The 144179-nt window shown below is 37.6% G+C and overlaps 1 protein-coding gene and 1 long non-coding RNA gene across 2 annotated transcripts; both read left to right on the top strand.

Annotated features, from left to right (window-relative positions):
• Positions 1–62046: 62046 nt before the first annotated feature.
• TRPA1 (transient receptor potential cation channel subfamily A member 1) lies at positions 62047–101361 on the top strand (the record flags this gene model as incomplete). Its single annotated transcript, XM_084511042.1, has 27 exons — positions 62047–62166; positions 64852–65014; positions 66142–66317; positions 67756–67863; positions 68787–68895; positions 69255–69400; positions 71757–71893; positions 74444–74492; positions 78255–78354; positions 79444–79544; positions 80815–80984; positions 81072–81236; positions 82494–82608; positions 83364–83530; positions 84480–84573; positions 84926–84985; positions 86342–86440; positions 88350–88420; positions 88890–89037; positions 91660–91749; positions 91971–92140; positions 94235–94364; positions 94494–94676; positions 95691–95759; positions 97628–97738; positions 98272–98369; positions 100248–101361. 27 exons carry the CDS (start codon positions 62047–62049, stop codon positions 100477–100479), a joined length of 3381 nt encoding a protein of 1126 aa, XP_084367168.1. The 3' UTR covers positions 100480–101361.
• Positions 101362–111395: 10034 nt separating this feature from the next.
• On the top strand, positions 111396–113811 carry LOC311432899. Its single transcript, XR_014690408.1, has 3 exons — positions 111396–111637; positions 111724–111892; positions 112008–113811. It is a non-coding gene; the product is annotated as an uncharacterized lncRNA (long non-coding RNA).
• The last annotated feature ends 30368 nt before the right edge of the window (positions 113812–144179 follow it).

Genomic DNA, 144179 nt, shown 5'->3' with positions numbered 1-144179 from the left:
GTTTTTAAATATTTTTGTAGCCCTCAGTGGAATTCTCTATCACAAGGTAGCCCATAAACCCATGTAAAATCTAAAACTTTTCAGTTTCTGGGAACCAGAAGATCCACAACTTACCTGTGTTCCCTTGTGTAAAGACTGGTCTCCCTCTGTTTGCCAGGGACCTGTCTCCTCTTACTACCCCTTGAGGTCCACAGGCTCTTGTCCTCCAGCAGACAATGAAGAACAGATTCCTCTTCTTTTTGCTGCCATTTTACAGACCTCTGCCATATCCTCTTCGAAACCAAAGAGATTTTGTTTATTTAGTCATTCCTACATGGGAAATGTTCTTTCCCTGTGTCCATCCTTTCTGCTTTTCTTTATAATCTGCAGCTGCTGCTATTACACCTTTCTGGAGATGGGAGAATCAATCATTCTATGCATCAGACCTTATTGATATACAATGAGACACTGTAGAAAGCTCACTATGGGCTCCTATCAGTGCAGCCCCTTCTCCAGCATTGTCCAGCTTCTGTGGGTAGCCATCATGAGCAAATTTGGGCATGATGTATCACAGCTGTTTATCTGAAGGTGGCAAGCACATGGATTGTTATGATTAAGTCTTTATCTGGGCAAAAAGGATTAACTTTCCTAACAAATCTGAGATGGAGCAATGATTTTTTGCAGACTGATATGTAATTGAACAAAATAAAAGTGAAAGAACATTTCATGTAATCAAAACCAGGTGGTGGTGTTTCAATTCCAGTTTGCACAGATTTAGATCACTGTAGACAATGAGAAATCATTAGTATGATGCTCCTGCAATTCCAGAAGAGGAATCACAGACCACAGGTTTTGATTTGGACCCACTTCTGTATGAATGCACTAACAAGGTTGCTTTAGCTCTTAGGATGTCTTGACTAAAATTCTCTCTGGGATTTCTCCTCAGAGTTTGTGGAAGTAAGAAAAATATGCTGTGAGGAAGAAGAAAAGATTCAGACTGGTAAGATATATCATCTTGTGAATATGATGCTGTAAACGTGAGAGCTGTATGAAATTTCTAGTGCTAACAGTAAATAAGTGTGCACGACATTAAAGCTTCCTGGTCCAAAAGTCAATGGACTGTTTTCTAAATGAATCCCCAAGAAAACAGCCAGAGAAACACAGACAGCTACCTACCTGATTACCTTTACACATCAAAAATATTGCCTTTGCAAATAGTGAAACATACCACACTCATGAACAAGTTGCTAAAGTTGTTCATGTTGTAAGAAAGTCACTAATAAGACACTTAGAAGATCACAGCCATTCTACGATTTAATTTGTGGTAACTGAAGCTGAGAAAATAAATTTCAGTTGGCTGAAATTTGTAGAAAATAATATGCTTTCAATACATCATGTTGATTGAACAGAAGACTAAGTGTAATTGTTTGAATTATGCCAGAGGAAGTAAGTACAGATACAAAAGTGTTAGGCTACTTTCCCTGTCTTTACTAGAGGCACATCCTGAAAATGGATGTTATATCCAATGATGTTGTTCTGGAAGAAACAGATTTTATGTGTTTTTCTGTGTGTTGGGACATGAAATTTCTGTTTCCCCTTAGGATACAAGCATATGCAAAACATTTTGCCCTCTTCACACTTAGCACAGCAAACACATTAAGCATTTGTATTCTTTAAAGAGTTCTGCATAATTTTGTAGTTACAGCATAAAATACAACAACTCCTTGTTAGTCAGGCTGCAAGTCACATATTCAGGAAAAAAATGCATCAACCTTTCAGGATGAATTAATGCATCTAGTGTTAGGGTGCTAGAATTCTGGTCAGTATAAGAGGACTAAACAAGCCATACAGGTCCCAGATTTTTATGTATAATTCTTTACAGTATAATAGCCAAATTCTAAGACTGATAGCAATCTAATGGGGAAGAAGAGGTGCTTCACAATAATGCATACAACCCTACCCATTCTGCTGGAAGCACTGACCCAGTGCATAGTCCGTGATGAAGGTGTTAAAATAGGCTTCTGCCCAGGTGATGAAAATGTTGTACATTTGTTTACAAATAAAAGGGAAAAACAATTTTCAATGCCAATGTCCATAGTCTCCTCCCCTTTTACTTTAGAGGACTACTTCTACCATCCCAGAGCTTTCTCTGGGTGCTTCATCCTGTGAGCTTCTATGCCCCCTCTTCATCTATATCTGTATGTAAAAATAATTAATATAAAATTGTAGGAAAGAATTAAAGAATCATCTGGATGGAAAAGAAACAAAGTAAGAATGGCCTGAGTAGGTCTAACTTAAATGGCAACTATACTGAAACAAGGAAAGCTGCAGCTGTGACAGCACGAAGCAAACAAGAAGATAACCATTTAGAAGTAATCAATAACTATAAAGCAAGGAGCTGAAGAAGTCATGGAAAAAGAGAAGTATGAGGATGCTTCCTATCAGAAGCTATGGCTATAGGTACACTGGAGACAGCAACCATCCATCAACAACTTGCTAATAGGGAAGAGAAACATGATTTTTTATGTGCAACCTGTTCCAAACAAAAGGTACTTTGGGTTTCTCATTACAAACTGTGACTTAGGTGATAGTAGAAATAATTTGCACATGGTCGGGAAGTGTCTAAGAACTAAAACTCTCTCATTCTGAAAAAGGACTGGAATCTCTGTTAGGAGATGCATCTGAGGCACCAACAGTAACTGATCTGGGGTTGGAGTATGCCCCTAGGTATCGTTTCTACATTGGTTTTAAATAAACTCCCCAAATGCTGGGTAGTAAACTTCTCTCTCAGATGGTCGTCTCTTCAGTGTAGGAAAAAGTTCAGCTAAAACTGTCAAGTAAATCAAACCAAGTTTATTAGCCTGTAATGAATGGTCTACGTGAACAGAATCAGGCAGGAAGAAAAGAATTACCTGGAGCAAAATGGGCACCTGCTACTAGTGGGTACCAGTAGCAGTCATATAGCTAGGGAATTTATACAAATTACAACATATTGGATTTCAGACAAGGCCACTAGATCTACCCCACACAACACTGATGAATTTAGAAGGAAATGAGAAATACTACTGAAGTGCAAAAAACACTGCAATCCAACCTGTACGAAGCTTCTCCTTGCACGGAGCTGATTGTGTTCGTCTTTTACCTGGGGAATTTCAAAGCCAGGTGCCCCACTCCCACTGAAAGTAACTCCTTCATAGCCTTTTGACAATGCAAATCCTAAAAGTTAATGCAGCTTTATTCAACAAAACCCCTTTTATTTATTTATTTTTTTTTTCCTGCTGGGTTCTGGTTACACCGCCCTGGTCTAATAGTGTTACAGTACCTGCTTTCAAGCTTGTTTCCATAGCTGATGGAAGGAAAAGCACTAATATTGAAAAAATGGAAACTGCAGGTAGAGTTCCTCCATTGGCATTTTTTAATTGGTTTGTGTTTGGCCTGAAAGGGTGTAATAAATACCTTACAAGAAAGAATGTACTTAATTCACAAGGCTTGATTTGGAGTTAGGGGAGAATAGAGAAAGAGCTCTGGTCAATCATTTCTCTTGTTTGATATTAAAAATGAATGTACTATGTTCTCAGCCTGAAGAATTTAATAACTTAGATAAGGTCAATGATGTAACTAAAACTAAGAATAGCAAAAACTGCCCAAACCTGTAAAGGTGACAAGTAAACAATAGAGCAATGTTATATATCAATATGTTTCCATCTGTTTGACAGACAGTTCAGAACTCTGGCAAGCTCAATAGATGGAGTACGTTAAACAATGGAACAGCAGAGTTGAACTTGGTTAAACTAGTTCTTGTTGCTTTATAGATGATTACACCATCAGCATCCACACACAAAAGATGTGGACACATTCTTTTTTACATATCTGTCTGGAAACTGGGATTTTTAAAAACTTTTCTGTGAAATAGACATTGTTATGCAATATCTTAGCTTTATCTGAACCCTGGGTACCAAAAGAGAATTATTTAGATATCAGGAGTCTCCTGAAGGAGGGGGGAAGCTCAGTACATGCATGAAAAATTGACAGTGGGTCCCAAACGGGAGATGTGCATTCAAAAATCTCCTCTAAATACCAAAGGCAGCTTTCTCATTCAACTCACCCTATGAGACATCTTAGCTGGAGGGGTAGTTGAGCATGAAAACAAAGGTAAAAGTCATTATGGTCACTAGAAAGTGATGGAAAGTTGCAGAGCCTATCAACCTTCTTTTGTGAGCCAGCAAAAGCGGTTGATGCTCAACAGTCTTACTGCTTACTGTGTCAACTGTCTACTGTGGAATGTGAGCAAATGCCAAAGGAGGGCCTGCCCAGCTCTACTCTTGAATGACATGTCCTGTGACTCCAGTGGGCAATCAACCCTGATCTGCCCTCAGAAATGCCCTGCATCTTGCAAGGTCCTTCCCCCAGAAAGTAAGTCAATGATTTTCACATAAATAATATAGAGATCATGTTTCCAGAAGAAGTCTATTTTGATCAAAGTCTTTTTTTTTTTTTTTTTTTTTTTTTTTTTTTTTTGATTATTAATTCACAGAGGGATTAAATTTTTCTCAAAACTGTTACTCTTCATACTTCATGTTTGGCAAAGGTCACCTTACAGAAATATTTTGGTACTCAGTTAAAAAGCCACTTTTTTCAGGATAACCTTAATGAAGCTTAATGAGAATCTCTCTTCACCTATACCTGGCCACACAAAGATATTTGGATTTATAGTTCAACTTATTTTGCCTCACAGAACTTATGTAGGAAGAAGGAGGTTCTTGCATTTTTTATCATCTCTCCTTAATCACAAAACCACTAAAAAAAATTGCAAAAGGTTAATGAAGTCCATACTTGTCTGTCACATTCTAAAGTGGGAAAAATGTCAATTGCTGTTACTTTAAAATAAAATGTGATTCATACATCTGCTTAATTATCTACTTGGGATATGATTATCAGAGAGCCTCTTGGCTGCCATTAGTGAGTGAAGAAAAATTTTGAAGACCAAGGCCAGAAGTCTCTGGCTAAGCCCCTGCCTTCTCTTCTTGCTTCACTTCTGTGCATGCAGAAAAACACACATATATGCATTGTGATCTCTATCAATGAGAGGAATGAACCAAACGTTTTGAAGAAGAGAAAAAGGGGCAGGGATCTAAGGAGGTCTGATTCTAAAGAGAAAGTATAAGGAGTGGATTTTTTTTATTTTTGTCTGTAGCTCCTGAACTTCATCTGCCTAAAACTGGAACAGACACATGCCGGACCCTAACCCTGCACCTGATGAGCATGGATAACTTTCTGGCTTCCCTGAGAGCTGCCTGGGTCAGCTCTTTCCATTGCCAGCACTTGGGAGCCTAGTGCTGAGGAAGGACGCAAGATAATAATATGAAAATAACATTGGACAAAGCAAAGGTTTATAAACGTGTTATGGTTGGTCATTTTGATAAACATCAGGTATGTTTAGAAAAAGGCTGTTCAGAACTTGTGACTGGAAACTGCAGTTCCTCACAATTTTACATCTGCTCTCAGAACTGAATGACGGGCTGATGGATCGACTGGAACTGAAGCAGAAAAATATCTACCTGTTTGATCTTGCTAATATTCCTTCAGATTTATCCACCTCAATGCACATGGGCAGCCAGTACTGTCTCCATGCAAGACTGCTCAATGTGCACAGCAGCTTTAGGCTTGTAGTATTGATGGGTGTTTCTGTTGAGGCTTGAATGTCTTCTTACATTTGCCTAAAGCTTGAGGGCTACTGTTCTGAGTGATATGACATTTTGCTAGCAGACAAATTGTCAAATGCCAGATTTGAATCCTGACTCTGACTTCTGTGCTAGCCCCAGATGTTTCCTAGTATAAAAGTTTTCAGTTGTTTTATTGTTACCAAACTTGAAAGACACATGGTGAATAAAGCTAAAAATGTAAATCATTTAGCCCAGATGCTTCTAAACAAGATAATAACAATGGTCTAAGAGTGTTTTATGGGTTGCAAAATCCATCTAGAATCATGGCTACTACTTGGGGCTGCAGCTGCTGTCAGCTCTATGAGTCATGGAGACACTGCTGTTAGTACAGGGCAGCTCTCCCACCGCAGCCTTTTTTTGCACTATAGTTTACACACAATCCTCATGTATTTTCTGGAATGAGCACGAGGCACTAATCTGCTGTAAGGACAGTCAGTCTATAGCTCTTGGTAATCCCTCCTCCTCATCCATCATCAGGGCCTCCTCCAGCCCTGGGAAATTTCCAGTCCAGACATAGCATGCATTGGGGTACCACATGCCCTATCGGGTTGTGAAAGTTAGCTGCAGACCCTGGGTAGGGAGAATAATGCTCCTGGTGAGTTACAATTTTCACACAATTTTCACACAGTTTTACACTACTACAATCCAATCACCAACGTTTTTCTTTTTCTTTTTCTTTTTTTTCTTTTTCTTTTTCTTTTTCTTTTTCTTTTTCTTTTTCTTTTTCTTTTTCTTTTTCTTTTTCTTTTTCTTTTTCTTTTTCTTTTTCTTTTTCTTTTTCTTTTTCTTTTTCTTTTTCTTTTTCTTTTTCTTTTTCTTTTCCTTTTCCTTTTCCTTTTCCTTTTTCTTTTCCTTTTCCTTTTTCTTTTTCTTTTTCTTTTTCTTTTTCTTTTTCTTTTTCTTTTTTCTTTTTCTTTTTCTTTTTCTTTTTCTTTTTCTTTTTCTTTTTCTTTTTCTTTTTCTTTTTCTTTTTCTTTTTCTTTTCCTTTTCCTTTTCCTTTTCCTTTTCCTTTTCCTTTTCCTTTTCCTTCTTTTCCTTTTCCTTTTCCTTCTTTTCCTTTTCCTTTTTCATTTTCTTTTTCGCTTTCTTTTTCTTTTTCGCTTTCTTTTTCGCTTTCCTTTTTTTTTTTCCTTTTTTCCTTTAATTAATTAATTAATTAATTTATTTATTTATTTTCCCAGACAGTACTGAAACCACTCAAAATGTAGTCTCCTTTATGGAGAAGAAGAGCAGGGATTTGTCTGCCAAAGGTTGATATTTCTTTTTACCTCACTGACAGGCAATCACAGAAATCTACTATTTCTCTTTTAATCCTTCTGTTTTAGAAAACCTGTGTCACTGTAGGGTCAGACTATTCTCCAGTGACAGCTGGCTCACAGGATCACCATGTGATACTACCTGGCCTATTTTCTGTTAGTGATCAAAAACGCTGGACAGGGTAATAAGAGTTGGCCATTGGAACATTTTCACTGTAACTAAAGAGAGCTAGCACAGCTTTGTTATTAAATATACTCATCTCATTTTACTATGTATGCTGTGCTTTTGATTTTTTTTTTCGTTTTAATTTCTATTTTTATTTTTTTCTTCCCCTTCCGGGTTCTAATTTTTCCGCTTTTTTAATTATGTTTTGCAAAAGAGAAATTTTATGGTATAGGATAGCATGGTGTATTGTAGTATAACATAATTCTAAAGAACTCAATTTTCCAGCTGTTCCCACCCAAAATCTCTTAGCCTTTTAATGCAATTTTAATGGCAGAAAGTTTTGCACACATACAAAATCAGCACTTTGTCTCTTGAAGCATTCTTGCTGGAAAGAAGTACTCTCCTTGAGCAGAATGTTGGATCCCTTGAAGCCCTAGATTTCCATGAGGTTTATACTTGAATCTTTATTAAAATGACTTTGCAGACTGAGAGTTTGATACAGGGAACACATAAATGTCTTAGGCAAATGTGGAAAAAATAGCAGTTGCCTGAATACAAGATTTCAGCAAAGAGAATATGGCTAATAACTACCAGATTCTCATTCCTCCCTTTCTAATACAGTACTTTGTACTGCTCAATAGCAAATCTCACAAACTTACATAAGAAGCAGCAGAGCTCTTGAAGTAGTGACAATATTTAAAATGAATTATATTCCATTAGTTAAAAACACTCGCCCAGGCTTTCAGTGTTTCAAGGTTTTCTTTCTTATCTTCTCTAGAAAACTTCAATTGTTACTGTGATTGCACATTAAGGAGAGAAATTTCATCTTGTGTTACCCTCATCATTCTGTTTGTTCTCACCTCTAGTGTTTTCTGGGAAATCTACATCACATGATAATTGGAACAGTTTCTTTTCAATAAGAAGCAATCCTTTTGAGTATGCTGAGTTCTCTTTTTTTCCATCTTCAGTTGCTACGTTTGTCTTCTTATTTCCTTTAGTTGTGAACTTGGTAGAAGTAAAAATTTAAGATTGTAGAAACAGGCTTTTCACTTTATCAATTCAACTGGTGTGTGATAACATGCATAGGTTGGGTGTGAGTCCTTTTCTTTCTTTCAGTGCTCCTGTTTGGGGAAGAAAATGTTCCTGCTTTGGGTAATAACTATTTTGAGCTCTGGCACAGAACTCAGATTCTTAAGAGATCATTTATAGTACAAAGGCTCACTCTGTACTTCCTCACTGCTTGGAGGCACATTTCAGCTTCTAAACCATAAGCTTTTTATGGGTTTTGAAAACAAATTAGGGGTTTTACTTGGGCTTTTTTAAAAAAGAGAGAAAAAAATAAGAAAGCAAAAAGACAATTAATATTCTTTTCTATTTGAAACAAAAAGAAAGTTGGTCCATCCTTCTCTATATTTCAAACAGTTCTCTGAAATATATTTGACTCTCACACAGTGTCTGTGTAAAAGGGATTGTATTTCTTAAAGCTAAATGGGAAAATGATTCATAACATCCTATTCAAGATGACAACTGGGCTGATGGTTTAGCTAACTACATATCTATTTCCAAATGTACTAAATTTAAATTGATGTAATCATAGTATTTAGTACATACGTGATGTTGCATGATGGTTAGACAGTTTAGATGCATTCTTGCAATAGAAGTCTAGTACATGAGGGTGGGTTTACTCACACTGTTTATCACTATCACACTATCATTTAACCTGTCTCTATATATGCTCCACTTGTAGGCCAAGAACTGTTCTCAACAAAGCCGGTGAAAAGTTTCCTCAAAAATCCAGGGTAAAATACAGTATATGTCTCTTCATGCTGTGAAAGGGCTTTCTATTTTATTGCCTGAAAGCAGTATTTTGATATTCAATATTTATTCGGTAAATTTTCAAGTATTTTATTTGCCCTTCCATTAACAATGATGTATTGCTCTGCTTTAGTTGATATATTATCAAGGTAAACGTCTGTTTGTCCTTCTTAAATAACCAAAGGAAAGAATGAACCTCCTGTATTACTGATAAATATAGTTCAATGGGACAAAAATAGGATGAAGAAAATCAGTTTGGAAGCATTTTAAGACATCCTTTCTTTTCTGTTGTTAGTGTTTGATTCCCATTATTTTAATTGACTTAAATAATTGATGAGTATCCAGTTTGACACTTTAAATTATGTTTTTGAAGTTCTTTCTTCAAGCTCTTATATGCTTTCATTTTCTGAGAAAAGCATTTGTCTGTACCAGTGAGTACTCTGTTCCCAATGAACTATGAGAGCTTTGCTTCCCTTGGGAAACTGCCCCTCACCAAGCAGCAAGACCTGATGCTCTGCATGATGTGACTGAAGACATGAGAAAGGGAAGGACTTCTACAACGGCAACAGCAAGAGAAAGAAGAGGAAGATAACCACCTAGCAGTTAGTACTTGTTATCTTGAGGAAAGCTGCTTAAGGAGGAAGCTGAGACTCTACAGGAAGCCTTTCAGGAGAAGGAAATCAATGAGAGTGACGGACAGCTTTTCTCCAATCTATATTTAGGGAAAGTGAAAGTGTACAGATGAATGTAGCAAAATAAATAAATAAATAAAAATTTAGGAAAAACAAAACAAAACAAAACAAAACAAAAAAACAACACTAGGAGTAAATTTAGTACTTCTAATTAAATTGAATGATCACTTCATAGTCCTGATTTTGCTCCCCCCTATCTTGGGTCAGTAGTTCCTTATTCTGAGCATCCCATGAGGTTCAGTAGGAATTCTCTCAGTGTGACCGAAGGTCTTCTTTGTGAACCCGGGAGGTACAAGCAGCTTTATCTAGAAGGTGGCAAGTGAAAAGACACATGACATTTTGTATTTTTGCATGCAAATAATCAGAATCAATTTGCCAACCAGGAGATAGGTACTAACAGAAATGTTTAGATGTTATGTAACAAATTTAAAAACAGCACTAGCTTTTCTCTTTTTACATCTGCCATATACCTGTGGCCATTATTCAGAAGTGATTTAAATAATATGAAATCTCTGCACTCTTCTGGGGAAGCCTTTCCTACTGCTTTCATTTTCTGTACCTATTGTCTAAGTAGCTTCCTCCCACTGTTATATATCTGAAAGTCTGTGCTTCTGCAAGCCAGGTAACTGCTTTGACAACAAAGCATATTAGATGCCTGCAGATCCCACTAGAGCAGGCTCTGCACCTCCAACCATACCACACTTAAAGGGGTATGAATTATGTTTCTATTATTATCACCTTCTTGACTTCCACTTGGGAATCATCTGTCAGAGCAACACCACCCAAATGACAGTAGGGTCTCCATGATGCTGGCTGGTCTGAGCACATGTGTAAAGCTTCTGCCCAAACAGATGGGAAGAAGAAATGGTTCAAGTTAAATAATTTTACTGCTGGTATTCACAAGACATTGTAAAACATGTGCCTTAGAAATTAGTCAGTGATTCAGTGTCATGGCAGGAGGGACATGGCAGTAATTGTTCAGGCTTTAGCACTGAATTGTCATAAATTGGAGTAGTCTGGTTTTTGTCTCTATTTCTGTCTCAGGCATCTGTGTGGGATACTCTCCCACACAGTCCTGGCTGCTGGTAGTGGCTAGGTAGGAAATACAAGTGGAGACACCTTCATGTGAGAGATGGATGCAGCTGTAAATGTGCCACTGCTGAACCATCTGCACATGACTCATAACTGCTTAACTTGGGTGAAGTTTTGAAAGAAAACTCTTGGTACAATTAATAAATAAAAGTCTTTTCTTTATGTATTACTTCTCTTTCATTGCTTGGGTGCTTTCATTTCTGCTTATTCCACATTTCATGGACAAAACATATGCTAAGGGTTTTTTTTCCCTTCTGAAAACAATTTGTGTGTGTGTGTGTGTGTGTGTGTGTGTGTGTGTGTGTGTGAAAAAATCTGCATGAAAAAGCCCTGTTTTTGTTAGGATTTTGATATTCAGGGTTTTTGGCTTCCAGTGTTAACTTGCAGGTATCATAAATCGCTTCTATCTTGGTTTGGGGCCATTTTATGAAATAAAGTAAATGTGAAAGGTCACCTTGTTCATGAAGTTATCATCTAGCATTTCAGATGTGAAAATTCTAAAAATATTTGAGAAATATATTCAGTGGCTTAGGTTTATTACTATTATTATTATTTATTTTATTTTAAATTTAAGCACAGATGTACTCCAGCTAGCTGCTTTGCAAATGTCTCTGGGGTATTTGGGCAAGGTACTTAACCACATGGGTGCAAACCCATTTTTTAGAGCTCCGTTTTTTAAGGGACCTTCTTAGAGCACAGAATACTGTTTAGCTTAGTGTGTTGCTGTTAAATGTGGGCATATGCTTATGAGGAATTAGGAAAAGATTGGGAGGAGAGGAGAGAGAGATTTTCTTGTACAAGGTCTACTCCAAATTTGTGTGGTTGTGATTATAAAATAGCTGGATATCATCTGAGTCTTGGTGTCAGGCCAAGATGACTATATGGGACCATGACTTAAAGCAATATTATACTTCACACAACCCAGGTCTGAAAGACAGACTTGTGTTCACTTCCTTTTGTTAAGTCTCACTAATACCCACTTTGGCCAAAAGCTGTCCTCTGCTCTGAGGTTAGTCCATCTGTGATACTAGCTCATACACTGGTAACAGAGAAAATGTATCTGTACATCTGTGCATTAGGTGAACACTAACTCTTACGCATAACCTACACAAATAAAATGTGACACATCCTATCTCAAGTTAGATATGTCCTTGAAGCATTAAGGTCGGCAGCAATATAGCTTTGTGCTTCATGTATGGTCAGTGGAGAGGAACAGTCATCTCCAGGAGGCTGCTCTGGTCTTCATATCTGAATGCCCTGCAGAAAAACTTGTCTCTCTCCACTGCCAGCCTCTTCACTGCCAGTAATTTAGGTACCCCTAAGAAGTGTCTGATGTTAGCAGAATAAACCTGAGCCTGGGCTGTCACCTGTGTGGCTGCAATACACAATCTCTGTTGCTGTTGAGACACTTATGTGAATGACAGCGTAAGTATGTGAACCCTTCTTGCGATTCTGTCTCCCTCTTCCAGTGTAGACCTAGGGGATTTGGAGGTGTGGAAATATAGCAACAGAATGCAACACAGCAATATACACCAGGAAAGAAAACGGGCAAGGAGGCTTAATCTGGGTTAAATAGTGTCCCTTGTCATCCTCCAATATAAAAGGGTCTTTCAGGAGGTGTTACTTCAAGAATTTGGAGGCCAACCTGATCATAAAATCTGAGACACTGTTGTGAGTGGGAATGGTAGTGAAAGCATTCTGCTGGGCATTCTGAAATCTTTAGTATATTTTCAGTGGCTGACATCTGAGAATTGCAAGTGTTGATTTCTAGATGGCAGAAAAAGACTCAAATGTCTACTCCCGTATTTCAAATAGATTTCTCTTCCCTTAAAAAGTCCTTTCACACTGTTCTTTTTCTGACTTGACTGGTGTGGTTTAACCTGACAGGCAGCCTTAGCTGCACCACAGAGCTGTTGGCTCACTCCCCCCACCACTGGGATGGGAGAGAGAATCAAAAAAGTTAAAAATGTGAGAACTCATCGGTTGAGATAAGGACAGCTTAATAAAAAAAAAAAAAAAAAAAAGGAAAAACAAAGATAAAAAAAAAAAGTGACGCACAATTCTATTGCTCACCACCAGCTGACTGATACCAACTCCCCCCAGCATTATTGCTGAGCATGATGCCACATGGTATGGGACATCCTTTTGGTCATTGGGTCACCTGTCCTGGCTGTGTCCCCTTCAGCTCCTGGTGCACCCCCAGTGTCCTCGCTGGCAAGGTGGAGTGAGAAGAGTCCTTGGCTCTGTGTAAGCACTGCTCTGCAACAACTAAAACATCAATGTGTTATCAGCATTATTTTCCTCCTAAATCCAGATCATAACACCATACTAGCTACCAGGAAGAAGATTAACTCTATCCCAGCTGAAACCAGGACATCTGGAAATGATCATCTGAGGTACTTCAGCAGAGTAATTAGAAGAATGGGGTGCAAACTGTAACACATTTAAATGAAGTTATGCTAGATATCTCCTTTCCTCAGTGATTCTACTGCAGCTGTAAGACCAAAACTACATTAGTTTCTCTGTACGTTGCTTTTATACTTCAGTATGTTACTGCATATGATAAGTACTTTGCCTAAAGTTCTGTGTTTAATTGATTAATAGGAAGGTACTAATGGGGGTTTCTCTGGCACATGACACAGCTTGTGGTGTACTTTTCACATTGCACACATTAGGGAGTCACCGCATCCAGCAGCCTAGCAGACCCAAGACTGCTGCATCCCCACCCCCAGGTCCAACTGACAATGGGGCTGAGCACATATTCCTGGTAGGCACATGCACACAGAGTACACATAAACATTATGTATATAAATATATTCATGGCCAGACACATAGATCACAGACAAGTATTCTGAGCACTCACCCAAATCCAAACATCTCTAACAGTCTCATCTTGTTCTCCTCACAGGTTGTGCAGGACAGAGGCAGGCCCTTTAGTAGGAAACATGCATGCATGTGTAAAAGGTGGTTCCTCCAACAGATAGCTTGAACATTCAATGGATCCATCCAGTAAATGGCCTTAAACACAAAGCCCATCCACTAGTTGGTCCTGAGTCCCTGCAGCCTTCCTCTCCCATGTGGCCTCCTGCAGAAAGGCATGCACACAAGCAGCCCCATGGTCTTTCTAGATGTTGGCTTGGACCTCCTGGTCCCTCTTGTAGACAGCTCCTCCTGTTGTCTCACCCACAGAGGCACGCATGTGCCTGGCTCCTGGACCACTTTTCCTCCTTGCTAACTGGTCTGGTTGGCCAGATCTTCACCAATGATCACACACTGACTTGGGAACTCTCTGCTGCTCCAGCTGCTGGTACCCAGACCCATGGGTCCCCTGCCCCATGTTCTGACTCCTGTCGCTGGCCTTTGTACCCTCTACACACACATACACACAGAATGGGGGACACTAACGCAGGAAAACAGTTAGAAATGGATTTCAACAAGAAACCAGGGAAGACTGCAGATATGACAGATAGGGCACCAGCAGACCAGCAGCCTGTTTGCATGGAACTGGCCCCATTTATTCTTTTATGACTCTGTTTTCCTGCTTGTTGCCCCCTAAACCACATTCATCCTTCCCTTTCCCCACCTCTTGTTCCTCCCCTAACCATTCCATAATAAACCTCATACAATCCCAAAATGCTTTTACCAGCATCTCATAATGTGTCTCACAACTCCTAAGCATCTCACGGCCATAAGGTGCTCTGCAGAGCCTTCAGTTGACAGTTGGTGCTGGGTGTCCCCCCAGCCCATGGAGATGAGGCTCCCTGAGACAGACCTGATTGGGCAAGGCAGGGAAGCCTTTCCCTGCTGCATTTTTGGGGCTCTCTCACCTTCCATGGTGTTCCCAGGCTCCTCTATGTCTTTAAAGGAGGACCTTTAATCCCATAACCTAACGTTGTGATGGTAAGCATAAAGCACAAAGTGACAGCATTCTTGTGGAAGACATACAAGCCTTGGCATGAATTTGGGAAGTCAGATCTCACCTCTTCTGGGTACCCACATGTCCACAGGAGAACATGTGTCTGTATGAAGCAGCCACATGCAGGACAGGTGTCAGAAGCTGGGAAGGGCCATTGCAGTAGCCACGTCCACCAGCCATGGTGCAGCCCCTGCCTCCCACTCTGTGTCCCCACACACAGAGCTCTTTGCCATGTCCCTGTGCCCCCACAGTGAATGTAGGATGGGGGGTAGCAAGGCAGCATGTTTTGGGCTGGCACTCTTCAAAGGAGGCTGGAAAATGTGATTCAATAGTCAACATGTGAGATTTGGCAGGTCTTCAAGCCTGGTAGTGTTTCTTCACATGTTTTGACATCAGCTACTGACCTCCTTTTAGCTCTCATTTATTCAGTCATCACTCTGGCAGGGATTTCAATATACGAGGAGTCGCACAGACCATGCTAAGCAGAATGAATCAAATAATGAAAAAATAACTTTGGAGATTGTGACTGAAGAATCTGATTAGCCTGTATCTGCCCTCTTATTATTCATTGCTTATATATGCTCCAACAACTGAAAATGTGGTGCATATAAATATTTTAAGAAAGCAAATTTCAGGCTTTTATTCCTGACTACTAACATCAAGGAATTATTCTGTCATTCATCTTTTGTTGAAGCAGAAGTAAGCTGTTTTTTAACAACAGTTTTTTCTAGCAGTATCTACAGCTTCAGATGCTGAAGCACACTACCCATGTCAGAAATGTTATCTTTTCTTTCAGTTCTGATGCATGAGATGTGGTGAGAAGAGGGACGCAACTTCCGAGGATGAAATACTTTCAGTTGTACCTCCAATGATAATGTAACATCAAGTCACTTTTTCAATGACTAACCACAAAGCAGAAGAGCTTTGATTAAATTCAGCTTTGATTAGGTACTTGAATAGTCACTATGATCAATTTGTGAATAATCCAGGGATCAAAGAGAATCATGAATATAACTGGTTTTAGTAGTCTGTGTAATGAATATATTGGTATGAAGTAGAATCGGGGACAATTTGTGAACAGAGAAAAGTTTAAATCTCAATTAATTGGTCATATTGAGAAACGTGACCAGCTGTAGTAATGGATCAGGAGAGACAAAGTCTTTCAAACTAGAAAACTTCTCCTGTTCTACAAGATCTGAGAGACGTCTGAAAGAGCTATATTAAAACGTATTCTTGAAACAACCCCATGAAAAGTATACTAGCACTGCTAGTAGCACCAGTAGCTGATAAGGATTACTGAGAGAGCTCAGAAATGCATAGCTCTGCTCCAGCAAGAGCCTGTCAAGCCTTCCTGAACCTTCCCTTGGTGGCACTTGCAGGGCTTGGATCTGCCCCTGAGGCCAGGGAAGTGCAATGCAAGGCTTGTGAGTTTTGCTTGAGTTCACCTGGACTTTCTTCATTCTTACTCAGTGTGCTCCTCCCCACATTCTTTCTCCAGCCTCAGCTGGCTTTTAGGGGTAATGACTAGCAACAACATTTGTTAAGGACTGAATTTCCTTCTATTAACACCTCAGACATTTCCATAGCCATGTGATAGCACAGGACACCAAGTGCAGTAGGCATGTAAGAAAATGGTGGACATAGCAGTGTGTGTGGTCTAGATGCAGAGGTGTGCTACTTCTGCTGTTTTCTGAGTTGATTATTGAAGTGGGTCAGTGTATTTGGGCTGTCCACAAACAAAGCTGTTGACATTTGCTTTTTGCTTTTTTTTTTTTTTTTTTTTTTCCAGAAAAACTTCTCACTGTAAAAGGAAACATACAGCCAACAAAGGGATGAAAATGCAACACCTGTAGTGTGTTAACCAACTGATTAGGCTGATGAAGAAGCAAAAGTGCAAACTCAAAGCAAGCTTTACCCCAGAAAGGAAGGCAAGACAGAGACATGGGTAAGGCCATTAGGGAATAGTTTCTGGCATATGCAAGCATACAAATAGCAGCTCATGAGGTCTGAAATCACCAGCAGGTATCTCTGGATGATACTAGACACCACTGGAAGCATAATACTTCCGGATGAAAGCATATAACTGCAGAAGAAATATGTTCCGAGATAGATCCCTGGCAGGACTCTGAAATTACTTAGCACTGGAAACGCCGTAAGTATGTAGTCAGTGAAACAAAAGCCTGAGGTCAGATGTCTAAGATGCCTTTGGGAGGTGCAACAGCATGAGGTTAGGAAGCAAAAGTGAATCACTGGTCAGCAGACGTAAACAGATCACTTTGGACTAAGCCAGGACAGTTGTACTGCTCTGTTACAAACCTGGGACAAGCTCCTGTTTTTATTGCAGGTTTTGTATTCTCAAGTGATAGGTTCAATGTTTGCCATCTTAGTTTGGCCAGAACCAAAAAGCCTTCTGAAGAAAAATAGGCAATGTTCCTGTTTCCACAAGAGGTTGTGAGACTCTATTTTTATTTTATATTTGTAAAATCTTTTTTGAGTCTCTGAACAGCGAAGATCCCATTAAAATGAAAGCTACGTGGTTCCTTACCTCCTATTTCTCTCCACATATGCAGCCAACCTGCCCTTCAGTCAGCTCTGTAGAGTTATCCACTAGGTCTCTTGGATGCTATTGCATCTCTTCTCCTAATGAGCCCTGCCCTGTGCTCGGGCAATGTATTTACAAACCGTCTCATGTTGCTCCTCTCAATAAAAACACCTGAAACTGGTGAAAATGACTTATTGTTGAATCTTTACAAAATAAGAATGCACAAGTTAGGAGAACCAACATGTTCTTTCCTTCAAACCTCATAAAAATAAGGATTTCTTCAGCTTGTCAATAAGTTGAAAACTACGAGAAAAGGAGTGCAAGATAGTTTGGCTAAGGGCCTTTGTAGTGTCCAATATAAGTGCACAACCATGTCCCACAGGATGGAGGAGCACCATAGTGCTGGGAACCTGAGAACAGCTGCAACCTTCTATTCTTGTCAGAAAACTAGAATGTGAAAAGTCAACAGAGATGACCTCCCACAATAGTGGACACAACTATTTTTGAAGATATGCAGGTATGACTGGGTTTCATACACTGGGACCTCAGAAGTCCCTCAAAACAAATGCTGGTTCTTCATGTGAGGTTTCTTGCTTCTGCTACCTCTACGACTTTAAGTACCATCCAACACTGAAAAGGCGCCTCCTCTCTCTCTTCCTATGCCACAACAGAAACAGAGAGGAGCCTGAGGAACACAGAAACATGATTATTTTTGTGTTCATAAACACAGAAAGCCTCATTCCAGGTAAGTAAGGCAGAATTATAAATGTACTGATTTATACAAATCACAGCAACTGCCTTCTCTGTGTGACCCTGAAGTTTCTCTTAGCAATTTTTGACCTTCAGAGGTCTGGGTGCTTTTATCAGATTAAGAATTATCCCCACCCAATGAAGGATTTACACCAGGAAAGGTTTACTGGAATACAGACTTACTTTCTGTGAGTTTGCCATATGCCACTATACATGGCTTGCCCGGTGTGGCAGGCCACCTCTAACCAGTTAGCTGTGTTTTTACTGTTATGCTATATAGCTTTTCACCTTCTATCTCTGCTTAAAAACAGAGATATTGAAAATAATAGTTTTTTTGTTGTTGTTGTTTGTTTTTTTGTTTTGTTTGTTTGTTTGTTTTTAAACTAGGAAATAAATACGTGAATACGTGGCAAAATTTTAAAAACATCTTAAAAACGCACAGATATCCTAACTCTTAATGGTTCTCACAAAGACTTCCAGAGCTCTGAACAGGAAGTCTTAACACCAATTTCACCTTCTGTGGCAGTTGCTATTGCAGCTTTTTGGTGACTGTACCATCCTCAGTTTCCAATTCACTTTTAAAGATTATTTCTGTAGTTGCAAATCCATAGCAAACAACAAATTTAATTTGATTTCTTCAGGGCACCACTCCAACAACACTTGATTCAGTGTTAGGATTTCTTTCCCTTGAAAACTGGCAACAAATTCACTTTGTTTTTCCTTCTTTACCTCTGCTGCTAATGAGGATGACAACATGATTGCAGTTGTTTTTTTTATTTGTTTGTTTGTTTGTTTGTTTTTATCTGGTAATCAGACTTGACTTTGCCTCTCTGCCTCTGTTGAAGCATTTTGTTTGTGAAGCATTTTGTATTTTGTTGAAATATATTTTGGTTAATGTCACCAGCTGACTAAATTGTGAAAACGGAGTGAGGACTGTGCAAGAAAGCGCAGGACCATAGGAATTTCTGCCTAGCAGTATTCCTAGCAAGAGGTCTTACTATAAATATAAACAAGTGTCATGATAGTAAATTATGTTATCTTTTTGCTGATTTTTTTTTTTATGATATTTGTTTAGTGGTCGTATTCTACCTACAGTATGAAAATGTGGATAGCTGAAATTAGTTAAATATCCTATATGATGCACTTTTCTTTATAATTAATCTGTGTTAGCATTCTGAAACCAAAGCAGCCTCTACTTTCCTCTCACTGTACAACCCTGTTATACTTGTGTTAGCTTCAGTTCTAATACCTGCTGTTTTACAAGCATGTGAGAAGAATGAGATGAATTTCTGAGAGAGGGAGATTGGGAATTATGGGTTTAAAATTTTAATTTATCCAGTTCGAATATAGAGCAGAGCTTCAGAAAGAGTAAAACACATTCTTATTTCTGCAACACAGAAAAATGAGGAACAGAAGCATCGTTAATTTAGGTAGAGCATTACATTAGGAAGGAAAATGGAAATTATTGATCTGTTACTAATATTTTTACCTTAGGAATTCTTTGAGCATAGAGTGCAATTATATGCCTAGTATTTCATTTTGGTACCATCTTCCTCACTAGTATGCATACATCCAAATTAAATGGAGGAACAACAGCAAGGAATATAAGATTTGTTCACTGTGTCTGAGTGCTATATTTGACACCATCACAGCAACTCTGAGAAAGTCAAACTATGATTTAGTGGGTGGCATCTTAGTTAAAAGATAGTAACAGCCAAAATAAAGACATTCAAAACCTAGTGTGTAGTGCATACCCACAGCAGCATGACTACAATGGTATATACCTAGAATGTTACTTTACTGAAATGGGTTGAAGTGCCTTGTTAACTTGGGAACTAGAAACATGCAGAACTTTTTATTTATTTATTTATTATTATTATTTTTATTTTATTCTAGTGAAGAAATCTAAGGCAAATTATACAGGCTGATTTTGTAAATAACATAAAAAAGTCACTATAATACCTGACTGTTTAATAAATTTCTTGAAGCATGGGGAGACTTCTAAAGTGCAGGCTCTTCTGTGGTTAGAGAGGTTTGAAAATATGTGAGAATGAAATCAGAGAGAAGAAAAGCATAAATAGATTCAAGTATACCTAAATTGGCCTAATTAATTTAACAGAAATATTTTTCCTTCTTCATTACCTTGTTCATTTTCCTTATTTTTCTATCTACCTACTACACAGGCTAACTATTGAGAATCTCAATGCCTTCAGTCTACTGACATCTACTTGTCCTCACATCACCCAATGATAAACCTCATATCAGAGAAATAATATCTTTACATAGGACAATCCCTCAGGCTCAAACTCAACTTGATCAACTTAATTTAGTTTTGAGAACTACCATGTGTCAGTTTGACTCTTGTAACTAATTGCATCTAGGGCAGTAACTTCCAGTAAAGTCAAGGCAAGAAGTTCAGGCTTAAACATCAGTGGGAGACAGATACTCAGTGATGAATAGAGAAGTCATAGCATACACATTTAAAACACCATATATTTTAAATATTTTAAAATTTGTGTTCCCAAGAGCATTCCTGAAAATTCCTGCCAAACTCATTCAAGTCCCATAAATTTGCCACGTGCCAAAGCTCTGGGTAATGTAGGAATCAGGTATTCTGATGTTTGAAGCACATGTGGTAGGCTCTATCAGACATCAGTGGTGGCAGCCTCTTGCATGATGTCAGCCTTTTGGCTATTGGAGTACTCATCAGGGAGTTCATCACACCAGAAACTTCAGGTTTTAGCTCCAGTGTGGAGGCAAAAACAGTATGTTCATGAAATTGTTTCTAATCTTGCATCCAGAAATGGGAAATTCATGCAAGCAAGGTGAAAGGAAATTACTTTGCAGCTTAGAGAAGGAAGAATAATAAGGTTTAATTCCTCTTGCCTTAATTATTTCTACTCTCAATTTTTGGGGGAAAAAAAAAAATGTTGTTTGTGATAATAAACAAACTCATATTCTTTCTATTCTGTTCTGTTCTGTTCTGTTCTGTTCTGTTCTGTTCTACTCTACTCTACTCTACTCTACTCTACTCTACTCTACTCTACTCTACTCTACTCCTTTTGCTGCCCTCATCAGCACATTTGAGCAGCAGAAGTGCATCATTCAGTACAGCCACTGCCAGGCACACATGGTTCCTCTTTTCCCAGCTGCTCCCTGAGGAAGATCTGTTTGCTGTATCGTGTTTCATTCTACATTGTTTTTTCTTTTAATGTGCCCTTAACTAGGTTCATGGACCGGAGCCTTTGTAAATGCTCGTGTCCCTCTTAGACAGTTTGGTGTGTACCAAAGTCACAGGACAAGTATCAACTATAAAAGTCCTTTCACTCAAAATGTTAACATTCTCTGCCTATCGATATGCACAGATGCTTACCTGACAGGCTGGTACTACCAGATGCCACTCTCTAGAAACTGGCACATTGAACAACAAGGAGTTGAACCAGTCCCAGGTCCCAGTTGCCTCCAGGAACATCACATGCTGCCCATTAGCTTCACCAACGATGGCTCTCCACCTCTGCAGTCAGCTGATTCCAGGGATCCCCTTTAAAAGTAATGACAGGCTCAATGGCATAGTTATTGAAACAGATTATCTTTGCCTTATGTGCTTATACCTGAAAAGTTTACTTTTCTTGTATTTCCAGAACAATACAGTACTTAGAATAAGCATTTTTAATTCAGTGCCTATAACTTGTAGATATCTCATTACGTCTGCAATAACCACTGCTAAATCTCTATTATTTTTCCCCATTTTGGTTGGTGATGATCAGTGCCTTTAGATTATTTACTGTAATAGTAAAGCTAATTTAAAGGGTTAGCTAAAGAGGCTTTTATAGAAATATAAAAATTGAAAAGACTCTGTCTTCAAGGTTGATTTGCACAATGGGGAGAAAGTACAGTAGCCCAAATGAAAGAAGAACAGGGGGATACAGGCCTCCTGAATATTTTTAATATACACCTGATCAACCAAGCGAATGTTCTACCCCAGTAAGATTTCCAGCATATTAACCTTAGGATGTTCTTGAGTCCTTTTGTATCCCTGAAGCACAGTTTATAAAAACATATAGCAGAGTAAAAAATGGGCTAAAATATGCCATGTTGATTTTAAAAACATTTGAAATGTAGTGAGCACTGCTGCCCTATGGAGAAGATTGTTCAAGTACATCTCCATAGCAGGGGGTTAAATGAGTGTATAAAGCATGTAGTCCTGAAGAGTACCATAACAGAACAGCAGTTTAAAAGGAGACACACACATATATATATCTATAAATATTGGTGAGAAATAAACATATTTCAAATTCAGCTAGATATCTATCTTTCACTTGAGTCTTATTGTTTTAGCTGACCTTGGCTGTCATTAGTCACATAATAAATTAATCTATAAACATAGCTAAATCTCTATTTGTTATGGATTGTATCTATAAAAAGCTCAAGAAGAGATGCGTTTTCTTCCCTCATGATGTATGTGTCAGTTCACCAATTTGGAGATTGCTGTAATGCAGTTTGAGTATAGATTTGAAACAGGAGACAAGTGGAAGTTTTGTTTCAGGGAACACTGCACTTTTCTGTTCGGTTTCTCATGCCCAGAGAGGTCATAAATTAGATGAATGGACTCTCTCCTCTAGTTTCCTCTCCATTTCTCTATGCTAAATGCTACCATCAGACACCCGTGCCACAGCCTCTTCCCTTGACAGTCCTAGCTAATCCAGGAAACAGCAGATGATTTAGTATCCAGAGAGTTATGTGCAGAGTGGACCAAAGGTGGATGCATTCATCTGTAATTCTCCTTGTGGTGACCTGCTGGCTACTGAACCATTCCCATTTTCCTGCTGTCACAGCTGCCATCACTAGAAAATGGAGTGAATTCACCTTCTAGTGCACTTCTCCCATTCAGATGGAAACCCCACTACTCAGGAGGTGTATCACGGTGCATGTCTAGCTCAGAGCCTTGTAGTAAGTAGTTTTGAAGCAGCTTTTCTGATAATTATTCTTTTTTTTGCCAGTCTTTGTTTCCCAGTTGAAATAACAGTTTAAGTAGTTTAAAGACACAACTACAAGACAAAGCCTGTGATTCAGGCTTTTTAAATCACTTGCATGTTATCTCAGACTTTTTAAAATTGTTTGAACAGGTAGACCTTGACAAGCATAAAAGTATTCAAAACTCCTTTAGTATCTGAATTGCTTTGTTGCCATCAAGTGGTATAAAGAAGCATTTCACTGCATCACAGGTTGATAAACCAAAACAACTGAAGTTACTCTAACAACCAAAATTAAGAAAGGTGGATTTAAAATGGAAACAAAACTTGTGTGGTAGCTTTTGTTTGGAATTATACTGAATTGTTTTAATAAAGTGAAATTTCTGTACTCTAGCCACAGTAATTGAATATGAAATATTCAATGATGAAATATGAAACAGATGCTGTTGGAGAAAGTGCCATTTATTTATTCTAGCTTTCACTTTCTTGGCCAAGCACAATTTATTTGCAAGTGGATGTTACAGATAAATGTTGTTATCCAGCACTGTAACTAAGTGAACAATTTTTCTCAAATACCAGTGTTTTGTACAGCATCTGAATTATGTTAAGGCAATGCTGATGCCATTTTGTTTTTAAGGAGTATCTGCTTTTCTACTGATTCCTTAGAATTCCTTAAAATTAAAATTAAAATTAAATTCCTTAGAATTCATCTTACTCTTATTTCCAGCCTTCTGTCTTTCTCATTATGTCGACATGTCATGCTTCTCAAAGCACCATATCCTCATCATTTCTTTGTATTGCCTTACATAATTTTAAGTACAGAAGAGCTTTTTTCACTATGGAGGTGAAGAGATTCATACTTTCAGATATAAAGCCCCTTTGAAAAGCAACAGAAAGGACTGCCTACTAGTCAATTTTGTTGATTGTTTTCCATCTCATCAGTGAAATTTCTGCTGGAGTGCATTAACACTGTTCAGTGGTAAGGCATTTCTTTCATGATGTCTCCACATTTTGCCCAAATACAACACATGACGACTGCCAGGATTTGGCTACAGATGGAACTGGTAACAGTCAAAGTTACAAGAGATGAGACTTAAAGGGAAAAAAAAAATAAAGTTCTTAGTATAATCCAGCTTTAGACTTTACGTAAGTACTACACAGACCTAACTTAAAATTTCCTATTTATATGTAGCCTGACAGAGAATGACACAGAGAATGACACAAGAGTTAAATGATGTGCCTCTAGTTCTAATGGAATTATTTTTCTAGTGATATAATAAAAGAGCAGATGGTGATTTCAAGAAACTGAATGCTTTCATTGGCTGGAGGTTAGAGAACTAATTCATACAGTGATATTTTATTTAATACTTAGACATTTTTGAGTTCATAAATTTGGTACTAATAGATTCCATAGAAAAGTATAAATCTATAATTTGGTAATTAAATACATTGATCTATAGAGTGCTTGGAAATGTCTATTTGTGATTATTTGATACCTGAAGTGTATCTTTTAGTTTGAAAAAGTAACGCAAGTTTGTTTGTAGTTGTAGTTTCTGATATCTGGCATATCAAATAAGTTTCATTCCTAGAATCAGGTTTTCAGCATAAGCAAGCCAATTTACAAGGCTAATGACTTCCCAAGAATAGGTACTAATAACTGCCTAAAATGTTTTTTTTTTTTTAAATTAATTAATTAATTTATTTATTTTGTTTTATTTTCTCTGTAGATAGCTCCCAAAGTCATCCTGCTCTGTTTGCTGGCAAATTAAATGAAGTGGTCCAGACAGAGAGGAAGCTCATTTAGTTTTGTATCTAAGCAAATTTTAGGAAAAAATATCTTGCTTCTCTAAACTCAGGTTTACTCTGCCTGCTGTTAGCATGAGAATTACCTCTAGCAGTCCTGAGTGGACTTGGTGGACAAGATGGACTGTCATGTCCTAAGATTGTACAAATGTTGCCCTTTGAGTATTGATTCAAGAGAAACAGCAAAATGCACATGAATACTCTTTATTCTGATTCAGAAAAGCCCATTAATTTCTCAGCAGTGCATGAGGTGAAGTAAATAACAGAAGTGAAGTGTATGCTTAAAATTCCAAAGCTTGGAGAGGCAAACTCATTTTTTTTTTTTACAGAAATTTTATTCCTCCTAGTGAAGCATGTATATAACCTCTAATACCTAGAGCATGAAGATTGCCCCTCACTTCTTGAGGTTTATAACCATTTTGGACATTTTTATAGTATAGTTCAAATTCATCAGTACTGGTTACAGCTTTTAATGCATCCATTAGTCCATACATCTGTGTGAATATATATACATGTTATGCATAAAACTACATATGCTCTGGAGAAGAAACAAACCTAAATCTAAGCAATTTTGAGCTCTGTGGCCATTTCCATTCATGTCACCTTACCACAGAACTTATCTCATACCAGGGCTATGTCCATCTTTCAGATACAATAAAGTGTTAATGTGAAATACCTTCTGAATCTCTTGCATAGGTTGGCTATAGGCTTGAGCAAGCATTGTTACACCTGGGTTGGTAAGAGTCTTGCATTTGCACATGAAGAAATAGACATTTTGTCACATGACTTTAAAAGTGAGAAAGCTTTTTTTCTAGCCTAGTCCTCTATACATGTTCTGACTTTATATATAGCGTCTTACAAAGTTTCATTAATCTTTCCTTCCTGACTTGTATTATAAAATGTGACTTAAAACACAGAAGTTGTTCTTGGCACCTAATGAGTGTAATAGGAAACACAGATGTTAAATATACACTTAGAGGTTAGGCTTACACACAGGAAACAAGGGGATGATTTTTATATATTGAAAAGACACTTGAAAAGGCATCATAATGGTGAGGGCAGACCACCTACTTCTGATTAATCTGCTACTCTATAAAAATGGAGGGATTTTCCATGTCAAAAGATAGCATGTTTAAAATCAAAATAAGTGAACCATAATCTAGCCCAAATGATTCTTTACTAGAGAAAACAAAACTATAGAAAGTCGAAGACCTTAAAAGACCCTAAGTCCATTCCCAAAGAAGGAACAGCTTTCTGCAAGACAGAACTGAGGTAATGAATTTGGCTGAAAGAGACATTTATCTGGATTAAATATATATATATATTAAAATTCCATTTATATTGTATTTCAGAAGACCAATAGGCAGTCTTATGTTGAACCCTACATTAATAAATACCTATTTCCATTTATTTTTCATTTTAATTTCTAAAGCAATGAAACTGGCAAACAGAAGGGAGAAACTGAAAGGTGAGATTAATGAAAATGATAAATTATTTGGTTCATTTGATAAATAAGCAGACTATTTTAATAAGAAAATAGTAATCTGCAAAGACTAGCAAGAATTTTTCACTGTTAAAAATACCTACCACTTCAAAAGAACAGACTCATTCTTCCTGACATCAGGGAACATCAGCACACTTAATAAGACCTTCAATGAACGAGGTGTACTTTGTCACACTGCTAAGTGCAGACTCGTGAGGAATGTCATCACCTTCAGAAAGACCAGGCATATGTCTGTAAGAACATAGATTCTTACCTACACTGACAAACCCATGGCAGGTCTGTGGAGTAGTATGATCACATCTATGGTCCATGTAGCGCTTTGTGATTGACTATAGAGAAGCAGCATAGGTTCTCTGGAGGTCACAGCATGGGATGTTCAATAGAAGCTGAACAGGGTAAGTACACTAGGAACAGTGATAAACAGAAGTGCAGTTACTGCTTGGGAGGAAAAAAAAATGTTTTGGCTACAATCTAGTTACTAGACTGCAGTGGGGGACAAAAGGCTAAAACTGGAATGCATACTACTACTACTACTACTACTACAATTAAATAATCCCTTAAATTTTCGGATGTGATATGACTTTGCTTGTGTTTCCACGTGTAGTGGGTTTGCATGGCAAGGTTTTGGTAGCAGGGGAGTCATAGGGGTGGCTTCTGTGAGAAGAATCCAGAATCTGTCCTGTGTTAGATAAGGGCCACATTGCTGGCCAGAGCTGAGCCAATAAGCAATGTTGTTTGTGCCTCTGTGAAAGCATGTTTAAGACAGGGAAAAAAAATAATAATAATCACTGAACAGCAGTTGGGAGAGTGAGGAGTGAGAACCAGCCCTGCAGACCCCCAGGTCAGTGCAGCAGGAAGGCAGGAGGTGCTCCAGGCATGCGGCAGCAGTTCCCTTGTGGCCTGTGGAGAGGCCCCTGGTGGAGCAGGCTGTCCCCCTGCAGCCCATGGGTCCCACATGGAGCAGATATTTATGCTGCAGCCCCAGTGGAGCAGGTGGATGTGGCCTGGAGGAGGCTGCAGCCCATGGAGAGTCCCCATAGGAGCAGGCCCCGGGCCAGAGCTGCAGCCCATGCAGAGGAGCCCACGCAGGAGCAGGGGGGTGGGCACAGCTGCCGCCCACCCATTCTGGAGCAGTTTGCTCCTGGGGGATGGACCCCGTGGTACGGAGCCATGTGGGAGCAGTTCTTGAAGAGTTGCTGCCTGTAGGCAGCCCCCTCAGGCTCAGTTGGGGAAGGATGGCATCCCGTGGGAGGGACCCCGCATGGAGCAGGGGCAGAGAGTGACCATGAAGTAGTGGTGGAGATGAAGTGTCAGGGACTGAATGAAGCCCCCATTCTCCGTTCCCCTGTGCTGCTTGGGGAAAGGATGTGGAAGAGAGTGGATCAGGGGAAGGTGTTTTTGGTTTCTTTCCTTTGTTTCTCACTTCTGTAGTTTGTATTAGACAATAAATTTTGGTGCCTCCCTACTCTGAGTCTGTTTTGCCTGTCAGGATAATTGTTGGGCAATCTCCTCATCCTTATCTCAAACCCTTGAGCCCTTTGCATCGTATTTTCTCCTCCTTTTCCTTTGAAGAGGGGGAGTGAGAGAGTGGCTGTGGTGGAGCTCGGCTGCTCACCCGAATAAAACCACCACACCACGTACCCTCAGAAATTAAATGCATATGAGAAGGTCCAAATAACAGAGAATCTTCCATGCAAGGATCTCAGTGCAGTGCTTTATGAAGGATTATGCAAGACAGAATAGTTTTGTGAGGTCTGTAAATTACAGCTGGATACACTGAATCAACGTAGCATGGCTGGATCTGGTATAACAATCAGTCTGTATTGTTTGTTGTCCTCTGATGGTCAGATATGGTATACAGACTTTGCATATGTGTGAAACAGAATAAAAATTACACAAAAGAGCTTGATTTTATTTATGTAGATATTTAAACACTGGAACATTTTTACTACATATAATTAGAAATATACAATATACTGCTCTCTATGATGAGCACAACAAAAAAACTTTGATCCAAAAAGTAATAGAGGTAGAAAGATTAATGCAATATGGAACAACCTCTTTAGAGTTTTTAAAGTTTTTTTAATATAATTTTACGGCATCAGCATTTCTAATGTCTGTCTATGAAAGGCTCTGAAAAAATGAAGGGGGATTTGAATCACAGAACAACAGAAACGAAATCATAAAATTACAGAATCCTTGAGGTTAGAAGGGACTTCTGGAGGTCATCTGGTCCAATCCCCTTGCTCAAGCAGGGGCACACAGAGTCAGTTGCCCAGGAATGTTTCTAGGCAGCTTTTGAAGATCTGCAATGGGGAAGACTCCACAGACTCTCTGGACAACTTGTGCCAGTGCTCTGTCCCCCACACAGTGAAGAAGTGTCTCCTGGTGTTAATAGGCAACCTCTTGTGTTCTAGTTTGTTCCCATTGCCTCTTGTCTGGACCCTGGGCACCACTGGACAGAGCCTGGCTCCATCCTCTTTGCACCCTCTCTTCAGGTATCTATACACATTCATGAGACACCCCTGCTCCCACAAGAGTCTTCTCCAGGCTGAGCAGTCCCAGCTCTCTCAGCCTTTCCTCATAGGAGAGGTGCTCCAGTCCCTTCACTTTTTAGTGGCCCTTCACTGGACTCTCTCCACTATGTCCACTAGGTACCCCCTGTACTGGGGAGCCCAGACCTGGACACAGCACTGCAGGTGGCGCCTCACTAGTGATGAATAGAGGGCAAGGATCACCTTCCTTGGCCTGCTGGCAAAACTTTGCCTAACACAGCCTAGGATACCATTAGCTTTCATAGCAGCAAGGGCACTTTGCTGACTCATGTTCAACTCGGTGTCCACTGAGACTCCCAGGGCGTTTTATGCCAGGCTGCTTTTCAGCTGGGTGGCCCCCAGCCAGTCCTAGTGCCTGGGCTTCTTCCTCCCCAGCAGCAGGACTTTACCCTTTCCCTTCCTGAGCTTCACAAGGTTCCTGTCAGACCATTTCTCCAGCCCGTCCAGGTCCCTCTGGATGTCGCCACGACCCTCTGGCATGTCAGTCACTTCCCCCTGCTGTGTGTCACCTGCAGACTTGCTGATGGTGCCCTCTATGCCATTGTCCAGCTCACTAATGAAGATGTTACACAAGAATGGACCCGCTATTGATCCCTGGGCACTCCACTCATTACTGGCCTCCAACTAGACTTTACACCACTTATCCTTACCCTCTGGGCTCAGATGTTCAGCCAGGTTTTGATCCATCTGTCTGTCTACTCATCCAGCCCATCCTTCAGAAGCTTCTTTATAAGGATCTTATAGGACAATGTCAAAGGCCTTCTTGAAATCCAGGTAGACAATATCCACTGCTCTCCCCTTATCTAGCAGGCTTGTCATTTCATCAGAGAAGTTTGTCAATTTGGTCAAGCATGACTTCCAGCAAATTAGCCAAGCATAATTTTCTTTTTTTCATCAAAGAAGAAAATCTTACCTTGCAACCTCGTAGATCACTGGAGACTTGCCAGTGTGGGACTGTCATATAATATTTACAAAATATTCAAATGATAAAGAGATAATAGCATATTACCCAGACATAGGCTAATTTTTTATTCATCGGGAATGTTCATACTCATTCACAGGTGGTCAAAATAGCTACCTTATATCTTTCATGAAAGTAATGGCACTAGGACATGGAGGCCAATGAACAATTAAGCCTGGTGTTACAATCACTCAGTAGTACTTCTGCATTAATTCTCCTAACAGCTGGACTGTTGCATGGTTCTTCTTATTTCCATCTATATAGCCAAAATGTTAAATAATAATAATAATAATAATAATAATAATAATAGAACAACAGATAAAGAATTACTCAAAAGAGAATAGTTTCCATTAAAAAAAAAAAAAACACAAACACCATTAATGCTGAATAATTCAAAATGAGTGCACAAGACTAGTCAAGATTGCTTTATTGTAAATAAATATTTTAGATGTATTTTACAAGAAAATATGCCCTAGAAATGATTTATACCTACATAAAATTTTACTATTAAACGTAAATATACATAAATATAAATATTATTACCAAATGCAGTAACATTTGGCTCATCTTTGAAGTGCTGAGGATGGACAATCTCAGTGAAAGCAATGGGGCATTCTTGTCACTGAGCTCTTGAGAAAGGCAGTTTCTAAGGCCGTATCTCTTGAAGGTATGTTTATTTCACACATTTCTTAATGTTGGGAAATCTCTGTTTTGGAATTAAAGACCTAATACATAGAGTATATAGAATAAAATGTCAGATCGCAATGGATTTCCTCCATTTCCTCCAAGAAAACAAAAGTCTTCAAAGTTTTTTTTTTGTTTTGTTTTGTTTTTTATTATTATTATTATTATTATTGGAAAGCAGGCTTTATCATATTGCAAATATTCTTCCAGACAGATGCAGACTTTCTTGAGAGATAATCTGATGATCCCTGCTCTGGCTTTCCTCTTTTAAATACAGCTCAGCTGATGAGTCAGCTGTTCCACAGTCTCTTTCGCCATCTGTTTTGATTTAGAAATTAGTTTAAATTACAGATATGAATATGATCCATTCTTCCTTTTTTCCTGATGTTTTTAAAGGAATGAATTTCTATTAGGAAAGGAAGAAAGAGAGAGGACCATTCGGTTAGCAACTGTCAGTAAAAGATGTAATAATTTACAACTCTCAGAGCAACTTAATTTATCTTCCTCTATCTGGTTTAGAGGAGTATTTGACTACTTTTGATTTCATAGCAAGTAATTACTAGGGTTGTTTTGTTTGCTCAGCTGAACAATTGTATAATAAATGAGAGAATATTGAATGAATTCAGAACTGCTGAGAAGTCAGACATCCAGAGAAACCATCTGATGGGCATTTGTGTCGGTTTATCCTTGTAGTTGAAGAACATGTCTTTGTATCTAAGGAAAAGCAACTTTTCTCACAATACATAACAAAACCAGCATGATGAACTTCATGATAAGGGTTAGCTGTCTCTATGCAACTGATTGTAGGCAACCTATAACCACAAGAGATCCATGAGGACCTCATGAGCATGTTTCAGGCTCAATGCCTTCTGAAAGCAGCACTCAAAGACATGAAGCATTCGTGTTTGTACACCCTCATGTAGAAGCAGCAAACAGCATTCAGGAGTCCAACTATCAGTGTTGCTTGTTCTGTGAAGTTGTTGCAGATCCTGGGTTCAAATAGACTTTCATCATTTTTCCTTTGCTACATGAACCAGGAAACAAAATAAGACTAAGTCACATGCTCATGCTTACAATCTCACAATGTTTATTATATATTTGGTAAAAACTACAGACTCAGCATGGAGAAACTCCACACTCAGCAAGGAGTTAGTTCCTATTTCAATTGTGAAAAAGGGGCATACACAGCTGTGAAAACATGAAGCCAAGCAATGGAAAACATATTTGTTCAGATCTCAAAAGTATTATTTTCCCTTCTAAATAAAATACCCATCAAAGTCTCATTATGTATTTTTTGTATGCAAACTTATTTTTTTATCTGACATATTTATGGTAGGATATACTTTTAATTAAAGAATACAAGTAACTTGGGTAGGGATAAGTATCAGAAATAAAAAAAAAATGCACTTAATAAAAAAAATTGCACTTCTTCACAATACCCTCCAATAGATTTCAAAACTGGAAAGTACACTGTGTGTATTTCTGTTTCCATTCCCACTCATTTCTTCACTGATGATTTCTATTAAAGCTATTTGTAATAAGCACATCTGTTTTGGTGGATATTCATAAACTGGCAAATCTCAGAAGTTTCAATTCTTCTGGAAGAGTATATGACATTTTTATGATTTGAAATAACTTAGAACTGTGAATTCAGGAAAAAGACAAGAAGATGATGTTGCAACACTAATATTCATGTCCATATATCTTGTAGAAATACCATAAATTTATTTGTAGTGATTTTTTTTATTTTTTATTTTTATTTTTTTTGGAAAAAGATGAAAGAAGAAACAGAAGTATTAACTAAAGATCACCCAGGAGATAAAGAACATGCCCACCATGCATAAATTAGAAAAATACTGACTGATAGTTAACAAATTCTTATATACATCACATCATTATTTATGGATGATAAACTGTTCTATCAGTTGCTAAGCACTTAGTTGGCAGCAGATGACAAAGAAGTCTGCTGTTGATTCTGGCAAAGAAACCTAACGTTACTCAGCAACATAGTTATGAGCATTGTAAATACCACATATGGAAAAACCAACAAGCGGCTCTTTGGGTGTGCAAGTGATTAAAATTCCATGTACTTCATTGTGTAAGGTCGGCTGTAAACACTCATTAAAACTAATTCTAAGTCATATATCTCAGCTGCTTAGCCTGTTCTTCTTTCCTGGGAGTGTCTCTTCTTCTTTTTAACTAAAAAAAAACACAGTGTTTTTCCTGGATCTCTCCTGGTAGAGGTCAACTACGGATCCCCAAATCTTCATCTCCTGCTGGTTCACTGTTACCTTTGTTGATGGTGAGGTCCTGTCTAAACCTTGAAACAGAGTGATTCTTGCCAGCAGAGGCTGTACCTAGGTCACATAGATATCTGTGGATAGTATTTGTGCCTTCAAACATCTTTTTTAAAACAGAATATGCAATCTAATGAGGTGGGTGTGAATGTAGATGGGTTATCTTAAAGTTTTTATTTTCATTTGTTTTTATCCTTGAAAAGTGAAGAGAAAGAAGTGGATGCTGAAAAACAAGATGATTCCTTACTTTTTCAGTATCTACCTCATCAAAAGAAAAACTCCAGCCTGTTTTTTTCAGGCTTGGTATTTCTATCTTTCCACACACCCAGTTACAGATCCAGTTTGGAACAGCCTCAGAGCTCAGGGAGGAACGTGCCCAGCACTGGCCCAGTGGCACCTTCTAGGGCGATGTGTGCAACTAGACTATATCCCTCAACACCATCACCACCATCATCATCACTACCACCACCACACAATAGTGTTGCCCACTGGCCCTGCTGTGCTCCACCAGGGGGATGCTGCTGGAGGTGGAGACCTTGTAAGAAAGCAATGGGGAAGAGGAAGAGTTGGGCTGGAAAATGCCTGGGGCTAGGGCTTCTGTTCGCCTCTTCTTTTTCTCTTGTTTCCATCCCCTTCTCTACTTCTTTCTTCCTATTATTATTTTTTTCCTTTGAGAAATCTGCATTTCTCCAATCCTCTCATGGCATGGCTGGGATTCCTCCAAAAGTGCCCAAACAGTGATGCAGTGACCGGCTGTGTCATTAGATTGTAACACATCATTGCTTATGTGAAAAATTGGCTACAAATATTGTATCTTCACCTGAGAAATCATTTTATTTTGTATATTAATATCTAACTGGAGTGGTTTTATAGCTGAGCAAAGAGATATTTCTTTTTGATTGCAAGTTTGTGCTAAAAGAAAACAGCCTCAAATTCACTGAAGAGAAGAATGTTTAGGGCATCTGTAAAAGACTTTGCAGGCCCTGGCAGAGATCCTGTTCCACCTTGCATGACACTGCTTGCTGCTAACAATCCTCACCTCCACCACACTTGAAGGCAGCAGTACTTACTCTTCATATGGATAAATGCATAGGATAGTGCAAGATGCAACCACACCACAATAATGAGACACAATAATGAACAAAAGCAAGATACATCCTTCATGATCGCTTTTCACTGAATAAAAACAACACAACAACAAAAGCAAAAAGAAAACCCCCAAACCCAATCACCCACTCAGCAACAAATCAATTTAAAGAAGTTTTTTGTTTAATTAGAGTAAATAACATTTTTCCTTGTTTAAGTAGCAGTAGTTGTAACTTTGGTAATGTTCGTTGTAATTAAATGTTTAAAATTAATCTAAACTAGTCGTAACCCACTGTTCTTATTTGGGGAATGGGGGTGATACTAATGCAGAGTTTTTCTGCATGTATCCAGGACATATGGATGATGATTAGATTCAGAAACATGCATGAAAATTGTGGTCAAGTCAAAGACTAAGGGTACTGCACTAATTTCAAGCCTGCAGTCACAGTACTGGGACAAAGGCAGGTTTAGCCCTGATATACCGGTGCCAAATGAGACACTCCACATAGGAGTGGATCCATAAACTCATTAAACAAGGCAGAGATGTGCGTAACAATAACAGGTGGGTGGAAAAAATGACATGAGCTGCTTTAGCCCCTCGGAGGTCCTCAGCTCAGACATGAGAATAGGGGAAATGCCATGCCACTATTTATTAGTCATATATTCTGTCTGGCAACAGCTCATACTATTTGCTTCAGGGAAGAGAATCCTGTAACAGGTGATCACTACGCTGCAAAGAAAGCTGCTCTTCTTTAGTGAAGGATGAGTTGTCATCATGCAATAGTAATACTGTACTGTGCTAGTATTCATATTTATCTCATGATGCAGCACATTCAATTTTTTTGCTTTTCATGCTGCAGAGCAGGAAGCCCATGCCACAAATGTCCTCCATCCCTTGCAGTTGCTGAGCTTGTAAAGAGACAGGGTGCAGGCTGGAGGCTGGCAGGATGAGTCCCCAGTGACCTTCTGTTTTCCGTGCATCAGTGCCTGACCAGGCATTATTTGCTCTTAAATATTTGTTTTGCAAAGAGACATCAGCGACATGATACTAGCCACAAAACCCTGCAGTAAGCACTTCAGAATAACTTGGGGAATATTACTAGGAACTTAAATAAAGCTCTTTTTGTTAAGTAAAATAGTAAAGGAAAAAAAAAAAAAAAAAAAAGAAAAGAAAAAAAAGATAATATAAGAATAATTGAAGATTAGAGAAAAAGAAAGACAAAGCCCTTGAGTCTTTTATAATATGTAATTAAGTAGGAAGCACTTTTTTTTTTTTTTTTTTTTTTTTTTTAATATTCCCCCACACTGCACAACTAAACTGTGAAAATACTGCCATCATCTGGATGACTTAAAATATAATCTTGATTTTCATTCTATTTTTTGGCAAAAAATATTTGAGAAAGCAATAGAGCAAAATCCTGCTTAAGTTAAAATTGTGCCAAATCACAACAATGAATATTTCAGGAGTAGAAAAATGTAGTACTTGTGATAGCCAAAGGCTGCAATGTGGCCAGATTTATATACCAGTTGATATAGTTGGGGTGCGTGAGGGTGTGTGCATACATGTGTCTAGGGGGAGAGAAACTTCAAGGAACTGGAAAAGTGTTGTGTTTGTATGTCCTAATAGATATATATAATTAATATATTTTTATGGCATTCAACAGTTTGTTAAAAGTTACTTTCTTCCCCAACAGCACTTGTCTATTTTTGAGAGAAATTCATAATAAATACAATCAAGGCTCATAGTTTTCCTATAAATGCAAACATTCTTTGGAGTCATTTATGTTTTGCACTTATGATTAAACTTTTACATGCTATTTCTTTCACTCTCCCTTTCTTCCTCCATTTCTTACTTCCAATAATAGCCAGATTTGTAGGTATATATGCATTAAAAGTTACTAGTACTTAAATATTATCACAGACTCAGGTCGCATCTTTTTGGCAAAGATTTATAAAAAAATAGTTTTCCAAATATTTTTAAGTATTGTGTGGAACTTGGTTCTGTTTATTATTTCTGCATCCAGTAAGAAGCAGTGGCTTAATTTAGTTTTAAAATATGAATGATCCTTTCATGCATGCATGTATGAGCAAGTTTGTTAAATTAACTGAACCTTCATTGACTTTTTAAATTAACAAGGACATAAATGACTCAGAGACTGGAAATCTACTTTGTATTTTTGTCTATTAGAGGAAAGCACAACCTTACTGCATTAAAAAAAAAAAAAAAAAAAAAAAAACAGACTTATTAATTCCTTAAACTTTGAAGTCAATCAAAATAGCATACTGGAAAGATAGATTCAAACCGGAAGTCTATATTTTATATTCAGTCTTAATAATCAAGAAAATACATCAACAATACTTCAAAAAACAAACAAACAAACAAACAAACAAGCAAACAAGAAGGACTGTGAAAATGTCACAGGAATACTGAACAGACAAACTGCATAGTTTCATAGTGAAATACTTCCACAGTGACTAGATTACCATGGCACCTTGAGACTGTCAGCAATCTGCAAAAGACCAGCTTTCTGAGGCCTTTCTGAAACTCATGGCTATGAACTAAATTTCACCTCCTATACCTGTACTTGAGTGTACAGTGTGCTTCTTACATACTGTATACTACATAGAGAAACAGTACAGGAATAGAAGTGTGAGAGAGCAAGAAAAAGAAAGCAGAGTTTGGCTTCTTCAAGGGTCTGCCAGGTAGAGTTCAGTGAGATAAAAATCTGCACAGAAGAGGGGCCCAGAAAAGCTGGTTATTATTCAAGGATCACCTCCTCCAAGCTCAAGAGAGGTGCATCCCAGCAAAGAGGTAGTCAGATAAAAATGCCAGCAGGCCTGTGTGGATGAACAAGGAGCTACTGGCCAAACCAAAACACAAAGGGGACATGTACAGAGGAAGGATGGGTAACCTGGAAGAAATACAGAGATATTGTCTGAACATCTGGGGGTGAAGTTAGGAAAGCTAAAGCTCAAATGGAAATGAATCTGGCCAGGGATATCATGGACAACAAGAATGGCTTCTACAAGTACATCTTTAACTAGTGAAAATGCGGGCCCTCTGCTGAATGAAACAGGAGACATGGTTTCATAGGCCTGTGAAAAGGACAAGGCACTGAATACCTTCTTTGCCTCTGTATTTTCCAGCAAGAATGGCCTGCAGGAATCCCAGGTCCCAAAGACCATGGGCAAGGGAAATGTACCTCTAATAGAAAAGGATCAAGTCAGGGAATACTTAAGTACTTAAAGCCTGGAGCAAAGCAATTATCACCCTTATCTTCAAAAAGGGCAAGAAAGAAAAAGGGAACTATAGGCCAGTCAGCCTCACCTTGATCCCCAGGAAGGTGATGGAGCAGCTAATCCTGGAAACCATTTCCAGGCACATAAAGGACAAAAAGATCATCACTAGTTAAGGGGAAGTCATGCTTGACCAACCTGATTAGCTTCCACAATAGCCTGATGGATGAGGGCAAAACAATGGATGGCCTTCAGGAAGGCCATTGACAGTGTCCCCCAGATAGTGAGGTGGATCAAAACCTGGCTGAACATCTGAGCCCAGAGGGTAAGGATAAGTGGTGTAAAGTCTAGTTGGAGGCCAGTAATGAGTGGAGTGCCCAGGGATCAATAGCGGGTCCATTCTTGTGTAACATCTTCATTAGTGAGCTGGACAATGGCATAGAGGGCACCATCAGCAAGTCTGCAGGTGACACACAGCAGGGGGAAGTGACTGACATGCCAGAGGGTCGTGGCGACATCCAGAGGGACCTGGACGGGCTGGAGAAATGGTCTGACAGGAACCTTGTGAAGCTCAGGAAGGGAAAGGGTAAAGTCCTGCTGCTGGGGAGGAAGAAGCCCAGGCACTAGGACTGGCTGGGGGCCACCCAGCTGAAAAGCAGCCTGGCATAAAACGCCCTGGGAGTCTCAGTGGACACCGAGTTGAACATGAGTCAGCAAAGTGCCCTTGCTGCTATGAAAGCTAATGGTATCCTAGGCTGTGTTAGGCAAAGTTTTGCCAGCAGGCCAAGGAAGGTGATCCTTGCCCTCTATTCATCACTAGTGAGGCGCCACCTGCAGTGCTGTGTCCAGGTCTGGGCTCCCCAGTACAGGGGGTACCTAGTGGACATAGTGGAGAGAGTCCAGTGAAGGGCCACTAAAAAGTGAAGGGACTGGAGCACCTCTCCTATGAGGAAAGGCTGAGAGAGCTGGGACTGCTCAGCCTGGAGTAAAGAAGGCTCATGGGGTGTGGGGGTGTCTCATCAATATTTATAATATATAGAGCCAGGCTCTGTCCAGTGGTGCCCAGGGTCCAGATGAGAGGCACTGGGCACAAGAGGTTCTGTGTAAACACCAGGAAGCACTTTTTACTCTGTGGGTGACAGAGCACTGGCTGCCCAGAGAGGTTGAGTAGTCTCTCTTCTTGGACATCTTTGAAAGCTGTCTGGATGTGGCCCTGGGCAGCCTGCTCCAGATGTCCCTCTGCTTGAGAGGGAGAATTGGACCATATGACCTCCAGATGTCCCTGTCAACCTTAACTGTTCTGTGATACAGTGATTCTGAGAGCAGCTCAATTTTAAAGAGTGCATATTTTCTGCAGGATGAAACCTAAGAAAGAGATCAAAAACATGGATCTTTGTATGTAGGAGGAAAATCATTTGTTATTGCACACTATTTTGACAGAAATCTTACAAATGTATATAAATTAAGCAGTCTGAAATACCTAACTCTTCTGCATATTTAGATCAATAGTAAATAACAAGTAGCTAGAAGGTAGTAAATACAAATCAATATATTTTTTTTCCTGAAAAGGTGATGGTGCAATTGAGGTGGTAAACATGTCATATCATTTAGGACAAAGATGATACAGATAATGTCTATATAAACTTGTGTAAGCCCAGATAAGATAACCACTGTAAATGATATCAACTTTCTTGCCCCAGAGCCAGCTGATCAAACACCACCAAAGTTTGCAAAGCTCAGAAAGCAACTGTTGGAAACTGCACATAGTGGTTTTCATAGATATATTATTGACAGAAGTCAGAAGTAGGGGATAAAATTTGAAAGTGAATTTTAGAAAGCAGTGTGCAAAACATAGACTTGGCTTTGCAAAACAATTTGGAAATGATGAAGTCTTTCTCAAGAACAAGGCTATGTCAGGTCAAGTGAAACACTGTGCTAGGGATGTTGTAAAAAATGTGTGGGAGTAGCCACTACATGACATTGAAAGCAGTGAAGGCAAGGTCTGGTGGTGGTTTGAAACAGAACAAACAAAGCTTTTCTTCTTTTAAAAACTGTAAACAAAGGGTTTGTGCTCATATATCCATGGAGGATTGCTTTTTTGATAGATGTGATAAATATTTTCACTTTGAATGATAAATTGCTGTTTCATGCTTCAAGAACAGAATTTGTCATTGCTTGGGCATATTTTAAGGATCTTTACTGCCTCCACGTTTTTCCCTGCCTGTCTGTTGATGCCTGTTGCATTCAGGTACCCAGACTAGGAAGAAGAGGGAGAGGCCAGGCAGACCTGGCTTCTCTGCCAGGCACCCCAGCAAAACTGGCTGCCTTCATCTGCCTGCAAAAGCAAACTGCACCGTTGGCAGGGGAGTGCTACACCCTGGGCACTTCCAGTGCCTCCAGGTGGGAAGAGAGGGCACTGATGCCACATCCTTGCAGCAAGCTCAGAGCACAAAATGTTTCTGTACAGAGAAAGAAGTGGCCTTTAGGAAGAGGCCAGGCAACTAAATTGTCATGGAATCATAGAATATCTTGGGTGGGAGGGATCCACAAGGATCATTGACACTAAATCCATTGAATCAATGTTTTAATTAAAATGCACTTAAAAATAATAATAATTAAAAAAAAAATATATATATCACTGATACAAAACAGTAGTATCCTTTCCAATTCAAGGTGTCCATCATTTCAATTTATTAATTTTTCAGAATGAAGATGGCTATGTTATGATGGCACCAACATGTGAAAGAACTTCTTCACGGTGAGGGTGACAGAGCATGGGAACAGGCTGCCCAGGGAGATTGTGGAGTCTCCTTCTCTGGAGATATTCAAGGCCCATCTGGATGCCTACCTGGGCAGCCTGCTCTAAGGAACCTGCTTTGGCAGGGGGTTGGACCCGATGGTCTTTTGAGGTCCCTTCCAACCCCTTCAATTCTGTGATTCTGTGATGTTATCATGATATTCAACCTCAACTTCTTTATCATTCAAATCTGATATGGGCTGAATTTCACTTCTTCTTCCACTGGTGGTGCTTAGGATTGTTAAACTTCCCATAAATATATCTCAATTAAAAGCCTAAAGATTAATTGGATTACTTCAGGCTTCAACATCTTTTGACGTAGGTCATTCAGTAGTATGCAATCTCTATTGTACAAAATACTTTACACTAAAATAAAGTAACTAGGTTTTATTTCCAACATTTTATTTTCTATTAAAATTGAATCAGATATGGGGCAAATATGACTCTGTGTATAGGCAAACAATCCTTTACTTCTTCTACCGTTTGTTTTGTTGTTTTGTTTTGTTTTGTTTTGCTTGTCTTTAATGGCATTTCCATATTTGACAGACACCCACAATTTAGGAACGCATTTTAAGGGATCTAAGCAAAAATATTTAAGCTGTATCTATAGCTGACACTCAAAACTAAATGGAATCAAAGCTATGCTCCCACGTTTGTGATTTAAAGATAGGACTGTTTGTTGGATCAGATCCTGAATCTCTTGGTACCTTGTCAATGGAGCTCAATGCAGTACTACTAACCCTAGATGCTTTTGCATCTTAGGAAGATGAATGTGCCTCGAGGCACAGTGATGATAAAAACAAAGATTTTTCAGATGTGTAAGAGAAGATCTGCATAAAAAACAGAAGGTTTTATTTTCCCAGTAGCTCATTCATTTACCCATGATATGGTAGCTAAGAAGCTGAACATCGAAACCCCACAGATTTTCTTTAAGCAAATACAGTCAGTCTGGAAATAAAATTAGCTAAAAATTTCCACTGAAATGAGATTAGTCAGAAAATATCAACTGATTGACAGGGAAATGTTTCAAGAAAATATATTGCTTTGTGACAGCTTTCTAGGAAGCTGCTTAACTGCTGGCTCTGAGTAGCTTTGCTGTGACTACTGCACTGGCAGTGGGGACTCTGGAGCTTCCTCTTTCTCTTCCCTCAGTTGGATAGGAGGGCAGGAGATGCCCAGTACCAAACTATGTGGTCTTGTCAGTGAGTTTGCAAGGGGACAAAGATGGAACCATAGAACATCTTGAGTTGGAAGGGACCCACAAGGATCATCAAGTCCTACTGCTGGTTCAGCATGATACATTTCTTGGATACATCCAAAAAATTCCTGTTGCTTTGGTAGAAGGAAAGGTAACTGATAGTTCAAGTAAGACTACACTGCTAAGGAGAAGAAAGATACAAAAGTGTTGCTATATTAATACACAATTTACTTATGTATTTATTTATTTATTATGGTTAACTAGGGTTGGAGGAGAATAAATAACATATTATTACAAAAGCCACTACAGTAATGATACATCTCCAGTGATCTACCCAAGCTGTCAAACAATATTGTACTTCTTTCCGGTTCTTTTACCAGTTTTGCCTTTTATTTTCCGTCTTTTTTTTTTTTTTTTTTTTTTTTTTTTCTAAAGCCTGTGTGCCCCAAATTAAAGTTAGAGTGTTTTTGTTTAAAGGGAAGGACTGGTTTTGGTGATTATCTACTGCTTACTGAAACAGGATATTACATGGAAACTGTGGTTGGCAGTTTTGAGCAATTGGAAATTCCAGGAATTAAACTGTGATCACAGGGAAAACATTCAGAAAACATCTTTGAATTTCTTGTAATATTGTGCATTCACAAGGAAATTGTAAAACTGCTGTTCCTCAGACAGAAATAACATCACCCTGGGAGAAGTTTAATCTTAGCACAGTCTTAAGGAAGTGTGAGTTCTGCCAACATCCTGGGGTAAAATTGTTTATGTGCGAGGAATTTGCTTTTAGACAGTCTTTTCAAGGGTTTCACATTGACGCTGGCTTCCTCTCTGGAGCCTGCCAGCAGAGGTCCTGGTGTTATCAGGAGGGAAGAAGCAGAAGCAAACCACAGTAGTGGTTTTTAGTGATGCTCTGGCATCACTAAAAAAGTGTAGGTATGATTAGGTGTCCATGAGGAAGGGACATTCTTACATAGGCTCCCATTCAGTAAAGCATCCAGTTCTGTAATTTACATTACTCCAAGGAGGTACAGCAAAAGCAGCCCCTCTCTGACACCTTTCCTAAATATATTTTTGTCCATCTCGACCCATTTCTCCCGACTTTATGAAGGAAAAAGCTCAATGTATATTGCTATGTAATTAAAGTGTGCCTTTTATGCACAGGGGTAATTTGACTGTTCAGCTCACTGAGTTCCCAAATTCATTTGAATACAGTGAATAGATATTTCAGTTGACTTAATTAAAGGCTTTCTGTGAAGACACATAGTTTATATCCACCTTCTTCTCAGTTTACTTGGAAGAAATAAATAAATCTTATTTTATTTCACAGTTCTGTATGTTTTTGTCTGTTCTGTATTTTTTTGTCTTTGACCTGTTAGGCCCACACAGCATGCTTAAATCTAATTCTTTCATCTCACTGACAATGGTCCAAACTTAATTTGGAATTAAAAACACTGCTTTGAACACAAGGAGTTTTGAAAGGTATAGATTGGTACGTGGGAAGTCTAATCTATTTCTGATCTTATGTAGAGTGTGTGAGTGTATTGATGAGTTATGCTCATTTTAACAGCTAATCAAAGCCACTGCCATCAGTATATTTCCTATATCTTTATCAAAACATTATTGTTTCTTTTTCTCACCATTTTTTCAGAATAATGGAGAATGAGAGAAGGTAGAAATAATAGGAAAAGGCCATCAAACAGCTAAAGAAAATAAATATTTCCATTGAGTGTTTTCTCTCTGGCACGTGTCACATTTCTTAATGCAGTAATCTCACTGAGAAACAAATGAGTTTGATTTGGACATGACCATGACACAGGGACATGTAACGTTACTCAATATGATCATAATTTGTAGATTTGGATTGCATTACAGATGTAATAAAAAAAATTGCTAAACGACAACATTAAAAATATGGTGTGTTTTATATTTATAATGCTCTGAATTTACAGAACATCAGCAAAGTCAACTTAACCCTGAAAATATCATTCTTTGGTGTTTGGATTGAGAGGTAGAGGGCAAATGTTTTAAAAAGGTCACACACACACATCACTAGAACACTAGAAAATGTCAGTTCATTTTGCATAACATTTCTGATGCCAGAACTGAGCTATGTTTGAGCTGACTGCACTTTTGTGAACCAAAATGAAAACAGAATCTGACTTCAAACCTATTGTTGCATTGTTGCCCCTTGAATTGCACTTGCAGTTTTCTGCAGAAATAAGACTTACTAGTTAAGAATCTAGATATCTGTTCTGAGGACTAAGAATGAAACATAAAGATCCAAATTCACATATATAACATAATGTATTTCTATTTAAAGTAGAAGAGATGTCCTGTTTTGTGCAAGTGGTTAACTGGTCTATAGCTCAGATATAACTAACTGTTTAGATAACTTAGATATCTTTGAAAAAATAAGGTCATTCTTGTAACAGGAAAGTACACACCCTCATATAGGCAGTCTTTGAAATCCTTAAAGCTCGTCAGTGAAAAGACAGAATACTCTTTACTGCTTCAGAGAATTTCATCCAAGTCCAGGCTAGATAAATAGTGAATGTAAGCCACATTTTCCTGAACCTTTGTTTTCTTGGAAATATGTGAAAAGAACTCTGGTCATCTCCTCTTTCTGCTGGACAGATGTGTTTACAAACTACTCACAAAAGGAATTAGGTTGGCTGCATGTTTAAAAGGACGGCAAAACAGTGAATGCTTGTGGAAATATCTTAGAGTTATTCTGAAGCCAGTCTGGGAGCAAGTGGAGAAAGCTGCATTTCATAGGTTCTTTATCTTTTGACCAGCTGAATATTGAAACCGACTCTGAATTATTTGTGAATTTATTTTCTGTGTGTATTATCTAAGAATATTTTAACTGGTATTCTGTTACTATCTAGACAGTGCGTATGCAGACAAATCAAAGAGAAAGCTAGAAAAGGGAATTGAATAAAGGTCTTTTGAATTTGTTAATGCTCCTAAAGGTTTTGTTAGTATTTTATATTTTTTCTCATTGCAAATAATAAGGAAATTTACATTTGGAAAAGAAAAGGAAAAAAAAAAAAAAAAAAAGAAGAAGAAAAGAAAAGAAAAAAGAAGAAAAAAAAATGAAAAAAAAATGAAAAAAAGAAAAAGACTAAAAGAGAAAAAAAGGAAACAGAAGCAAATAGCATAAAAGTTCTTTCAGATAAATGAACAAGATAGAACTAGGTGCAGGATGTGATGCAAAAGAGACACCTACAAAATATGACATTGGTTCATGGACCAGACTGAGTATACTGGTAGGATAATTAAAGTTACAAAGCTAGTATGAATGAAAGAAGCAGTAGGCAGATATTTTGTCCAACATGCTCCAAACTAACACTGCTGAGTTTTTATGAGAACTGAGAGGAAATCAATCTCATAAAAATCCCAATACATTAAAAGACAAAGTCTCTTCAGGCTTCTACTGTATTAAAAACTTAATCTTCTATGTTATAATGGTCATTGTCATAAAATACTGTTCAGTAATGGACTGTAATAGAAAATTAAATACGGGATCTGCCTATCATATCCTTACTTACTTAAGAAACTTTCAAAGTCATAAGAGGGTTATTGCTGTCAACTTTCATTAAGGCAAGACAGAACATAAATACTTTATATTTGTGATGCTGAAAATCAGCCTTCACCATGATTCTAATCATTTGTAGAATAAGTACACTTTGCCACTTAGCAAAGCACAGATCATATCTACTAAGTTTATATTTTTTCTCTTCTGTATTCAGACATTCAAACACCACTTATGTCTTACATTTTAGAGAAAAAAAGCCCATTCAACTCATAATTGTCCCCTAAACTTGTATATCTCACCATAAGGATGTTGTTTGTGGTAAGAATTACATATCTAAATGGCCAGTAATGTTCCTTTTTGTTGAATAGCAGGCTAGACATTTTCAATATATTTCATTTTAAAATTGAAGAAAAGTTCTGTAGTACAGCAAGTATTCTTCTTTATAAGGAATTTACTGGCAATAAAAAATTTAAGAAGACATTTCAAACTTGCACACTAAAAGCAACCAATCCCAGCATTGCCTTAGAGAACTGAGGTTTTGTTTAATAGCATAGGTTGACAGTTTCAGCCACAATTAGAAGTGTCTTCCTGACTTTCATGACAATTGTAAACTACTTTAGGAAATTATTCCTTTTTGAGTGGGCAAGGAAAAGTATTTAGAATGAAACTTACTTCAGAATCCACAAAATATTGTCTGTTGGCAAAATAGGTCAATAAACCAAAGGGTCTAGGCACTTAAGTGCATCCCGTCCCCAAGAGAAAAGTCCTCAAAATGGCTGTGCCACAGGTAGATTGCCTGAAAGTCTGTAGGGACTGACAAAGTCCCTTTTATACTTCTGAAGACAGCTAGACGTCAGTTTATACACATGCCTGAAACAGCTCTTCTGTTGTCTTGCTTGGAGATGCTCAGCCTCGTGTCTCTCATGCAGTCTTCCTTAGAATGTGTGGCTTAACCATTTGTCTGCCTATCGGCTGTGGGTGACCCATTGCAGGAGGTGAGCTTGGGGCATTCTCAATGCTTGCTACCTTGGGTTTATTGCCAAATGCTGTTGTCAAATCCTATTTCATTTGAAGCAGTATACATGTACATGTGTCTCTATCTTGTACTGGATGTATTATACAGCTTCTTAAATAGTAACATTTTTATCTCACTAATCCGGGAAGAGAGAGACTTGCATTTAATTCTCTCATAGGCTCACCTTAAAAGATGTCCAAATCCGTATTTCACACTTACGTGTGTTAGAACTCTAAACAAGGAGACATTTAGGATGCAAGTATTCCCTAGGCTACTTATTGAAGACCTGCCAGATGAGAATGCATGTTCTGCCTAGACGGAGTGTCAATGTTAGCTTTAGCAAAGTCCTCCGGGCAAAAACTCTGATTCTTAACAGGGCTGTTTGTACATTTTACATTCAGAAACAGTCAGATAAAACAAGTGAAGAATACTTCTCTCTACTTCAGTTGCCCCCAAGCCTCAATTATTGTTACAAGGGAAGAGATCAGTAATTGTGACCATTACTTTGTAAAAAGAGTGAGCCTGGCCATATTTACAGACATGATTTATACGGTTGCAGCATCCAAAAAACATCTTTTCATTGTATTATTACCACTGCTAGTGTATTCTCTGCCTCAGTTCCACTGAAATGTGTATGAAACTGTTGGTGTGCTGCAAACAGAGTATGTCAAAACAACATGTAGTAAAAGGAGTACAGGAACATTTAGTGCATTTCTTATTCCACCATAACCAATTAGTGCATCACACCCTGAACTAACATAAATGTTATAGCCTTTCTGTAAAGTAAAGGGCCAACTGCTGTCCCTACTGCTTTTGCATTTCTCAGTTAATTTTTTCTCTGTGAATTTTGAATACATGAATTCTTATGACCACAGAACAAGCAGTTGGAGGATTTTTGGAGGATAGTTGTTGGGAAGCCAATGGGTATAAGTCATCTACAGGTTGCTAAAGTGCCTGTAACTCCAATAATGTAGCGTCTTTCCCACAGTGGAAGTGTAGGTCAGGGTATGATGGTTTAGTGCTCCTCATGTCTATGTGATTCACAACAAGTTTGGTGATCTGTATGATGGGTTTTTTGTGCTACTAACAGTATTGCAGAGAGAGCAAAACCTAGGGAACTATCTGGCCTGTGTTAGACACTGTAAGAGTATCAGAGACTGTTAGTTATTTACATTACACCTTGAAATGCAAGAGATGTCATGTCAGCATCTCTGGAGGTTCTAGCCAAAAAGAATGAACTATATGTGACCATAACAGAACCAACTGTCCAGGAAACCCTAACAGCACTGGAAAGAGTCTGTACTGGTGCAGACCATTTCGCTTTCACAATATTATAAATGTGTTTTTATATTGCTAGTACCATATGTTGATCACTTACATATTGATAGCCCAATATTTACATTAATTTAACTCTGGGCTTAGTTTTATACTTTCCTGAAGATGAGTTTTAATATATAATACCACAAGATTACTGGACAGATCTGCTACTTTTGTTTTGTTTTGTTTTGTTTTGTTTTGTTTTATGTTAGAAAAAAAAAACCAAAAAAACAAACAAACAAACAAAAAAAAACCAGCACATATAGAACCTATGTGATATTTCTCATATGACCTTGTGAGAAATGCATGTATTTTCTATGCAAGCAAATCATAAGAGACATGATAGTTGTATGACGGTGGGCAAATAGACAATGATCATGGGGAGTTCCATGATTTCAAAGTAATTCATGACCATTACCCAAACATGCCAGCAGCTTATACAAATACTTGTTTATCTTAGTTGCAGACGCTGTGGTATTATTCCATTCAAAATCTGCATGAGCTCTGTCTCAGTAATGCCAAGCTTAGCAGCCCTGGAACAGTACATTCTCTTCTAAATCACAGAACGTACACAAATGATGACAAGCCATGGTGTCCTACACTGTATTCAAATTTACAATAAAACAAGATTTAATGGCCAGAGCTACTTTCAAGCTACTGCAAACAGTATAATGAATGTTACATTTGCCCACATAAATACCTCAGAATCAGCATTTAAATTGATAAAATTGCTTAGAATACCTAGTGGGAAAACATTTTAACACAAAACTAAATTCTCGGCTACTTTGAAATGCAGAATGGAAAACCTGGAAGAGAAAGCAGTAGGAATGTTTTTGAACCTACTAATATTGAATGCTCAATTTTTATTTTATTCTTTTTCCAGACAATACAAAAAAAGTCATTAAAAAGTTAATAGCTCAAGACCTGTGGTTTATTCTTTATTATGTTGACTGAATAATGTGTGAAACAAACAGCCGGATATACCAAATATTAAGAACCTAAGTCCAGTGAAATCACTTTGCAGCCATCATGAAGTTAGATGCTAGGTGTCATCAAGGATTTGGGCTTCAGTGATGAAGAAATCTTTGCCTTTTGTGAGTCATGAGATTAAAACTCTTTGTATAGATCAGAAACTAACTTTTTGCCACAAAAGGGTATGATGAGGCATGATTTAGTTGTGTAACACTCAGAGTGCTCTCTAGTACTTGTCTACATTCCATAATACAGGATAAACTTCACATAACTACATGGTGCAGGAAACTTCAAGAGGAAGTTGCTGACTGCATCATCCCTTTTGAGTATCAAAATCCAATGGCAAAAGAGCAGGAGAACCCTGTCCATTCAGAAAAAAATGCTTGTATAAATAGATGTCAAATGAAGGAGAGCTTGCATTCAAGCCTCAAGCAGAACAAAGGAAGAAAACACATGCAGAAGTGATCATTGGTCTGTTCATCCAAGACCTTGAGATGCTTAAGCAGTGAAAAGAAGTAGAGGATTTTTCCCTTGGTATATCCTCCACATCAGCTTCTTAGTCTGGCCCACTGCTGCTTACACAGAATAATAGGCAAGAAATTAATTACTTTTGGAAATACCTTATTTGATCACTTCCTTTCTGTGTATACTCAGAATACACAATCTATCTGTGAAGAAAAAGAAGCATTCTATGCTATTTCTACAGTTTACTACAAATCTAAACTGTTTATATCAGCACCGGCTGTGAAGCACTTACATACTGAGGGGAAAAAAAGCGGAAAAGGTAGGAGCTGATAAACGGATTTGATCTTATGTTTCATCATGCAGTGTGTTGACATCCATCACAATTTCAAAGACACTTTGACTTGTGAAATATTTGAACTGAATGGCAGTGGTCTAAGTGTAATTTAAGTACATAATTCTTCATCTTCTCAGCTCCCCATGTTTCTGAGGGCTTCCATTTCCGCATTTGTGGCCATCTGGATGCCACAAGTTGTTTTTATTAGTCTCAATTATGTTTAAATCTTCAACTTTAAAGAAATCCATGAAGTGAAAGATGGCAAGGGAGGGTGCATCACGAGCTATTTAGTAATTATTCAGGCTGTTCATTGCTTTGTGGCTGTGTGAATATTTCTTAGTTCCTCATCTGACCTATCAGGCAGGACACACACCAACTTCCTCTAGAAAGCAGAAAAGAGATAATGAAAGAATAACTGATGAGGAGGGACCTAGCAATGTTTGATGCTGCTAAGGAAATAAGGATGCACAGAGATTTCAAATAGATAAAAAGTACATCATGCAAAGAGAGACAGAGAGCCCCTCCATGATGGTTTCTAAGAAGTTACATTTGCCTTAGTAGACATTGTGGTGTGACATGCTTTAAACATCATTTACATGTAGAATTGTTCCTTACCTTTCCGCTTGTTTTCTCCCTCCTTAGTTAATATACAGGTAACTGGAAGCAAATTGTTTGATTGCTTTTGTACAGGATCAATAGGCTGGATCCTTTTTTTGTTGTTCCTACAAGGCCAGTTGTTTGTTTCCTGAAATTTTGGGGATTTTTATCATAAATTGACTCAACTGACTTTAAAGCAGTAACTTCAAAATAAAGAAACTTTTAATTGTCAGGTAAATCCATTTTCCTGTGCGATGTGTAACACAAAAAAATATGTGTCTTATGTTTTGTATGGTTTAAGCTTCTTTCATATTTCAGGTAGGAATCAGTTTATTCCTGTGTCTTGGAAAGACTAAGAAGAGGGGAATCAATTTATGCTGTTTCAAGCTATCATGACTAAACTGCTCCTTGTATTCCTGATGGCTCTATGCTATACTTTTATCACTACAGAAAGTCAGATCCAAAAGGTCACAGAGGGTAGGCTGTGTAGAAGTTATAAAATGGTTCATAAATGGATAAAAACCACAACAGATATAAAATTAAAAAATATATGCAGATGTTAACTAGAAGTCCATTAAAATAAGCAAGAAAAAAAAAAAAAAAAAAAAAAAAGTCATATAAAAGGGCACAAAGACATCTGGAGAAGAGTGAAAATAAGTGGTTATGACAATATTACATGCAACCAATCTGATCCTGTTTCAGTTAATTGATGACTGTTTTCATCATCTGTGGATCCTCTTATCATAACTATATTGTGCCTTGCACTTGAGTGTCTAGATCCTCAATCTCATGAGCAGCATGGCTTAATTACAGAGCTGGTAACATTTTTTTTTCTATACAAAAAAAAAACACGTGTGATGTCTATAATGTTGCCTTCAGGGGGCAGTGGCGACCTGGTTCAGGAACGGCACGGCGACCAACCCCAGGCCGCTCGGTCCATCGGCTCACAGACACCAATGTGGTGGATGGCAAATGGCGTTTATTGTCGAGTCAGACCCGAGGCCCATAACGTCACTTCTGCTTGCTTACATCACAGACCACACGCTACTGTCCATCAAGGGAGGGGCTCCACCTTTCCGTACAGCGCGACATCTTCCGGCCGCCAGACCCTAACTACCCACACTCTAAGTGTCCTTTCTGGCCTGTAACTCAGTTACACCTGTAACTTAACTTAACTCTGTAACTCAGTTACACCAAGGTTTCCAAACTATTTTGCTGGCATCGCTGCCTGCAGTGTTAGCAACAAGCATCACCAGTGATGGCAGCAGCAGCAGCTGTGGGGTCCATGACAAACTACTTGCCATTTTGAAGTGGCTGGAGTGCTGCTAATTGTACATAATTTGTATTACATTAGCTGACAACAATACATCTCTAGAGTTATGACAAACACAGATTGTTGTGTGCTTGAGTTCGAAAAGGTGAACACAGTGCATCTGAACAAGTCTCTCAGGTGATGCCATGGATTTTAAAGGATCCAAAAAAAGTTTATCCTGCAGGCAATGGTAGTTGACTCCCTGGCCATCATGGCACAGCTACGAGAGTGGGGAAGGACATATTTACAGACTCTTCTGAAATAGAGCTATTGCTGGCAAAAACAGCTCTCCATCTGTTTGATAGACTTATGTAGATGAGGGGGACAATATTGCTGATCCTAAGAGCAACTGACCAAAATCACTGTGGAACTAAGAGTCACCATGGATTTAAAGTGGAAGGACTGAGCCCATTTGATGGGACAAGTGACATTGTGACCCAGGTTATTGAATTTACTTGGTAGGTAGGCTGCTTGGACCTGCTTTTAGAAATCCTATAAGGAGACTTTCATGCTATATTACTTTTCCAAAGTCATTATTTTACAACAGCCAAGGTTTTACCCTTGAAGCTGAACAGCATTATTGATGATATTTTCTTCTATGCTTTTCCTGCCTGTTGCTTTCTAATTATCTTGTTCTATTTCCTCTTTTTTTCTTCAGTTTGTCAAACCTAGGGACATCATCAACAATGACTATGCTGCTTTCACTAACTAATAAAACATTCCACTGAACTCAGGATCACTAGCTTTATTGCCTCTGAGTTGATAATTGGTTTGGATCAGCTCACTGTAAGTGGCATAAGTAGACTGATGACTTTGTGCAACTTAATGTCAGATTTTCTCTTCTGGGATTACAGCAGTGCAGAAACAAACTGCGTATATACTGAAAGCTTCATCAGCTGTGTTCTGCTTCTTGTGTTATTTCCATATATATATATATATATATATTTAATTTAGACCAATTAAGTTAGTAAACAAAATCCCAGTTTACTGTGTTTGCAAGAACGCTATTAATATCCAAGTTAGTATTTACAGTTCTAAAAAAAAATCCACATCGTAAAGTTTCTACTAACGTTATAAATGCAAAAAAGGGACCCAGGGTAAATATTTAAAACACAGCTTTAAATAGCTTATGGCTAGAGGATATGGAGATGGCAGATGCAAACTGTCTTTTCAACACATTTAGCTAGCTTATGAAACAGGCAAGGCATTTGACATACCTCTGATTCATAAAACTTAGAGCCCATTTTTCTATGATATTATGCCTCAGTTACTATGAGCTAATTAAAAGGTCTGAAGCATTTTTAGATTTCCAGCTTGTATATGCAGGTACATATATGTATATATATGTATATGTATATGACTCCCTCAGACAATGTACAAATCTTTCTTACAAATTCCTGTTTTGCAGCAGCTATCAGTTGTATTTTCAATTTTCACTGCAAGACAGTTATATTTTCAAATGGACTGGCTGCTTATCTTCATGTAATTTTAACAACACTTTTAGGAAAAAAAAATATATTTTTTTGAATGGCTTATAACTCTCAATAAACAGAATGAGTCATATTTACAGATGTGGTCTTGGCTGTCACCACAGGTAAGCACGCTGCTATCTCGTGACTTCCTGTGCAACGTAATTGATTGGTGTATGAGTGTCACCATATCTGTTGCTCTGTTTAAGCACTGTAATCACTATGGCCACTCCAAACAGGCACTTGGAAATCTAACACAGTTGGCAAAGCTGACAACTATTGTAAAAGAACAGATCATTTCAGATGGTGTAAGAGAGTTAGAAATCCAACTTTAATAGAATACCTACCACTAATAGGATTCTTTGAAACTTGCTAACATGAAATTATGTACAAACAGATGCAAAAATATCATAGAAGGTCACAGTTGGACTGTTTATGAAAAAATGGTATGTACATATTAATCAATCAAATTATTTATTGTCAGAGAAAAAGGGGTAGTATAGAAGCAGCAATGGCTGAGAGAAGAGCTTTATTTTCTTTCATTATGAAGGTGATTCATAATGATTTATAATGAAATAGTTTTGCTAGTGTTAAAATTCTTTAAATGACCATCCTCATGCCTTAAATACACTGGATAATACTTCACAATGCCATCCCATTGAAGTCAGCAGTATCATAATTTTCACTCAGTAAAAGAAAGGATCTATCCAAGAAACAAGATTGTAATGCACTTTTTGAGGTATGACATTAATTTTATACTTTAATTAAATGAAATGATAATGAAATAGGATACAAAAAATCTTCCTTTTCGTAAAAGTGAAACAGTCATTGAGAAGATAGCATAGTGCAGACACTTGAACTTAATACAGGCTGCATCCTTAGATATATATTCTGCATTATGTTTCTTGCTTTGAAATATAGTGCAGTATCTCTGTTCCAGAAAACAACAATAGAGTCTTTAGGCAGAGAAAATGTTGAAGAAAAATCAATAAATTATCCAGGGTATATTCAACTAGATGTATTTGGACAATTTTTCTGATGAAACCCTTCCTTTTGAACTTGTCCAATGTTTTCACCTTTTACAGTGCTGAGTACCTGGTGCACTTTGGCTTTATGCATATACTATGAATTTGTTTCCCCGTCTTCAGTTTATAAAGATTATTATTATAGCTCAACTTTCTGTCAGGAAAGAAAATACTTTGATAGTATCTTCCTAGTTTCTTGATTCCTCTCTGTTTTCCCTTTCCCACTACACCACCATATGACAATACCCTCTAAAGGCCCCTTTGCCTAACAAAGATTTGCCACTTTTCTATTTATTTATATACTTTTTAACCTTAGCTCTGGTCTCATTAATTGTGATATCTAAAATCTTTACTTTGACATTACCAGTACTAGCCCTTCACATTTTCTCAACTCTATGGAAGGTATTTTCACTAAAATAATAAGACATATTTACATTTATCTTTAAATAATAATAATAATTTCCTCTAATTTCTCTGCCGTTTTTTATTCCATAGACTATGAAGTTTTCCTAATACGTTCCTGTTGTTCTTAGGAACTGCATTCTTAAAAATGGATAAATGATTCAGGTTTAGATCCCCAAGGTACTTAAGCACCTAATTCCCACCCATTCCTAGGGCCTTTTTTTAAGTTAGCACTTAATGAGTTTTAAATGTTAAAAGGTGCTTTAAATACTTATGTGGCCAGGTCTATAAAATAAACCTTGAAATTTATTTCCACAGTGTAAGCAGCCTTGGCACTCCTCTGGCTGACATAAATGCATCCTGGAGTTCTTCCTTCATCATGTTACAAAGTCTTTTGATTGCTTTTTCCTTACAGGGACTATCTGTAACTTAGGAACTTAAATATCCCTACATATCCCATAGAATTACCTGGTGATGATAGACGATTTATGTAAGGAGAAGTTTCTAAGTTGCTTGATTTTTGTAGGTTAGAAAGCTGTTCTTCATGTATTCTTGAGTCACTAAGCTTTTCTGGTCATGAACAGAGCTAGCATGGATGAGTTACAATGCTTGGTGCTTCTCAGCAGGCTAGGGAAGGAGGAGCTGCAGAATCAGGTCTACCCTTGTCAAATGTTGATTTAGGAGACTTCATGTAAATTTAAGTACTTTATACTAAATATTTTGGTGTTGTCAAGCTTCAATGCGACCAAAATAATAGAAAAGCTTGAAAATGTGCTTCTCTGAACCACAGAACAAATCCCTGGTTTGAAAATCAGTAAGACTCTTAGATTCTGAAGCATGAAGATGATGAAATCACACAGACCTTAAATCTGTGATATTGATCAGAGTATATGAGCTGCTTTCCCGATTGCACAATTATGTATTTTAGTATATGTGGTTAGATAATTTGACTGATACATGCTAGCACACGGAAACATTGTTCCTTATCAGAAGGCTAGCCACAGTAACTGTTCCAGCATCAAACTATATAGTCTGACTTTCAGTCTAATGCAGATGGGGCCAAGGAGTCATCTGAGAATTACTTCAAATGAACGAAGCAATTTTGTGGCATTTTCAAAATAAAGTGCAGAAAACAAAGTATGATGTATATTTCAAAAAGTAGGAACATGTAACTCTTATGTTGCCCCACATTGCATTAGGTATTGATCACAGTCCACTACTTTTTGTATGCGAACTCTAATTTTTGAAACATTTATTACCAAAGTGAATCTTCATAAGTAGCCAGTATTCCTCTTCAGTGATATTTAGATTTTCCATTAAAAGCAATTAGTTCACTGCAAATAGGTAAACAAGTACCCTCCAGTGACTACCTAACAAAACAAAAACTACTCAAAGATATTGCATTAGAAAAAAAACTTCTGGTACAAAAGGTACATTTTCAGCCAGAAATGAAAATGGATGGGGTTTGATCAGAAGTATTTAAAAGAGAATGCTTCAAGGATCACTTGATGAATATTGATGCTCCTCCCATGCTGAGCAATGCATCCCACCTCTTTTAAATAAGTGTCTGGCTACACAGAGCAAGCCACCGGATGACATACCTGGTGGCTTCACACGTCACAAGAACTTACTGATATAAGAATCAGATAAGGATTCAAATAGTCATATCTTTATTTTCATTATATATGTGTTGCTTCCGAGAGAAATCACCTGCAAACATCTTGAATGGTAAGCGGAATATAGTTTTCCTGTAGCTCAAATTCTGTCGCTCAAATTTTTGTTGGGCCTATTTTTGTTACGCATTTAGGGAGCAGTCTGTGTTAAAAATACAGTATAGAATATTTGGAATTCATATTTAAATGTAATTTTCTCATACTTTCAGCTAATTGAAGAACTGTATGATACATAGCGTAGTGAATTTTAATAAAAACTACTTTTTCCAAGCAGGAAAATGAAAGTAATGTACAAATAATGTGCCATCCTTTCATGTTCAGTATGAATTTACATTTCTTTTAATTGGCAATACTTTTTCACAGTCTAGCTTTTATTTTGGCCACCAGATATTGTTTCTTTTCCCCAGGAGATCCGTATGAAAAAAAAATAATAATAAAAAATAATATATATATATATATATATAAATATTGAACCTACCTTACAAGTAAATATTAACTCTTTGTTAGTAACTGAAATATTTAATTATATTTGCTAAGACTAAAATAGACTATTATTACTGACGGTCTCATCATCATTTCATATCTATTATATATGACATAGAAAATATATTTCAAACAAGTACCATATCTATTCCACCTAAGAAACATACAGAATTTATTCTTGGAGAAACACAACATCTCAATGACTTTGATATTACTACCATCCTCAAGGATGTGAATGTCCAGAACTTGAGGAAATCAAATCAAGAATCAGCAAGTTACAAGGACTGTCTAACATGCAGGATATTGTATTTAAAGACATTTCATAAAGACAATTTGGCCTTTTTCTCTTTCCTGAATTATATTTGTTTAAACTAATTTTAAAAGAAATTCTATTTCTATATTTTATGAATTCAGATATGTAAGCATCATTTTCACTCAATTATATATGCAAACCCATTTTTAACACGAAAATAATACATATAGTTTATTTGCACTGTATTTTTATATATATATAATATACATAGTTTATTTGCACTGTATTTGCACGTAAATTTTAATAATTCTAGTTTTGAACAATTTTTTTTGTTTGTTTGTTTGTTTTTTTTCCTATCTTTACAGAAATATAATTTAATATACCCAAAGTTCTGCTTCACGATTCCAGTGTAATTTCATGGGTAATTCATTGAGAAGAAAAATAAATAAATAAATAAAATCATATAGACATTTAGAAAAATAACACTGATGTTTGAAAGAAGTGAAAACCTGAGATGTAGTCAAACATGGATCATAAGAACTGCATTCTATTTTGAAAAACTGACATTCTGTTGTGGTTATATCATTCTGTGAGGATCCACAGAGAGCATATTACAAAGACCTCAAGTGTTTTCTCCTTTGGCAATATAGTTCTATTTTTTTAGTCACAGTTACTCATATAAAATGTTCAGGTTAACCACTGGAAAGGTAGGAACTATGTCTACTTTAGATATTAGAAATTCTGGGAGTGAAAGGCATGCTCTCTGTCCAGAAACTGTTTGCATATGAGAAGGTTAGAGAGTTAAGTGAATCTTCTTCGTCTGAAAAATGGAAGTATAGCCAGCAGAGGCTAAGGGTAAGACAGGCTTTGGATGGGTAACAGAAAGAATGGGATGTACAGAAAGAAAATAATGTCAGGAAAATAGAAGAAAGAGGATTAAGCAACCATGAAATATGAACAGAGAAACCAATGTAGAAGAATTTGCAAGAGAGAGATGGCAGGATGATATTGTAGACAGGGTAGATTTACCATTGTAAAAAATAACTTTGAAATGCTGACATTAATACTGTTGGAAATAATGTGCACTGTTATTTTACATTCAGCATTTAGGATGAAGAACCACGTGCATGTTAGGACAGCAATGGTGGTATAAAATATGCAGTTAATGAGGAAAGAACAAACAGCACTAAGAAAAAATGTTTTCTGATTGTAACAATGGTCAATGGTCAGCAAGAAAGTCCTTAAATTAGACTGTAGGTATATTTAGGCTTCTTAAATATAAGAGTGTCTTGCCTAAAACAAACCTAACCCGTACAAAAACAAAATCCTAACCCGTACATGTATGCATATCCTGAGGCATGTGTCTTTCATGTCTGTTTCTCCAGTTGTTTACAGCTGGTACACCTAGAGGTATATCTCTGCAATATCCAGAACTGAAACGAATTTGCACATAGTAGCCAAGCTTAAGACTGATTGGACATTATGGACCAGAAAATTTCTGAAGCCTGATAGGTCAACTTTTCCTAAATTTGGCTGTTAGGGGATGTCCAGGGTTGAGGTCCCCACTTCAAAGGTGGTTGCTGGGTTTGGTCAATGATAGCTGAATGAAAAACTGCAAAAACAGTCCTGGAGGCAGAAACACGAAGGTAAGTTTTCCAGTGAGCTAATGAGCCAGACATCAGCACTTTGACCCTGACATGGTCCTGGGCAACCTGCTCTGGGTGGCCCTGCTTGGGTTGGACCAGGTGACCTCCAGAGGTCTCTTCCAGCCTCAATCATTTTGTGTTTCTGTTTCAGTCTCTGGTTCTACATTAGCACAGCTTCATCAGGAGGAGTAGAGAGCATCACCGCCAGAAAGCAAGCTACAATATTATGGCCATGATTGTTTCCTTAAAAAGTAGGAAAAGTCTGAGGGAGTCTTATGTTGCAGTTTTCAACTGTAAATGGTATGCAAAAAGCCCTATGCTTGCAAAAGGTAGCTTGCAAGGAACGTCTTAGCTCCCTTATTCACAGGAGTGTATGTGACCCAGGTACCTATTTGAAACAGGTACCTGGGTCACATTCACCTGCACACGCTCCACTCTGAAACATCCAGATCTCACAGGAGCAGGGTGTTTGGGATTGTATTCACTTTTGCAGTAGGCTACCACCCTTTTGTAGATCCAGCTTATACATGTATGTTATTTGTCTGAAGAATTAAGAGCAAGACTCAATATGTCTAGTATAGTATTTTGTATCTGATTATCACCAGGAAAAAAAAAAAAAAAGGAGAAAAGAAAAAAAAAAAAGAAGAAAACAAACAAACAAACAAACAACAACACAATGAAGCATAGTGGAATAATTATTGTTTTTTATATTCTTTTTTTTTTTTTGAATGAGGTATGTAATAAATCTGTCAGTAACTTAAAATCTTCTGCTGAGGATTACAGCATGTTCCTTACCTCAGCAAAATGTCAAGAAGAAAAAATACAATGAAAAATCTATTAGACGTATCTGTAAAATGTGAGTCAAATGAGTGAAATTCAACTTTTTCTCAATTGTAAGTACAACAATGTTTCTAAAAACTTGTAAGAGACAGTGTGTCCAAGCTTGATTAGGCAGTAGGTCAGACTAATTTCTAGATGACCATAACCAATATCTGAAGTAACATCAAAAATTCATTTGGCTTACTGAATTATGACAACACAAAATCCTCAATATAATTTTACACTTCATAATTTGTATAACACTGTTGCCAAACAAAGCACTTCCAAAGCAGAAAACATACAGTGCATTCTTTTCATTACTGTTATTTGCTTGAATTTGCAGTTCTTATGCCTACAAATTTAACAAAATTGCAGTACACTATTACTAAGGCTACAGGACTGGAATGGTGCATATTTACTGTATATACAATTTAATTATTAAACAATCATTTTTAATGAAATGTTACTCTGTGGTTACTTTTAGTGAACGTTGATTGTACTAATGGATCCACTATTCTACCATTAGCAAGATCATGTTTGAAATAAAATGGTATAAGTGTATTTTAATCCACTCTTGGGAAAAACAGTCGTAAAAAGGTTACTCTTTGACTACTTATGTGAATTAGTTCCTTATGTCAAATCATTATGTAGAAATAAAAGCTGTGGTCAGCCTACTTAAAATTCCATTTGATTCCTCCTGGGAATGGAAAATCTGTATTATTTTTCGTAGTCTGAACATTCTTCTGAACATTTACTAGAAGATTGAAAACTAATAGTAATTCTAAAAGAAGGGGGCAGCATTATCAGATTCAAGAAAATAAGTAAAACTGGTTGTTTGAGGATCATGACATCTATTTTTTTCACAGCATTATTCTGACTGCAGTTTATAGAAAAAATGTAGTTTAAGAAAAAATGCATGATATGAACTTAACAATACTTACCAATGTTTCAGCAATCTCTGTCTACTTCCAGGTAATGATTCTTGCAGAAAACAGCATTTGTTTTCTTTATACAGCACTTGTTGAGTTGAATTTCTCATAAAGAGGGCTATAGACAACAGAAAGGTAAAGGCTAGACAGGGAGTTAAAAGGGGCTTCACCATGGAAAGGTGAACTATCTCACCAATTGGGGCTGCTCTTAATGGAAGTACCATGAAATACAAAGGGCTACTCCAGTGACTTAATCTCAAGACATAAAATTAAAATTATTGAAGTCACTAATGGTCAACTTTCTTGAATATAGCTTTCTTGCTGTAGCAGAAATTACCCTCTTTTATGGTCACGGTTAAAGATTACATAAAAATGTACCTTAAATGTGCTTCTGTTGAACATATACAGTACCTATGACTTCCACAGAATGTGGGCTGAATATATGTTTTTTTCATTTTTTTTTAATGTTGCATGAAAAATCTGAAGGTCTACACCACAAGCATTTAAAACCACTGAGTTAGTTTGAGGACTATACATCTTAGGATTTTAAGACTATTGAGTTAAGGGTGTGTAACTTAAATCAACTTACTATACATGGTTCTGGAGTTAAAGGCTCTAAGATCAAACCAGTGAACATAGTGTTCATGGAGAGAAGTCTGGCATTACACGTGGCTGTGGAATTATCTGAAGGAACTGGCAAGTGCAAAGGTATAAATGATGCCAGTGATACATGCATTTGGGAAAGTCCTTCAGTAAGGTCTCTCCTTGTTGTCTCTTAATGAAACAAAAATTGTCCTAGGATGGGCAGGTAGGATTTCCTGAACCTGATTAAGGGCTACAAAACACAGAATAGAAATAAATGGTTAGTATTTTCAACTCAAGGAGGTTCCTTAGGACTGCACAAAATCAGTGTTGGGACCAGTGGTATAAAGATATTCTGGTGATCAGGAAGGCATTGTTGAATTTTTCAGAATGGCCAACAATTAAGATAACGGCGGGGTATCCCACAAGATTTGGTGATAGAGTAATGCAATGTCAAATGAAATTTAATGTTGATAAATGCTAAGTGGGCACACAGGGGAACCATAAACCCAACTACCCTCACACGATAATTAATGCTATTTATACTATCACCACTCAGAAAAGGGATTGTGGTGGAGCAGAAAAAATTCTCTAGAGACTTAGCTCAATGGCATTCAAAAAAGCAAATACCATTGTGAACATTTAGGAGAGGAATGAAGAAAAAAAATGAGCAACTAATTAATAGCATTGCATGACTACAAGATTTCTGTTCGTAGGTCTTGTCATCCCATTTCAAAAGAAGCATAGAAAAGAAGCAGAGTAGCAGGATGAGGATGCTCAGGGATATTAAATGGCTTCCCTCAGAAAGGAAACCATGCAAACCTAGTCCCATCAGCAAGAAGAGATGGAAAAAAACTTCTTGAAATATTGAGCAATAACAGGAATAAAAAATGGGAAACAACTCTGCATTTCTCCAAATAAAAACGCTAGGGAGCACTAAGTGAAATTAGTGGTAAAAAGAAACTTTTTTTTTTTTTTTTTTCTCCCACAAATACACAATGAAATTATGGCACTTAATGCCACAGGATGTTGTGGCACGAACACCATAAAAAGGGCTCCAAAAGGGCAGAAGCAAAGTAATGGAGAATTGCGAAATGATGGGTATTAAACAGGCTGGACTGGGTGCAACACCTGGGTCAGGAAGCTGTTGAGAGCTGCAAACCATGACCTCGTAGGCAGAAAGTGCTCCCACACGCTTCCTATTGTTTTTCCCGAGCATCTGCCCCGGCCACTACTTTGAGCCAGGACTGCAAGCCTGACCTTTGGTATGGCTTTTCTTATCACATTAAGTAAACTGTTAGCTTTCCTGAATTACAAACGATTTCATTAAAGACTCAGTATGACTCAGTTAAAGTTGCTTTAGTGGTTAACCCTTTGACATACGTCGCACTGCTTCTTTCTACGTTTTTTCTACAGCTTTCCTAAACTGCTCCGGATTTTCTGGTACAACAAGGGCTAGAAGGATGAGTCCCCATTCTGCCGCTACAAGGCAGGGGCTGGCCCGGAGGAGTGTTTCTTCTTCTCACAGTTTCGCACCGGGTGCCCCATTTTTGCACTGCCTCTTCTTTCGGTGCAAGTTTCGCCTTCACAGATGCGCTGAGATCTCTAGGGCTGCCTGACCGGCAGATACTCCGGAAATCTCGCAGCACTGAGAGAATTAAACAAAAAAAAAAAAATAATATGTGTGGGTGCTCGGCTCCCTCCCAACATTGACCCCACCGCAGGCGGCCGGTCGTGGCACCGCTCTCCGACGGCGGCGCCTGAAGGAGCTGGGCTTCTCCCCCTTCAAGAAGCCGGGTTTCTTCCCTGAGGGAATCGGGCTTCTCCCGCTGAGGGAGCCGGGCTCCTCCCTTGACAGAGCTGAGTTTCTCCCCCTGAGGGACGACCCCGAGCGCTGCCTTTTAGAGGAGGCACGATCCCCTCCCCTCCCCGGGAGCGCCAGCAGCCCTCGAAGCCGCGACACCCGAAGCCCCCTCCGGGCCCCCGGCCGCACAGGCGGCCCCGGCCGGGATCGTTTCGCCCTCCCAGGGGCAGCGGCGGAGCGCCCCCGCCCGCTTTCCCCGCCTCCTGCCGGCTCCGCGGCGGGGCGGCCGGGTCCGTGCCTCGGCGGCGGCCGCCACTCGGTCTCTCGCCCCGCAGGTAGCCGGAGCGGGCGGGGCGGGCGCTGCTCGGAGCCGGGCGGGCGGGCGCCATGAAGCGCTCTCTGTGGCGGCTCTGCCAGTCTCGGGAGAAGGCGGCCGGGTCCAGCGCCTACCAGGGCGTCGTCTGCGAGGCGGATGCCGCCTCCGTCGCCTCGCAGGATGTCTTCAAGGTGCGTGGGGAGGGCAGCGGGGTGCTGCCCGGAGGGGTAGGATGGAGGTCCCCGGGGTGGAGGGTAGCGGGGGTAAAGCCCGATGGGGATACGATGTTGCCCATTGCAGGGACTTGGGGTGCGGCAAGTGGGCGAGGAGCATGAGGTGGACAAGATGGGAAGAAGGTGCCATGCTCCTGATACCCTTCCCTCCATGACACCTTTTCCATGGCCATGCCGAGGTGTCCCCGAAGAGCTGTGAGGGATGGGAGGTGACGTGGTGGTGGTGGAAAGGCCAAAGTATGGGCAAAGGGAGGGTGTGAGAAGCCGAAATGGGGCTGCCCCCCTGCCCCCCCCCCCCTCCCCAGCATGGCTCTGTAGAGGGAGACCCCTCTTCTAGAGGTCTACAAAGTGATGTGGGCATGAGTACACCCTCTAGCAAATACATCCTAAATAGAAAGTTGAGTACTGGAGCTGTTACGGAGGGAAAGGGAGAATAGGACAAAAAGTGCATTCATGTTGCAAAGAGAGAAACCTCAACCAGATGCTAGAGAAGCCTTTTGTAACAGTCAGAATAATTAAGCAAAAGCAGAGGTTAATTAGATGCCAACCTGTTCTTAAAAATTTCCAAAGTCTCCAAAGTTACCTAAACAAATATGCCAAAGTACGTGGATGGGTTTGATGTCATTTCCAACCTCAAGCCCCATGTGCCAGCTCTAGTCCCAAGCAACACCTCCTCTGCGTTACATGAGTTGCTGCTCAGGTAGGTGATCTGTCCTTACGGACCAAGTCAGACAAAGCAGAAAGGAGATGCTGTTGGTTAAAAACAGCAACTGTTTGATTGCTGTTTTTTGGTGTTTCTTTTCTTTTCTTTTCTTTTCTTTTCTTTTCTTTTCTTTTCTTTTCTTTTCTTTTCTTTTCTTTTCTTTTCTTTTCTTTTCTTTTCTTTTCTTTTCTTTTCTTTTCTTTTCTTTTCTTTTCTTTTCTTTTCTTTTCTTTTCCTTTCCTTTCCTTTCCTTTCCTTTCCTTTCCTTTCCTTTCCTTTCCTTTCCTTTCCTTTCCTTTCCTTTCCTTTCCTTTCCTTTCCTTTCCTTTCCTTTCCTTTCCTTTCCTTTCCTTTCCTTTCCTTTCCTTTCCTTTCCTTTCCTTTCCTTTCCTTTCCTTTCCTTTCCTTTCCTTTCCTTTCCTTTCCTTTCCTTTCCTTTCCTTTCCTTTCCTATTAGTTTCTTGCTTTCCTGTTTTGTTACTGAAACACTGCAGTATTAGCTAAACAATCTAATTTTTGATGTAAGATTCTCATCATGAAATATTTCAGCCACATTTTATCTTACATTGACAAAAAGTCCCAAGTTAGTGATGAAATGTGATTTAAATCAGTAAAACATTTTAACATTATTTACAATTAAAAATACATTATAATGTAAGGAAGAATAGAAGATACTCGATGCATATATATAGGGCTCTTTTAATAATTTCTTATAGTCCTTCAGTATGTATAAAATGTGTAGATGTTTGCGTATGTAATTGACCTCTTATTTTTATGACTGTTGAGTCACCCTGAATACCCATTTCACAATGATATATTGCCTGTTTTCTATCAGCCCTCTCTGATCTCACTTTTGGAGCAGATGCTACCCCTGTGTTTGGCCCCAGTGTCCTAAATCTTTAAACACATTTCTAACAGCATTCACATGAGTAATCACAGTGATGTCAATGGGACTATTAAGCTGAAAGAAGTTAAACACATGCTTAAATGTTAGAATGAGCAGCCCCATAACATATATTTGCTTAATGACAGCAAAAATTCTTGAGTCTTTACGGTTTGAGGGGTCCTGGGGAAGGAGTTTTTCTTTTCTTTTGCTTCAGAGGAAGGAACAATGATTTTTGGGATTTCCTTTTTTCTTGCTTCGCTTGCTTACTCATCTTTGAGGAAGTTTGCGTTACTTTTGGTATGCATTTTTCTCATTTTTTTTCCTTTTTTTTTTTTTTTTTATTCCCTTTCAATCTTTTTTAATAACTTGAATAAATTTATTTTTTTGCCCATTCTATTGCACTCATTTTTACTACCACTTTTCCTCATCTGCAAGTATGTTTTTTGAAATATTTTAACTTCTAGAGGAAGAATCTGCAGGCTTTCCATACTGCGTTTAGGCTGCAAAGTGCAGCACCAGAGATGTATAAAAATATCAGAGGGCTGAGCTGTCAGAGGGTTTTTATTGTATTAGAGTGTGATGATGCTCAGTTGTTTTGAGCTGAGACCCATGGGATGCTTCTAGGATAGAGCTGTAAACTGAAGAATTTATTGGTTACTCTGACGTATAATCATAAATTCATATGCTCTGATTTTACAATCACAGAAACCCAAAGGCTGGAATCAAAAGCCCATATCATAATGTCAGTCTCTGTAGAAAAGTTCAGAAAGTTCAGAACAAGATTATCAGTTTTTCATCTCTCTTGAATTTGTTTGATTTGTCCACAGCTGCAGAGAGTATATAACAGAAAGTGATGACTTTTTTTTAGTTCGAGGTTTCCTGGGTTGGAGGGTCTTGATCTCACTGCAGAAGATGAAATAATATATTCTAGATCATTTTAAATTCTGTTAATTTTTATTCTGTTCAGTAAAATCAGTTTCACTCTTGACTTGATCTGATCAGGATTTGTGTACTGCTTTATGAAAGTAAATGAGAAAATATATGTCCAAAATAGGTGATTTCAGATGGAAGTGCCTGTAGGCTGCGGAGCTTCATTAAGAAGAATCGTTCTGGACTTACCAAAGTGGATGAATTAAATGCCACCCCACTGCATCATGCTGCAGAAGGAGGTCAAATAGAATTAATGCAGTTGATTATAGATGATTCGTCCTGTGAAGGTAACACACATTTTATGAATTATTTTATCTAACGGGATTAAAAAAAAAAAAAAGGTCAGTAATGAAAGTGTTTGTTACCCAACATAAGCAGAATCTGTATGTTATCTATGTTTCTACATTCAAAAATAGATGAAACTGTCACATTTTGAAGTGTCTTGGGTATGATTTGGGACACCCTTATTGTCTTAGTATTATTTGCTCTCTAATGTAGTGATTTGACACATCTTACATCATTTGGAACTCAGTTTTACAGTCTTCAGATGTAAAACTTCAGTCTTCTTTCTTTCAAAAGAAAACTTCAAAGAAGTACAGCAGGCCTGAGTATCTTCCTTATATGCATTATGTATCATCTTTCATCACATTTAAAACACTGGAAACAGAAAAGTGTTGTTTCTTGTACTTGTCATTCAAGTTGTTAACACATGTTAAATACTTCCAAGTTAATTTTGTTTTGATACATAATTGAATATTTTCTGATTGCACATAAGCACTTCCGACCCGTTTTAACAGAGTTCTGATATAATTCAATAAAAATGTCAGCTTAGGAGTAATACATTGAACATATAGTTCAATATAATATAGTGGAAACATACATCTGTTAAGCTGCAGATACATGGTTGGTACTAGCCAAGAGGAAACAGCAATGGCTGCAAAGTCAAAGAAGATAGGAAAGAGGAAAGGAAAGAGGTAAATCAAGTAACTCCGGGGGGGGGGGGGGGGTGGGGGGAAGAAAAGGAAAAAAAAAAAAAAGAGTGTACAATAATGTGCAGGAAAGACACAGATGTTTCACCCTTCCTCTGCTATTATAATTTCTAAAGATCTAATAAAAAGCTTTATTGCTATTTCCTAACCTTATCAAACTTCCTCTCTGCTATTGTAATACAATAATATTTTGATGCACTAATATTTTTATAGAACATTTTCTCTCACCAATACAGTTTTCAGCACAATATTTAGTTAGTTTAACACAGCACATTGTGTGAAATGTGATCTTTCTCTTTTTCTCTTTAAAGAAGCACAGTAGCACAGACCTAAACCTTCACCGAAGACACCTTTTTAGAAAACGTGATTGTAACATATGATGATTTTGCTTTGTTTTTGGTTTTATTTACTCTCCTTTGACCTAGTATTAAACGTGATGGATTCTTCTGGAAATACCCCACTGCACTGGGCCACAAAGAAAAACCAGGTTGAAAGTGTTAGTTTACTTCTCAGTAGAGGAGCCAATCCAAACATTCTCAACTCCAATATGATGGCACCTTTGCATATGGCCGTACAGTCCCTGCATAATGAAATTGTTAAGGTAAGTCTAAAGTCCACATAAATATACAGATTTGATAAGCAGCTCAGCAGCAGCTGTGTGCAGAACAGCAAGATCTTGTTTATATATGCTGTATCCTGGATGTAGCTCCTCATATGCCTTCTTTGGCAAGCAGAATATACAGCCTACGATGCTTAAAGAAAAGTTTGGGTCTTCTCACAGCAGAAGGTTTTTTAACACTATTTTTTGTCATTTGACTAAGTATAATGAGAATGTTTTTATTCCATATATGGTATTTGGATATAATTTAATAATTTGTAAAGTTATTGAATTTACTAGGTCAATGAAACCACAACACTTTTTTTTTTTTTTTTTTTTTTTTTTCACTTTGAAGATGTCTCTTCTTCTAGTTCATCTAAAGGAAAGAAAATCACATTCCTGTATTCAAGATTTAAAACCTTTAGAGATTTTCATTGATAAAACATTTTACTGTACTCACAACTTTCACAAAATCTGTATTTATTATCAATTATGAATTATAAAACTATAAAATCTAAAATACAATGACATTTTAAAAATGGGTTTTGTATAAAGTTCTTGATTTGGCTTGTCTTGCAGCTCTGCCCTTGACTAAGTATATGCTCTAATTTTTTTCCCCACTCTGTTCTTTGTTCAATCAAATTCTCATGTGGTTTCTATCATCAAATTCCCTAAGAAAGATTAAAATGTGTCAGTTCATCCAGAACCAGAAAATTAAAAAAAAAAAAAAAAAAAAGGAATATTGAAGGAGAAATAAATAAATATATGGGTAGAGAAACAAAAATGTGGTACAGTATGGTCATGTTGTTTCCAGATCCTCTGCTCCTCATAAGTATGTAGGAAGCAGTCATAGAGATACTGGCTAACACTGATAGCTCAGTGTTAGCTGTCAACAGGGATTTAAATAAATCCCTAATTTAATTTAAATTAATAGGGATTAATGACTAGAACGGTTCCTGTTTTTCTTAAGTCTCATCTCCTTCAATCTTATATATAACTGTTCAATAAATGCCTAATTGACTAGAGTCTACAGCATTGCCACTTTGCAGGGATTACAGAATATCACCGTAATAACAAACTTTATTTGAAAATCCCTATCTGCAATGTGCTACAGAAAAGGTTTTCTCCCAGTATTAGATAAATTGTTAAATAAAACTTTAAAATACATGTACTCTGGAGTTAGTGCGGCGTTTATCTTAGGCAGTTGTCTGCCATAAAGAATTTGATTTGTCTGTTCTCACCAGCATTTTTCACCTGCATGTTTTTACATTCTTCCTCATTTTGTCCCTAGTCTGCTTCAGCACTGTGAACTTTTGCATGCAAAAAGAGCAAGTCATAAGAGTGCTACGGCTGATAAACAATTAAAGTAATAGAATAGGCCTTTGTTGTTTTTTGTTGGTTTTTTACTTATGTGTGACTGCATGTTTTCTTAAATATCTAGATTTTAGTCCAGCATAGCAGTACAGATGTTAATTTGGAAGGTGAAGCAGGAAACACACCTATAATTGTAGCGTGTTACAAGGATAATCCTGAAGCTCTGACACTCCTGGTAGGTATAATTATCACATTTTTTGATGTGATTCTGTTTATGTTGATGCAGTGATGTTTTATTCCTATGTTCTTTGCTTAATGGAGGAAGGATCATAGATACAACATTCAAGATATTGTGCATACGTGAGTGCCTATGTGTGCTACTTTTATGAGATGTTTATACTGCAAATAAATATTCAGTGGATGCCCTTACAGCATCCCCATCTATTAAATAAAGACAACATCAGCTGGGGAAAAAATGGGATTTAAAATTCAAAACTAACCTTTTTTTTTTCTTTCTTTTTTGGGGGGAGGGGGCTGAAATACTGTGTTTTATCTTCCCCTTTGTCAAATCTGTTTTATAGTTTTCATTTATATGCTTCTGAAGAAAACTGTTTATGAAATACTTAGGAACTGTTTGAAAAGATGGTGGAACTAGTGCTTAAATATGTTCTGCGATCCCTAGGCTATATGTACTTTGGAAGAAATGAGACATTGTATTTTGTGATTTAGAAAACAGTAGAAAAAAATCAGGCATTCCTGAGTTCCTTTACTTGTCTGTACATTGTGTGAAAAAGTCTTGCCTGGTTTGTGGAAAAAAAAATATAAAAAAATGCGTATGAATCAAGTGATTGTCTTCAAGGCTACTAACAAACTTTAATCTTTTAAGACAGTATGTAAGCATATTTGTGTGGCAAACAAACAAACAAACAAAAAACTACTAACCTTGAAGGTCATAAAAAAGAAAGAAAACAAAACAAAAAGAAATACATGTATATATAAAAATATGGAGGTAACACATAGAAGATGCATACTAACTTCACAATACATATGCAACATAAAAAAGGAGACAGCTGCAGAGGAGACTATATCTGCAACAATGTATTCATTACTGGGGATTTTCTGTATGTCATTAAGCTATATCCAGACATTGTTTTTCAGATTGAAAATGGTGGGAAAATATGTAAACCAAATAAAACAGGATGTATGCCTATCCACGCTGCTGCATTTTCAGGTGCAAAAACATGTATGGAAATTCTTTTAAAAAAAGGTAAATACTTTGTTTAAAGTTATTCTTCACAATGTATTATTTGTAGTAGCAATACCAATTTACAGCTTTACATCTCAAAGAACTGTAAACAAGCACTTAAAACTGTAATGGAGCTTAGAATAAGTTAATGCAATTATTCTTATGGGCAATTAATGTTAGTAACTTTTGTAGGATTACTGCAGAAGCTTCACTGCATTTCTAAATGTTTGCCCATCGATTGTTTAATGATAGGTTTGAAAAATGGGAGGGGGAGAATGTTATTCCACAGTTGTTCTAACTGTTATTAAAAAAAATAAAAATAAAAATAAAAATATCATCTCTTATCTCATCTTTGCTTTCCAATTATTTTCATCTCTCAGGTGAAGAATTGGGTCACTCTGCTAAAACCCACATCAATTTTACCAATAATGGGAAGTGCAGTCCACTTCATTTGGCAGTTCAAAGTGGGGACTTAGAAATGATTAAAATGTGCATTGAATTTGGAGCCCAAATTGATCTAAAACAGGTAAAACTTGGAATGTAGTGAAATATAGTTTTGATAAAGACTAGATATCTCTGAAACTCTGAGTAGTACAAAGAGAAGATGAACTTCATTCATTGGTCATTGTGTTTTCCGATGCAATGCCTGGGGAGCAGCAAATGAAAACAAGTCTATAGCTCAAATCATGCAAAATCGTATCATAGAACCACAGAATCACAGAATGGCTTGGGTTGGAAGGAAACTTAAAGATCATCTTGTTCCAACCCTGCTGCCATGGGCAGGGATGCCACTCAATAGATCAAGTTGCCCAGGGCTTCATCCAGCCTGCCCCAGAACACCTCCAGGAATGGGGCATCCACAGCAACTCTGGGCAACCTGTTCCAGTGCCTCACCACCCTCTGAGTGAAGAATTTCCTCCTAACATGTCATCTAAATCTCCCTTCTTTTAGTTTAAAACCATTCCTCTTTGTCCTGTCGTTACTGGCCCAAGTAAAAAGTTGCTCTCCATCTTTTTTATTAGCTCCCTTTAAGTATTGAAATCTGCAGTGAGGTCCCCGGAGTCTTCTCTTCTTCAGGATGAACAACCCCAGCTCTCTATACCTTTCTTCTTAGGAGAGGTGCTCCATCCCTCTGATCATTTTTGTGGTCCTCCTCTGGGCCCGCTCTAATGAATCCACATTCTTCTTGTACTGGGGTCCCCAGACCTGGATGCAGCACTCCAAGTGGGGCCTCATGATGGCATGTTAGGGGGACACAATCCCCTCCCTCAACCTGCTCACCACTCCTCTGTTGATGAAGCCCAGGACACAGATGGCCTTTTGGGCTGCAAGCAGACACTGCTGGTTCATGTTGAGCTTTCTTTCCACCAGAACTCCCAGGTCCTTCTCTGCAGGGCTGCTCTCAGTGCGTTCTTCTCCCAGTCTGTACTCATGTCTGGGATTCCTGACCCAGATGCAGCACCTTGCAGTTAGATTTATTGAACCTCATTAGGTTCACATGGGTCCACTTATCTATCTTGTCCAGGAGGACATCCAGGATGCCCTCTGGATGGCATCCCTTCTTTCTGTTGCATTGATTGCACTACTCATCTTGGTGTCATCTGCAAACCTGCTGACGGTGCACTCGATCCCACTGTCTATGTCACTGATAAAGATATTAAATAGTAACAGTATCAAGACAGACCATTGAGTGACACCACTGACCACCAGCCTCTACTTGGACACAGAGCCATTGACCACCACTCTGGGTGCAGCCTTCACATAATTCCTTTTCCACTGAATGGTCAAATCCACCCTTCAGATCCATATCTCTCTAATTTGGAGATCAGGATGTCACATGGTACTGTGTCAAAGGCCTTACAGAAGTCCAAGTAGATGACATCCGTTGGTCTTCCATTCTTGACTGATGCAGTCACTCCGTCATAGAAGGCTTCCAGCTTCGTGTTGAAAAAATATCTGACATTAATCAAATTGTTTGCAAGGCCGAAACCAGCTCAAGAGAGCAAAGATAAGAGTTTATCCTTCTTGTATTTGTTTGGTTCTTGGAACACACAGCTTTTGAATGAGATAGTTTGTGCTGAAGGTTTTGTGATGGGTAAGAACCATTTTGATAATGTTCATGGCTTTCTGGAAAAAGCCCATCCCAATACATTTAATGAAATTTTCATGTTCTGAAATGGACAAAGACAAAACCCTCGGGCATATATCAAAGCTGATTTGTCCCATGTACCTAAATGAAACTGTGTTTTGGCAAATCTTGTTCCAATCATTTATTTATTGTTTAATAGTCGTTATGCTTGTTTAGATTACAATAGTTAATAACTTATTAGAACAAGTTGTTTTTAATGAAACCTGCTGAAAATTGTAATTAAGAAGCACTTTTGAGGAAGATAAAGAAATCAAAGATATTCTTAAAAATACATTTTCTGTATTACAGAAATCCGTTATGGAGGCAATTTTGTTTGCTTATTCATTTGTACCATTCTGCCAATGATTTTCTGTGTTTTTCTTCTGCATCATCTTTTCTATTTAAGGCTGCTGTGTGTGCTTGTTTATTAATTCAAGTAGAAAATTGTTAAGACTCGTTATGGTATATTGTAAAGGCTTGGCGTAGAATAATGATGAGTTTTGTAGTGATCCTTTAAAACTGTCTCTTTAATGGTTTTGGTCTTTAAGATCTCTTTAGAATTCCACTATTTTAGTTAAAGACTAAAGTTTCTTCACATGAAACAGGAATTCAGGCATTTAGGAATTATGAATCCCATTTAGTATGATGGGGGCTAGGTTGGCTTTAAATGTGTTTATTATTATTATTATTATTATTATTATTATTATTATTATCATCATCATCATCATTATTTGTTTTGTTTTCCTATTTATAGAATGAAAAATGTACAGCACTTCATTTTGCTGCCACTCAAGGAGCAACTGAGATTGTGAAGTTAATGATGTCATCCTACGCTGGTGAGGAATCCATTATTGATGCTGTTGATGGGAATAAGGAAACATTGCTTCACAGGTAGGAGACTGCTCTGCCACACTTCACTGGCATGACATTCTTAGTTTTTACTGCATCCAGTAACACGTTATAAAATATACTTGGGAACACCCTTCCAAATGTGTTGGAACTCTATGGGATGGGAGATGGGTTTTGTACTATATGAAAGTGTCTGCAATTTGCTCAGAATGTTAAAGATTTTGGTGTTGATACCAAAATCAAAATAGTGTGGTCTAGTTACCTTGGTACTATGTCAAGGAATGGTTGCTAACAGTTTGTACTGAAAATTCACTCCAGTGAAGAATAAGGAAGTGAACAAGACTATGGATTTGTTAACAGCTTCTGAGGTTGTGGAACAAGTGTCCTAATCTAGTGTGGCTTATGTCCACATTTTTTCCTCAAAAAATATTTTATACCTGCTCAAGTACAAGTAGATGTTGGTACACTTCCCTATGATTGCAAAGTTGTAGATGGTGTTTTGGTACATAATAACCTTCTAGACTTACAGTCTTTCCCAGTCTATTTTAAACCAGAGCACCAAACTGTGGAAGATTTTCCTCAGTCATCTTCAGCAGAAAGGCACATATTTAAATGTGATAGCTACCAGCTCTGTGGAAGATAATATATTTCTCCATCTGCACATTTTTGCAGTTGCACTGTGTTAAAGTAAAGCTTGATAATTTTACGGTATTGCTCTATGATGAGTTTTACAATATGAATTGGTAGAAAGTTGGAAGCAGTAGAATCATAGAATTAAAGGATGTCCTGAGTTAGAAGGGACCCACAAGGATCATCAAATTCGACTCCTGACAACAGAACCACCCAAAAATCAGACCATGTGTCTGAGATCATTGTCCAAATGCCTCTTGAACTCCAGGAGATTCAGTGCCATGACCATGTCCTTAGGGAGCCCACCCCAGTGCCCAACCACCCTCTCAGTGAAGAACCTTTCCCTAACACCGAGTCTGACCCTACCGGGTCCCAGCTCCATGCCGTTCTCTTGGGTCCTGTCACTGTCCCCAGAGAGGACAATATCTGCCTGCCCCTCTGCCCCCCCTGTGAGGAAGCTGTAGAGCATGATAGTAGAGATGATTGTTCTTTGGAACATGGTATAAAGTAAAATGATTCCAAGATAACTGAAGAAATTAAAAGGGGTGCGTGTTGTAAGGTTAAGATAAGGTTTGAGTACATTTGGAAATGTAACTGCAATAGAATGTTACTGAAGACAAAGTGATGACAGCATGCAAAAAAAAATTGTGCAGGCCCAATATAGCCTTACTACTTAATAGATAATTGGGTCTCACATCCATGGAAGTGATTGTCCTGGAAAAAACTTTGGACCAAAAAGAGTGACACATTTTTGCTCCCTGTGTCTGTGAAAGAAGGGAAAAATACAGTATCAAGAATCATTCGAAAGTAGAAAGTCACCCAAATCTCTCTGAATATAAATAAACTGAATTAGAGCATTAACTTTTTGAGAAGTGAAGGAGCCATAAAGCATAGGCTGGATGCGATCCATTCACATTCCTACTGTCATTTTCCATCTACATATTTTTATAAAATTTCACTCTCTGTTTGGGCACCTTGGAATTTGTTTTAAATGTGTGTGAAGCACTCAGTATTTATGCCTGGCTTGAGAGTTCTGCTATAGATAATAGAGGCATGTCGACTCATTTGGAACCATGATACCTACTTTCAAATGTCTTTTGAGTAATTGGTTCTATTTATAGTAAACCCTGTGTTATTAGCTCTTCTTAAGGGAAGTGTTATCTTTGAGATACAGTACAGCCTTGGAATCGTCCCTCTGTGTTGCTCACAGAGTAAAAATATTTCATAGAGGTCTGACTTCTGAAATAATTTAGAATGTGTGTATTAACTGTTCTATACTTCCTGCTTTATTTAGTTATTTATTATTGAATAACACATAATTCAGTATCATAGAATAAAACCCAAGAATGTTTCATGCATATAGGCAACTGTAATATATTTTGGTAATGTAACCACCATTTGTGTCAGGTTTTATATAACTTTTTTTTTTTTTTTTTTTTTTTTCAAGTAGGCTTGCCTGCCATAGTTAGAACACATTTTAGCTGAGTCATTACAATTTTAACCACTGCTCCAGCATTTTTAAACTAAATATATTACAAAAATTTTGAGAATCGAATGGATGGAATGAATTTCATGTTCTAGATCTGTTAATGTTCTAGAATGATTCAAATCCGAAGCATATGGAATTATATATTGACCTTGTGTGGGATAGAGAAAGATCTGGCATATGAAATTAAGCTGTTTCTGTTAAAAATCAGTAGAAAAATGCCCATTCATATACCAATGAGGTGTTTGTTTCCCATAGTGTTTTCAGTGCATTACCTGAACTGTTAAAAAATGAAACCCAATGGCAAAAAAGGAAATACTTTTTTAAATGAAATATGTAGTAAGGGTATTTCTGTCACTTTATTAAATATATATACATATATATATTAGAAAACATTAGCAAATAGAGCTAATAACAGTTTGAAAATTCGTTGTCCATTCTAATGTTACTCTAATTTTGCATTTTTTTCTCCACAGGACGGCCTTGTTTGATCATTATGAACTGGCAGAGTATTTGATTTCGATGGTAAATATTTAATGAAGTGATATGTTTATAGAGATTATTGCTATCTGTTACTACAGGTCTGCATAGAGAAATTCATAAAGGAGAATGTTTTCTTAGCTATAGGTTTTATATATATATATTTCATAAAGCATAATTGACAGTTAAAGTACAGTGGTAGTTAAGGCTCTGTAATAGTAATCCACAGTTACAGAGAATGAAAGCTTGCATTTTAATTTCCATTTTGCTTACTTAGAAAAGTTTCATAAACATCTTTTACCAGATATGACAGACTGGTTCAGGCATCTTCACTTTTATGATATGAAATACGAAATAAAAGCTAAACATGCATTAAATTTAATCTGATTTCTCCAGAAATAAATCATTGTCTAATACATGCACATACCATTCTTCTTGGATTATAAAGCCATGTATCGAAGCTTGTTCATGATCTAGAAATGCCTTTTACTCTGAGTAGCTTGGTTATATTTCTTCACAGAGTAACTACATGGGAGAATGAGGAAAAAAAAGTAACTGGTGATGCTGCTGGCAGTGCTCCAAGTGTCCATTAATACAAATTAAGCTAAGGCTCATACAACCATTATATGCCGCACTCTGTTTGCTGAGGAAACTTTCAGAAGTCAGTAGACTTTCCCATTTTGTGACTGCTAGGATTTTTTTACTTCATTTCTTGGTAATTACATTAAGAGCAATTCCGTTCTGCATATAGTTTTGCTTTTCCCAAGATTCTCTTAAAGGGATTTGATTTAGTTAGAAATAGATGTTGTGCTTATTTTCAATCCAGATGTGAAATGGTGAGGTTTGACTGCTGAAACCTGGCTGACAAAACAACCTGTCTGCAGAGTTTATTACCTGAGAAATACCGGCACATGTTTTCACATTTGGCAGTTTGTGTGCACAGAGTATTAGAGGGAAAATCGTTCACACTGCTAAGAACACAAATTTGCTGAAAACAAAGTTAAATTCCTTGAGTGTCTTGGCCTCTTATATGCTGAGGGTTTTTTTGGCTTTCCGTATAGAATATAACCATTTAGAAGCTTTAAGACTGTTTTCATTTGTCTTTCTGGAAATGGATCAAAATATTCTACTCAAGATTAGTAGGGTGCAGCACATGCAACCTGTGTTACCTGCTGATTGAACTCCTGGTGAGATCACTAATTTTCTTCTATGCTGTTTTATACATGAGAATAAAAAAGAAAAAGTGGAGTGATTTTTACTGCTCAGAAGGAATACCATGTTCCAGGTCAGAATGGCTTTCTGGTTTTAAGAAAGAACAAAGTTTATTTATTTTACACATTAAATATCCATATTTGTTGGAAATTGACTTACACTGCTTACTTTCTTTATCTTATTTTTGGTAATTTTTGTATTTGAAAATAAAAATCATTGTAAACTAAGTGTTAAATGTAGCTCTTCTAGGTAGAAAGGTTATTATCTACACTAAGCAAAATTGTCCAGACACAATGAACAATTATACTGTTTTCATTTAAATTATACCAGTTTTATTTTGGAGGTTGTAGGTCAGTATTCTATGCAAAACTCAGAATCCAAATTGGTAGATATTTCTTCCACAGTTCTTTGTTGTTTTGCATTTGGCTTCTACAAACCATAGCAACGAGTGAAAGATCGTGTTTCAGTGACCTGGTTTAGGTCACTGAAGACTCACTGCAGCCTCAGCAAAAGGGAAAGACAGAAACCTGTCAGCGTTCTAACATTTAAACATTACAAACTTTATAGCTTTACAAAATTGGTGCATATAAATTGCTTTACAAATTAAGCCTTTTAAGCACAGTGACTTTGACTAATGTCAAAATGATCTTCGTCACATACATGTATGACAATTAGATGCACAGTATCTGGTCAGTGCATGCACATGGCATGATTGTATTTGCAAGTTATGTACACAATTATAAGAAAGAATTAAGACATGAAAATCAGAAAGTTTGCTTTTTTTTTTTTTTTTTTTTTTTTCCTGTGTATTGCCTGTGCATTGTACAATTGAGCATTGAGATGTCTGTTGTTTCCTGAGTTTAATTCCTTTAAAGATTGTTTATTTTCATAGACTTTGTTGAAATGTGCTTAGTCAAAGTAAATGAGCAGTGCTATTACTTTTTTTTTTTTTTTGAACTTCCCTTTTCCCCCATTTTTTTGATCTTAATTTTCACCAAATGGAACATATTAAATTGCTGTAAATACTAAATGATATTCACAACTTTAAACATAATATTTTTATGTACCTTCATTTCTGTTTAATTAATAGATATTAATTTACATGCCAGAGTAAAAGGAGTTCAGAAGCTAAATTTACAAGTTGTTAATTCAGCTGTATTGTAAATATGGTAAATATATGTGGTAGTATGTAAATTACTCTGTATCATGATAAATACAGGATGAATGCTGCTGAACTTGTTTTGCTGAGAGCTGGACAATAGAGTGAAGGTGATTTTAAGATTGTGTTGTTGACTAGAAGTTGGTGCCTCTGTATTCACTGAAATGAACAAGCCTTTTGGATAAACAGGTTTCTGGTTGTTCCTTTGATCAATAAGAACATTTTTCAGAGTTTGCCAGACCTTGTAGAAAGGTGACTGGTGAAAGGGTCCTGCACGTGTTACCCTCAAACATTTCATCAACATACATTGAAAGCTTCCTCTTTTCTTTTGGTAAAGTAAATATAGTGCATTTATTACACACTTCTTATTACTATATTACAGGTTTTACTATCCTAGAAATTAAATATTGATCATTATCATTATTAGTTCTCTGTCAAATTTGGACTGGACCCAAAGATTATTCATGTTAATATGAAAACTCCAATTGATTTTTTTTTCAATGATCTTTGGATAACATCTGAAATAGATTTTTTCTTTTTGTATGCTTTGTTCACTCCATCCAATTTCACTTGCACTTGATATCTAGAAAAACTGTATCTACAGCATTATAAAATATATATCTCATTATTTCATTTACTTATATCACCATGCTCCCTTGTTGGCAGGATTTTTTAGATAGATATGTTTATGCTCATAACATTGTACTGATATGACCATAGGTCACCATGGTGACCACACTTTCCTGCCATTATGCACCTTGTGCAAAAATAGATAACATCAACATTGTGCTTTTGCTGGAATATCTCATTCCAGTCCTTGAGCTTCACCCAAGGAAAAAGGTCATATCAAAAACCTTAAGTTTGGAGAATAAAAATGTGTCTGTTGTTGATACAGCTACTTTGGGTTTAAAAAAAATAACTTGGCTTACATAATTTATGATCAATAATAGAAAATGAAGGTAGATCAAGCTATACAGATCAACTTTATATTCCTGGATGTATCACTTCTTGATTAGTATTCATCTAGTATAGTACAGTAGTTCAGAAGGCTCTTGTTCTGCTAATTGCTTGATAGGTAAAAGATCATCAAAATGCAATTTTTGTATTTTCCAGAGTTTTAAGTATTTTCAAGTTAGAAGTATATATTTTAAGTATTCATATGCATGGGAAGGTATCCTATTAAAAATTATGAGGTGTTAGTGCAGTATACTTAGAAATAGGCATCTAAAGACAGATAGATGACTGTGTTGTGGCTGGTAGTTTAAAAACATTTTTTTTTTTTATATAAATACATAAAATGTTTATTGAATTTACTTATCTGGAGCATGTATATTTACTAAGAATGCCTATAGTTCTGCTATGCTTCTAAAGGGTAACACAATTTTAAAATCATATTTATTCATTTTTCATGATAAACTTTAAATTCTTTATTGCAGGGAGCAAATATTGATAGTGTTGACATAGAAGGTCGATCCCCGCTTCTGTTGGCAACTTCTTGTGCATCATGGAAAATTGTGAATTTACTGCTCTCAAAAGGTACAAAAGAATATGTGCATATGACATACTTTCTTTGAGCAGGGTTCATACATATGAAATCTCTACATTCAACTTTCCTCTCAATTTTAATGCAATACTTCAGCATACAGTCCAGATGTATCTGAGTTAAACAGCTGCTCTGTGCTGGTGTTTCTGGAGGTAAAGGCAGAATTAGACTGATGGTTTCACTGTTTTTCATATAGAATGGATAGGCCGTAGGAAAAAAATGTGGGCTATGTTTCATGTTTCTCAAGGCAGAGGTGGCACTGGCACCCCATCCCTCTATTCCTTAGTAGCTCACAAAGTAATAAGAACCATGGAATAAATACACCACTTACAAAAAATAGTGTTTCATATCAGAAATCAATCTTTAAGTGTTAAAGCTCATGTTTCAAATATTACTTGTGACTTTATAGATTCATGGTTACCTTGACAATGTTTGAGCTATATTTTTCAATTGCTATGCCTTTGGTGCAAGCCAATAATTGTTAGTGTATTTCTTCTTGTTAACGGTAACATAACTGTTAATAAACCTTATAATAAAAGTTTTAAATTTGTATCAAGGTCAAAAACTTTAATAAGACACTTTTTTTTTTTTTTCTTTCATAACTGGGAAAGCTCCCATTTCCTGTGGCTTGCTTTATGTAGTATTTCTGTGGATTATTACTTAAATAGCTTTGCTAGATAAAATTACTGTAATTTTGAAAATAGTGAAACGTGAAGACAGTATGATTACAATTGGAATGGACTGTAAAACCCATAGGAGAAGAGGTTGATCATCTGCATCTTTAAATTACCTCTTGATCTGTGGGTGCTCTGTATCTCTGAATATAAGGGCCTCATATAAATCTTAGTGCTTCAGTGAACTGCAAAATGCATATGCATTGAATAAATCTGAGTGTCACTAGTTGTGCTGGGGGGGGGGGGGGGAGGGAGGTATAAGTAAAATGATATAACGTTGACTTGAAATGATATTTGTTATTTTATGGATTTATTTTCAACATTTGTTCCTCTGTTTTAAACATAGTCAGTTAGTGTCAGGGACCAGCAGTTTTGAAGTTGCTGGTATTTATTTCCATATTTATCTAGGAGCAAATGTATCATTAAAAGATCATCTTGGTCGGAATTTCTTGCATTTGACGGTGTTACAGCCTGGAGGATTACAGCATCTGAATGAGAAATTTCTGCAGGTACAGTAAGCATCAATTTATGTCTATCTGTTACCCTTACTAGAAAAAGTAAAGGAAGAACTACCTTTTTATTTTGGAATGTTGGTAAAAGTTTTTGGTGCTTTCTAAGTTGCCCAGTGTCACAGAAAATAGTTTGAACAGGTACATATCTCTCATGAAAACTTTTCAAAGCAATAATACAGTTTTCTTATTGCCAGGCAAAGGAATAACATAATCCCATAAATTATTTTGCTGTTGGGGGATTGAATAGCTCAAGAGGTAGGCAATAAAATACAGAACTTTTCACTTCTACTTTCCCAGTTTGCATGCAGTAAAACTAGAGGACATGCTCATATTCAGTCAAGCTCTAGGACTTAAATAGCTTACCTTATATTCTGCAGGAATTCTCTGTGGACTGGACTGTAATGAAGTCTTGGATTTCTTTTTAAAATGATTTAAAATACAGATTTGTATTTGTCTATGCTGAGATGAACTCATATTGATAGAACCCAAGCTTGCTTGAAAGAGTTAAAGTTGTTAGCCTCCAAAGTTATAGAAACAACCTTTTAAATGTGAATCACGTATAACTTATCTTATGTTGGCTGGACTCTGTAAACAACTTTGATTAGTAGTGCAGAATGGATTTATTCTCCTTTTTCAGCAAATGCTGGGAATCAACTTTAAAGAGTGATAACTCTTGCTTGTCTACATTGACTTTCTCATTATTGATCATACTAGTAATTCATACAAAGGGTGGAGCAGACTGAGGGAGGAGATTCTTGGTTTCTTTAAGAAAGGATATACATAGAGTAGTGTTAGACAAGGTACAGAGAAAAACAGGGAATGAAGATGAGGAAAAAGAAATTGGGGTAAAAAATTATACCACAAAACAGTGAACTGGTAGTTCCTGACAGCCAGAAGTTTTGCTGCTGAATAAAGACTATAGACTACCCTTGCTTTCTGTACAAGCCTTCTATTAACATCAATGAGTTGTTAATCATTGTGGTTGAATGGCAGCAAAGAAGAATCTCCTGTGTTACACTTGTTCTATGGATGGATTGCAGTGAGGGCACAGTTTGGCAAGTTGCTGTGTTCTCCAAAGAGTAATTGTTTTTAAAAATGATGACCCACTAATCAGCAGATATTAAGTGCTCATTATTACTACACTTCTTTATTTTTTGTTTTTAGATACTGCTTTAAAATTATTAATGCAATTGTTAGGAACTGTTAGAAGCTGGAGCATCATTGATATAAATGTAATTCTATGCTTTTGTTCTTTTGGGGGTAACAGATGGAACATATTAAAAATCTTGTAGTGGATGAAGATAATGAAGGATGCACTCCATTGCATTATGCATGCAGACAAGGTGTGGCCCTCTCTGTAAATAATTTACTCAGCCTCAATGTTTCCATTTATTCTAAGAGCAGGGACAAGAAGTCACCCTTACACTTTGCTGCCAGGTTAGTAGTACAGTCTAGGCTGTGCAATCAATGCCATTTTCCCATCCATATTTCTTTGACAATAATTTACATGTTTATCTTTCAAAGCTATGGACGCATCAATACATGTCAACGACTTATAAGAGATATGAAAGACACAAGACTTTTGAATGAAGGTGATAAGAAGGGAATGACTCCCCTTCATTTGGCAGCCCAGAATGGTCATGAGAAGGTAGTTCAGTTTCTTCTGAAGAGAGGGGCCCTTTTCCTCTGGTAAGTGTTCAGATTTCTGTTCATTAAGTTAAAGAACTATCACCTTACATTTATGTCCAGTAACTGGGAAGCTAATACAATATATAATAATAAATAGTATATACAATTCCATACATATACACAAAATAAAGTAAATTTATATAATATTTATAAAAATAAGCTGATTGTACCTCCCTCCTGCCTCATGCATAGAACCAGGACTACTAATGCTGGCAAAACTGAGATTTCTCTAAATCCAACTGAGAGAAAAATACTGTATTTTTTGATGGAAAAAATACTGTTTTAGAAATAAAATAATCATGTCAGCTTCACTGATATTCCCTTCATATTCGCTTACAGGTTTGGGGATGGGTTCTCAGAATTGGTGTTTCGCAGGCAACTTGCCTTTCACTCTCAGTCGCAATTTTGACAGGATTTTCAGAGTTCCCTGCAAAACCTGGTGTGAGCCAAATCTAGTGAAAGTTTAGAATCTTTAGAGTCCTGTTTACATGGTACATTCTAGAGCTTTAATTTTCAAATGCTATGCTTCTAAATCCTTGACAATCTGTACTGCATCTGCACCTTGGAGCTAGGGATCTAGGTGTTCTGAAGAGATCTTATACCAAACAGACCTGTCATACATTCAGTATTTATAACTGTGGAGGACCCACTAAGTAGACTGCTGTCAGGCTCTTTATTTCATGTTTTCTTAGCTAGGATAGGGATGTGTGTGCACAGGTTAGTGTTTATGTATGTATTTAGGCTTAATTTAGATTTAAAATTATCATTTTTGATGAAATGACCTGATAAGTTCTATGCGATTAAAGGCTTAATTTTGTTAAACTACAATGAAGTAATATTAATTGGAATAAATTTGTGTGCTTACAATGATTTGTATATTACTGCCTTTAAACACACAATTCTATAACACGGTCATCATCTATGCCATCTCTGTTGCAGGTATTAGTAACAGAATATTGTAAATATTTGACTCATTTTCAAGGGACACCTAAGAAAATGGGTGCAATCCCCATTTATATATGAATAGAGAGATGAACGGAGAGAGGGGGACCAAAATACTTTTATTGTCTTGAACCTTTTACTTCAGAGTGATGCATTTTTATCACATAATAGTTGATAGAAGGCATGCACATTTCTATGGTAGTCATGCCAAAACAAACATGTTTGAGTCAAAGAACAAGGCAATTACATTTATCTGAAATTTATGGAAGGCTTTTCTGTTTCTAATTAGTATTTTTTGTATCTGCTATATGTAAGTGATTATAAAGGCTGGACAGCCCTGCACCATGCTGCCTTTGGAGGATACACTCGCACAATGCAAATAATTTTGGATACTAATGTGAAGTGTACCGACAGAGTGGATGAAGAAGGGGTATGTGTTCACATAATGTTATTTGTTTGTCGCCTGTTACTTCTAGAGCAAATATCGGTGGTATACTGTTAGTAGATTGCATTTCACTCTGTATTGCATATATAATATGTTGCTAATTTCTCAGAGAAATGATGATGAAGACATCCAGAACTAGTAGTTTAGGAAAAACTGTTGCCTAGAAATCAATCAGAAGCCAATGTTTAGTTTCTAAGTTCCCTCAGGAAAATATGGGTTACTTGGGAAGGCTTTCAAATGTCAGTTTCAGTGTCACTTGATTCCTATACCACTCATTGCCCTACTTTTATGAAAATAACAAAGGAAAAAAAAAAAAAAAAAAAAAAAAAAAAAAGGTTTCTCTTAAAAAGCTCTGCCTACAGATTTGTTTGTATGAGTACATCTGGATTGAATGCTTCTTTTCCTGATCATCAAATACAGGCTTTTTGCGTCTGGCAACACTGTCATTTTTACCTATCTGTGACTCACTGTTTGTTAGCTACAAAACTAAAAGATATTGACAAATTGGCCTTTCTTATCTACGGTTGAGTTTCTTCAAATGGAATGAACTATGCTGACCGTAGACGTAGAATGAAGAATTTGTCTACAATTTCTCTGTGACAAGATTCTACTTGTTCATATTGCCAGTAAAAGCATTTAGGTCTTGTAACTGAGAGTGTCATGTGGTTTTCAGTGTGGGAAAGGCATTTTATTTTTTTGAGTCTCATTTGCATTTATTTCCCTCATACTTTTCTGTACAGAACACAGCTTTGCACCTAGCTGCAAAAGAAGGACATGCAAAAGCAGTAAGGTTACTTCTTGACTATGGTGCAAAAATTCTGTTGAACAAAGCAGTAGCTTCTTTTTTCCATGAAGCAATACACAATAGGAGGAAAGATGTAGTATCAGCTGTAATCTTGCACAAAAGGTAAAGTACACAGAAAATGCTTTTGTGTTTAATTTTCCTTTTTTTTTTTTTTTTTTTTTTAAATTAAGATTGATTAAGTTTTGAAAATCTGTGGTTTAATAAGTAGGACTGAGTTCTTATATTAAATTTCTAGAGATTGCGTTGTGATCTAGTGATAAAATAGCATAACTGTAATGAACATCAGGTATGTGGCATGTTTTTTCCATATTAGACTGTGTATTCAGATTCTGGAAAAGAAAACAAAACAAAAACAAGAAAACAACAGCAACAAAAGCCAAATGTAGAAACCATGAAAAATAAGTAATCCTTCCCATGTCATCTCTCTACATATATACATAATTTTGTCCTTTCACAACATGTTTCAATACCTACAGACTTTTAATAAATATATATATATATAAATATATATAAAATAATACCATTCAAGGGAATTAATTTTAAATTGTTCTTTTAAACATGTTGCAAAATTTTAAAAATGTGTCAATTGAACTGCAATTTAGAATGTTTTATATTAAAATATAACCAAGTTCCACTTCAGGAGCAAAAGTATTGCACCACTGCTAGATGAGTGCATTTTTTGGTAAGAGTTGCAGGAGCACTGCCAGTATTTAACTGTATTTATCTTACTCATCTAATCTTGCAACCTGAGAGTTCAGCTTTAGTTTGTTTCCTATGGAGTAGGAAGTATCCTTTGGAAGGATACTTATTCTTGAGAATGTTTTAACACAGTTGAAACATTTCTGCTTAGCTGCTAACAGAATTAGATATGATGGAAGCATCCAAAATGTTACTCAATTACAGCTGATTTTCCATGTGATGGTATGTAAACTTACTACATATTGTGATTTGCAAGATAATATCTAAAATGAAGCTCAAATAATCTAAAGCTAGTTTAATTTAAAAGAGAAGTAACTCATTCCTTTTTGATTATTTCAATTTATTTTTGCAGATGGGAAGAAGCTGTTCTAACATTCTCTCACTATTCTAATGCCAATAAGTGTCCTTTGCTGGAAATGGTTGAGTATCTTCCTGATTCTTTTAAAGTAAGTTCACTGCAAATATTAAAAACAGAACTGCACCAAAAAGCCCCTTTGGTTACATTGCATCATTTGCCTTTGTTTTTCTAATGCCATCCTCACTAACATGGATTATTATAAAATAGGAACAACATGAATTCATACATTGATTTAATTTTATTATCCTACATGTAAACTCTGGAGTTTTATGTATTCATAACATAAAGCATATATTTACCATATAACCTGACTGAATGAGCACTCCCATGAGATGACTGCCATATTTGAATGTTATTTTCTTTAGCTACAAATGTTTTCTGTTCATTCTGATAAACATCATCTGTATCACCTTCATTCACTTTTCTGTTCATCTTCAAAGTTGGTTTTGGACAACTGCATAATTGAGTCTTCAGAGGAAAAGACAAGTCGAGACTTCTATGTAAGTGGACAAAAAAATTTATGAAGACAGTACATTTTATGGTCTTAGAATGGAATATGTCATAATGTCCCTGGTAATAACACCAGTGCATTATCTGGATAATAGTTAACTTAGAAAATCATCAGCTTGCCTTTTAGCCACTAATATTAATAATTTTACGTAACTTATGTAGTTACATAAGTGTCCTGATATAAATTCAAATTGACTAATATTTTAACTTCATTCATTAATAATTCCATAGTTACAAATAATTAAATTTAGATTTATGCTTTTAATATGTATTTGTTAAAAAATTGTCAGTATTGGGAAGACTTTTTAAAGTCACTACATCAGATACTAGCAATCTTCAACCGTTAGTCTTTGACTTTATTGCAAAGACAGTAATTCTATTTATTGTATGTTTGTATGTAAAAATAAATAAATAAATAAATAAATTTACTTGAAAGACAATACATATATTTTATACATATATTTTAATGTTTGTCAAGTTCTTATTGATACAGCATGTTTGTAGAAAAGTATAAGATCTTAACAGAAAACATTGGTGACTGATCTTATTTTATCCTTTGGGCTGCAAATGGCTTTGAAGTTCAGTTTCTGTAACCTTCATGCTTATGCATTTTAGCAAGTATAACATCAAACCTGGGCAAACCATTGACTTTAACCTTGCTGTGTAAATTCTTACAGTCAAGCTGAGTGTCAGAGGTTATGGATATTGCAAAAAAACAGTGACAGAAACATTAATATCTATTAATGTATATGAAATGCATGCCTGTCATAAGAAATACAGTTGTCATAAATAATTCCAAGTTGAATACATTTTTTTTTTTTGTAAATTCTTGTCCAAAATTTTAAGCAGTAAATTGGTTCCACAATGCTGAAGAGGCATGAATGTTCTACAGTTACATTATCTTTAAAAACATATTAAAAAAATATATATATTATTATTTACTACATTAACAGAAAACTTGAGAATTTTCTGCTACTAAACATTTTCTTTATATTGTATTACCAATGCCATATAACTTTAAAATACAATATTTTCTTTGAAGTCAATATAAAAAATGAATTATAGATATGAGAATGACCTTTTCAAGCTATAATATTTTAAGAACAAATGTCCCTTTTTTTTTTTTAACAATGTTTAAAATGACTAAGATTTTAAAATGACTATTCTTACAAGCTTACATCTTGCAATCATACATTGTATTTTGATGGCATGTGTTCATACTGTCTGTGACTACACAATATTTTTTTTCTCTCTAAAGGATTAGTATTTTAAAATTTAGCACATTATCTCAGTCTTAGACTATGAGTTTTATCATATTCAAGTGCTGATGTATGTTTATTATTCAGATTGAATATAACTTCAGATATCTTCAGTGTCCTCTGACACTTAACAAGAAATTAAAGGATGGTGAAGATATTTTCTATGAACCACTTGCCATTTTAAATGTAAGTTGTTTTTTTGTTGTTGTTGGTTTTGTTTGTTTGTTTGTTTAATTGACATAATTCCATGCTGTCTTGTTTGAGATAAAATCAAGTGTTTTATATTTTTATCATAATATTTCTTCTCCTAAGGTCCTAACTGTATATTTAAAGTACATTGTAATAAAGTATGAGCTAAACTTCACAGAATCACAGAATTTCTAGGTTGGAAGAGACCTCAAGATCACGTAGTCCAACCTCTGACCTAACACTAAACCATATCCCTAAGCTCTACATCTAAACGTCTTTTAAAGACTTCCAGGGATGGTGACTCCACCACTTCCCTGGGCAGCCTGTTCCAATGTCTAACAACCCTTTCGGTAAAGAAGTTCTTCCTAAGATCCAACCTAAAACTCCCCTGGCTCAACTTAAGCCCATTCCCCCTCGTCCTGTCACCAGGCACGTGGGAGAACAGACCAACCTCCACCTCGCTACAGCCTCCTTTAAGGTACCTGTAGAGAGCAATAAGATCGCCCCTGAGCCTCCTTTTCTCCAGGCCAAATAAGCCCAGCTCCCTCAGCCACTCCTCATAGGACTTGTTCTCCAGGCCCCTCACCAGCTTCGTTGCCCTTCTCTGGACTCGCTCAAGCACCTCGATGTCCTTCTTGTAGCCAGGGGCCCAAAACTGAACACAGTATTCGAGGTGCGGCTTCACCAGAGCTGAGTACAGGGGGACGATCACTTCCCTAGGCCTGCTGGCCACACTGCTTCTTATACAAGCCAGGATGCTGTTGGCCTTCTTGGCCACCTGAGCACACTGCTGGCTCATATTCAGCCAGCTATCAACCAATACTCCCAGGTCTTTCTCTGCCAGGTAGCTTTCCAACCATTCCTCTCCCAGCCTGTAGCTCTGCTTGGGGTTGTTGTGCCCCAGGTGCAGGACCCAGCACTTGGCCTTGTTGAACTTCATGCAGTTGACCTCAGCCCATAGGTCCAGCCTATCCAGATCCGCCTGCAGAGCCTTCCTACCCTCGAGCAGATCAACACACGCACCTAACTTGGTGTCATCTGCGAACTTACTGAGGGTGTACTCAATGCCTTCATCCAGATCATCGATGAAGATTTTAAAGAGGACTGGCCCCAGCACCAAGCCCTGGGGAAGGGCCTTCATATAGTCTAAATAATAAATAACTATTCTTTCAGGATTATATATAAATTCTTGGTTTATTTAAACAGTTACGTGGGTTTCGAGAGAATATGCTGTAAATAAAGGTAGTACCTCAAGGAAAACTGTTCTCCAGTCCCTGTAGTGACCATGTTCAGGAATATAAGACATTGAAAAACCTGACAAAGATGACTTTTTAATATGTGAACTGAAAAAATAATCTGTGCTTAAAGCAAATTTTACTGTTCTCACAAACCGCCAATCTGTTCTTGCTGTCTTTGGCAGAAAACATTTACAGAACAATATTGCAGGTTATATTTGATTACTTTTTGGACTTACTGTTGGCAACTAGATTTGGTATAGTTTTTAAGAATAAATTATTTTCTAATTAAACACAACTAGAAAATCATGGTCATTTCACATCTATGGTTGGCAAAATATTTACTCCCGAAAAATCATGTAAGTCTGTCTCTGTAGAGCATTTAGAGCTTTTACCTTTTTTTTTTTTTAAAAAAAAAGCTTGAAATAGACCTGTTATTATAACAAGCTACAGGAGAGAAGAGAATGGCTGGGTAGGCTCTTCTCATATATAAGAAGAATTCTAATAGCTTTGGACAAAAGTGAATAATCAAAAGAACTTTGCAATATTTTACAAACAATGTGGTTTTCACTAGGCTAATATTCAGGCTAAGAAGGTGGTCAAACTTGTTTTTAAGTGCTTTACTCATCTAGAAGAAACAAATTGGATCCTTGCACTTTCTCGTTTTGTAGGCCATGGTACGTCACAATCGCATGGAGCTACTTAGCCATCCTGTGTGCAAAGAATATTTGCTTATGAAATGGTAGGTGTATTTTTATAGATACAATTTATAGACACAATATTGCATGTCAGGATGAAGGCTATTGTACCTGAGAGCTGTTTAGTAAAGTACACATACTACTATGATGTTACTAAAGCAAATATGTACTTGTACAACACACTCATAAGCATACTTAGATTATGCTAATGTGGTTTAGTACTTAGTAGTGATTCTTTGATGGACACAACAAAAAAAAAAAAAGCTGTCTTTTTTCTTTTTTTTTTTTTTTTTTTTTTTGATATTTCACTTATCACTGAGCTAAAAAGAAAAGGAACAATATTTCAGAATGACTGATATACTTTTTTTCTCACAAAACTCAGTGATTCATCATGAAAGGATGTTTGAAAAATGCTTGTTTCCTCATCATGAGAACATTGTTGGCTATTAAATTTAAATGCAGGCTCTTATAAATTTGTAAAGTGTTGTAACTGTGAACATTTTTACTTTCAAGGATGGCCTATGGGTTTCGAGCACATCTGATGAATCTAGGCATATATTCTCTGGGTCTCATCCCATTGACCCTTCTGGTCACCCACATACAGCCAGGAAGACCTTTGAATGGAACAGAAATCTATGAAGCAAGACCATTAGAATATGAGGTACTGAGTTTTCATATTATTTAGAATATGTTTAGGATTTTTATAGCAAGAAGATGTGATTGTTTATGTATTTCCTACAGTTATTTATTATTTAGCAACTCTGAATAGAATTGTTTATGTTTAAACATTGAGCAACAACTTCTGTGGATAAATTTCAATTTCCATATCTTATCTTCAAAGTCTTTTCTGAAAAGTTCGTGTCTGCTACATGGCTATATCAGCCTCTTCCCTGAAGTCAACATTTCTTTAACACTGAAGAAAAAGGATTAACATGTATTTAATCATGAAAAAACAGCAAATAGTAGACTTTTTTAGAATTTTTTATCCTTTTAATTTTCAGCAAAAATAATTGGATATTACTCATTTTAATTTTAAGACATAGAAATAGTTGTCAATAATAGTGTTTCTGAATGTTCAAATACAGTTTTCTTTGCCTGTGTTATGCATTACTTCTCCTTGCTGGCCCAGTATTTCTTCAGTAGGTCCATAAACTCTGTGGCTAAGACAAAACAGTTTTTTCTAGTCTGTATATAGCTACTTTATGTACAACAGTAGTAACAAATGTAACAGCAGAATTCAGTATATATGAATGAAAAACTCTCAAAAAAAAAAAAAAAAAAAAAACAACTTTCAAATGTATTGGCTCATTTCTTGTGTATAAACATTAAAAAATAATAATAATCATGTTGTGCAAAAATGTGAATGACATACCCTTGTTTTGGAATTATGATATCTCAAAAGGAAAAACATAGCTAGGTAACAATGTAAATGCATATCATGTTGACTTCTGAATATTTATCTGCAAGTCAAAACTACAGTAGATGTGGGGATACTCTAATAATTTGTGAATATTGATCTTGTTCATGATATGCATTGGGTGAAAATGCTGCTTTAGGTGGGGCTGTAAGGAAAACAGGCCAGGATGAACTCTGTCTTGGGATAAACCTGTCCTCTAGAGGTACTTTGGGGTTGTTAGGAGACAGAAATGAACTTTTTTCAGAAGCTGGAACTGCAATAAGTAGGACCTGAAGTGACCTGAAGAAGTTAGATTTGCCCAATCCAAAATGACATTTTAGAAAAGACAGACATTGGTGTGACTGGTTGATTTCTTTGTAAGTGTTTCCCTCCTGCAGTTAAAACTAAGCAGTATTCTGTCCCTTAGGAAGGCTGTGTTGTCCCAAAGCTGAACATTGTACTAGACTTTCAAAGAAGAAATTGCAAATACTGCTTTTTGCTGAACCTGTGAATACAGCTCATGCATAGTTATACTCCTGTGTTCACCCGAAGAGCAGGAGAGTCCCAGAGCTCTGTCTCAAGCTGTGGCATACTGGCATTAATGGACAGAAGTTATTGTTGTGCAGTGATATCTTCAAATTAATCAATTTAAAATGGTGATTTTTATCACTAAAAACAAGGATTTTTAAGAAAATAGACAAGAAAAATATTTTATATGTCATTCCAGGGGAGAAAAAGAAAAGAAAAAAAGGAATTCAAAAAAAGATATGCTAGTAGAAATATGAAATAATGTAAACTCAAGGAATATAAAAGGTCCATGAGGATATCCTGATGCATGAAAAAGTCTGGAGAACCACACACCCAGGCCAGTGCATGCAAGTTTCTCAAAAATTCAAAAGCCAAGACTAGAACTGGAATAATTCATGCTCAAATTAACTAATCTTCCTGATGGAAGATAGGAGAAGGACAGAAGCAGACAGAGGAAAGGTTCTGATTGCCCCAGGTCTTTGAGACATCAGGAAGAAATGTAACTGGACGAGGGAGTTCTATCCTTCAGTGAGGAATGATGCCAACTGGTGGAGAAGCAGTGTACTGATGAGGAGCTGTGAAGTTGCTGCCTGAGAGACTAAAGCAACACCAGCATATGTCATGCAGTGGGGCAGTCAGCGTCGTAGTGATTCTGTAATGGGAATGAAGCCAGGAATACCAGATCCTGAGGGGAGCACAGCATTAGAGAACATGGTACTGTTCTCTGAATCCAGGTTAAAGAGGGCACAATGGGGCAAATGCTGACATGTATAGCAGCAACACCTCTGATGGCAAATTGGCTTTACAATTTATTTATTAAAGATAAAATTCCCTGTTGTTATCTATGCCAGTATAAGGCATTTCACAATAAAGTTGGCTTTGCTGATACTAATTGTAAAGAGAGATGTCAAAGGGAGCAGCCACATAAGGATGCCAGGACTCCAAATTGTGCATCTTCCAAAGACTTCTGTTGCTATTCCTGACACTACAATATGATAGTGAAGTTATGGACCATAGAATTTATCTTTATGTTCATGTAGTAGCAAAACACACCAAAAAAAACGTGGCATAAATACTGCAATTTCAGTTCCCAATCTTGAACAGTAGTAACAAGGAAGCTGCACAGCAGTGGTTTATCATTGGAATGTGCAAATTTTAATATTTGGTTTGCATTAAACATGATATATATTACATGAATTTCACAATAAACATTAGTAAAATATAATTTAGTCTGTTTGTTTGCTTCAGATAAGCTTATTACTATCCTAACTTGGCAATATAATGTATATATAGTAGGTAGAGCAAAAATAAACATTTAACAATTTCTGATTTGTTTTGTGCTGTTTTTTTTTGTTTCAGGACTCATACTTCACAAGGGTGTGTATGTGTTTAGTTTTAATTATGAGTTTACTGGGAATCTGCAAAGAAATATTTCAGCTCATTCAGCAGGTAAGTTCATAAGGAAATATATGCATAACATCAATCACAATCATGTGCATAGCAGTTTGTATTATATTGAAATATATCTGATTTTTCTCTAATTGTAAGGGAAAGATAATTTATTCCTATATATGAGATTACAAGTGAGAAGAGGATTTAAAACCTGTTATTGAATTCAGTCCTTTAATGATGCATGACTTGTAAATATGCATCTCTCTCTTAAATCCTAGAAATTGAAATATTTGTTGGATTACTCCAATCTACTGGACTGGACAATTTATACTACAAGCATAATTTTTGTGTCTTCTTTATTTATTAATACACCAGCTCATTTGCAGTGGGAATGTGGAGCAATTGCTGTATACTTGTCTTGGATGAACTTCTTGCTTTACCTTCAACGGTAAAAATTATTTACAAGCTTTACAATAAATACTTTCAATATTTTACAAATTATATATATTCTAGAGTGTAACTTATCATGTGATAATCCTATTTTTAATTTATGTATTTATTTTAAACTATACAAGTTTCCAGATTAGGATCATAGGATTTTTTAAAGTATTTTTATTTTTTAACTTATGAACTGTGAAGTAGTTTTTTGTGCTTTTCATGTATGGAATCACAGTGTGTAATGGAAACATAAGAAATAACAAAACTTATTTTAATGCTAAGTGAGCAAAGTCACTGGATATGTCTTTTAAAAAAGTGTTTTATTATAGTATGTAGACTTCAACTTGAAGAACAAGCAAACAAACAAAACAAACAAAAAAACCACAACCCAAAATAAAAATATATACCATCACAAAAAAAGAATGCAAATTACAGGAGGCAAAAGGACAACAATCTGTTGTTACAACACCTGAGGGAGGGTAATATCTTCCATCATTTTACAGAGTGAATGGCACACCCCACTTTTTTACACCATGATGTCCTGTAAAAGAATTCCAATGGGTGAAATTATTTCTTTAGTTGACATTAAGTCTATTTATTGCCATAAATGACCCCAATCATATGGGTAATACAGTGGTGTCTGAGAGTCATGAACTTAAGGAGAGTTATGAAGATGGAAAAATAGGGTGGATGTACTGCTTAATATTAATAAAACATGTTTGTACCTGAGCAGGAGTGTCTTGCATAAAGATGATATATGGCTGAACAGGAAAAAAAAAAAAAAAAAGTGTTTTGAGCTGCTAAAGAATCTAAGTGATAACCCAGCATATATGCTTTTCAGACTCTTATTCCATGTGGTTTGACAGATAGACAAACATGCATTTGCTAATTAATTTTAACAGCATTTTACTGTAGTTGGGATGTTTGAGGACAATATCTTTGATATTGAGACAATATCTTTATGATATTGTCTCTTTATGATATTGCCTCTGTTGACAAACCTTGCCTTGCATGTGTCTGACCTTAGATGACTAGTGAATGGGCTTATCCTTTCTTCTTGGCTGTGTTCAATGGGCAAAATGAGTATGGAACCTAAACAGTAAAAAGTACCCAACCTTACCTCTTTTGTGAGATTAAATGCTTCCCTTCCCTGCTTATGTCGGTAGAACTTTACAGGTACTCTACAAGACGTTTCTGTAACTGAGTCAGGCCATCTCTTCTGAAAGCAAGTAGTTCTGTTGACTTCAGTGGTGTTGTATCTAATAAATACAAATTTATTTGTATTAAGATTAGGTTTGTTTTACTTCCAGTTTGATGTTTTCAGACTTGCAAATAATATTGGGGGGAAGAGGGAGGAGGAGGAACCCCATGAAGGGATTTCCTCAGTTGCTATTTTCATAGCATTAAAAAGTTATCTGGTCCCTGAATCTGCTTTTTGGGGAAAACAGTTCATGTTCTGAGAATTGGTGTTTGTGTAAACCAGGAATGGAAGGGGCTTGCCAGCGTACAGACTGTTGTTAGAAACACAGGTGACTTAAAATAGTGCTACTCACCTTCTCTTACTGAGCAATATTTTTTTCTGCTCATTTGTTTTCCATGACTTCTAGTGTCATAATAAGAAAAATCTTTTAAAATCAAGTGTATGACTACTAGATGTATAATGGTGCCAGTTGTCCTTTGTTCTAATTGCTAATTTGCCTCACAAAACAGCAAAAAACAAACAAACAAACAAACATACAATTAATTTCCTAATATTTAGAGAACAAGTTGTACAGTATAGTACTTTCAGTGACTATGGACAGAGTAAAAGTTGTCGATAAAAAATACTTATCTTGAAATGCAGCTCTAGTGCATTAAGCATAAGATTCTGTAATTTAATCTTGCCATAAATAAGAACATTCTTTTGCATGTGAAAATACAAAATATTTAGACCATCTCAGAATGTCCAGAGGCGAAATGTTTCTTATCACACATAGAAAGTAGGATAACTGATTTCATATTTAACTGTATTGCATATAAGAGACTGTAACTGTAATGTAACTGTAAGAGACTGTAACTTCAGTATTTAATTTTGCTTATCTTTTTCTGTTTACTTATTGCCCAGGTTTGAAAATTATGGCATTTATGTTGTAATGTTCTGGGAAATTCTGAGGACTTTGATTAGGATTGCTGTTGTTTTCTTTTTCCTGATATTGGCCTTTGGACTGAGTTTCTTTGTCCTTTTGGGTTCACAGGTTAGTTGAATGGCACAGTTAATTTTTTATCATTATAAATATTATCTTTGAATAAAGAATGTCAAGAGATTATTTAGAAATTTCATAGTTTTGTGGTATTTTCTTGACTTTTTTTTCTTCTTTTTGCAGCAAACATACAGCACGCCACTGCTTTCTGTAATGAAAACATTTGCAATGATGCTAGGAGACATAAATTATCATGATGCATTTCTTGATCCATTACTGAGCAGTGAATTGCCGTATCCATTCCTGAGCTACACAGTTCTCATTATATTTACCTTGCTTATTCCAATCCTTCTTATGAACTTGCTAGTAAGTAAACTACTTCTCAATATACAGAAGTGATTATGCATATATTTATACACAGTTTTGGCATATAGCATTACTTTAGTGCTGACTTGTGACATTCATTCGTTATTTAACAAATAGACGTTCTTAGTAACATATTAAAAAGTTGCCTTTCCCTTGACTCACATTTCCTCCAGTTACTGTACAGTTAATTGTTGTAGAGTTATCTTGTATCAGGTAGTAACTGTATGGAATTTGCTGAACTTCAAGAAAGTCTTCCCCATTTCCTGGGTTCAACTTTAGAATAGGCAGGAGCACTATTAGAAGCACTTTAGAATAGGAAAAGCACTATTTTCATTCTTTGCTGAGGCATAGTCCCTCTGGTCTCTGCTACATTTCTCTGACTTTGTACTGACAGTGGAAAAAATGTAAGAATTAAGGCTTAGTGCTCTGGGGTGATTCTGGACCAACATTCGCACATTTTGGTCTAACTTCATGTTGGAGAGAGTAAAGTAAATAAACAAAATTAAGTAAACAAAATGAACTGGAAAACCTATACGTAGTGAGAAAGGGCTAAAATAAAATGCATGTATAATAAAAATAATAATAATAGTTAAATCATTTTCAGCCATATTCCATTGAACATCAGTTATTGTATTTAGTAAATCAGGGTTTCACAAGAGATGAGCATTAATGATCAATTATTTTTTCTTAGATTATTTATTGTCACAGTGATAGTATTCAATCAGTGGTCAACATGTATTTTTCTCTTAACATAAAAGCAATCATGGATTACAGAAGAAGGGATTTTATTCTTGACAAATCTTTTACATTGTTTTTATTAGTAGTAGACAGTTGACCTTAAAAAAGCTTACTACATTTCTTGATATGTGTTTTTCAAATATGCACAAAGGAGTTGTGTTTCCAGATTCAAGTAAGCAAATTTAAATTTCAAGTTATCTGGACTTAAATGTGAGTGAGAAATACAACAATAAAAACACAATAAAATGTTTCTTTGATCCTGTGATGTATTTTTAGATTGGTTTGGCTGTTGGGGACATAGCTGAAGTGCAAAAATATGCTGCACTCAAAAGGATTGCAATGCAGGTGAGTAGCATACCATAGAAGCAACAACTATAGGAAGTAGATAGCATAACTAGAACACTATCAAGATAATTAACTAATTTATCATCAACATCCCTAACTAACATTCAACATCTCTATAAAGCAAATTGTTGAACATGGGCATCCTAACTTAACCTTATTTTCAATCATGGGAGTCACTGTCAAAAAAGCATATGTAAGCAGGTGCATTTTTAAGGAAATTAGAAGAGCCAGATCAATGAATTTTGAGTTATTTCAATAACAGAATGTCAAAGTGAATAAGTGCACTGTTTGAAACTGGAGTGTTGCATGTTAAGGTGAGTCAAAAGAGGGTCAAAGTACACGAGAATCAAAAGGAAGCCAAATGCATTGCAGTATACTGAATGCTCATGGTGGTTTGTGGACCAAGAAGATACTCTGCGATGCCAGGTATAACCAAGGAGCTTAGGGTCACATTTACAAGTGTATTTAGATACCTTAAGATGTATGTAGACATCTAACAGAATTTGCATTAAAAGCAGAAGAGTTTAGTAATTTATATGCCTTTTTACATTTATTTTAAGAAACACAAAATTTGTCATATATTTTTTTCCTTGTGAACTGCATATCAAGCTTGATTTTTCACAAGTGGAAATATGCTAAGTATACACCTGTCAACTAAAGAGTAAATATTGCTTCTCACAATGTGTTCATAGAAACTGGCTGTTCATATGCTGCAGAGAGAAGTGTCTTTGCTCATGTTCCCTGCTGGCTCTGCTTTTTCTAGAAAGTTTCAGAGCCTACATAGTGCCTATAAAAGCAGAGATGTGTACACAGACAGAATATCCAAAGACAAGAACAGTTCAGAAGTAACTTCTGCTGGTAGTTACATAACTTACAATTGTGTGCCGTACTGGCTTAGTTCAAGCATATTTGAAGAAATAAGTAACATTTCCTTCCAAGAGTTATAAAAAAGACTGAAGTAAAGGTATAAGGACAGTTAATGTTTTTCATCTGTTTAAGTATTTTGTTGCCAACAGAATGCTCAGGAATGGTGGTGTCTTGCCACTTTAGACAGTGCTGTGAAATCTTTATTAAGCATGTAACATTTAGTATGTTTGATAGGATTATGATTGTCTGCTTATAGGCTTATGCTGTATGTCCTTTTCTTTTAGATACATATGCTTAGTATTTCTGTAACAATGTGAGAATGAATGGAAAGGTGGCATCTGCTGAAAAGGCCACTTACATATTCATTTTACCTTTGGGAATACTTTACTCACAGGCATTCTACTGGCCTCCTAATCTATACTGGCTTTGCCAGAACCTAATAAAAGAATATAGCACAGTTAAAGAAAGAAAGATAACTCTCATTATTTGGTTTCAAAATCTGTTGCTATTATAAGTATTCTGTCTTTGAACTTTTTTGCTCTGTAATTCTATACTGTAACCCTCAAGGTAAAAAAGATGTTCATTTCACAAGAATTAACTCAGGTTTTTTATTTTTTAAAAACAAAACAAAACAAAACAAAAAACAACAACAACAACAACAACAACAACAACAAAAACATTTTAATTGTAAGAGTGCATAACTGTGGAATACTTAACTCTGCTAAAAAATCTCAATGCTGTTATAAATAGTGTCTAGTTATTAATAACTATTATTATCTAGTTATTATTAATTATTATTAATTATTATTAATACTGTTATTATCTAGTGTCTGAGCTACACAGATCAAATATTATACTACGGTGTGCAGTGTAGATATCCTCTAGGACTTGATATCTAGTAATAGTGATTTGAATGTAATGACATAATTGTTATTTTCATATTGTAATGTGTCATTATCTTAAGAGAATATATCTTACTCTAAATGCGAAATAATGTTTAGGTTAATCTTCACACAAACTTAGAGAAGAAGCTGCCATTTTGGTTCCTAAGTCGGGTGGACCAGGAATCAATCACTGTGTATCCTAACAGACCAAGATACTGTGGATTTATGGTAAGATGTTGAATCTTAGACTAAAGATTTCATATTTATATGTGTTATGATTGACTTAATTTGTACACAGATTGCTGGCAATGTTGTATTAATAAGACTTGATCATTATTTGATATCACTAGAAGCATGTTTAAACCTTGATTGTCTTCACTAAAAATGAACAGTTAAGTCTTCAGTTTGAGTGCAGCCCAATTTATTCAAATATAATTAGTGTTTGAGTTCTTAGTGATCTGTGACATTATGAGATGAGACAAGCTACAGAAGTCATTCAGACTGAAAATGTAATTACTCCCTTTTGGCATTTCTTCTTTTATTTGTTTACTTTTAATTTCAACTGTTGTTGGTAGAATGAATTTTCTGATTAAACACATTTTGCAAAACAAATGTTTGATATACTAAAAATAACTTTATAACTGAAATTGTTTTCAACTTTTAACAGTGTGTTGAAACTGTTACCATTCACCCTTTTGGGATTTTTAATCTGTTTTCAGACTATAAAATCTGGTTTCATTTTGGTACTTTGTTTTGTTTAGAGTGTGTTCCAGTATTGCTTTGGGTGTGAGGACTCTACCACAGATGCACAGAGCACTGATACAACCTTAGAACTGGAAGTTCTGAAGCAGAAATACAGGTATTCATTGTGTTACTTTATTACAGTAAGCACAGCGAAATTACAAATATATTATTTAAATGAAGTGTTCTAAAACTCAATGCTACACCTGAAAAGTAAAATCCAGTGTATCTTTTGTCCTTAAATAAGCTCAATCACTATGGCAACTTAGTATTTTATTTTATATTCTGTAATGTATTTACTTTCAAAATACTTGAGGGTTAGAGAAATATTTTTATCCCATGGCAGCAAAGGAGGTGGAGGTCAATTGTACATTAAACTGAACTAAACTAATGAGGAAAATGAACTTTCATTTCAAAATCAGAGGTTTGGATATGGAGGTTTTCCAGAGTTACACTAAAATTAAAATTAAAGTAATTCCAGTTGGTTTGCAGATACACACAATCTGTAACTGACATTGCAGTGGTCAGATGGTAAATCTGCTTCAGTTTTTTTTCCCAAAAAATTGATTGTTGTCCTGGTTCTCCTTCAGACAAATCATCTGTTTCCTAAAACCTTGGAAAGAATTCTCTGTATTGTACTTTTCTTACTTATCTTACCGATGTTATCCATAGGAATGGTTTCAGAAAAGCCTTCCATGAATGTACAGCTAGAAAAATCTATTTTTTTTTTCTCTCTCTCCCCCCCCATCAATGCCTCCCCTGCCTCCATATCCAAGCTCGTTCTGTCTCTCCTTTTAATCTACTGATTTTTTTTTGCCCTGCACATAATCTGATGAAGTATGTAGGACTGAAGCATGTAGGACACAGCAAGAATTGAGGGGCTGTGGATACACCCTACAAATGTTGGCAAGCCATGGAACTTAACAAGTCTTTCTTCAAGTCTATGCCACATCAGCGTATTATGAAACAGCATAGAACATACTCTTTGTTTTTCTACAAAGAGGGAAGAAAAATAATATTCTCTATAATTATAGAATTATTTGGAATGGAATAACTTGTGGCCACTTCACTATGGAAAATTCTGCTCCGAAAATATGTCTCAAAACTTCGTTTTACTGTGTTACCAACATGTTTTTGTTGTCAGAGTTCAAAACAGCATTCAGTTCCTGCTGAAGCTAGTGGCAATCAGCACCAAGTATTTACACTCTTTGTTTTGTTTTGTTTCATTTTGTTTTCATTAATGCTAGCTAATTGTTACACTACTTTAATTCTTATGGTACTTGATTGATAGCCACATGAAAACAACAGTAACTAAAGAAACCCCAAAGTGTTCTTCAAAGAGTCTTTTCAGTCACTCTCTATATGACTTTGTGCTGTAATTTTGTGAATTCTAAAAAGTAGAATTTTAAAAATCCTGCTTCACGCTTTCATAAAGACAGTTTCTACACACATTTACTATTTATTCCATTGTTCCTTAAAAGTTAACAGATAATGTGTTCTGTATGTGTGATGCTAAATGATGCTTTTTATTTGTATTGATTGCACTTTGGATAGCACTTTTAAAGAAATTAGTATGTGTCTCATCAGTTTGACACATGTGCTGTTAAAGTAGTTGTGAAGTCCACCAGGTGTCTGAATGCTTATTTGCTGTTGCACACCTGGTCTTTTTTTCCTTGCCATACTAATTGAGTCAGAACTATGGAAGAAAGTTCAGAATTTTACTTTATTTGAGAGTGAGACTGCTCTTACATTAAATATATGTCACTTATCTCAAGATCCATAAATCTGTTCTTTAATATAATTTCCTGGAACCTGGAAAAGTACCACAGCTTAAAAAATCAAATTTACTCCAGAGATAATTAGCAGAAGGGAGAAATTGAGGACTGACAGATCTTTTGTATCTGTCCTTTGAAACCAAATGGCAAAGCCCCTTTTATGCATATATTTTTTTTTTCTCTCTCTCACTCTTTTTTTTTTTTTTTTAATCTTCTTTTAGGCTCAAAGATCTATCAACCCTGTTGGAAAAGCAACACGACCTCATTAAACTGATTATACAAAAAATGGAGATAGTATCAGAGGCTGAGGATGAAGACAGCAATGATTTATTTCAGCACAAGTTTAGGAAAAGGCAGTTAGAACATAAGAATAGTAAATGGGATACAGTGTTAAAAGCTGTTAAAACAAATGTGCCTAACCCAAGCACAGAAAAGAACAATAGCTTCTTCTAGACATTTCTGTGATAGTATGGTGTATTAATATTTTGCTTTTCTTTGGGGTCAGTTATCTTAATGTCTGTGCATAATGTCAATGTGACACATTATTTATTCAAGTATAAAAATAAATTCAGATCCAAACAAGGATGTAGGTGCTCAAAACAGTATTTAAGGAGACTAAAGATGTCTACATCCAAAACTGTGATCCTGAAAGTAGCTGACTAATCAGGAAAGTGCCTAACTCACCAGATGCCAGCCTTGCTGTCCTGACAGTTCCCAAGGCTTCTTTCTAGGTCTATTCCTGAATTTGGCCCTAATGCTGTTATATACTTAACTACGATGCTTTCTGTTACAACTATTTTTAGAATTTCAGAATTTTTAGAAATTCAAATTCCAATTCATCTAGTGTTCAGATGTTTTGAGAGAGCCAATGGGCTTTATGTAGACTAACAAAAAGTAAGAAACTAACCTGGCAGATTCTTTGGAAGCTTTGCTGAGTAAGGACTGCAGGATCAGGCCTGAAAGGTAAGAAATAAAAAAGATTACAAAAATGTAATCTAAGGCAAGGACCATTTTCTTTTGTGGATAACTATATGCAATTCTCAGAGGAATCATTTGGACTAGTATGCCTATAGCAATGATAGAATGACATGCTAAATACTAGTAATTTACAACTTAATGTCCTTATACTGCTAGTGTGATTTTGGCCTTCCTGATATCCTGAAAACTGACCTTTCTGCTTTAATCTGCACACTGTTTTTGTTATTTACTAGATATTCAATGAATTATGTAATATACGGTAATATACCAGATGTGGAAATAAACATGAATTAAACTGTGTTTAAGTACCTGAGTATATTTGTTGCAAAAATAGTGCTAATAAACTAATTATGACTATATGTGGTTGCAGTCTTCTGTGGTATGCCTTTGAATTTAGACTATTTGTTTAAGAGCTTACTATGCATTAATTCTTCATGTAAGGAACAATTACTGTTCCTGTTTATTTAAAACCAAGGTAGACACCAGAAAATTAATTCTCACTGTACAGAACTTGTCCAATCCTCAAAAACCACAGAAAGATGCACTACTAATCAGGGAGACTTGTACCTTAAAATTACCATGGACAATGCTCTGTTCAGTAGGGAAAGTGCTTTCTCGTCCAACTGCTTTATCCCAGTTTTGAGACTTTTAATCCTTGCCTGGTAAATAGAAAAAGGAGGAGGTTATCACTTTTTTTTTTTCTTTTTTTTTTTTTTTTTTTTTCCTTCCTATTATGCTGTACTTATTAAGGTGAACCACAGCTTAATATCTAATGGTAATGGTAATGAGATTCAGGAAGCCCTTGGTGTTCGTTTCTTTTCACTCACCAGATTCACTGATGCCTTCGAATTCTGTAGCATAAATCCACAGCAGCTATCACTGAAAATGTTTGCTGTTAAGACTGAAGCTCTGTTCTGCTTTTGCCTCCCAAGATCTGAACAGGCATTTGGTATGTAAGTGTGACTCAATAAAATTAATCCCAAATAGCCTGAGGCAAAACATTCAGGCAATTAAATGGGTCATGGACATATGCATTGCTGGATGACTGTGTTCACAGTCGTACTCCTTGGTGCTCCACCACTTGTTGAGTCTGCCTCTGGACGAATTGTTTGTACCACCACTCTTACCTAGCACATAGCCACATAGCAGTGGCTTTTTTTTTTTTTTTTTTTTTTTTTTTTTTTAGACAGAGAGGGAGCGAGGAACATGTGCCACAAAGCACGTGGCATCTGCCCTGCAGGCTGCAGGAGGAGTTGCTGTGGGTTCTGGTTCAGGACCAAGTCTGACACATGACAGTGTGAAACAGGGAGAGTAAGCAGACAGAGTAAATAAGGTAAAAACAAAGGTAACTGTAGTCAAATGTATTTATTTAAATAAACTGTTCAGATTTTCTGAGCTACTGTTCATCTATGGCTCCCTCTGGCAGCTGAAACAGGAATGTCCAGGTTCTTGGGTTCAGGGCAAACTTGAAAAAAATGAAGATTTTTAATTCTTAAAGCCAGAAAAGTTATTTCAAATTGGTGACAATCTGTACCATTAACACTAGATGGCAGTAAGTGATAACATTTTTGAATAAATAAATTGGGCCTAAATGCATAGCTTTAAGTGAAAGGGAACAGCAACATGGTTACAACAGAAGCAAAGTAGTCATTACATAGTTTTGAAGTTTGAGCCTTTCAAGCAGAACTCTGATACACTTACACACAGCAGCCTCTTAGGACAGGGATTTAATGTTTTCTGAATTGTTAAATTTCGATTGGAGATTTTATTTATTTATTTATTTATTTTATTTTCTCAGGCTTTGCTGCTTTCATTCATTTAGCAGCTGTTATTATGACGGAAAATATGGATAACCATATCCATCCTTCTCGTGGAGGCATCCAAACCTGATATGAAAGCCACTGCATAGTTCGTCTGCATAGAGGACAATTTGATGGTGGGAGATAAGAAAATTCCAGATCTCTAAGTGGTTTTGTTTTATTTTATTTACCGTGAGTTAGCCATAGCAGGCTTGCAGCCTGTTAAAATTCATAGCATCTGCTTATCCACAAAACAGTGACCTACTAGTCACTAGTCTAGTGTGGGTCTAAATCCCAATATTGGTTCATAGTTAGGATGCCAATGCATATCATGGCATATAGAAGTGATTTTATTTAATGACAAGCTTCTGAAAAACTGTAGAGATGTAAAGTGTGTCATAATACATTTTAAAAAGAAAAATGCGTTCATATAATCAACTATCATTTACACATATAATATAAAAGCCATTATAAAGTAGACTGGTAATATTTTAAACCGTCTGGATTTAAGGAAAAACTATGATATATACATTGTTTACTGGAGAGTTTATATACAAATAGGTAGTTGAGTAGATATTGGGATCTATAAATATATTGTTATAGGTAGTTTCTCCTGGTTTTAGTATGCACTCTCAGGCCATGAGGGTAGAGTGGCAGAAGAGTAGTCATTTCCATTTTGGTGGTAGTAAGGCTATACAAACCAAGGGAAAAAGTAAAAAAGCTTACAGAGGTTGGGATACGTAGAGCCTAGATTTTAAGCTTAATGACGGAGCAGTTCTCAGCAGGTACAACAGTGGATAGAAAACAGTTTAACCACCTATATGTTAATTAATATTCAAACAAAAATCATTTTTGTCAAAGGTTTTTATATGGAAAAACAAGGTATTTTATAACTATCTAATATCACAACATTGAATTAGATATTTAACTCTGTATGGAAATCATCAGACTATGATTATTTGATTGCCTCATGATAGAAATACCTAACAGTCTCAGTGATCACAGCACCGAGCCTGCTGGAGTTCGAGGCATTTGGACAGCGCTCTCAGACACGTGGTATGATTTTTGTGTGGTCCTGTGCAGTGCCAGGAGTTGGACTTGATGAATCTTGTGGGTCTCTTCCAACTTGGGATATCCTATGACTCTATGATAAGTTTCGAGCTTACAAAACTTAGTACACATATTATCAATCAGAAGACAAATCACACGTTTAAGAAGAATTGTGTAGGCTGAGGTGAAGACAGTGGGTTATTTCAGCCATCTCTATAAACAATCCTGTTGGATACATCCATATATGTTAAATGAAAGTGTTAAAGTGTGAATTTTTCCACATAGGAATTATCTAACTACAGGTACATTCAACTGGAATTGGTTATTTGTCTGTGGATGTATCCACAACCTGTAAATGGTGTTTATCTGCATCTGATCTTCATCACCCACTTCCATTTAACAAGTAGCTCAGGGCTAACAGATCTCTAGAATGTGCTTACATGTGTGTGTAATTCAACCTTTACTTCACTATTTTCTTTCAAATTATTCTTCATGCTCACCATTTAAGTGTCCTAGTAGTCTTTCCTAAAATATCCAAATGCCAGAAGCATTATGGTGATTTCACTGTGGGTAACTGAAGAGAAAGTTAAACCATGAAGAATGCCATTGGCATTGTAACTGTTAATCTATGTGGAAATGCTTCCTGCTCTTTATTCAGGGTGCAGAGGGTACTGCAGGCACATATAGGTACCATTTCTCTCTCTCATGATCTTACATCAAGTATTTCTGATAGTGAGGGTAAGTATTCCAGCTCATTTCCTTCTGCTCAGCAGCACTCCTTAAGTGAGCAAAGAGAGCAACAATGTGGGCAAGGCAATGGCATAAAGTTCTTCTATCAAAACCAGGGCGGGGACATTCTGGGACATCTCCAATAGCTCTAGGAAGGTCACAAGTTGGGCCAAGAAGTGCTTGCTGCTGCAGTATGATTTGTCAGTCTGAAACAAATCAGCAGGGCTGTGGAACATGAGTGGCAGTGTGGTGGCTGCGGAACCCAGAGGTCCAGAGGCCTGGATTTCTAGTGAATGCATCAGACTGTTGTTAAAATGGTAATAATGCTGTGTCCACACGAATTGAAATCTGTTGGAGCGATGAAATACATCCTTACAAGCAAACCTGAAGTAAGCAACTTGGAAGTGGACTACAGTGAGGTTATTTTAGGATGGCAAAACCCAGTAGGTAGGTTATAACCTGCTCCAAACTCTGCAGTGTGCATATTTGTGTCCTTTTTGTGATGTTATGCTACTGGAACAAAGACAAAGCTGCACTATAAACCGACATTATATTATGGCTCTCATTTTGTCACCAAATAAATAACCTTGCATTCTCCTTTCTCTACTGTATGATGCCATGTTCTTACCTGCAACATCTTGAAGATGTGGCTGTGAAAAACACTTCAGAGCCAAGCGTAGCCATATCAGATCTCTAGGCAATACCTGCTGTGTGGTAAAATCTGTTGTAGAGGATGGGTAGAGGAGAAAACCCCCACTGAAATCAGCCAATAAGGTTTTAAAAACCTTAGGAGCTACATCTATTGATGAAGAATAGAAATCTGTATAATCAAAGAGATGGTCATCCTAACTGCTTAGGATTTTGTTTTGTAAACTTTATGCCCATAAGTAGAGCATGCAGCTAGAGGAGAAAAAAAAAAAAAAAAAAAAGGAAGTGAGAGAACACCCTTAGTTGGAGGACCCTAGAGAAGTAACCAGAGCAAAATTTTCCTTTAGATTGATTCCCTTTTATACCACTTCATCTGTCAGTGTAATGAAAGTTGCAACATAGTATTAAGCAATTTGAATTTATCTTTATATCAACCGTCTGATGGCAGGTGTGGCCAGAAATTAGACCCAAGGCATCAGTAGTAAATGGAGAAAGCGTAGGAATGTATGAACCCCCACCCTAGAGTTACTGACAGAAGGAGAGTGGAGTTTGATCTCTTTTTGAAATTAAGGGAAAGCTATTATGGATGGCACAGAATGTGAGAAAATCTTTGATTCAAACTGTAAGAGTGTTACATGAAGGCAGCATCTTCTGAGCTGTACAAAGATAGAGGGTGGTACCAAGCTGTACCTCAGCTCACGAGGTGACAGAGAGCTCCTGTGCATCTCCATACCATATATGTAGTTATGTAGTCTGTGCAGGGGCAACTTGAGAATGTCTGAGCCTCTTGCATAAAGATGTTGGCATCCATCTAGTTTAGAAAGGAAAGAATTGGGAAATGCAGGAAATATAATATCACAATTGTCAAGAGAGAAAGTGCTTCAGACACTTAACTCCTTTGCAAAGGAGTTTCTGTGCTTGCAGAGATGCGTTACATTAGTTTTGTGGCAATGCAATTTAGTTTTGGAAGTTGTCTTGCCCTTTTCTACATCTGTAGCCTCCTTCCTGCATCCAGAGGAGAAGCTGTGAAGCTTGACGTTACAAATCTCTTATGCAGAATATAAACCCCACAAAGTTAAGGTAGTTGTTCATCTTGGACGGGGTACGTTTGAATCCAAAACTCATCTTTAGGATAGAAGCAAGGTATTAAGCTCTTTCTGTTAATAGGAACGTGAGTCTTTCTGCCTGGAGCACAATTCAACAGAGCAGTCAACCATTTCTTTAGCTTTGAAGATGCTGAAATGGACCCTGGGTTAAAAAGAACCGGTTCCCAGCCTGCCTCGAAAGGTAGTTGTTTAGTGCTAAAATGTGAGTTTCCTTTCTGGTACATGAACATCCTAGCCTTAAGATTTTCAGTACTCAGTCACGGTCCCCAGAGTGTTTTGAGAGGGATTGTACTCCCCTTACCTAATGTGGGAATCCCGTTTTTTGTGCCTCAAGGGTCAATGGTGTAAGGCACTTAGAAATCATTGTGGATTGTGGTTGTTGTCAATTGTCACGGTAATTAAGGCCATGCAAGTACCTTCTACTCCTTCTTCTTCCCTTTCATTTGTTGTCCGGTTACTACTCAATATTACACATTTGCTGAGATGTCCTAAAAAAAGCATTACATCCTAATGTTAACAACTCTTGTTTTTTCTTTCTCTAGGTCTGCCAGTAGCTGACAAGGTAGAAAGGTGACCTCTTCTCTTTCATTCTTGTGAAGTTAGAGGCAGTGCCCATTTAAACTGTGGCTGAGGCTCTGCGATGGTGCAAGTCTATCTTACTCCTTCAAATTCAGTGATGCTGCCAGAGTTTTCAGTAATAAACTTTGAAGGATTCAACCACTCTAAAGCTTTTGGACAGTGGCAATTATCTGAAAACATTCCTACAGGTTTATCTTCTTCGTCTACGTTTGTTTGCTCTCTCCATCTCATTCAAAGCAGTCAGGACTGGTTTGCTTCCCCCTTCTCTGGAAATTTGCACTAGGAACCATTGTTAGAATCAGAATCCTGATCTGAGAGCACAATGAAAAATGTTGCACTCCAACGTGGACATTGGAGAGGAAAATGTTCATGTATACGTCAGTATGGTACTCAAACAGCTGCTTACACCTTTTAACTTTTAAACCTGAGAAGCAACAAGTAGTTTCTATGTTGCCCTTGGGGATAGTGTACTCTTCTGTACTTTGCTTCTATACAAACAGCTCAAAATTTTAAAGTCATGTTGTCGCTCATACCACCAAACAACCTTGCACGGCATTACACGTTCCCCCCGAGATAGATCTTGCCCTGAATGTGAGACCAGACAAGGAAATAATGCCGGCACGTAAAACTAACTCGTAAATACATCTCTTTTTGGCTGTTTTTGTTTTGTTTTGGTGCTTTGTGGGGCTTAGCTGTACTTCAGTGAGATGAATGTCTTCTGGTGTGAACTGAAATTATACCTCTATGCCACAAAGTCCCTCTATTTTTTTTTTTTTTTTTTTTTGGGGGGGGGGGGGGGCTTGGGGAGGGGAGAGGAGGGTGTTGATAATTCCTTGTGGACACCTGAAGGAGTTGCAAAATAATAAAATTTAGGTGAAGGAAAAGTTCCTTCTCTTAATTTCTGTCGTTGTTTTTCTTTTCCATCTGGTCATAAAATGAAGGTCCCATTTTCTGGCTTTTGGCAAAGTGCAAGCGTGCTGAAACAGTTCACGTTACATAGACTGTATTTGTCTGAAATGATAATATCATACCTATAAATATCAAAAGCAGCCTATGCCTCCTGGACTGTTTTATGCCTTTGCTTTTGTTACTATGTCCTTGTAAGTCTTCAACAGGGAAATGAAATTACCCTATACAGAAGAAACACCATCCAGAAGAAACTTCAGGTGCTAGGGCCTGAATTTTCACTGAAACCAAAGGCAGGTATCTTACTGACGTGAAGAAAGGGGCTTTAATCTATCCTGGTTTGTTTACTAATGAAGGAGCGTGAAAGAGATGCATGTCCTTGTCTCTGAAGAGGAGGCGAAGGAACAGCTAGTGCAAGGAACACAAAATTCAGTTATGCCAAACTAACAGGTGGTTGTATCCCAGCTTGGAGACCGCAACACAGACCCACCTAGGTTGGAAGAGACCTCCAAGATCACGTAGTCCAACCTCTGACATAACACTAACAAGTCTTCCACTAAGCCGTATCCCTAAGCTCCACACCTAAACATCTTTTAAAGACCTCCAGGGATGGTGACTCGACCACTCCCCTGGGCAGCCTGTTCCAATGCCTAATGATCCTTTTGGTGAAGAAGTTCTTCCTAACATCCAGTCTACACCTCCCCTAGTGCAACTTTAGCCCATTCCCCCTCGTCCTATCACCAGGCACATGTGGGAACAGACCAACCCCCACCTCGCTACAGCCTCCTTTAAGGTATCTGTAGAGTGCGATAAGGTCGCCCCTGAGCCTCCTCTTCTCCAGACCGAACAATCCCAGCTCCCCCAGCCGCTCCTCATAAGACTTGTTCTCCAGGCCCCTCACCAGCTTTGTTGCCCTTCCCTGGACTCACTGGAGCCCCTCAATATCCTTCTTGTAGCGAGGGGCCCAGAACTGAACATAGTAATTGGGGTGCGGCCTCACCAGAGCCAAGTACAGGGGCACAATGGCTTCCTTAGTCCTGCTGGCCATGCCGTTTCTTGTACGAGCCAGGATGCTGTTGGCCTTCTTGGCCACCTGAGCACACTGCTGGCTCATATTCAGTCGACTAGCCACCAGTACTCCCAGGTCCTTCTCTGCCAGGCAGCTTTCTAACCACTCAGATGGCTTTTCCAACCATCTTCAAACTTCCAGATCTAGAGGAACACTTTGGCTGCAGCCTAAAAGCCACGTGCACGTAAGCTGCCGCAAGCCAGCCAACCTTCTTCCCATGACCTGCCAGGAAACAGCAATGTAGGCATGTAACCAAATTAAAGCCAAAACTTGCAGCCCAGTCCTTGACCTGAATAGTGAGTGAGGATCCGGAGCCTGGCATTTATGCGTGATAGCTTCTACGCAGATGAAGTAAATACACCCCGGGTGCCCTGAGCTGGAGGACCACGATGGTGGGAATAATCAACTCCCAACCGACCCTGAACGTGTGCGGGATTTGCTGCTCCACCTGGATCTATACAAGTCCGTGGGACAAGGTGGGATTCATCCCAGGGTGCTTAAGGAACTGGCTGACGCCATCGCAGGACCTCTCTCAATTATTTTTCAATGATCTTGTGAATCTGGAGAGGTCCCAGTGGACTGGAAGCTGGCAAATGTCATACCAATTTTCAAGAAGGGCAATAAAATAGACTGTGGCAACTACAGGCCTGTCAGTCTCACATCAGTGCCTGGTAAAATTCTGGAGAAGATGATCCTTGAAGTTCTTGAAGCACACCTGGGGGACAATGCAGTCATTGGTCCCAGCCAACATGGGTTCATGAGGGGTAGGTCCTGCCTAACAAATCTGAATTCCTTTTATGATAAGATCACCCATCTAGTTGATCAAGGGAAACCAGCTGACATGATCTTTTTGGACTTGAGCAAAGCTTTTGACATGGTTTCCCGTGGGATCCTACTGGACAAAATGTCTAGCATACAACTTAACAAACACATCATACGGTGGGTGAGCAATCGGCTGACAGGCAGGGCTCAAGGGCTTGTGGTAAATGGGGCCACATCAGGCTGGTGCATGGTCACTAGTGGGGTCCCTCAAGGCTCCATTTTAGGGCCGGTCCTCTTCAATGTTTTTATAAACGATTTAGATGTAGGACTAGAAGGTGTTTTGAGCAAATTTGCTGTTGGCACCAAACTTGGAGGAGTTGCAGACTCGGAGGAGGGTGGAAAGGCCTTGCAGAGAGATCTGGGCAGATTGGAGAGCTGGGCGATCACCAACTGCATGAAGATTAACAAGAGCAAGTGCCGGGTCCTGCACCTGGGACAGGGCAACCCTGGCTATACGTACCGACTGGGTGACGAGATGCTGGAGAGCAGCCCCACAGAGAGGGATCCGGGGGCGGTGGTTGACAGCAAGTTGAACATGAGCCAGCAGTGTGCCCTGGCAGCCATGAGGGCCAACCATATCTTGGGGTGCATCAAGCACGGCATTGCTGGTCGATCGAGGGAAGCGATTGTCTACTCTGCTCTACTCTGCGCTGGTGCAGCCTCACTTCGAGTACTGCATGAAGTTCAGGGCACCACAGTACAAGAAGGACATTAAACTGCTGGAGAGTGCCGAGAGGAGGGCGACGAAGATGGTGAAGGGCCTAGAGGGGAAGCCGTATGAGGAGCGGCTGAGGTCACTGGGCCTCTTCAGCCTGGGGAAGGGGAGGCTGAGGGGGGACCTCATTGCAGCGTACAACTTCCTCGCGTGGGGGAGTGCAGAGGCAGGTGCTGACCTATTCTCCGAAATCACCAGTGATAGGACCCACGGGAATGGTGTTAAGCTGAGGCAGGGAAGGTTTAGGCTGGACGTCAGCAAGAGGTTCTTCACCGAGAGGAGGGTGGTCGCACACTGGAACAGGCTCCCCAGGGAACTAGTCACTGCACCAAGCCTGTCTGAATTTAAGAAGAGATTGGACTGTGCACTTAGTCACGTGGTCTAAACTTTTGGGTAGACCTGTGCGGTGCCAGTAGTTGGACTTGATGATCCTTATGTGTCCCTTCCAGCTCAGGATATTCTATGATTCTATAAATAGTGTAGTCAGAGGTCATGGGGCTAGATTTAGAAAAGTCCTGCATAAAGAAGGGATCTCAGAGAAGAAAATGTAAATAACATTAATATCAAGAAAAGGAATTCTGATTGCTAAATTCTTTATCTGTCATGACTAGACAGATGAAAATCTATGATGGCAAGTTTGCCTTTAAGGTCATTTTATTTTTTATTAATTTATTTTATTTATTTGTATTTATTTTTTTAACAGGCTCTGTACTAATTTTGCTCACAGAATGACTAACAGAAATATGACCCTTGTGCACCTTTTGTAGTTAATTCATTAGGTCAACTGTAACCACTAAGCCCCTTGTCAGGTTATTTCTACTAGTGATAAGGAGCAATAGACCTTAAAACTTTGAAGCCAGGTAGACGAACTTATTCCACAAGGTCTCTTGGCTCCACCCTTGTTAAGTGAAACCTGCCAGGTGTGGGTCATTTGACCTTTGCTATATAGGAAGCCTGAGGACTTGTGGGGGAATTGCCTCCCCAGGAGAGACCGAGGCTTGGGTTGTCTAGGGTGTTTTTCTCTCATGGTGAATCGGGCTCAGTGTTCCCTACTAGGCTACTTTTCCTTCATGTTTTCTGCTCTCTCTGTGAAGTAGTTTTAGAGACTCTATGAACTGGTTACATTGGTGGTGCCTTCTTCAGAAGAACCCTGGTGGCACTATTTCACTGCGAAGCACTTTGGAAGTGACTCAAGTTCAGAAGACAGCAGGTAAGTGTTCCTGGGTTCTGTGGTTGTTACTGTTGAGGAGTTTGAGTACTTCCTTCACCTTGTCTGTTTTCTATGAAATTACTTAGGTGGATTCTAAGCTCCCTTCCAAGCACTGGAGGAAAAAAAAAAAGGTCTCAGAAGCCCAAGTGCACACAGGTCAGCCTGAAGTTGAAGAAGGTTCTTAAGTATTTGGAAGATTGAAAAATGGGCTGTGTGAAAAAGGTGCCTTAACGTGAATGCAGATTTTGCCTTGTGGTAAGTAGAAACAGGTTGAGATGGATACTGGTGGAAAGATTTCTACTTTGACTAAGTGGAAATCATGAGAATGTGTTGTTGTTCATAAAAGAAACACTGTTTTCGCAATATGCAGGTCAAAAGCGGTATGAAGAAAGTCTGTCATCTTCCCTTCAGGCCTGGGTCTCAGCTGGAGACTGCTTCCTGAACAGGTCCAGCAACTTGAAGAGAATTGAACTTCCTCCCACGCTCTATGAACCAGAGTCTCAGCTATCAGGGGTAAACGTCTTTCTGTGCAAGAAAGATGAAATTGAGGTGCAGAATAGAGGCGCAGACTTGAGGCAAGCTCAGAAGGGGAGAAATCTCAGCAATGTTAAGAGTTTAGAAATCAAGACAGGAAATAATGCAAGTGATGAGAAGCAAGGTATTTTGTATTGTCTGGAGATTGGGAATCATAGGTTAGAAAGCAGAGAAAGATCTAAAGCTATTCATGTCATAAGTAATAGTATTCTTAATATCTATTTATCCAGAGAGGTGACAATAGTCTAAAATTGATCAATAGCAGGAAACCGGGGACTGACAAAAACAGAAAGTGCAAATGGGCCAGAAAAAAAATGAAGGGAGAGAAACTTGGAGTGACACGGACAACAGTGTAATCATTCTAGAAAATAATGAAAGCCCCAAGAGGCCACTTGCCCAGTCTGAGTGCCACGGTGGTGCTTCAAGGACCATCTGATTCAGCTGCATTCAGCCATGTGAGATCGAGGACAAGGAGAGCTAAGATCATTTAAACTTTTAAAGCCAGGAAGCGTGTTTTGCAACTCAGTCCTAATGACAATGCTTGGAGCTGGCAATGTCCACTGGAACAATTTGGCAAGGAAGCATGGAAGCGATGCTGTGATAGATAGGCATAATGGACTGCAGAATAATTTCTCATCACTGAGGTGACTCACTTCCTGCCAACCCACATTTTAACGTTTATTGGCATCTTTTCCCCATGGTTGTGATAATTACAGTTGCATTAAATGGATGCAAGCAATCATGGTAAAAGTTACCACTGGCGCTGTTACTTTGTCATGGGGAAAGGAGCATCTATTTCAAAGAATTTGGTCTATTGTATTTCATCTGGAAGGTGATCCACATCTGTGCATGAAGAAGTAAAGGATGGTGGCTTGTGGTATTGTTGGGGCAAGAGACAGCTGCACTTTCTCAGACTGAAATAGTATATGTTGCATTAGCACTGATCAGCCTTCAAGTACTCTTTTGACACTAGGGACATTCTCTCTCAGAAGCATTCGTATCTCTGCCTTCTGCTTTGTATATTAAACCTCTTTTCTCACTGCATCTGCTGCTGGAATGCCATCTTCAGTGGCCACCAGGCCTCTGCTAGGCTATGAGAACAGAAATGATGACCACAGCTGAGTGGGTCCTTTCAGCACCTAAACTTACCAACAAAATTCCAAGTTATTAAAACTGAAGAAACTCTGTGTGAGGGGACAGGCAGAATTGGATTCACATTTTCAGCTTGGGTAGAGTACTCGGCCAAGGCACTGACACCTTCATTTCATTATCCTAAGAACAAGGTATCTGTAGGTAACAGGTTTGTATGCATGCATTATATTTTAGATAAAAGCTGGGAAGCAGAGAGATCTTATCATCTAGAACCCCAGACCCCAGTTTGCTCCAGTAGGATATGCTCTCACATATCTGTGATGATGACAAGACTACAGTATTTCAGGTCTTTAATATGACTGCTCCTCTTCATTGACAGGAGCAGGAGAGAAACGGTTTTGCTTTGGGGAAATTTCAGCATGTCTTCAGGTCTGTGCCACTGCAGAAGCACGGCATCCAGGGTGTTATACATAATATCTATTTTCCTCTGTAAACAAAACAGATTCCTCTATAAAACAAATAAATAGAAGTAAATTAAGTGCTTTCAAGTTTAAGACAGATCTTGCTGGGAGCATGATGAAGAGACAAAAAAAGAAATATTTGTTCTAGACAAAAGAATCATTGTTATTCTTCAGAACAGGATCATTTCTCACATTTAGCATGGCACATGGGATGCAAATCACTTAGAGAAGAAGAAAAAATATGGGAATGCTGTTCCTTCATCCTAACAAGCTAAGAATAAAAGTCACTGCCTCCTAAATGTGCTGTTATCCCAGAGCTGTTTTGGTTACTGTTATGATGAGTTTCTGCCAGAAGTCAAGCATTAATGAACTACATTCATTGCACACCAGCACATGAACGTGTAATACTGTTACTAATTGTTGATAGGAAATTTAACTTTTAATGTAGAAAGAGAAATGTAATGAGGTTTCAGTGTGGCCTGGACTGTCTGCAAGGACATTTTATTTATAGTGAGGCCTCACATTGTTTATTGCCAAGTTAAGGACTGTACTAGTAGTTTTGTCTGTTGTCTGGCCAGAAGGTGGTTTTGTCTAGCCTTGACCATAAGAACTCAGCTTTTCTAAATGTAGGAAGGGACAACTACTGATTCTCTGGGAAAAGTAACAAACCGGCCCATTTAAATATGGAGTATGTGAAGTAAAAGAAACCCATGGTGGACAGTTCATCAAATGAAATGCTTTTTGACAAAATGCATACTAGCTTACTGTCTGGAAAAAACAGAGGCAACTTCTTTGAGCTAAGCAAAAGGATGTGTAAATGTGCATTTATGTCTGAACATCTGATTAGTAATGCTCCACGTACTTATATTGAAATAATTAATGTCTTTATTTTTTGCCCATATACAAATACATATAATATAGCATTATTTTAACTATTATATATGTATGATGATGCATTATATATGAAATAAATGGTTGGTATTTCACACCAGTGATAGTGGCAATCCATGTACAGGGTTAGAGTGTGGCCCCCATCTCCAAGTGGAGGATGGGGGGGCACACTACAGCCAAGAGTAGAGGATATGGGACTGCCTGCACAAAGAGAGGTAGTCAATAGGCAGAGGAGCACCTCTTCTCTGAGATGTGTGGGATGGGCTGGATCTGGTTCTCAAGGGCCAAAATGTTTCCATTGTCAAATTTTAGCTGGCTTGTTAAAAATGATTTATTTATTTATTTGTTTATTCCTGCATGCAAAAGAAAAGTTGAGAGCTTGACTCTCAGCCTTCTCTAGTAAGTTTGTAGGAGGTGTTCTGAGTAGGTGTACATTGTTTCATTTTGAGAAAAGTCTGACATGCTTGCCTAGGATGTGTTTCAAATTTTAATTCTTGGAAATCTGGTCCAAGTCTGGGCATTGACTATCTCTCCCTTAAGAAAGCTAGCTGATATTCCTGTAGAACATGCACTGCTTTGTGAAGAAGTTTCACATACAAAGAAAAAGACAGGGAGTTGTACATTACCTCAGCCTTTAACTTCAACCCACCAAGCTTTGCTAGTTAATAGACATGGGCTGATTTTATTTCATTACAACTTGTTCCTTGGCTAGTTATAGTAAGTCTTTCTTTCCAAGCATGAAAAAACTTTCATGGTTCTTAATTAACATATTAAACTAGTCAAAAGATTTTGGTACTTTTTTTCATTCCTTCATCTGAAGCAAATAAGTGATATTTTGTTTTGAAGCCTTCTCTGTAAAATAAATAAAAAAGTTTTAGGTATGTAAAAATATATGCTACATTATGTTAGATTACAAAGAGAGAAATGACTGTGATCAGAACCCTGCACTTCCAACCTCCTATCCTCCAGGCATGATGGGTCTTGTGGAAGGGATGAAGGCAATCCAAAGGTTTTGCTGTCACAACCTAGGAAAATCATCTGGAGAAGTGAAAGAAACAGTTTCCCACAAGCTGTTACAGGAAGGCAAGGAGGAAATACGTGTTTCTGAACACAGTAACAGGATGTTAGAAAGTGAAGGTGATAGGCAAAACTCATCAGCTGTGGCCTGCATTAGGGAAACCTCCCATGACCTGGTGGTTCCCTGTGTCCATTCCTCCCTTATACCAAACCTGAATGTTGCTTTGCAGCAGCTGAGGTGGATCTGGGATATCTTCTCTTCCTGAGTCCAGTCATACAACTGGTATCACCCCTGGGAGAGATCAGGCATAGGGTGTGCTACCCCCTCAATACCCTTTCCTGTCCAGGGCACACAGAATCACAGAATGGTTTAGGTTGAAAAGGACCTTAAAGATCATCTAATTCCACCCTCCCTGCTATGGGCAGGAACACCTCCCGCTAGACCAGGTTGCTCAATGCCTCATCCAACCTGGCCTTGGACGCTTTCAGGGATGGGGCATCCACAGCTTCTCTATGCCAGTGCCTCACCACCCTCTGAGTGAAGAATTTCTTCCTTATATCTGTTCTAAACCCACCCTCTTTTAGTTTAATGCCATTCCCCTTTGTCACTCCCTGACAAAAAGTCCCTCCCCAGATTTCCTGTAGACCCTCTTTAGGTACTGGAAGGATACTGTAAGGCTCCTTGGAGCCTTCTCTTCTCCAGACTGAACATCCTCTACTCCCTCAGCCTGTCTTCATAGGACGGGTGCTCCAGCCTCCAATCATCTTTGTGGCCTTGAAGCCTCAGGCACACCCAAGGCTTCCCCTGAGGTATGTAAGATGGGTTTCTCCAGAGAGAACATGCATTGTTAAAATTACTATTTTCTCAACTGTGTAACCTATAGATGTGGCCAAAGAGCCTAAGAAAGATCAATGTGGTGTCAGTGACAGAAGACAAGGAGAAGGAGAGATTTAATCGCAAAAGGTCCAATGCACATAAGAAGCTTAGCTGACCCAACCTGGGGCTGTAGGCAATTATGGCAGAACTTAGAGAAGACAGCATGAAATGTGTTGTAGGACAGATAGCTTAGAGGACACTGATCATGTCAGGGTTTGGTATAACAATGTTTTCAATGCTATAAAGCTCTTCAAGTTTCACTGGTGAAAGAAAAAGCAAGGGGTACTGAGGGAGTTAAGGCTGGAGCCAATAGTCCACAACAAGGAATGTGAGTCACCAAGGAGCTTTGTTTATTTTCCAGCAGAATCATAAAAGCATCATCCACTTATCTAAATAAACACAACAATGCACAAATTATTCCTGAGGAACTCATAAAACGTGTATAAATGACTCCAGAGATAAACAATAGAATTCTATCTCTAGCATGCATATTTTCTGATTTAAAAGTCTAATTTTTAATCTTCTCCCTATAATCCTACTTTACCAAAAAAAAAAAAAAAAAAAAAAAAGACCAAATAATTGGTAAGGAACTTGCTCTTGAATTATAAAATCAAGTAATAATACTTTCCTAGGTCACGGATTTCTTTCCTCTTAGGCTTTAGAAACAGTTAAAATGTCTAACTAGAGAGGAATGAGAGGGACTGAAAAAAAAAAATATAAAAATAAACATCACTTAAGCTTGGATATTTGGTTTACTTTATGATGTATCTAAATACTTAGGGTCATGAAAGGCGAAATGCTTCAGTAAGACTAAAGAACATGTAAAGCAGGGATGGTCATTCCTAGATTCAGCATCTGCAATCTTTATCTGTCCTCGTAGCTCTTGGTACGTCCCAGTGTATGCATGTGAATAGTACTGCATTAGACAACAGCAGATAAAGGTGGGAATTATTTATTCTGGTTATTCTGCCCCCCATGACAAATCCACAATCGATTTCCTTGAGAACTCTTTTTCTCTCAAGCAATTGCTCCTTTGAGGATCTCGCCTGTGGGGGGTCATTCTCGTACAGCTTCACCTTATGCCATACTGCCCCGTGATTGCTTTCCTGAGCCCTGACCCAGACCAGGTGTTCATCTTTGAACCTTTGGAGTTCACCTGTATCTCCACCAAGTGGCCTATGGCTATATTGATGCTCTGTTGCTTTATTCAAATGAAATGAGATAGCCTTAGGGTAATTTATTTCAGGTAGTCCATTTCTGAGTTATTAGGGCTGTTTTTCACAGTGAATCTTCTGTACTTCTCTGCCATGTTCATCTTCATGTTGTCTAGGAACTTAGAAAATGCTTGAAGTGCCTACAGACTGCAGGTGACTACCCCAGTCCATGTCTGGAAACACAGATGTTCCTAGCCTGACAAAACTTTGGAAATAGCTGGTAGATTCATGCAAACCTTCTAGCAAATTATGCTGGTTTATGGTGGCAGCTCAACGTCTCCATAGTCCACAAGCACATCCTTCACCCACAGCAGCACCAAGTGGGTCAAATGTAGTGTTGACCCAAGTGATTGCCCCAGTCAGCTGCAGAAATTTTTGACTTGCTGCAGAAACTGGACTTTTACCAACTTCTTTGTTTTTTGCTGGTTAAGTGGCCTGTGTTCTTCCTGTAATACAGCCTCAGTATGTTTATAAGGAGAAGCATATGTATTACTGTGGTGGTGTTATCAAAATAGGAGGGTTTTCAAGATCACCTTCTACACCAGAATCAGCAAAGCAAAGCAAAGCAGTGACTGGCAAAAATGTGTAACAGGTGGCACAAGCACTGCAATGTGTGTGGTCTTTCACAAATTGAAGCCATATGAGGTTTTCTGAAAGGCTTTCGGAGTCACAGAGCCTTGTGGATGCCCAGTCTGTAATGTCTTGTGCTAGCACTTTGCAGCATTTGTAGCACAGTTTGCAGCCATGGGAGTGGAAGGATGGTGCAACTGCCCTCGAAGCCATCAATGGCTGTTCATCCACACCTTGTATTTTTTCTGTTAGGCTAATTAAAAGCTGCATAGAAACTACAACAACATAACCATGGCTGCAAGTCTCTTAGGTCATTGAAAGAAAAGGAAAGATTTGTTTTACTTCAGAGAGCTTGAGTTTATCTTCCAAGTGTGGCTTTATGCGGAAAGCAACTTGAAGATGCCTCAGGCACAGTCAGTATAATAGATAGACCAAAAGAAAGTAGTTCCAAGAAGGACAGAAGGTTGGAAAACGACAGCCTGTTCTTCAAAACCCATAAATTAATTCATCTGTTGGTACAGATGGAGGACTGCTTGAATTTCTATTCTGATGCCTGTATTTGGCTTCCTTTGTGCTAGCTGAGAGCACTTGCACTCATAGTAAACTTTGCAACATCCTTAATTTACCGATGACTTGGATGATCTAACTTTAAAATATCCTGTCAAGGTTGTTCCTTTGGTTTGGCATAAGGAGTCTGAAGAAAAGGTTTACGATTCCCTCCTCATCTGGTGAAGGCCTAATCTTATAAAAGGATTTCACTAAATACAATAAAAGAGACACCTATTACAATACATGTAAGACAATACCGCTGGCCCTGGGAAGCTGTTCTCCCCATCTCAATATACAGTAGAAACATAAGATATCTATTAGGAAATAATAGATTCTTCCCTCCTAGTAGAAAAAATAAAGATCCGAGAATCAATTATGATACATATATTGTATTCTTAATTATAGTATGTCACTTCAGGAGCCTGAAAGAGCCTGAAAGCTTTTAGATAGGAATTACCATTCTTCTGTTTTCTCTTCACAACAAAGCAAAAACAAACAAAAAATATCATACCTTAAATAAAGCTTTCCATTTCTATAACACCAAAGAACCTAAGGTGCTTTATAAATACTTCATAGCATCTTCATTAGGTTGCTGCTTCTAGAAAGGAAACAATAGCACATGGTCATTGGATTGTTTTTTGTTTTTTGTTTTTTGTTTTTAAGAAAAAATAGAAGTAAGTTTTTTCATCAGAAAATACTGATTGTTGAAAATATAAATCATACACAAGAAAAGCAACATTTAAAAAAATGATAAATTGTGAAAACACCCTATTTGGTTATTTATTTATTTATTTTTAAGTTAGAAGGTGTTATTATTATTTAATTTTAATTTTGACATTTGAGGTTATTGAGTAAATAAAAAATAAAAGATAAATACTGAAGCTATATCACAATGATAGGTATCAGAGTTCACTATACCATGGTTTTGTTTATTTATTTGTTAAATAGCTATCAGCTTTATGGGTTTTATTTTGGATTAAGATTTGTAATTCACTGTCTTGATTTGGCCCATGAAATATATTTTTTAAACCTGCACGAAGTCATAGGAAGTCACAGCTGTCTCTATCTGCAGACCTGTCTGGGTGCTCCCGATTTGCCCATCATACAGATGGCTGCGGCCAGGACCTCTGGAGCTGAAAATACTGTTTTCCTTGTTTAGCCGCTGGAGGCAGAGTTATGCTAGCCCCTCTGGATGGCCTGTGGAAGGTGGAGTAACTCTCCTGCTCAAAAAACTGCAAGAAGATCTGAAGATAGGGCACAAGCCCAGCTCTCTGGAACACTGTCTTAAGCCTTTGCTCCTCCAGCAAATGGTTTAGGAAGATAGTATCAAGGAATACAGATAGAGAAACCTCTTTTTTGTTCTTCCTGCCAGCTCTCCGTTAACCTCCAAGCCCTTTGGATTAGGAATACAGTGAATATGTATGTTTTGTACATTGTTTGTTGACTTCCAAATCACTCTGTAATGCTTCTTTCTGGGAAAGTGAGCAGTGAGGACTGACTTTAGGGGAATTGTAGTTTGATGGATGTGGGAGGTTTTCATTTGGAAAAAAAAAAAATTGTTCCAATTTTCTTGTGATTACTTTTTTGTACACATGCCCAGAGATGTGGCTATGGGCCCACTTAGAGCTAATTAGTAAATACATTCAAGGCTTTGGGTGTTTTTAAGGCAAATTTAACCCCCTCTATCATTCACTACATGAACAGTAGTGGTGAGTGGCTCACTGGTCAGACACATTTTGTACTGAAGGCAGCATACAGGAGATGCAATTGTCCCTCTGTTACCAGCTCCAAGCCCTGCCACTGATGTTAATTTCAGGTGCAGAGGAGAGTGACAGTATCAGCAAATCCATCACTAAGAGCTCATCAGTGGCTTTGCCTTTCACCCGTTCCTCTCTTTCCTTTGGGTCTTTTCCAGATATGATGTTTACCCACATCTGCATGCCGCCTGTGCCCTGAGCATCGTGTCCCTGGCAGGGACAAGGCTGCTCTCTTCTCTTCTTCCTGCCCCAGAGGCAACCACCCTGAGGTGTGACACCCTACCCTTTCTTGCCTTCCTCGGAGAGCCCTGGGAGCTATTAAAGCACTGTTATAAATCACAGTTATTAGCCAGCTGACTCATCTTACAGCACCGAGAAGGAATCTCTGATCTCCTGAGTGCACCGTGTCTCGCACAGAAAGCACTGGGGTGTTGATAAATCGTTGTGGAGGCCTTATCTTGCATTTCTAACAGCAAAACTCGACCTATGTTTCACTCGTGCTGTTTATATATCTAATCAAAGTGGGTCAGGAAACGTGGAAGACAGCACCAGGGCTGCCTGAGAAACATAATATTTGTCAGAGAGCATTAACTCAGCCGCTCTCTTTCAAGGAATGATAGATGAAGTGTGCCTGAAACTCTGTTTAGATTATGTGAAGTAATGCACTGGTGGTTACATTCATCCTAAGCAAATCATTTTCACTCACACGAGCTGCCTTACAAAATTTTCCAATAACACTCTAGGCAGCCTAAAACAAAATGAAGTCTTCACAGGTCCTTCACGTGGGAGTTCCTTTTGGAGCCCACTTGTACAAAGACAGGCAGATTAAGGAGGCTCTCTGTACATAAAATAGAGGTGGGCACCAGGCCAAAGCTTGGATCAGCATTGGGATCAAAGTTTGGGAGGTGCCAGGGTGAAAGCCCATGTCCACTGCACAGTATTTAAGCTGTTCCCAGAGAGCTGGACACCAAAGGAACCCCAATAACCCTTTGTGAAATGGTAGAGTGGCCTTCACAGAGGATCTAAAAAGCTTCTGTATCCCCACAGCCACCCACTAGGGAAGCCACCCACTTCCCTTCTGGGGAAGCAGATGTGGGTACCTCAGCTCCTGCTGGGGACTGCTCCCTCACCCTGCTGGCTTCACCTCCAGACAATGGTCAGCCAGGAAGCATCTCTTGGGCCCCTTGGCTTAAGAAATGGAGTCCATCAGCTCCTTGAGCTCTTGAGAAAGAGAAATAAACCCATATGCTGCACCTCTTATTCCCCAGGTGAGTGCAGCACAAGAAGCCTGCCCAAGGCCATTCACCAGCAAAACAGGCTCTGGACCGATGCAAGCCATGCTGCTTCATGAAGTGTAAATGTAAGGGTTGCTCAGACAAAGAAGACTTTAACTTAAGCACATCTCTGCTGAAGTCCAGGGACAATCACTAGGGATAATTACGGTTTGCTCAGTTTCATACTTACACAGTGATATGTCTCATCTGCATTCGCTGATTCTATGCTAATCTTGACGTATTTAATCAAGTTTAATATTTTTTTTTAGGGAGGGGTGTTATAATTTTCAGGGAAGGAATGCAATTAGATGAAGCCCGACAATTTTTCTGCTAGCCAGCATATTTTTAAAGAGCATTGACTTTATCTTTTTTTTTTTTTTTTTTTTTTTTTTTTTAAACAAACCTTTGTTGACATCAGCTCCTGCCTTCACATGTGGTGTGGTTGCAGCAATTAGGAGTTCTGGGGATTAAGTAAAAGTCCCCTTTATAACTTTTCAGAAAATACTTTGAACAAGAGAGGAAAACACTTAAGTCAGCTGCTTCTGTGCATGTCTTTTTGTGCTATGAAATATGACTTCAAAGAAAACACTTCTGTTTCCATTTCAAGGTCTTTTTGTAAGGAAAGAAAGATAGGCAACCAGCACAGGAATGTTGCCTCCAGGAGATTTATTGGAAGTCTTGAAGGGCTCAGTAGACTGGGAAGGTAATTTTTGTATCCTACTGCACTCAAGACTGATTTAATTTTGTGTCAGTTCTGGAACTGCAACCAGAATATGAGCTGTGAGTTTATAAATTGCTCCTCCGAGTGCCTGGCCTTGCAGGGGGGTGGAAACTAGAAGGAATTGGAAGATAAAGAGATCTTGCACAGCCGAACAGATGCATTTCTGTGGGGCAGTGGACGACTCACTTGTTCTTCATTTCACCCTCAAGTGCTCCCACTCTGACAGGATGCTGACATTCTCATCAGTGCTCCTGCTGCACACATGCCATTGTCCACCAGGATAAGTCTGAAATTTCAATCCTGTTCTTCTGAATGGAGGACACAGTTACTGGGATGATACTCGTATCACCAGCACAGGAGCTGGAACATGAATTAAGAGAAATCATGTGGCATTTTAAAAAGCTTTGTGTATGACAATTATTACTAGGTATATATATATATATATATATATATATATATCTTAATTTTAATACTGTAATACATGAAAACCTTGAACTAAAATGGAAGTTCAGAGAAAATATTTATGGGCAGCAATTTTCATTCGAATAGCAGGAAAAATATATTAATCACTTGATTAGATTTGGGAATATACTCTGAAGGGGAATGCCAGAAGTACTATCATATGAGTCACTTAAATATACATTAGAGAAAGCTCTTGGGAAAGCATTTCAAAAAGTAGTTTGATTTTGGCAAAATTTAAAGAGAAAATGAGCTAATAACTGTAGGATTTTTCATTGTTCAGTTCCAACTCAAAAATCTATGATTCAAGTCCTGAAATGTGTGTAATCTATGAAGTCCCATTAGAACTTACGTTTCATTTCTAAAGAAAATTTGATTAGAATAAGTTGTACTTTCTCAACATTAAATCATTCCTATGCATAAAATATGAGATATAGGGTGACTGCCCTTAAAAATCATTTCAATTACCTGAGATTAATATAAATGTAATGCTGTTGTTGCAATGAGGTGGGTTTTTTTTGTTTGTTTGTTTGTTTGTTTTTCAATAGATCTTCTCAGTAACAATCACAGAGCAATTTAAACAGCACTGCACAAATCCAAATAATATTGTCTGATTGTGAGGACAATAAACACCACCATGCAGCAGATTCTCCATGTGGTGAATGTATAGTAAAGGACAGGCACTGCCAAATGGCAGCCCTGATCTGTGGTGGGCTAGCTAGTCACATTCTGCTGAATCTTATCCTTGTTTCCATTTAATATTTTTGCTAAAAGAAAGCTAAATTATTCCATAAATGTTGCCCCAATATCATCTTACCATGTAAGCACTCATTGCTGCACCAGGAATGATATGCAATCAGTAGTGGAAAGCGAAGTGATCCATGAAATATGCCAGTAAAACAGAAAACCTGAAATCCCCCTGCTACATATCATATCAACAAAGCCTTACTGTATTATATGCAGTTCATTAATAAATGTCATGTGTGATTAGCATTGGTAGAGTTGCTAGGAGTATTACATATTTTACCTTCATATTTGCTACATTGTCCATTTCAGTGGTCATTTCACAGTTTTATCTTTTGCAGAAAATATCTCAAGGAGGAGTGGGAGAGATACCAAGCATTACCTCCTCATTCACCTTTTTCTTGTTCATTTACCACTGTGCACTGGACTCATGGAAGGACTGGGAAAGAGTTTTCTTGAGAGTAATATTTCCCAGAATTGGGATATTTCAATTAAATTGGGTATAACCTTAGAGAATCAATAGAAAATGCAGTAAACCCCATATATTCTACATCTTAATGGACAAATAAGACATTGCACGTTTTTTATTATAGAAATATGCTGGTCATACTTCTATAATAAAAGAACATTTTGTTGGACATTCTTTCCCTTCCACTTTCCATTTTGTCCAATTTTGGCTATCCCTTATTCTCTCCTCACTTTTGGGATTTTCTGGTGTGGGGGCAAAGGATTATTCTTTGTAGCTGACCCATTACAGCACAACTGCAATAGTCTGTTGTTTAGACCACGGTGAAATGTACCCAATGTGAAAATCCCATGTGAGACAGCCTATCAGATACCATCTTGGAAGCCTTTGACTTTATTTACTTTATTCCTACTTGCACTGAGGAGTTCACTTTTTAGTGTGTATCTTGATATGTCCTGTAAAAAAAAAATAATGAAAAAAAAATTAAATTGCAAAATGGTGGTTGGTTGAACTCAGCTGTAACTAGCAGTGGAAATCTCCAAGGGAACTTGCACATCATTTTATCTTAAATGGGGTTGGTTGCCTTCCTTGCTCACATAAGTGTTGTGATTGTACTCTGTGCCTGATGTGGTGACATTTTCTTTTTTAGACATCATTTATACTACAGAAAACTGTAGAAATAAATAGATCAGCAGTTGTCTCAGTGAGATTTAAACCTTTAAATGGGAAATCCATCACTCAAATGATCAGTAGGACCAAACAACACGCTAACTGAAGAAGCAAATACTCCTAGCTGGAAAGCACAAGGAAAGTTCTCATTTTGTGTGTTTTTGTTAGCTAAACAAGTGTGATATCCCAGCTAGGAACTGAACAGATAGGGGCTGGAACAGACTTGACTGGAAGGACCAGTCAAAAGGAAATGACAAAAGGTTAGAGCTGCATTGTTACAGTTGAAGTATCAATCCCTTAATTTTAGCTAGAGACTAATTTCCTTCTTGACACACAAGCTAAACTGCTTGTCATCTAACCATAGAGGACTGAGACGTAGTCCAATCTAGAATCCGGGGTTCTGTTTACATGACAAGTATTTAAGTCCAGAAGAGGACTTCACAGGTGCCTTCTTATTAGAGAAGATTGAGTAGTCAGATTACAACATTTGTGGGCACTCATGTGGCATTTCACCCCCTACTCCACCTTGTTTTGCACCAACCAAAAGGGGCCAAGAGTTGGAAGCAGCTCTGAAAAACTCCCTCTGTCCAGGCAAAGGGCATACCTTGGTTAATGCACTTTCAAAGAAAGCTATAAGTCACTTTCAGAGGACACCATGGGGCTGTACGGGCAGCACACTCTAGAGGCTGGGAGCTACATCTCCAGGGCTTCAGATATTGGCAATAGGTATGAGAGATTTGAGATATGCCCAAAACCCAAACCATGGCCTTGTGCCTTTGAAAGAAAGCTGAGGGGCAGAGAAGGAAGAGAAAAACTCTCAAGTTTACTCTTCACACACAACAGGGTTTATTAAGATGTGAGAAAATCGCCAACTGGATTTTGAAGCTCTTGCTTTACAACAGCTGTTTTAAAAAACTTTATGTAGACCCTGGGTATCTATATATAAATATGTAATGTAATGTAATGTAATGTAATGTAATGTAATGTATTATATTATTTTATATTATATTATATTATATTATATTATATTATATTATATTATATTATATATATAATATATATTTTGTTGACCTTAAGTGTCACTAGAAAAAGTCTGTTGCATCTGCAATTTGAGCTGGGCTAACCAAACTAAACCTAAAAATACAAGAGCTTTGGCCATGCCCACTGAAACCATCATTGTGTCACTGCATTATAGAGTCGTTATTGTTGTTGCTAACATGGAATAAGTTTTATGCTTAAAAACATCACTTGGAGACAAAACAGGCTAGGTGTTATTTCTAACAATTTTAGTTTTGTGTCTTAATAACTGAATTAATGCTTCCACTAATATTTAGACTTTTTATGCTCTAGAGAACATGCTGAGCTAACATGCCTTTATTTTTTTTTTTAGTAAGATTAAAAAAGATGGTGTTTAAACTGTAATGTAGCTTGATGTTAAGCATCACCTCCTGTTACAATTTTCTGGCAAAAAAACCTCAGCAGAGCTTTAATAGAAATGGCTCTGGTGGATACCATTAGGCATTGTCTGGCACTGATTTTACTCATCTTCCATACATGCTTTTTATTTTCTGATATGTTTGCAGAAGATGTATAGTTCTTAGCGTGTTTTATGTCCTCTGCACTGAGAACAGATCTACATAGTGAAAACTCACTGAGGCTTATGTGGAGATAAACACCTTGGGGGTCACAGACTGGAAGATCTATTTCATTTTTATTCTTTATTTCCTAGTGTGATTCATGCATTGTTTTGACTACATAAGTAACTCACAATATGGAGTTCTGCGCACAAAGCAAAAGAAACCTGTTTCACAACTCTTTATGAAAGAACCACCCAGACTGTCCTGTTGTTATCACAGTTTTCCCAATTAAGCAGGTACTTAGACAGCATTTCCCTTCTACATTTTATTGTAATTTCTTAGGTGTAACCTGGGGTGTTTTACAATAAAAGTTTGTTCTGGCAAAAAATACAGTCTGTAAAGTCCTTAAAAAATCTTTCATTTGGCTCTGTGGTATTCATGTATATATTTTTCTTCCCAAAACGAGCAAAAGTACTACGTGACATTCTGGTCATTTTTCCCTCTTTGGCAGCACTGTTCATTATATGGAACTTTCCCAAGTGGTTCTGATAAGTAGTAAGTATTTTTGTTAAAATGAATCATGTCAGCTACCTAAAGCACAAAAAATCAAACTTAAATAAATATTTTGGGTGAAGGAGGAGAAACATTCTAAAAATTCTCTATGTATTTTCCTGGGATCTGATCTTCTGCAATTTATCTGCAAACATGCTAAAAGACTTTTAACTGTTCCTGAATGAATACTGTATTTCTTTAGAACTCTTCCATGTAATTTATTCAAAAATATAGGGGATCCTTGGATAATTTGCTATACTATGATTCAGTTAGGGAATGAAAAGTCTGAGGAATGTCAAGGGATTATTATAACAGTATAATTAGCTTGCAGACAGCTCTGTTCTCAACAGCTTTCAAAAGCTCTTCTCAACAGCTTTCAAAAGCTCTTCTATCCATCTCAGTTACCCAAGTAATTAATTAAACACAGCTGCAGACTAGAACAACCACTGGAAAAAAAAAAAAAAAAAAAAAAAAAACTGTTGCTATTTGCTTTTCCTGCTCACTTCTAGTCGGTAGGAGAAGAGGAAGTCACGTAGGAGCAGTTACAACAGCGAAGGACTGTCTGCTTCACCCAGTGGCCTGAGATCCTGCTGAGTTAAGTAGGAGAGAGGGGCAAAATCATCTGTGCTGCACAACACCTTCTAAAGCCAATCCATGCCTGCAGCAGGGGTGAATCTTTTAAAATCGTTGCTGGTCTCATGTGACTATGTCCTGGAAATGACCTAAGGAGGAAAAGCCCTAAGGAACCTTGCCAAAACTCCTGTGTCATGTCTTTTTTTACACGGTGTTAGAAATAAAGTACATAAGTGGGAAAAATGGAATAACTGAAGCAGTCTGATTTTGGAAGGGAACTGGCACAAAACTGGAGCAGGTGACTTAAATACTTTCAAATGTTCCTGGAAGCAAACGGTGCTGAAAAATAAAAATAAAAAAAAATACTGGAAATGGTGCCGTCTTCTCAACTGCTAGATGTGGCAGACTCAAAGGTGCTAGGGACTTGCAATAAATTCCTTTGGGAAAATTAGAAGGAAAGCAAACTGCTCAGTGAAATCACCAAAATGTTCATGAATATCATGATCCATGGAAGAAAGTGGGTTTGGAAAGGTACATTTTCTTCTAAGAAGCCAGCTATCAGGCCAGAAAACCAAGCGTTATATGGCAGAGTTACATAATGAAGGTATCGTTAAATGCAAACTGTTAAGGCATGGACAAGATGAGCAATGCTGGGCAGCCATGTTATTCTTTCCTTTTAATGGCCTGTACCAGCCAAACATAGCAAAGTCTGCAGAAAGAGAGTAACCACACTGCTCACCATAGCCAGTGTTGCTTTGCGCCCTAGGAGCATGAAGTAAGTAACTGTAGAGGTAGAGAAGAGTGAATCATGCTGTGTCTAAGTTGTCTTTCCACATATCAGCCAATTTCCCAGCAGAAAATGTGGAGAAGTAGTGGTTAGACTTTTCAAAGGGTGTCTGGAGATGCACGTTTGCTGCCACAGAGTTCCCTGTTCCACAGTTACAAATGGCCTGTTACAGTACAAAATATTTTATGAACTGTGTGATTGCTTTTCCACAAAATGCCAACACTGTGAAGGAGTAAGGAAGCTCTCTACCTGGGTTATTTGATTTTATTTTATTTTTTCTTCAATGTGTTCAATGGCAGGGATTCTGATTTGAAAAGAAATGTGGATTTTGTCCTGGAAGGGGAAACCATTTATCCTCACAAGGCACAGGTTGTGTAATCAGTGAAATGTCATCGCTCATGTCCCATCCAGCTTTCTTCACTCTCTACGTGATGATGGAGGTCTTGCCTGCTTGCCCTGCATGAGTCAAGGACCATAATGAGGTTTCCAGAGGCATGGCTGGAGCCTATGCCTCTTTCCAGACACTTCCAATGATATTTTAAGGGCAACCTAGACATGTATACTTGTCACGAGCTCCTATGCAGACTTGAAGCTTTACACTTTTTTCAGTTTTCAACTTCAACTTTTGAAAGCAGAACTATAGACTGTAAGCTGATACTTGAAAGGCCTTTGCACCTTCTTGTATATGTGAGGTGATGTGGGCTGGAGATTTGTATCTTGTCCTGACTGGTAAACAGGAATATGAGAAAGCACAGCCTTGTTCCCTGGTGAGGAAGATGTTTGGGACGTAGTGCTCAAAACAAACTGTAAGGCTCTAGCTGCCCATATATTGCATATATTATCTACTATGTATGGTACTGAGATATTTTGTCTTAGAAGGAAGGCCCAGAGAACACAATTAACTAATAAAGAGAAACATAAAACAGCAAAATGGGTCAAAAAAGCAGTGATGGCTCTTGGCAAGATTCTTCAGGAAAGGAGGCACTCTTACATATATATGTATCTCAATAGGTAGCCAGTATTCAAATTATGCAGTGTTGGATTCTTCTCAGTGTTGCATGGTCAGCAGGAGGGCAGAGTGCCAGCTGCAACAACCCATCACCTTGTACCTTCCCTGAGATCCTGAAGACGTATAGCTAGCAGGAAGAAAATACTTTTTGTTGTTGTTGTTTGTTTGCTTCTTTGTTTTTGTTTTATTTTGTTTTGGTTTTGTTTTATTTTGTTGTTTTTTTTTTTTCTTTTTTCTTTTTTTCTTTCCAGACCTTGAGATACTATGAGATCTGGCAAAAGTGGGGGAAGAACAGTTTCCATGTTTTTCAGAACATATTTTTTTCAGGCCTTTCTTTAGGCAGTGTGGGTGGGTTGTGCTATTCCTTCTTACTCAAAGTTAAAAAGAAAGCTATATCTGAAGGCTATATATTTGGTGTTGTTCACTGTTACAATGTCATTCATGGACTCTATATAGATTTTAAGGTGTACATTGACTTCCTTGCAGGACATGGTAATAGAGCCCTAGATATTTTTTTACAGTGTTTCTCTTCAGGCTAGTTAGTAAAGCCTTATCCTGGAAGCTTATGAGAGTACTCCCACTTCTCTTTATTCAGTATTCATCATGATCCTCTTTCATTTGTATTTAACTGCATCATGTTTTAAATAAAGGATCTTATTAATTTTGTTTATCTTTCAAAGTCTCTAGGTTTGATCAGTAGCCAGTTTCCGTAATTCATTTTCCAGTGTCTTGTACATGCTTCTTGGTTGACAGTGTCTCTGCCAGATACTTGTATTGCACCTTCATGATGCACCAGTGGCTTGTTCACCATAGCACTCATTGCAATTCTCATCACATTTCTCATCACATGGCAGGGAAATCTTGACTCCCACTGCAGGCCAGGCTGTGTTGGTCTGCAGCCCACAAAATCTCCCACCTCTGTGTTTTGTCCTGGGTCAGGCTGAGTAAGATGATGGAAAATTATCAGAAATCACAACGTAGAGCTGTGATACACCTGATCTTGCACCATCTGTGAAGAAAGATCAGGCTGAGCACCATCTCACTGCTCAACTACCACCAGACAGAAACAAAGGCAAGGCAAAGGACCTAAAGGACCTTTCTCCCAGACATTTTCCACTATAAAAGGTGATGAACTTTCACTGCTCATGACTGCTCATGTTTTTCCAGTTTCTACTACATAAATCAGATAATTAGCTTGTTTTAGGAACAGTTTGAAGAGAATCTCCATATATATATTTTAAAGACATAAATACATGTTCTCTTTGTTACATCTGGGCTTTATCACTTTTTTTTTTTTTTTTTTTTGTGTGTGTGTGTGTGTGTTTATGTGTGTTTTGTTTTGTTTTGTTTTGTTTTATTATTATTATTTTTTTTTTTTCTTTTCCCAAGTTTCTTGCTCTGAGGTCAAGAGATGGACTCTTTTCGTGCACCACTCAATACCTGAGACTCACAAAGATGTCATTGACTGTTTCTGACTCAAGTATTGTGTGAGTCTGGGAGAGGTTTGATTTTCTTTATACAGTTCCATACTCCAGCTGATCTGAGACATTCCAGGCTATACTCAACCAGGCCTCTCTGCAGATCTGGAGTTGCTTTAAAAGGCTTCTTTGAACAACAGTACACTTTTTAGATGTAAATATAAGGAAATCCTTTCTAAAACACCAAATATTTTAGTTTTAAGCAAACTTGATAGACATTTATGCATTTATATTAAATTATCACTATAGAAGGATCTGGTAAGGCTTTTATTACTGAAATACTTCTATGCTAGGTTTTGGTCCTGATTTTGGTGGGGATACAGATAATTTTCTTCATAGTAGATGGTATTGTTCTGTGTTTTAGATTTTGGAGGAAAATGTTGATAACACTGACATTTCAGTTGTTCCAGAGCAGTGTTTACACAGAGCCAAGGTTTCTTCAGGTTCTTGTGCTGCCCTGCCAGTGAGGAGTCTGGGGGTGCACCAAGAGCTGGGAGGAGACAGAACCAGCACAAGTGGCCCAGTGACCAAAGGGATGTCTCATACCACGTGGCATTGTGCTCAACAGTAAAACTGGAGGGGTTGGCGAGGGGTGGGACACTACTTGGGAACATGATTGGCATCAGTTGGCAGGTGGTTAAGCAATTACATTGTGCATCACTGTTTTGTTTTAATTTGGGGGTGATTTCCTTCCTTCCTTCCTTCCTTCCTTCCTTCCTTCCTTCCTTCCTTCCTTCCTTCCTTCCTTCCTTCCTTCCTTCCTTCCTTCCTTCCCTTCCCTTCCCTTCCCTTCCCTTCCCTTCCCTTCCCTTCCCTTCCCTTCCCTTCCCTTCCCTTCCCTTCCCTTCCCTTCCCTTCCCTTCCCTTCCCTTCCCTTCCCTTCCCTTCCCTTCCCTTCCCTTCCCTTCCCTTCCCTTCCCTTCCCTTCCCTTCCCTTCCCTTCCCTTCCCTTCCCTTCCCTTCCCTTCCCTTCCCTTCCCTTCCCTTCCCTTCCCTTCCCTTCCCTTCCCTTCCCTTCCCTTCCCGTCATTATCTTATTTCAACCCATGACTTCTCCCATTTACATTTTTTGGATTCTCTCCCCTACCCCACTGAGGGGGAGGAATGAGCATGTGGTGCTCTTATTTCCCACAATAAACCTTCAGAGATCTCATGGATTTTGCAGCCATACTAACAGTGGGCACATGCTGGATTTGAGCTGCCTACCCTGGCTGACCGCTAAAATAAAGGTTATAGGAGGTTTTCTGAGCATCCACTGTGCCCATGTGGGCTACAAAATGGCTATAGCTATTAGCAGCTCTTGACTTTGATCGAAATGAAAATCAAAGAAAGGAAAAGGCATAAGCAGGGTACCATCATACCAGGATCTCTACTTTCACTTCATGCACATTCAGAAAACAAAAAATTAATGAATTCTAAAATATTATCTGTGAATTATCTGCAGGAGGTTCAGAAAGGATAAGAAAGAAAAAGAGAAGATGTACTATTTAAAAAAAATAAAAATGTGGAGCAGAAAAACAGGGAGATGAGACACCTGTCTGATATCACCCAGGAAGTGTGGCAGAGACAGAAATTAAATCCAGATTGACCCCATTCAAATCCAGAAGAATGTCAGCAGTTTGACTACCGTAGCGTATACCATAGAATATAAGATTTTATTGAGATGACCTCTCCAAATGTTGCTTTTGTCCCAGGTAACAGTTTCTGTAAGGTGTACTCACTTCAAAGAAAAGTTTAGCATCCTTTCTCTATATATTCTAGAAGAAATCAATTAACCAGACTTTATTTCAGTCAAGAGCTTGCTGCTGTTCACAAAACACCTTAGGCTGTCCCCTTGTAGTTTATGATGTCAATAGGCACCATGATTGAAATACAGCCTCAAAATCCACCTCTTTCTTCCAGACTCCAGTATATATTATTCCTGTAGTTTTTAAAGACAGCTGTGTGAATTAATGAACTGATCTGAGAATCGAGGTTGGCCAAGAGCGTCATTTAAAAGTCATGTAGATGACCTCATAAAAACTGCAAAGAATGCTTACAGCTTGCTTGTAAAACAAATCTATTCCTTAATAATTCAAAATGCCCACATAATTCAGTACACATTTTAACCGAAGTGATTGCTTCATAAGAGAAGATGAAAATTTCCCATGAAAAAGACATTTAACCGGTACAGGCAACTATAAACTTTAATTGATATTTCACAGTATGTACAAGTTTGCTCTCCAGGGAGTGTAGAATATCATTTTTGCACCTGCACTCTAACTGCAGTCTTATAGTATTTCAGCCATTAAACATTTTTCATTAAAGCACTTCATACAGAATTAGTATAATCTGATTTTAACAAAAGCATTCTATATATAGGTTTTTCACACCATATTAATGGAGAACTGTTAGAACTGGAGAAGCAGTATTAGTCAGCCAAACCCCAGGTTTCAGCCCACTGGCAGTAATAGGGGTGGTCTGTGCTCAGAACACTATTTGTAAAACATATTTATGGTAATGTACTTGACTGTATCTGAGGTATTTCTTATAAATTAGTTTTTTTCCACATAAATTGCTTTTTTGCGCTAGATTTCCCCAAAGAAATTGGGGAATCTAGTGAAATAGCAGTTTACAGTATAACACAATGATATCACATTCTTTACAACTTCCATCCTCGGCAGTCATAAAATCTAACAGTAGAAAGGGTGTTTGCATATTGGGCAGCAGAGGGAATATTTTTGGATGGTTATAACTTAGCAAATCTGCAGAAATATTTGTCTTATGGTTTGTATTTTATAGCTGTTATCTAGCTGGCAATCAGAGATGAACAGCTGTGCAGTTTTAAGATGTATGATTTTAAAACAATGAACTGGAGGCCTTGCTAAATGGTTTAAATTAGATGTGGGTAGTAGCAAACATCACAGGACTTTTCACCTTGTGTTTGAGGCAGAGGTTGTAGTTAAAAGTTCTCTACAGACTCAGTGAAGGCAGCACCTCCTTAGTCATTTCTAAGAGACCCTCGAGAATATATGCAGCATGGAGCTAAAGTTTCCTTGAAAATATTTTCTGGGATTCTGTGAATCTTCTGCGTGCAGTATTTCCCTCAATTAGGCCCTGCAGGCACTCAATCCCAAAACTCCTTCCACTTCAGAAGAACCAACCTTCATGGGCATTACTCTCCATATATCTGACGATGATTTCAGTGGTTGAGCAAGGGGGTGTGCAGACAGCTTAGCTGAAAAATAGAGAAAATCAGATATGTAGAATCCTGAAAGGAAATACAGCTCAGTTTCACAAAAGCCAGTAAATGACAGTGTTTCCAGCACAATTTGTGATTTGTATAGGCAGGGAACAGGGGTTTGCTTACGCCTATAAGAGACACAATTTGTGTTTATTAGAGGTACAGGGAAATAAAGTTGTTTTGTATAAAAATAACTCTTTCCATACTCCACAGACTTACAGAGGCAGTGTGTGAAGGTGTGACTGATTGACTTCGTGATAGCCAGTTTCAGACCACACACAGGAATGGCTTTAGGCAAGGATTTTTGCCTATAACACAAACATAAAATATAGTTTAGAATTCATAACAGTCCAGCAAACAGTATGCAAACACTACATCAAAAACATTTAGGAGGATAGTGTGGTACAATTTCCCATCTGAACATTTCTGTCATCGCTTTGTTCTGAGAACACCACCTGGCTCCTAATGGGGAATTGGTCAGATCCATGCTTTCAGCACTAAACACAGACAAGTAATTAAGGTATTCTCCCTTTCATTGTCCTGAAAAGGAAGGTTTTTACTTTCACAGCTACAGAGACAGTGAATGAGCTTGTATTTTACTCTGGATTTAGCACTAGATAAACTGCTTAAACTTTACAACTTTCAGGTGATCTTCCAAAACACATTGAGCCAAAGATTTCTAATGCAGTGAAAAATGTGCAGAAATAGTCTGTGAGGCTGCATGACTGAGCACTACTTGTGCTCTTAATGTCAGAATTTTGTTCCTGGGCTTGTCCTACTCATGTGAATATTAAGCAGTCCTCAGCCTCCTTTTTCCTTACAAGTCTCCTCTTAACGCTTGACCAAAATAATGTTTTTGTTCGTTTGTTTGCTTTAAATATATTCTGACTAGCTACTTGTTCCTCAGGACCACTTTAGCTTTTTATTAAAAACTGTCACTTTTAGGCAAGTTTTTAACTGGTGAGTCAAACAGTGACATTGCTAGGAACAGGAATGGTCTATTTAACATGGTAGACTGGCAGAGTTTAGGAGACTACTCATCTGACTTAGCAACCAGAGATTTTTTTTTTCTTATATCATCCCATGTTCTCCTCAACAGGACAAGGTGAGGTTAACATTCCCAATATAACCTCAAGCAATTCTAAGAGTCATCCAAACAAGAAGTCTGCATTTGAAAAGTGATGAGCATGCAGCTACCAGCTACTCAGGAAGGAGAATGAAATGGGCAAACAGTATTTTAGGGTACCTGTCAGGGTCCCATGGCAATACAACTGTCAGGCTGCAGCCAGAAGGTATGCAGTGCCACAATCAGGCTCTTCTCCACCCAAACCACAGTCTGGCTAAACAGCTGAAGTGGTGACATGGTTGGTTACAGTTCAGAAGAGAGGGGATTACTAAGTAGATTACTAATAAGGCTGATTGCCGAGTGCTACTTATCCTATAATATATTTGAAAATAATGGGAAGCAATTCCTTGTTACTGGCTAACTTTCCTAAGTACATCTCAGGGAATCACCTGGTAAATAGAAAAGATGGGAGCAGGACCAAGCTGGGACTACCAGCACCGATGAAGTTGTTTAATGGAAAGCATTCCTGATTATCTTCCTGATTTCACTTGTGGTAGGGGATTATACTGTAGATGAATAGAAGAGCTAGATAGTTTTATCTTATATCTTCTTTCAATCTTAAATTCCTTTTTTAGACTAATGTGTTGTTTTTTACTATTATTGTGGTTTGGTTTGGTTTTAAATACAGTAAGGCCTATGTAAATGAACAGTTGAAAATATTTTCTGGTGGAGGGCACGATGCAGTGGTGGAGAAAGACTGATGGGGGGGAGGAAGCACCACAGAACAGCCCCCCTTGCTTGAACAGCCCACTCTCAATGTGCTGAGAGTCCAACCCCTCAGAGGTGTGCTCAGTGACACTCACCATGGAGTGATAACACCTACCTCTCTGGGTGCAGCTTAAAGAGTACATTTTACAGGCAAATTCACATGTGGACCAAAACAATATGAGAGCCATGGCAGCAAACTAGGATAGGGAATACTTGGCTGTATTGCATGATCTTCAGCATATCACTGTCCTGCCTCTGTTGCCATGCTATCCTCAATCTGCTTTGCCCAGGTAGATGGTAATATCTCCAAGGCTGGGATGGTCTCTCACTATATTGGGTTTGTATAGCAGGTAGAGCACAGACAGATTCTGATTTGTGCTAGCATATCTCAACATTACTGTCGTGTAAATGCCAAGTAATGCCTTATGTGGAAGATCTTAATTCTCCGAAGTTGACAGCTGATGGCTAAACTCCCCTTGACTTTGGCAGAGTCAGGATTTTAATCCTGAGTTTTAGGGAAAAGGGTGAAAAAGAAACTTGTCTCCTTTTTAATGTAGGTTAAATTTTACATCATGCTCCAAAACAGATGTTAATGTGTACAAGTCAGACTGGCTCTTGCTGGTGGCATTTATGCCTCAGACAACCATGCTATTATTTGGATACTATCATAACAACAGAGAACAGCAGACTCTTCTCACTGCTAATGCTCACATATTGTCTAGGACTTCATTTGCTAGGGCTAATATTTACTAGAGATGTAATGGTGAATCCCTAAAATAGGATGATTTGTCCAATGGTAGAAAGAAAACAAAAAGCTAAGGATAAAATAATATATTCAGAACAAATCATTTTCCTATCTACTTGGGATTCCCTTTTAATTGCACTTCTCACATATCTAGAACAACTTCATTATTATGCTTGAAACTGAATTGATTCTGTACTTATTCCCATATTTCAAAAGTTAATTTTTCTTGATTATGTGTAAAATGAGTTTATCTATGCAGTAATCAATCAGTTCTGTCCATTTGTACAGTTCACATCTGTGATGGTAGCCACTTTTATAAATAAGACACAGTAAATTCCATAATCTGTGAAATAATTTTAGCCCAAATGAGCATTTTGTGCCCTTCTTTCATGGAGATTGTTTAAAACAAGGCACACATGTTTCAATAGTAACTGTACCCTTACTGAGAGAGGGAAGTTTTGCATACTGTCTTAAATCAATCATTCTTGCATATTTGAATAGGGCTGGGTACAGTGAGCTAAGCAGATAATTTAAGGCCAGCTCTGTCTTTTCTCAGGACTGGGAACTTATATTTTCCCCTTTACCTGACTGGCTTTTTTTTTTTTTTTTTTTTTTTGACACGACTTCCTGCATCACTCCTTACAGAAATGCAGCTGCTATCTATTGAAATATAAGTCATTGTTTGTGGATAATATTTATAATCCACCCTACCGGTGAGATGCATAATTGTATTTGCCATATGCGAAAGCAATTACAATAGTTCGTATAAAAGAAAAGCCCTCAAGTGTCTGCTTGGCTAACTGAGCCTTATCAGATTTATATATTTGGGAACAAAGCTGAATTCTCGTTAAGGCAGCTATTGATTCCTGCTAATGGGCCATTACTGAGAATTTTACACATGCATACAAAAAAAACCAACAAAACAAAACCAAACAACAATGACAAAAAAAAAATAAAACAAAACAAAAACAAAATAACAAACAAACAAACAAACAAAAAAAAAAAAAAAAAAAAAGCTTTTTGCCATCCTGATCTTCTTACAGTTATGTTTGTAGATATCAATTTCTATCATGGTGTAATGGTGTAATATATATCATTCTTAAGCAAACAAACAAAAACAAACAAACAAAAAATCCTCATTTATTTTCAATACAAATTAAGTGTCAGGCTCTGATCTCATTTTCTCATGGAGTTTCTTAATCTGTAGATTTATTCATAGGCTTTCCCATGAGTAGATACATTTAAAATACATTTTAAATTATCACCTAACATTAATAATAATAATAATACATTGAAAAGATCTCTTCCTATGAAAAGATCTCTTTCTATGTTAACAAAAATACCTTTCTGCAGTCCTATTTCAAAATAATTGGCACTGTTCTTATGTTCGTGTAACACTTGTCCTATTCAGTGGAAGAGGTCTGGTCCTCTAGGCTTGCCTGTTTTTTTGAAAGTAGATATTCTGTAATAACACTTCTAGGGATCTTTTGCTTGGTGCTGTGTAAATCACCTTATTTTTTTTTGATCACATAATACCAGAAAACAGCTCTCCTCTCTTAAATGTGAGCATGCCAAGAGTTTACATTTTAATATGTCCTTTATGCTTATTCTGATTTTCTGCTGTAATGATTTAGGCCATTACTATATCATGTTGCCACCTAAACAAGTATATGAGAGCAGATTTGTGGGGCTGATGTTTTGTATTATTCCATGAATCAACCTAAAAATGAATGCCATGGACACTCCCAGACTACCCAAGGGTGACTGGGATAGTCTTTAGACTTTAACCTGCAGAATATCAAGGAGGTTAGAAATTCAATGGGAGCCCATGGTTTACCAGAACTTATCAAAATGAGGCTTTTCATCTACTTCTGTAGCAGAGGTGTTTGCCAGATTTGGTACTGAGGGGTTTCAGAATTCCATCTGCTATCACTTCAGTTTTCTAGTCACATTGAACAGTAATGAAGCAGAACACTTCCCTACTGCAGGCAAAGTATTGCAAGAAGGAAATACTTCTTAATTACAATACTAATATATATTAAACAGGGTCTTTTTTATTAATAAGGATAAAAGGTAAATCACAAAGTTATTGTGTATATTCTCAAGAAAAGCCCCTACTAAAATAGGGTATTCTGATTAGCAATTCTGTAGGCAAACATACACACTTCTGTGGAAAAGCTATGTCTCAGGGTATGTATGACCTACTCTGAGCTAAAGAAACTTTACAATTTCTAAATCTGAGTGCCAAGAAATTCTCTGTGTCTCTCTTTGGAAAAGCATGCTCTGTAAAGCAAGTAAACTGCAAATCCCTAACCATTTCTCATTGGGTTACTTTAGGAGAAAGAGAATGAGGAGAATGAAAGATATGTTTCTCATATAAAGCTAAATAATACTGAATCATCATTTCACTGGTTACATTCTCACCTTTGCTTAGTTTCCATGCCAAATCATTATGTATGCACCTGCAAAGGCAGACAGTTTGCAAAATTGGCTTCCCAAGTCAGTGACGTAGCTTTTCATTTTTTTCCCAACAAATAACATCTGCTAGAGATCACTGAAGGCATCAGAGTATCACCAATCTCACTGTTCTAAGGCACAGCACTTAATTTTCCCTTGGGTAAACAAAGCCAATAATGGATAAATACTGTAGGATCAAATGTCTTCAAACTATCAGAGTTGTGACTGCAGACTTTAATCCACATCAGAAGTAAAAAGAAAGTAGAGATAAAAATGCTGCAAAAGATTTTTAATTGTTGGAGGGCTGGCAATTTTATATTAACTGCACTGCTGGTACAGCAGCTTGGATGGACTTTTTGAGTAGAAATACTGAAACCTGAAAGCCTGGCTTTAAGTATTTTAAGTCAGAGTTATTCAAATAACTGTTTAATGAGTCTATGTCATTTTATAACTATATTGAAAGTATTTGGGGGTCTACAATTTCATTACGAGTGTAGTAGTTCCTTTTTCTTGACTATAACAACACACTGGGCATATGTGCAAAAGCTTGCTGCTGTGTTGCAACAAAAGGGAAAGTCTGGTGTACAAATGAACTTGTGGCACTGCTGCCATTTTAGTGAGTGGCTGCTGCGGTATCTACAGAGCAGATTCCCTGGTGAAACAAACTGACTTAGTTTATCTTTAAATTTAGGGTGTTGAGTTCTCTGGGGATGGATATTCTAAGTTAAGGCTGAGGAGACCACATGGCTGTTTGAATAACAGTAAATAATTTTTAAATAGGCAGTACTTTAAAGCCTAACCAACCAAATTTTCTAAAAAAAAAAAAAAAAAAGGGGGGGGGGGTTAAGGAAAAAAAAAAAAGTGTCAAAAATATTCACAAATCTCTTTTAAATAATGATATGCATCCTTTACAAAGTCACATTTGTTATTTTTAGATGTTGGTACAGTGAGGGTGGAAAAAATTATGGGGAGCATGGGCTTAACAGAACAGTCTGTTCAATATGTCTGCAGACTCCAGTAACCACATCTTCAAAAAGATAGAGAAAAGAAGAAATAAAGAAGGAAAAAAAGAAAAACCACCAAAAATCAAATGAAATATTTAAAGTGAATTCTCAGCTATAAAATGAATTTTCCTTTCCTTTCCTTTCCTTTCCTTTCCTTTCCTTTCCTTTCCTTTCCTTTCCTTTCCTTTCCTTTCCTTTCCTTTCCTTTCCTTTCCTTTCCTTTCCTTTCCTTTCCTTTCCTTTCCTTTCCTTTCCTTTCCTTTCCTTTCCTTTCCTTTCCTTTCCTTTCCTTTTTGAAAGAAAGCTGCTTACTTCTTTTTCTAACTACATGCACACACACACAATGTTATTTTAAAGTTAATGCCTTTCTTCAGAAGTTGTTTTTGTGCTGGAATGACTTGCAGTGGTTTGAATGCTGGCAATGCAGTTTTGGCCATAGATAGCTCAGAGTAAGGAATGTGTGTGCTGTCTCGTTCAGAAAATGCTGATAGAAAATTAAAAGAGGATAGGCAGTCTCATATTAATAGTCACCTGGGATGTGAAATGTGGGACACGTAGATAGTTTCTATCCTGATCTTCATGTTTTGTTCTACATGTAGGCACTGTCTGACAAAAGCCAACAGTATGTTAGAAAGGGAACTGTGACTGATGAAGAAAGCCTGGCCTGAATGTCATCACTGTTCTTCTCCTGCACTAAGGACCTCTGAGCCCCACTGAGCAGGGCACAATGCACAAGGCAGCATTTGAAAGATTGACTCTTCCACATCTACAGACTTTGCCTGGAGCTTTTACTCTCACTTGCAGCCTTATATCTGCACAGTCCCGGACAAAACCGAACCCGAAGTAGTGAACAGCAAGAGGTGGCTTGCTATTTATTCATCGTGAGAAGATGGTAGACCAAACACAGATGCATAACAGCTCTCCTGGACGCAAAGCTCCTCCATCAGTAGGAGCTGGACCCCAAAACCCTTTTTCTTTTGCACACTGGTAGCAAATTTTCTAAACCATTAGTCTACTCAGTTGTGGCTACTGTGAGGACTGATCCCCAAATCAAAGTGAATTTATGGTATGAGGCAGTTCTGCTGTTTCTCTTGAATAGTGTCAGGCTGCTTCACACCAACCAGCCAAAGATCATGGAAGCTTTAAGTAGAAAGAAATTTACTAGGCATAAAAGGTTAATCTGGCTCATTAAAGGCTTTAGTGTGCAAGAGGACCCCTGAGTGGCTATAAAACATCTCTTTAAAGGACCAAATGAGATGAACTGTTGGGACTTCTCTGAATAAATATGAGGGTATATCAAGAATGGGTTGTTGCATCCAGACAGATGTCCTTGGAATAGGCTGTTGGAAGAGCACAAGGGAAGTGAAGTTGAACTTTACTGTATGCTGATCCTTACCTTGAGCTCTACTTTACCTAAGTATTTTTTTTATTATTATTATTATTATTATTATTATTATTATTATTATTATTATTATTATTATTATTGTTGTTGGTGGTGACCATCTTAGGCAAATCTGAATTTTTGGAGGCTCTTGACTATATTTTCCAGTTTGCTGAAGGTAAAAAACACGACCAAAAACAATCTAGAATTTCATTATTTTATTTTTTTTTAGATCTTGGATGTTATCTTTAATCAGTATCTTAGAATATCTTTCTTGTAAACATGTTTCCTTATAGGCCGATATTCACGTGCCCTAAAAGGAGCATTACAGAAAAGAATCTGCTGGAGCTCCACCCCAATGCTCTGCCCAGCACATTCATTCCCCTAAGTTTAAGCAAAACTTTACTGGTGTTTTGCTTCATGCTTATCTGGTAAACAGGAGTGACTTTGTATCTGCAAAGATCGTCTACTTGTTTTGCATAAAATAATATGAGGTGGATGGAAAATTGAGCCATTCTCCCCATTATAATGATATGTGGGATGCTGATACTAAATTGCAGGCAATAGCCTGCCTTTGTAAATTTCCGCAGGGAGTCTTTTCCTGGCATGAAAAACATTTGTAATGGCAATGACACAATTAAAATTGGTCTTCCAGATCTTCCTTGCTCTGGTAGATCTTCTGCTTTTTTTGAAGTAAAATGGAACTTTACCACTGACCTCAATGAGGGCCTGGATACTTTTAAAAATGCTCCTTTTTCATGGCCTCACTTGCTCCATCTAAAACTGCAAAAGAACTCAGCTGTATGGAGCCTCTTGCACTAAGCAGTCTTTTCCTCCATGCCTATTAAAAGAATAAAGATGTTTTCTTTGGCTAAGAAATTCTTGTTTTTACTTCTGTGCTTTCATATACTGTCGAGGTCAGTTGGGGCTGGCTTGTCTGAGCTTATAAGAAGTTTTTGATTAATTAGCAGAACCTCATTTCAAGATGTTACTAGTAATTGGTAAGGCTGGGTTGAATCTTTTAAAGGAAAAATCACTGCTCAGCTAAAAATAGAGAAACATTTACCTTAGTTCACTGCAAGATAAATCTAGACACATAAACAAAGCAAAGAAAGGAACAGTGCTCATTTATTTTAGCTTAAGAATCTAAAAGATCAAAGAACTTACAAGTGATTAAAAAAAATATCTCTGCAGCACTTTGGTTTTAGCTGTTGTTTCTCTTATTCTAGTGTTTCAGCCACTGTGAAATATTAGAGTAACTTTAATTACAATGCCAATTAGATTTTGAATGGATTCTGATAAGAAATGGGTAAACTTCTAAACTTCCTGTGTTGTGGAGGAATTTTGATTTGATTGTTCAGATCTATTTCCCACTCTACCTTAAATAGTTATGCTAACTTATGCTGACACAGCTATAACTTCTCAAGATCAGCTCTTCACGTTCAGTCCAACTTAAATGGAGCTTAGAATTTATTTGCTAAACTCAAAAATACCTATGATTTTTATAAAGGGGGAAAAAAATGAAAATGAACTGAGATAGTTTTGGTCCTAACTCTTTTCAAACTTTTTGAAATATCTGTATTTTTAAGAGATTTATTTTCTGAGATGCTATAAAATATAGCTGTGGTTATATAAACTTAATAGATTTGGTATGTATAAGACAATTAATGTTGAAGTTTACAATCCGAGGGAAGCCTGTTTTACTGTTTCTTCCTCTGCCATCAATGTCAAGAACTCTATGTTAATGTGAATATGAATAATGGATTGCAAATTGGAAATGACGAAAAATCTACAGATTGTTTCTCAACATTGCAGTATGGAGACAGCCTGCAAACAAAATATCTGTGAATCCTTGGGACTAATGAGCTATTGTGCTCTAACAACATTCTTGGAAATATTGCCATCCAGACAGAGTGCTTCTGGCACTTACGTGCAGGCTGGGAAGATGACAACTGGAAGGAATCAGGCCCCAGAAACATCTGCCCTTGCAGCAGTAGGAAACTGATCTTGTGGGATATACATTTGTGATCCCACATGACAGATACTACAACTGTGCAAGTCTCCGACTCTCTCCCCTTGCTGCTCAGAGAGGATCGACAATCTTCCCAACCTTACCTTCTGCCACCATAGCACGTGGTCCTGGGGGCCCCAACCAAGTTGCACAGGCTTGCCCATGCCAAGCAGCAATTTACTTCAAGTGTGGTCCTATTAATCATGAGTAAAGTTTTTAGGATCCTACTAATTCTGTGAGAATTATGACCCTATAGCACCAATGTGTACTTCCAGTCCTGCAGCTTATTTCCAGACATTCTTCTGGGAACGAGCAGGAAAGCAACATGACACAGAGATGTCCAAGATAGGCAGTTTATGGGAAAAGAGCAATTTTATTAATAACTCAAGATATTCCCTTATATGAATGAGATTTCTGAAACCTAGTTTAGCCTACCCACACAGAGTTTACATGCAATACTTCATTTCAAAGCAGATTTACCCTGGCTGTGTATGTGCTTATAAAGATAGAAATCTGTGTTCTCCTAAGGTCTTAGTCTCACTACACAGAAAATGCCGCACAAATTGACTCCAGCAGAAAGCCATTTCCCTACTCTGCTGCTTTATCCCCTTACAGG

The sequence above is a fragment of the Aythya ferina genome (assembly GCF_964211825.1).
Source record: "Aythya ferina genome assembly, chromosome: 2".
Classification (NCBI taxonomy): domain Eukaryota; kingdom Metazoa; phylum Chordata; class Aves; order Anseriformes; family Anatidae; genus Aythya; species Aythya ferina.
The sequence above is the reverse complement of the archived record's forward strand: the minus strand, read 5'-3'. Positions and strand labels throughout refer to the sequence as shown.